The sequence below is a fragment of the Equus caballus genome, chromosome 3 (genome assembly GCF_041296265.1).
Source record: "Equus caballus isolate H_3958 breed thoroughbred chromosome 3, TB-T2T, whole genome shotgun sequence".
Taxonomy (NCBI): Eukaryota; Metazoa; Chordata; class Mammalia; order Perissodactyla; family Equidae; genus Equus; species Equus caballus.
The window spans coordinates 12,019,965-12,164,143 of record NC_091686.1 but is presented as its reverse complement, the minus strand read 5'-3'; the positions used below and the strand labels follow the sequence as shown (position 1 = coordinate 12,164,143).

The 144,179-nt window shown below is 36.9% G+C and overlaps 1 long non-coding RNA gene across 2 annotated transcripts; it reads right to left on the bottom strand.

The window, feature by feature from the left end:
* Nucleotides 1–63,383: 63,383 nt before the first annotated feature.
* Nucleotides 63,384–119,243, bottom strand: LOC111772671 (uncharacterized). Of its 2 annotated transcripts, none has more exons than XR_011437678.1 (4): nt 119,196–119,243; nt 81,352–81,485; nt 73,685–73,739; nt 63,384–63,733 (listed from the first exon to the last, which is right to left on the bottom strand). It is a non-coding gene; the product is annotated as an uncharacterized lncRNA (long non-coding RNA). The 2 variants fall into 2 exon arrangements; XR_011437679.1 differs by having other exon boundaries at nt 81,352–81,488; nt 119,196–119,235.
* Between the last annotated feature and the right edge of the window lie 24,936 nt (nt 119,244–144,179).

Here is a 144,179-nt window from a genome sequence, read left to right as displayed (position 1 = left end):
CAACCTTGGTTCTTTTTACCTTCTCACAGTAGAAATAAACCTTAGCAATTTTTCTTTCTCCCTGCCTCACCCTGTTACCTGACTGCTCTCCTTGTTCAAGGCCATTCTATCCTCACCTGAAGAATAGCGTCTTTCACTTCCTCAAATGGCTCTGGTGAGGGGCAATTCTAAAAGATACATGAGACAATTCCAACCCACAGGGTATGTATAGACAGGTAGATGAATAGATACATATACTTATATGTCTACTACACACACATACAGGATAGGCTGGTTTGTTGTATGTGTGTGGTGTGTGTATTTACATACAGTTGTGAAAAATCTTAAACTCCAAGATAAGAAAAACTGAGATTAGAATGTCAACTCTGCTATCATCTTAGCAGCATGAACATCAGCAAAAGTGACAAGCTCCCTAAAATTCAGTATTCACATCTGTAGAATAGGAGTAATGTTGTGATCTTTAGAAGTTATGCCAAGGATATGATACAATGAAATTACAAGCAATAGTGGAGGTTAATATTACTCATTTATTAATAGTAGTTTTCTAATAGTTAATGACTAACTAAGACTTATGTGTTAATATCTAGTATTTCCATGTGCAAATTTCATTCAATTTAGTAAGTTTGAATACAAAGTAACGGGTCAATATCAAATTGGTTTTCATAATGGAACATTGTAATACAATCGTTTATGCAAACCAGGTGTTAAATCCTTTTGTTTTATAAAATCTTTGCTATGAACTGAAAACCTCACAGAGAATGGCAACGTATCGCCATTTTAAAGGAACTTGCTTCTCAATCCTTCCTGTTGGCAGTTGACCATTCTTTCCAATTTTCTGTGATTTACACATCTGTCCATTGTGATGGGAAGCCATGCCGAGAGCTGGGCAGAGGTGCGCCACGCGTTGATCTCTGTGAGGTGCCATTAGCCATCTTTGTTCCCTTAATACTATCTGACCACTCGACAAGTTCAATTTTCCCCCTGAAGACAGTGTGTTTAACACAATTAGAAATGCCCCTGCTCTCATGTCATGTTCTATGCTTAGGCAGATTCAAAGTTGTCTCTCCTTAACTCTCTTTATTTTAGGTAATTCTCAGCTCCTTTTCAATCCCTATACAAAACGCAAGCAAAGGAAAAGCAAAAGATTTCCACCAGCCTGGATAAAATTTGTCAGTCATTCTTTTGGAAAGGTCAGAGTGCTAACTAAACCATTTTGTAGATTTGTTCAGAATCCTAGCGATTGAGAACTTTTATCTTTGTTGTTGTTTGCAACAGAATTACAAATTCATATTTTAAAATAAATCATTCAAGTTTTGTCAATGGAAATAATTTCTGTTTATTTTGAGATCTCTTTTTTTTTCTAAATCAACATGTGGTAGGGATAAGAAAGTTATAGTGACCCAGGATGAATTCCTTCCAACAGAGAAAACCTGCAACTTTTTGTTTACAATTGATTTTTTTTTTTTTTTTTGCTTACTAAGATGAAGTTTCAGCCATAAAATTAAATATCTATTTGTAAACACACATCAACGTTCCCCTAATCACCAATTCTGTTGTTCTTCAGGACTTCTGAGTAGAAAGTTTATTGGGGAAATAAGAGTAAAGGTTTTCAAAAATATGTTCTATTGAGAAATAAACACAGCACAATCATAGCATTAATATGCATTTAATAAATACTAGTATTCTATTTCTCTCCTTCTTTCTTGTCCCCTCTTCTTTTTTTTTCCCTAGGTAATATGAGTGCACTGTATCTTTTAATGTCTCCAATAAGCATCTGAAGTAGTATTTGTTAACCTCATTCTACATAGAGGGAAATAAGGCAGGGAAAAAACCAAATAACTGTGTAATGTTATACTCTTAGAAAATATTTTGACTTTTCTCTGTTTCCTTCCTATATGGTCCCAGGATATTGAAAGTAGTTGTTAGAATTTGGTTCACCATTTTCAGGCATTGCCTGAAAGGGCTCATGTGCAAAATAACAACAGAAACAATAACAACAACAACACAAGAATAACCACAACTGCTGAATGACTTGCAATAATAGCAAGGGGGATCAATGAATAAACACTCACAATGACATTAAGTAAGTTACACAATAATTTGCCTATGTTTGTGTGTGTGGAGGGGGGCGTATGCGGGTGGAAGGGTGGAAGAGTGAGTGTGTACATCCTGGTCTGCATTGACTTTTCATTGAATACAGGGAAATAAAAAAATTTTGAACACTAGACAGACTTTATTCTACAAATTCCCCTCAATCTCTACCATTACTCACACTGTACTATTTCGGATTTATTAAACATATCCTCCTTCAGAAGTGGAAACAGTGATTCTCTCCAACCCTTGTGGCAGGTCTTTGCTTCTCTAGGGGAGCAGAATTTGTCACCGCAAAATGAGTCTTTTCAGCTTGATTATTTTGAACTGATTTCTTTTTTTTTTTTTTGAGGAAGATAAGCCCTAAGCAATTACTGCTGCCAATACTCCTCTTTTTTTGTGCTGAGGAAGATCAGCCCTGAGCTAACATTTGTGCCCATCCTCCTCTATTTTATATGTGGGACACCTGCCACAGCATGGCTTGATAAATGGTGCATAGATCCACACTTGTGACCTGAACCAGTGAGTCCCGGGCTGCTGAAGTGGAACATGTCAACTTAACCACTGCGCCACCAGGCTGGCCCCAAAACTGATTCGTTTTAAGAACAAGAGACTCAGGAAGAAACTTTGACCTTCCCCCTAACTGCCTAAAAGAATTTCAGATAGAAGGCCTGTTCCAGGAAGGAGCTATCACCATAGAAACCTATAGTATAGTATGAACTAGGTGTGGTAGACAGGGAGGAACCTAGCAAGGCCCATTTGATCAAAGTCCTCTCCATGTCCCATTGTCTCTGCATGGCATGCCAAACACTTGTTTACCAAACATTTGTTTTTCCATCTCAGGCGAATTGCCTTCCTCCCCTTTGAAGTCTCAAACTACTATCCACAAATTCTTCTTTTTGTCTTTAGCTGAAGATGGTATTTAAGGTGGTGTCTCTGGCCATTTTGAGGAGTTATTCATTTTTCCTAGGTTTCTCCCACATATGCATGTTATTAAACTTTGTTTGATTTTCTCTTGTTATTGTGTCTCATGTCAATTTACTTGTTAGACAAGAGAACTTAGAAGGGAGAGGAAAATTTCTTTCTCCCCTACACCTCCATTCTACCTGTAAAAAACTTACCCTAAACGCCAGGATCTTTTTAAAATTTTTCTTGAATGGTGTATTCATTTCCTTTTGCTGCTATAACAAGTTAACACAAACTTACTGGCTTAGAACAACATAAATTTATTATCTGAGTGTTCTATAGGTCAGAAGTCTCACTAGACTAAAATCAAGGTGTCAGTAGGGCTGCATTCCTTCTGGAAGCTCTAAGGGAAAATCCATTTCCTTGCCTTTTCCATATTCTAGAGTGCGCCTGCATTCCTTGGCTTGTGTTCTTTTCCTGCCTATTAAAAGCCAGCAGTGTAGCATCTTCAACGATCTCCCCGACTCTGACCTTCTTAGAAAGCCCTTTTTGATTATGCTAGACCCACCAGAATAAGCATGGATAATCTTTGCATCTCAATGTCCTTGGTTTAATCACATCTGCAAAGTGCAAAGTCTCTTGCCATGTAAGGTAATATATTCACAGGGTCTGGGAATTAAGACATGAACATCTTTGGGGGGACATCATTTTACCTACCGTGGATGGAAACCAGTCTCATCTCTCTCAGTATATTTCCATAAATGTTTACACTGCTTTTACATTTTATCTTTAATATAGATTTATGCATTTTGTTTTTGTTGTGGTTTCATTTCATCTCTTCTCTTAGAAGTTAGAATCCCAGAAGATATTGAAATCTTATGTTTTCAACTATATTTTGAGATACTTGAGGATATCTCTATCCTTTGGACACTTTTTGGTTTCTACAATTTGCAACATGGGTTCAGTTTATTAAATTAAACTTAAAAGTTTTGAGAGAGACTCTATTAACCTATGGGATAGGTAGAACCTAGAAGCAACAGATAATGGAGTTACTTTAAGTGGTTTTTTTGTTACCAGGTAGGACAAGATTGGCAATAACACGAGCCTAATCTGTGATCTTTCACCGAAATTAAGTCTAGAAAGTGAGTTATTTCGAGTCTATTTTCTAGAATGGTTGTATTTTCTAGAACAAGGTGCAAATTTCAAGAGAGAAGTACCTATCATAGCTGTTGAGAAAAAATTAGAAAGGAATAATTTAGGTCTCTTATCTTTAATCCTGACTGCCTTCTAAGATCATTCTTGGGATCAGAGGGTGATAATTGTGTTTCTGCCTCATACGGAAGGATTTAAACTGTCTTTAGTCTGTAGTCCATTGACAATAATAAAACTTGTTTGATGCTTATCTTTAGAATTAAAGAACGGATTAGGCATTCCGATAATAATATCTCCGTTCTCAATTACTGGAGGGGTGGAGAATTGTATTCATTCAGGCACTATGGTTAGGGGAGATAACAGAGAACCAGATAAATGGTTTCTTCAAATTCAGAGAAAAATAAAGTTGAAGTTTTCCATTGATCTTGATCATCACCCTGCCTACAACCCATGAGTATTTCACAGACTTAGGCAAATATCTTGGGTCTGAAAGAAAAAGCCAGAAGGTAACAAAAAATAAAGGAGTTGCTGCAAGGTGAAATATCTCCTGTTTTGAGGACATAGAGACACATTTTTAGTTTCAAAGCATTGTGCCATTTGTTTCAAAGACTAACCCCCATGACTTCCCCAAGAGATATTCATTAATATCCTCAATTTTCAAATGCATATATTAGGAAAAAGAGGTTAAATAACGTGAAAAATGCAAAAGCACAAATATGAATTAATAAATATTTAAGTATCTAAAAATATAACATTAGGAAAACTCGTTAATTTTTAAATGATTAAATTGTTAAATTAGCCATCACAAAAATACTCATCACGTTGAAAGCATATTGTAGGTTAAGTTTTCTGACTTTGCAATAAGCGTTAAGGGGGAATTATGTTTGCTGAGAAAGTATACTCAATTTTAAATTAAATGAATTACTCATGGGCAAACTATTAGAAAAGCAAACTATAAAAAGTTTATTAACTTTTTATAAAAGCTGACATTTTAAAGCTTTTTCATATATTTGATCTGATGTAAATTTAGACCTCTGAAAATCAAAATGCCTGACTAGTGCTTACAAAAATTAAAAATACAACCTACCTATTTCCTATCAAATGTATTTTACACTCATTTTAATGTTTTGAAAATGACTATTTTATAATCTGATGTTCACCAGTTAACAAAATCTAGTAAGGCTGAATCCCAGTTGCCAAGGAGTAGAATTATGGACAAAGAAGAACAATACGGACACAATGATAGGCTTCTGCATAAAAAGGGTAAACATAATTTTATGTACCCAGATATGTAGTAAAACATTCTGATTGTTTCTATGAGATGTTTTCAGACAAGATTAACATTTAAATCAGTGGTCTTTGAGTAAAGCAGATTGTCCTCCATAATGTGGTGGGCCTCATTCAATCAGTTGAAAGCCTTACTTGAACAAAGACTGACCTCCTCTGAGCAAGAGGGAATTTGCCCAACAGGCAACTTTTGGACTTGAGCTGCAGATTTTAGATTTACTGCCTCCATAATTGGGGGAGTCAGTTCCTTAGAATAGATCTATCTCCCTAAATATATATACACGTCTTATTGGTTCTATTTCTCTAGAGAACCCTAACTAATATAAAGGGAGAGAGAATGATTTATGTCCCAGAAATAAATGAATTAGAAGAGAAAACAATGGACCACAAATAAAGCATACTACCAAGAGTAGAATACATCACGAGGGTGAAAGTGACCTGCATGTGTGAGACAAGGAAACTAACATATCGTAGCTATCAAGGATTGTGCTACTTGCTTCAAAATGTAACCCCTGTAGCTTCCTTAGGAGGTACTCATTATCATCTTCCATTTTCAAGTAATGATATTGAGGCCTGAAAATTTAAGCAACATGAAATCTCAAGCAAACACAAAATTTTGGAGAAATGCATAAAAAAGACCTTCTTTAGTTTTATTTTTCAGTCTACCTAGCACCTCAGGCCTAGTTTGGTTAAACCCCATCCACGTACCCAACACCACCACTACTGATTAACCAGATATTTATGTATCAAGTTCATATGTCATGGACAAATTCTTACATGAGACTCAGAATGCATTACTCATGTTTCACAGGCGAAGGCTGCTAATGGATTTGCACACACCACTAGTGTATGCAATATAATTTATATGAAGCATCATAAATATAAGTGGCATATATGACATTCAGGTATAGTTTATATCATAGGTCTAAATCATTGCACATATAGCTGGGTCAATTATTGGGAATTAACATTCTAGGGATATTTCATACTTATTACCATCATGCTGGGCCCTTGCAATGGAGAGAAACCTTCTCCAACGGCCCCTCTGTGACTGAGGTTTATTACCTCGATGATTTTGTTCCTTATTGTAACCCAATGTGTATGTTACTATGCCTTAAGGAATAGGTTGTCATCCTATTTATTAGTTGGAGTATCTTACATCTTTCAATGGTAGGGAAAATTTTATATTGACATATCCGGAGTTTTTATTGAAGTTATATTAGTCCTATCTATCAGAGATATGCTAGAAAATCTATAACTTCCACCAAAATGTTGCCCATGTGAGCAATTCAGTTTATGAAGTGCAATCTTCGAAGGCAGGCTTTGGGCCTTGTATTCATTTTTCAACCTATATGATGTTTAATGATTTTGTCAAAATAAAAACTAATATACAGTTCTATGTCCATCATCAAATTATGCCATTCAATTTATAGCTTACATTATGAAAAAAGACATCCAGATATGGAGGTCTAAGGAGCAGGAAATAGTTCCAGGCTATGCAATTCTCCTTCCTCTTTTGACACAGATATTTGTAGTGGGTGAGAAGTTATTTGGCTTATCATTACGCTGGGAGATTTTTAGAACAGAGTAATGACATTGTTTCAATGTGTCAAACATGTAGATATCTACCCAGGGTATAATGTTGGGCCAAAAAATGATTATTAAAAAAAGGAAACTATATAAAACAAGACGGAAAAAGGCTGAAAGGTCTTTATCACCTTGTTTAAACCAATCTTAAATCCCATTTTCTAAACTACTGAACGGTAATTCCCAAATACATTCATTTTTCTTAACCATTGTAGTTAGAATATCAAGGAGCTTTCTTGCCAAGTTATGTGTGTGTGTGCTTATCTGTGTCTTGTGTGTGTTTGGTGTGAGTGCATGCCTGCACAGGCATTTTAAAAGGCTGGGTATAATTCATATTCTATTTTCATCTGCTTTTTACATGTTGTTGTCTTTAGAATTAGACATTGTTAAATAAAGTCAAGAAAAGTAAAACCAGTATAAAAGAAGAAAAATAATATGATTTTCTGTTTGGAGGATATAATTTCTTAAAATGTAGGTTACATTGGTTATTTAGATGTCAGAATTCATAAAACAGCCCTTATGTGTGTTTTCACATTTCAGAGTTGATGAAAAGCAGCCTACTTTTCACATAGGGTTAATTTTCTGAGGTTCCTCTGCCCACAGGGCAAGGCATGTAATATTTGCAATTATCCTTTCAAGATCCCTTTATGTTAGTCTTTTTGTACCACTCTGGGACATGCATATGTTTAGACCTACTATGTCACCTACTGCAAGTATTAAACAAGTTTCACTTAGAAGACATTGGCATATATGCTGAGTTGCCTCAGGATGGTGCATGAAGACCTTTTTTTTTTTTTTTTTTTGGTGAGGAAGATTGGCCCTGAGCACAGCATGGCTTTATGAGTGGTGTAGGTCTGCAGCCGGGATCCAAACCTGTGAACCTGGTCACCAAAGCAGAACACACCAAATTTAACCACTATGCTGCCAGACTGGCCCCATGAAGACATTTTTATCTCAATATTTTGAGAAAGAAAATAAAGCTTGGAATGATTCAACAGCTAGCCCAGGACCTCACAGTTAATTAGTCGGGAGTTTAGACTCATATTCAATCTGGGAAGATTCAAAGGCCTATGTTCTTTACATAATATCGCAAAGTCCCTGGAAGTTGCAGAATTCCAACTATAATGGAGTAAAATCACAGACACATGTCAGATTTAACATTTATCACTAGAATGTTCAGCACAAAGAATTGATCTTTTCTGCCTGCAAGACTCTGTCATTAATCATTTTGCCTTTTTCTCACACACAGCCTGTGACTGGAAAAACAAGGCTCACATGGGAATGCAATTTACATTTTCAATGACGGGTCTGTTCCCGGATTGCATAGAACGTGTTCACCTCTAAGGCCATCCTGACCAAACCTTTTTATTATCAGTAATGAGTCAGAGTTTATCTAGAGAAAGCAGATAAGTAGTAAAAATAGAATCTTAGGATTTTGTCATCAATAGTGTGACTTAAATGTCGGGGAATCTGGGATATAAAAACTGTGACATACATGAATTAATGGATCAGAAGGTTTCATGACGGAAGTGCTGAAGGGAAAAAAGAGTCATCAGTTCAAGTCAAACACTATAATAAAGGACAGGGAGCAAATGGATGTCCAATACAGGTAGAAGACAATCCTGGAGGAGTCTAGCACGAAAGGGGAAGGCTGCAGAATTGAAGTCAGAGCAAGAAATTTTTTCTGCACTAGATCCCAAATCCAAAGATTTCAGCTCAATGAGTATCAAAAACACACTGCCCTAGACTTAGACCGAAAGTATGAGTAATAGTTAAAATTATTTTAAATGGTACACAGATGCTGGACCCAGATGAATTGAACTGAAGAGAGAAAATCACTTCCTTTTCCATTCTTTTCCACGTATTCTAATTACATTAATAGAAGTCTCCAGTTTTATATTAACGTGTCTTTAGCACTTTATTAACACTTGTTAATTTTTCCTGTGTAGTACTGTAAAGTTTCCTTTTAAGATACATTTATTTACATTAAAAGGAGTCAGTTTAAAGGAAAACAAGTAGAGACTTTATGCAGATGTGGTGAAAATCATAATAGGGTAATGCAATTATTGAACTTGAGAAACAGTGCACATCTAGAGAAAAGAAAGATGAAATGATAAAGCATTTCAGTCCATTAGCTACATTTAAGGACTAGTCTGTGTCTAGTCCTCTCTGAGATTTGTGGGAGGGAACTGACACTGGAGAGTCAAACACCAGGGCCAGTTGACACAAGAAATAACAGATTTGCATTTACACAATTCCTGATCACCCACTGAACAGCAAGCCCTGGATATAAAGATGAATGAGTCTCCATTCCTGACCATCCCTCTCCCCAGCGTCATAGTATGTTTGTTCTTGTTTGTTTAGTCTCTCACTAAAATTTTCTGTAGCAAGAAACTTTCTTGGATAGTTGTAACTATTACAGATACATTTCTTTCAGCTATAGATTGCCTTTCTGTACCATGAGGTCACTCATAGGATTTCTAATCACCCTTTCCATAGTATATGCCAGGTAGCCATCTTTCCTTGGAACATGTTTTCTCCGTCTGAAATATTCTCAGTTCCTTCCATCATTCCTCAACTTTCCCTTCACCATCCTGACACCTCATCACTGAAAGAATTCCAATTTGTCCACATTTTTGAAGCATTACAACCAGAACTGAATTTACTATCTTAGGTCTAGCAATACATTATTCTGGAGCTCTGGAAACAGATACTGTCAATTGAATCCTAATATAGAAAATTTTCTCTACTTTGGTTTCAATCTAAGATCACACTAGCTTTTTTTATTCTATTGATGACTCTCAATGAAATTATTGTTACTTATTTACTTAGAAGTGTGGATGCTGAACACATCTTAAGTAATCAAGTCTTTTAAGCTCATGAGTTATATAACCAGAAAACTAAGAAAAAGACTACCCCCACTAACAAACACACATCCTTTACCAGTGTTCTTTAAATTCCTCAGATAATATAAAGATACTACCCAAAAAAGGCCATGTGGATGATAAAATATTAGATTTATCAGTTATATGATTTCATGAGAATCTTTTTAAAGGCCTCATACAGCCTGAGAGATTTCGTAAAGGGAAGTTTCCAAATTTTTTTGTTTTTAAAAAACTTACGTTTCTTTACGCCATCCCTTCGTCTCCCGACACACCATAATCACTCACTTGTGTGTGATGATGCCATTTTGTTACCGTTGGGCAGAGGAGAGGGGATAAAGCTCTGCAGAGAAATCTCTTGCTGCAGCCTTTACCCTTTGTCATAATATATCTCTCCAACACCATCAGTGGCAGAGGACCACAGATTTGTTCCTGAACTGAACCTCAAAAAGTACAGAAATCTAATTTTCTATCAAACAGAGGAAGATAACGCTCCACCTTTTCCAATAGTCCCTTTTTTTATTAAGGTGCTGGTTTTGGAGAGCAGTGTCTTTATCTAGAGAGGCTGCTCAATTAGCAGAGAGAAAATTCACACGTCTCTTCCGTAGATTGTAGATTAGGGGACACTCAAAGCCATTCTGCCTCCAAGAACTCTGGCCACAATGGGGGGCGGGGTCCTTCTCCAACTTTAATTTGCATACAAATCACTTGGGGATTTTGTTAAAAGGAAGTTGCTGATTTCCTGTGGCCTGCGCGTCCGCATTTCTAATAAACTTTTCTTCAGACAAGCCATGACACTGGTCCACGGACCACACTTGATTATTAAAGGATTAACAGACAACTGGCAGATCCCAAGTAGCCTACATTTGTTTCCAATTCTATCTGATATTAGATCATGATAGATTTCATTTACTCAATAACTATATTTGGGGCATCAGCAGCGTTCCAGGCACAGCTTCAGTGGATGGCATGCAGCAGTGATTTTTTTCCCCAATGTCTTTTAGGCTTAGGTTCCAAAAAAATCAGTCTCTACTTTAAGGCCTCATTGCAGTACGGCAAGAATTTCTAATACAGCTTTGACATTAAGGTTGAGAGCAAGGACCCTTGAGAATAAGAAAGATTTGATTTTGAAAGCTGGCACTATCACTGAATCACCTTGCCATCTTGGGTAGATTAACTAAACTCTGGGTCTCAGTTTATCATCCATAGTGAATTAAAAGATATAATGTTTGTAACGCATTAGTACAGTGACTGATATGACGACTATTCCAAAAATGCCAGTTGTTATTATTCTTGCCCCCGTTCTGGCATTCATTGAGCCAGAGTAAAGCAGAACCTACAGGCACAGACATAGTTAGAGGAAATCCACGAGTGGCTAGGGCAGAGGGGACCAACAAATGATGGTGTTGGAAGATCCTGAAAATAGATCCTTAGAGGTCTTCATTTCTCCATTCCAGAGATCTTCATGAGATTTTTCTGTAATGACAAAAATGCCTATATCTGAACTGGAGCCACTCTTAGAGCCAAGTCTGCATTCTGTACAAGCAGCAGAATGAGACATACAGGAAGGGGTCAGGAAGGACACCAAATCATCCAGGGAGATTTCACAGAAGCGTAGAATCGGGGAATACAGGACCTTCCTATACTGTGAACGAAATGCTGTGGGGAGCGTAAACCTCAAAGGACAAAAGATGGTCCTAATACCAGAGTCACTGATATTTAAAAGAGGAAGGGAAAGAGCTGGCAAGACTCTGTCACTAGAACACAGGAGAAGGGGACTTGGTTATCAAGTCCTAGCAATAATCCAGTTGCTGCACTACTTGTCACCAGCTTGAGGATCTTAAGAGTTTCCCTGACTTGGACCTAAGATCTGAGGGAAAATGATCTAAGGGGAGGGATGTGAGAGCCATTCTCTGGTGGAACAAATGATAAGAGAACTCTAACCCAAGCTGCAGTGCGTGACAGTTATGCAAATTGACCATTTGAATGAGGAAGCACCTTGTTCTATGCTGCATGCTTCATGAGACATGTTCATTTTAAGGGTTATTAGAATAGATCGTGTTTAGGTTGTAGGAGAGAGAAATATGTGGTCAGAGCAAGTAGAGAAAAATATTTAAGAATATGAATCAGAAGAAATATCCATTTATTACTTCTGAGGGTGATGAGAAATCACAGTCTAGGGACACAAATTGTGATAACTTCACATAATTCTGAAGTGTGTGTTACTTCCTCACATTATGATTTTGTCAGTATCCTTGTACTTTCTCTTACTAATCACATGTGCCATTAAAAAAAGAAAGGCACATGTGCTGGTCTGTCTAGTTGACCAAGGGAAGCGAGAGCTAAGCGACTGTATTCCGGTCTGATGCCAGGCTTGGAGATCTAAGAGGGAATGACCAAAAGGATAGATTTGTAAGCTTTAGGAAAAAAACAAGAACAAAAATCTAAATCAAGTTAAACACTTGAGGACAGTAGGGAGAAACCCAGAAGCTATATTAGACTTGAGAAAGGTGTTCAGACATCGAGAGCATTTGTTGTTTTGAAATCTTCTTTCAGAGATCTGAAACCTTTACTGAGGACCTTGACAGACTAAGGATCAGAAGGAAGGCCTGGCGTTATTGGCAGCAACAAGTAGAGATCCATAAGCCAGACTAGGAAAAACTTGAATTCGTCACAAGGATGAACTTCTGCTCTTGTCCTCATTTACCCTTCTGATCTTCCAGCGGAGGACAGCATTTGAAGGAGTTTAAGAGATTGTGGCTACATGGTAAAATGTCACAGCGTTTGGCAACTGTCAGCCTACTTGAAGGGTGTTTCTCCCTCTGGCTCATTAATCTTATCACAACAATATCTTGTGTATACTGGCATTTTGGAAACTTCCCCACGACTCCTTTCTAATAATCAACCAAATTGAATTACTGTTTGATGTGGATTAAGGCTGTCCCAGGTAGAGAAGCCCAAAGTGACCTGGCCTACATGCCGATCTATATGACCCAGTGGATTTTTATGGTATGAATTAGGGCTGCCCCAGGGAGAGAAGCCCAGGGCATCCTCACATGCCAATCTGTATGACCAGATTCGTATCTAAAGTTATACGACCGCTCAATAACTAGATCCCATCTGCACTGAAACCATTTAATGACTTTTTACATCACCTTTTCTTTTTCCAGTAAAAATAAGTCACGCACCCATGCCTTATAAATTTAGCCATAACCCTCAGCTCTGACTGCCCATGGGTCCTGTCCCCATGCTATTCCATACTATTCTTTAAATAAAAGAGCACTGCTGCCAGACCTTGAGAGTCCAAGAAATCTTTCTTTTGACTCTTCAGCTCATTGTCCCCACATCACTGTTCCCGGGTGCAAATTTACCCTACCTTTCTTGTAACCAACCATGAAGATACCAACGTTAAATAGGTGGAAAAATGGAATAGGTGGCTTCGCAAATTTCTTTGACTCTTCTGAAAATGTCGTGTCCTCAGTTGGAATCATTTGAGAGGTCATTTTGCTTCCTGTCTCCAAATAATAGTTCATGTCCATCTTTCTTTATATCTGTCTTTTTTCATGGTTTCATTTGGGCTTGGTCCAAATTAAAGTGAAGGGTGAGACACTGCTTTCATAGTAAATTGAGGCCCAAGGAAGACATGTGAATTGAATAAATGATGTTCCCTAAAGACATGTAAATTGATTAATATAATGCACTTGAATGCACTGCATAAGAATTGCTTCTTTTCTTCCTCACTGTTTACTGTCTACGTTTTTAAAGAAACACCAAAGAAAATGTCATCCTTATTATAAAAGAAATGGGTAATCTGGAGAAGATGTCTGAAATGCAGCTACATTAATGCATAAACAACTGCATTGTATTTCTTTTATTGCTTACTCTTTAAAATTTTATTTCTGAACTCCAGGCAGATTCTGGTTTTGTGAGAGAAAAAATTATAGTTAAAGTGACCTAGTACTTTATCTAGTCTCGCTAGTCACCACCTATGCAAACAGAATGTCAAAATCAGAAGCAACTAGTGCCATCAGGAATTTAGTTCTGATTGAACAAATCCAAACCTCCTTTCCTATGTCTTCGCCCTCCTCAAAGATGGCCACAGGCTCAAGCCGTACTTAATTTTTCAAACATCTTATGCTCATAAACTTAATAGCCATAATGTTCTATCAATTTAAAACGTGATAATAATTATGGTTTCTTGGAAGATAATGGAAAATATTAGTAACACACATTATGCGTTATGCTTTAGAACTAACAAACCTCTTCCATGTCTGTTTTCCATTTTACTTTCTTGCCAACGGAAATAAATAATGTAACCCCATTGTGCAGGGGAGGGAAATGGAGGCACTTAAAGCCAGAGAGCTACTATGAAGTTCGAACGTAACTTGTCCAATGAGCTGAAAGTTGTCTCGTGCCTTGTCTCAATCATTCTTCAAAAAAGTGTCATAAAGTAGGTACTTGGAAATACTCGTTCTACAGATGAGAAACAAAACATTAAACAACAACGACAACAAGAAAGTAACTGGCCCATTCAACTAATAATATTTAAAGATTTAAATTAAGCCTGGTTTCATTCTAAACCCTAGGTTATTTTCTCTACATCATCGGGAGAGATGAGGGTATTCCTTTTCAATGTATTGAGGAATGAGAAAAACAAATGAAGCAGAATAGAGCGGCTAAGAGTGCCAACACTGGAATCAGATTTCCATGGGAAAATGCCAGTTCCACCAGCTTGGCCTTGGGGCAGTTTGTGTAATTTGTCTATGTTTCAGCATTCTTGCGCATACAATGGAACTAAATCTAGGCGTCCTCACAGGGATGTTATAAACGACCAATGAAATACTGCATGCAAGCACTTGACACAGCGTCTGGTGCATAGTATACAGTCAATAAAAGTTTGCTATGAGAGGCATGAAAAGAATTATTCTTTCTATTTTCCCTTCAGCATGGTCTAGAATGTAGTACTATATAGGATCTAAGTCAGCACCTTGATTCAATACCCCTCCCCTGAAGGGTAACTTGTCAACCATATTGCCCTCCTAGAGAGTCCCTGCTAATGTATTATCTCAGTGACCTGGAGAGAACGCCAGCTTGACTAATTGATGCTTGCTGAGAAGCTTGTGTAGGAAACGGAGATACGTTTACCAAAAAGGGAATGAGGCTTATATTTCAGGCCTCCTCATCTGCAGGTGCCCATTATCCACAGCGAGTCCAGCACTGTAGTCGCATGGTTGTCTTTTTATAAAATTTACAAAGTAAGACATTTTAGCCTCAATTAGCCAAGACCATCATTTCCTTCCTTCCAAGACTCTCCTTTGTCTCACTTCTCCCCCAGTTTAGAGTTGAGATGCCCTGTGGACATTTTTGGTATCTGTCTAACTGGAAACTGTGCTGGGACTAAGTGGATTTAGGAGAATATATTTATGTGGTATGTGTATGGTAGTTATTGCTAGCTGTCTCAATGTAGGGACCTCCAAAGATTTATCTACTTGCACCATCATACCACACTAATAGGAGATATCATGATGCAAATACGCGCTATGGCCCCCAGCACCAGAATTATATGATAGAGGGAAAAAGAAGAGATGCGAAATGTAAAGCTTGTCGGTGGAATCTTCTTCCAACCAACACACATGTAACTTTTTTAAGGAAGGATTTAGTTCTCATGGAAGCCTAGTCAAACTGCAGCTTTTATCTCATCAAGAATATATTTGGTATTCAAGAAAAATAAGTGAAAAACAATCAAATTTGCTAGAGGAGAGACTGAAGTTAACTTTCTATTCACTCTACAAAACAAAATAACCTAAAGCTGTCCTAAGATTATACTGCCGAATAATTTAGGGAACAAAAGTGTTATGGAAGTGTTTCAAGAAGTTAATTAAAAAATGTGCAATTCTTTTGCATTATGTGGCATTTGTAATCTTTCTTCAATTTATATTCTATTGTGATTTCTTTACTCATTCTAAATAAACACTATATTTCATACAAATTTGACTTCATAATTTTTTATTTTCTATCTTAAAGAAGGCTCCGCTCATACTGTAAAAGTCTCAAGACCTTCAAAACATGAATGTACCTCTTCTGGAATATCTTCCAAATATTTAGAAATTAGGCTAAGTTTTTTCCAGTTTTTGAGGGTGAATTCTCACTCAAGCAACTTAGCATGGATTAGAAATGCAGAAAAGGTAAACATGAGGGGAAGATGGCATCATCTTACATATTGAGTTGTCTCTTCTTACTTTCCTTTTGGGCTCTTTGAGCAATTTTACCTGAGGCTATCTTGCAGAGCTCTGCAAGCCCAAAGAATGAATATTCTCTCTTGATTTGTCAGAGCTACTGAGGGGGCTCCTTGGAAGAAAGGAACTGCATAAAGAACAGACAAGTAAATACACATACAGACCTGAATAGGCATCATTGGAATTCAAAAAGAGGTTGACAGAGAAGAAATAAAGAATATCTATGGGGAATAAAGAGGCTAGAAATGTTCCCACTGCTTAGAATAATACTTCTTTCTGTTAATCCCCCACCATCTTTATTCACTGCAACCACCTTATTTTTTTTTACATTTCAATCACAAATTCATGCGGTAAATGTGTGTTACATGGGAACCACATGCCAAGATCTGAGCTGTATGTTAGACCATCACGTTGAGCAAAAACGTAGGCCCTATCCCTGTGGAACATATAGCCAGTGTGAGAGATGACCAAAACATGCACAAATCACATAAATCACAACGCTGATATGCGGTACAAAGGAGCGGTATAAGTAATGGATATATAGGTAGACGTGACCTAGTCAGAGATGTCTGGACAGGTCTTCTTGAATATATATTTTAGGTTACTTCTGATGTATGAGTGTGAGTTAGTGAGGAAACAAAAGTTACCAAAGGATGTAGGACGAGGGGGAGTGATGAACAACATTTCAATCAGAAGACAAATATATGGGGCAAAGGCTCAGAGCATGAGAAAGAGTGAAAGAACAAGGCCATGTCTAAAAAAACCCCCAGTGATTAATTTGTATTTTAAAAAAAGAAAATTTGTAGGAAATATATTTTATCAGGTGGAAGAGTACCATCATTATCATCATCATCATCCTCATCATCACTGTCACCACCACTACCACTATGTCCACAATCACCAATTTGAGTCCTATGTGCCAGGCACTATGTTAATTTTTTAACATACATTTTTTCACTTAATCTTTACACAAAGCTACATTCATTCATGTGGTCATTCATTCATTCATTCAATACACATTTATTATATGCCTAATCTATAGCAGGCATTCTGATGGTTTGACAACCATTTGACAAAGCGAATATAGACTCTACCTCAATAGAACATTAGTTTGTAATTAAATATTACATAGACATGTTGCGTGTTATTTTATAGACCTCATTTGACTCCACATTGTGAAATTACTCAATTCCTGTTTCATGGTCCATTCCTGGAAGGGGTTTCAAGCTTGCTGGAAGGGGCAAAAACGAGTCAGACTCCAGACGTTCACAAGGAGGGAAAGAGTATCATGCAGGAATGGAACTGGCTGAGAGAGTGCTCCTGGGCCCAGGGATACTCGAGGGCGAGTGCAGACTCTCACAGGTGCAGATGGGCCCTTCCCCATGAGATAAATCCTGCATGTGCCTGGTTCTCCATCCACCAGCTGATGAATGGATATGCTGTGCTCTCGCCATGGGTGGTATGTTGGGAAGTGGGGTCCGATATCCAATCAACAGCAGATGACCAACCCCCAAAGATCTTTAAACCTCCTCGCCAGGACATACCCGGTAACTGGATTGAGGGTAGGAAAAGGCTTTCCCCCGATGAGATGTACTCTCTGGTCAGTCATCTGCCAGACACACCATTGTGCTGCCAGCCTGGAGCAGGGACAGTCACTCTCATGTCCCACTCCAAGATGTCATTGGGCAGGCATGCCCAACCCTGGCCCTCTGTGCCCGTTCCCATGTCCCTGCCATGACAGAGGATGACAGTAGTCATGAGTGGGAAAGAGAAGGAACAGGGTAAGTGGGTCGAGAGGACAAGGGACAGAGATGCAAGTGGCCAAGAATCCATCCCAGGGAGTTGCTGTGAGGAGATACTATGTGTGAGCCAAAGTTTTAAGCCTGGGTACACGATCCGTTGTCCCATTGGATTTCACTCACAAGAAACAAACTCAAAGATAAAATTACCAAGAATTTCAAGATAGCAACTACAGAACATTGAATCTCAAGTACAGGACCCTTCTAAGTGTGAGGCTTAGTGCAATTGCACTGGTCACACACCAGGAAGGCAGTCCTGGGTGAGACAGAGAGTAATTATATACAGTGGTTAAGACATTTTTTCTGAGAAGGTGAGGACTGAGTGATGAGAAAGATCCAGGCATGGAGCGAAGGAGAGAATTATTACCATTATAACCCCCTCTGCTATAGACTAAATGTTTGTGCTCTCCCCTCCCCAGATTTACATGTTGAAACCTAATCCCCAATATGATGGTATTTGAAGGCGGAGATTTTAGGAGATAATTAGGTCATGAGAGTGGAGCCCTCATGAATGGGGCTAGTGGTCTTTTAAGGAGACCTCAGAGAGATTCCTTGCCCCTCTGCCATGTGAGGAGGACACCGTGAAGAGATGGCCATCTGTGAACCAGGAAGTGGCACTCATCAGACATCAAATCTGCTGGCACCTTGATCTTGGAGTCGCCAACCTCTAGAACTGTGAGAAATAAATTTCCATTGTGTATAAGCCATTCGGGCTATGGTAGTTTTCTACAGCAGCCCGAATGGACTGAGACATCCCTCCCACCTTTTTACAATTGAGAGATATTAATTAACTCCTGTGTAACAAAACTCACATTTGTCTGACTCCAAAGTCTTTGTTTTTAATCATTGTTTTATACCTGCTTCTACTTGGGAAGGCTGTGTTTACCTTGTTAGAGATTGCACAGGAAGAAGCCAAGGATATCTTTTTGATAAAGAGCTATGCATAAAACCAGGAGGAGATGTGACAAAAGCTGCTGTTTTAATTCCTAACTCACTGAAAACAAACAAAAAACCCCAAAATCGGAACACCAATAAAACCATTTGACTCACATATACATTATGAGAGGATCACTATAATCAAGCTCATTAACGTATCCATAGTTTCTAGTGTATGTGTGTGCTTGTGTGACTGATGTGTGTGTGTGATAAGATTTAACTGAACATCTACCTTCTTGGCAAATTTCAAGTATACAATATAGTATTCTTAACTATTGTCACCAGTCTGTACACTAGATCTCCAGACCTTAATCTTGCATAACTGAAACTTTGTACCCTTTGATGACGTCACTCTACTCTCCCCTCCCCTAGGCCCTGGGCACCACTGATCTGTTCTCTATGTCTGTGACTTTGGATTTTTTAGATTCCACATAAAAGTGAGATGATAGAGCATTTGTCTTTCTCCATCTGATTTATCTCACTCAGCATAAAGTCCCGTAGCTCCAACCATGTCGTCACAAATGGCAGCATTCCCCTCTTTTTTAAGACCGAATAACATGCCATTGTATATACATACCACATTATCTTTATCTATTCACCCAGTGAAGGACATTTAAGTTATTTCAACATCTTGTCTATTGTGAATAATTCTGTGGTACATGTGGGAGTGCAAGTATCTCTTCACCATCCTGATTTCAGTTCCTTTGAATATGTACCCAGAAGTGAGATTGATAGATTGTATGGTAATTCTATTTTCAATTTTTTGAGGAATATCCATACTATTTTCCATAATGGCTGTACTGATTTGCATTCCCAACAGCAGTGTACCACAGTGCCCTTTTCTCTGTATCTTTGCCAACACTAGTTGTCTTTTGTCTTTTCAATAATACAATAGTCCCTCCTTATCTTTAATTTCACTTTCCGTGGTTTCAGTTACCCACGATTAACTGTGGCCTGAAAATATTAAATGGAAAATTCCAGAAATAAACAATACATAAATTTTAAATTTTGTGCCATTCTGTGTAGTATGACGAAATCTCACATCATCCCACTCTGTCCTACCTGGGATGTGAATGATCCCTTTTTGCAGCATGTCCACACTGCATACGCTACCCACCCCTTAGTCACTTAGTAGCCTTCTCAGTTATCAGATTGCCTATCAAAGTATCACAGTGCTTTTGTTCAAGTAACCCTTATTTTACTTAATAATGGCCCCAAAGTACCAGAGCAGTAATGCTGGCAATTACAATATGCCAAAGAGAAGCCTTAAAGTGCTTCCTTTAAGTGAAAAGTTGAAAGTTCTCAGCTTGAAAGGAAAGAAAAAAAATTGTATGCTGAGCTTGCTGAGATCTACGGTAAAAATGAATCTCCTGTCCATGAAATTGTGAAGAAGAAAAAGAAATTTGTGCTAATTCTGCTGTCATCCCTCAAACTGCAAAAGTTACAGCACAGTATGAGATGAGTGCTTAGTATAGGAAAAAATATTGTACATATAGGGTTGGGTACTATCGCCAGTTTCAGGCATCCACTGGGGGTCCTGCAGATAAGGGGGGCCTACCGTAGTCATCCTAACAGATGTGAAGTAATATCTCATTGTAGATTTGGTTTGCATTTCCCTGATGATTAAAGATGTTGAGCACTTTTTCATGTATTTGCTACCCATTTGAGTTTCCTATTTTCAAAGTGTCTAAGTTTTTTGCCCATTTTTTAATCAGATTGTTGGTATTTTGGGTATTGAGTTGTATGAGTTTCTTACATGTTTTGGATATTAACCCCATATTGAATACACAGTTGGCAAATATTTGTTACCATTCCATAGGTTGCCTTTTCATTTTGTTGACTGTTTTCTTTGCTCTGCAGAAGCTTTTTAGTTTGATGTAGTCCCACTTGTCCATTTTTGCTTTTCATGCCTGCTTTTGGTGTCATATCCAAAAAATTATTTCCAAGATTAACTTTAAGAAGATTTTTTTCCCTTTGTTTTCTTCTAGGGGGTTTATGGTTTCAGGTCTTGTGTTTAATTCTTTAATCCTTTTTTGTGTTTGTGTGGAAGATTTGCTCTGAGCTAACATCTGTTGCCAGTCCTCCTCTTTTTATTTGCTTGAGGGAGATCTGTGTCAATCTTCCTCTACTTTGTACATGAGGTGCCTCCACAGCATGGCTGATGAGTGGAGTAGGTCTGCACCTGGGATCCAAACCCACGAACCCTGGACCACCAAAGCAGAGCACACAGAACTTTAACCACTCAACCACAGGTCCAGCCCTTCTTCAATCCATTTTTAGTTGATTTTTGTGTATGGTGTGAGATAGGGTCAATTTCATTCTTTTGCATGTAGACATCTAGTTTTCCTAACACTATTTCTTAAAAAGACTATCTTTTCCCCATTCTGTGGTTTGGCACGCTTGATCAATTGACTGCAAATGCATTGGTTTATTTCTTGTTCTCTATTCTGTTTCATGTCTTTGAATTCCAGTCACCACATCTTAAACAAAGATGCATCTCGTTCAAGTTTCTGACTCTTGTTTTAGTCTCAATCCCTCCTGTTTCTCTTCTCACTCTAACACTCTAGGATTGAGTAATTAACAATGTTTATAATAGCCTAAACGTGCCATGTAATTTCATGTATGTTCCAAATCTTTCCTCCAGATATTCTTTATCCATTCAACGCTCTTCTTCCCCTTTGTGCACCTAAAAAACAACAAGGGTATTTTCAAAGTCTAGCTCAGCAGTCACCTGCTCTGGAAATAGAGTACCTACTCCCAAGAAATATGTTCTTCCTATTCTATAATGCCAATATATTTATTTATTTTTTAGTTCATTGTTTCTATTTTTCATACCGGTCTTTTCCATATATTAAAATATTGTTATGTGTGTGAACCACATAAACTTTGTGTTTCTAAGGTTAACATTGTGCTTAATCCATTGTAGGTACTCATTTAATGCTAACTAGCCTCTACTCTGCCAGTAGGATATTGCTTATCAGCTATATCCCTCTTCCTGAAGGGCCAGATAACTCACTGTAAAAAAGTTTTTCATAACAAACTCTATACAAATGCATCAGACAGGCCACATTTTCAACAGTTGAACAGAGAAACAAATAAAGAGATGTCCCTGACTGTAGGCCATTTTGATGTTGGAATTTTCCTGCCAGCAATGTTCCCAATTAATGTTCAAGGAAAGTTATTCGTTCTGGACAATCATGTCAATGGCATGTTTTGTCTTATAAAAGAATAGCATTTGATTCTACAGAGATAGAAGCAGACAGACATAAGACTATAGAATAAAAAAAAGTTGTCTTTTTTCTGTCCAGTTTCGAATATGAAATATACATCAAGGGTAGTTTTTGAGGTCTGTTTGCTTTTCTGAATAGTTATTATGCCCATTTGGCACCCATGGAAACAAACAGGATGAACAACCAAAATATCACAGAGGAAAGGACAAGCTGAAGAATCTAGTAAACATACATTTAAATGGTATATTTTATTTTTATACAACATATGCTGTTATTAATATAACATTCTATGACTATGAATACAAAAATAAATAAATAAATATAAGTATGTAAATGTGTGTGTTTACTTCCATTGTGACAGGCACCAGGCTAATTAGTTTGTATACAAAAGCTCATTTATTTCTCATAACAATCTTGTAAGGTCGACATTATTATTTCACAGATGTGAAATTTCAAGCTCAGAGAGAGATTAAAAGATTTAAATCTTGATTTTCTTGATTTCAAAACCCATGTTATTGGTCTACTAAATGCTAACAACCACGATGATAATACCAAAAACATTCATAGGACACAACAGCAATCAGAACCAAAAGTCAAAAAGCTTCTTACACGTATTGAACTCTCATCATACGCCCATTCTTAGTGCTACAGATATATAATATAATTAAATTCTCACCCCTGCCCTATGAACCTGTTATTCCCCACTTGATGGAGGATAAGAGAACATAGGCACAACAACCAAGGGTTACACTGCCTTTATATCATGGAACTGGGATTGTGAGCCAGGCAATCTCCCTGAAGAACTCGAGTTCCTAATATCCATGTTTCAGAATCATTCGTATGTGTGATAGCATGCATGGCATGTCTATAAGCTTACATATACCTAGGCAAATATCATTAACAGTTAAATTGAGACATTTTATAGACAACGTGCTAAATAAATGTTATTAATATTATAAAATAGCAGGACTAGATCTCAGTCCTGTGAAGTTTTGCTCACATCCTCTAACAAACCTGCAGTGCCATCACTCCATAGTGTCATAACTCCAATACCATAGCCCTTTGAAAGAGACAGGTTCAACATACCTATATCAAGTCTATTTGAGATGAGGTCACACAGATTCCCTCATCTTTTAAATTAATACCTTCTTTCTTGGCAGGCTGTCAGTACGTAAGAGTCATACGCCACACAATGATGTTTCAGTCAATGATGGACCACATATACAACAGTGGTCCCATAAAATTAGTACCATATAGCCTAAGTGTACAGTAGGCTATACCATCTAGGTTTGTGTAAGGGCACTCTATGATTTCGTACAATATGCATTTCTCAGAATGTATCCCTGTTGTTAAGTGATGCATGACTGTATGTGGATGTGGTTGAATGGATGTATGGAATGAGTAGGGGTTTGCAGGTAATAGCGGGTTTATGCTAGATTTACTGTAGTAAACACTTTACATGCATTATGGTCTTATTTCTTGAATACTATATAAATGAGTTAGGAATTAGTATTCCCATTTTAAAGATAAAAAGCCCAATTCTTGATAAGATTGATTAACTTTCAACATCAGTCTGCTATTGAGTTATACACATAAAAAACAACAGAAATATATAACTCTAATATTTTTGCTCATAAATGCTAGGCTACATTATTCATCTTTCATTGGTTCATGTGAATGCACCCAAGAATACTATTGGTACAAAACACAAATAAAGTCAGGCATGTGAAAGGGATAATTTATTATATCCATATCTGTTTTCCCAAGATGATTGTCATTTCTATCTTAGTTAAGAGAAAACCACAAGGAGAGTTTCCTGGTGTTGATTGCACCATTAGAATCAGAAGTATTCATTTTGGGATTATTAACAACATTCTATTTTTATTTCTATACCTGTGTTTGTGAAGATGTGACTGTGTTTGTGAAGATGTGACTGTAATTTTGATGTTACCGTAAATGATGTCTCTCTTTAAAGAAAATAGATCCAACTTGGTATTTGACATACTAAGTTGGACATAATCATTTCATTGAAGCTATATTGCTAATTATCATTCGTCTTCTTATGGCAGGTCTCTGTGCAGAAAAAAAAAGATGATGTCAACTAGTAGCTGAGGGATAAAATTTAGAGAGAATAAGTTACTGAATTAATTCAAGCACCATGCACAGAACAAAAGCTATATCTTTAAGAGAGATTTGGGGTTTGTACACAAATACTTTTTTCCACGTTTGAAAGAGACACAGTAGAGTTATTGTGTATTTATTTATTCACTTTTTACTGCCCAAAAGTGCTTCAGAAAATAAATCTTTTTTTCTGTACACAAACACACATATACACACCCAAGCACAGGCAAGCACACACACAACTGGAGCCATTGTTAAAATGTAACTTTTACAAAAACCTCAACTGTTCTCCACATAGCTTCTTGTCAACCACAAATAATGATACAGTGAAACGGGTGAAAGGAGGGCTACTGAATCAGACAGTGCTATTTACTCCCTAACTGAGTGACTGAAGGCTTTAGTCCAACATTCCTATTTGATTTCTGTTTTTGTTGTTTTGGTTCCTATGTCAGTTTTTTTTTCTGGTTTGTCTGTCTCTTTCCTTCCCATCAGCTATATTTCCTCATCATCAAAAATATCACAGAGCCTACTAGTGTTCTCTCTAATAGGCTCTGGGCTTAGAAATCAGAAAATCAAACCTGTGCTTTTAACCTGCTGAAGGGGTACTTATTGTATAGTTGCTATGTGCCAATATACAGGAGATATAATGTTGTGCTAAAAGCAAAGTAGCTACCCTTATAGAATGAGAATTTACCCTGGTAGGCAAATTAATAAGAGAGAGTTACACAAAGGAATGAACTATGATAAATAGAAAGGGCAGCCATGCTATGAATGTATATGATAAATTGACCTAGCTATGGAATTGTGTCCAAAGAAATAGTTAGTGTTAACAGGAGAATTTATGCACTTGGTCATACATAATGATCATAATTTTGAAGTTGTATTTCAAAATATCTGGTCCAGGAAAGTGAGAAGCAATGACTAGACTACCTCCTTTGTACTATTCTGTGGCATACTGCTCAGCACAACGGCAGTGGTTCAGCTTCTTTTCATGCTTCCATATCTTTTTCCAGCCTTTATGCCATTACATGTTGACAAGCTTATATTCCATAATTTAAATTCTCTATTTGGTTGATGAAAATCATTTCGCTGTTTATTGTTATATATATTATATATACGTATATAATAGCTTTATATGTGGCTGCTAGATAGATGAATGGAGAACCCACGCTCAAGCTTACTTTTCTTCTCTCCAATTTCCCTTGTTCATCTCAGTGAAAAAGAGCATGTAGCCATTAAGAGTGTAGGTTCTAGAGACAACATGGCTAGGTAGAAGGCTTGGCTCCACCACATAGAATTTGTGTGAACTTAGACACATTTCATTTCTCTGTGCCTGTTTCCCGATCTCCAAGGAAGGGATACGAGTTGTAACTTCCTTATTGAAGTGCTGTTGGGATACAATGAAAAGTCTCCTGGCACCCGGTAACTGTTCTCCACACACCAGCTATCATCACGCATTGCATTTAAGCACGCTAGCTGGACCGTGTTAGCTTTTATTGGGCATCCTATGGGCCTAGTTAACCTCCTCTGATTCTTCGTTGGGTGTTCTTGTTGCTTAGTTTCATTCCCAGATTTAGCACAAGCTTATTGATACTGGAGCCATCATCTTATTTTTAGAAACATACACTCCCCCAGAAACTTAAGACTTTTTACAGACTCTTTTACTTTTATTAGTATTCCTTCACTTTCCAAGTCAGCTCATAAGCTCTAGTGGTCAAGGAACTAAGCGCAGGTATAACATTCTCCTCCTTGAATAGTTCTGAATGATAAACACGTGAAGTAGTCTCGAGGGAACAGAAATGACGCCAAGGTAGACCACTCTCCCACAAAGGGCCTGCCTTCACACGATACAGAGTCAGAAGGCTTCAGAACCACAGGCAAAAGCCACTCTTTTGGTATAGAAAGCTGCAAAGGCAAAGATTTAGTTGTGAAACATATTTACCTCAGAAATTTGAGCACATGCTTTTGTTTCGGATTTTCTCATCTTGTAATCTACATTGTTCATGCTGACAATTCCTCCTGAGAGGGACTATAAGTGATTTCCAGCTGGAAGAGAGAGAAGAAAACAAACAGCTTGCAAGACAATACACGACGAAATCCAGGGTTCTTCTAAAATGACATGCACATGCTTGTGACTATTGAAGTTGTGATGTCTCAACATGGAAGTCTTTCCCGGTATAAATAAAAAAATAGATATTTTTTTTTAAATCACAAAAGTCTAGATTTTGTTATGGGCATCTATGGTCTCTATTCTTGATTATAAAGTCTCAGGGATGGAATGGACCTGATAAGAGTATGAAGTCTAAATTATTTTTAGATATTTGTGTATTTTATATATACCACACATGTCAATGATTTGAGAGAAGCAAAGACCTTGAGAAAATGGAATGGGGTAGAAACAATGAATAAAGGACCAAACTAGGAAGGAGTAACGGTCTGGGTGTCATCGGGTAACTAGTGATCAAATGGTATATAGTTTCTGTCTTGGGAAGATGAGAAGGGTTGCATTAAAATCATTATATAATAAAAGTAACGATCAAGCCTTACTGAGTGCCTGTATGTGAGAAGCACTGTAGTCTGTGACATAACCACAAAAGCTTCCTTAATTCTCACAATGATGCTGTGAGACAAACACTAACGTTATTATTATTTCATACACAGGCACACTGAAGCACAGAGAAATTAAGCAACCTCACCAAGGTCAAACTATCAGTATAAAGCTGCAATTAAAAGCCAGGCTGTCTTACTCCAGGCCCTCATCCTTAATCATCATACTCCATCCTCACTAACGCATCTGAATTGCAATATTTTGCACATTGATCTACACATACTATAAACAGACTCGCAGATTCCACAGGAATAAAATTCAGAGACAGAATTTACATATTGCAAAATCTTTCTTACAAGGATGCTAGAAGCAATGACAATATTCTACCACTTATATTTTATCTTAAGTAACTTGTTGGTGTCCCTGGAGAAAAGACTATGTTTGCAACTGTAACCAATATACATTATTTATTAAGGTAAAAGATTTATAATCGGAAGTTCCCTAAATTTTACAAAGCGTTATACCTGAACCAAGATCCACGGCTTGTGTCTAGAAGCTTCTTCAAATATAAAATCTCATCCAAAAACATACGAGAGTTTTCCAAACAAATAAAATAATACTAAAAGTATTACCTTTTACCTAACCATCAAGTCTATTCATATTTTGAAAACATGCTAAACACAGCTCTATCTTTAATAAAATGCAAGTTTATTAGGGGCAACAGTGAAAAATTAGAAGATAATTTTATAAATGAGTAACAGAGTATGGACTTGGTAATAATTTAAAAATAATTTTTATCAATATTTAGTCTATCAGATATCAGTGCTATATCAATTGCTTTAAAACTACTACTTTATTTGATACTCTCAGTAACACTGTGATGTCATTTGATACTCCGGGATCCTCAGGAAAGAAAGGCCTTTGTAAAAGACTAAGGTGTGGAAGTGTTCACCAAAGTCTTCAAAAAAGGTGTTACTGAGTTGTAAAAAGTAAGCAGAATTAAACATAAAAAGCAGAAAAGCCCTTTCAGGAGAAAAAAATCAACATAGGCAAAGAGGATTAGAGGCATGGGAGAATATGGGGCAACTGAGAAACAGAAATTGTGGCTGTAGCTTTTGTTGTTGTTAGTGATGACCAGTCAATTCTGACTCCTAATGACCCCGTGTACAGCTGAGTGGAAAAGTGCCTGGTCTTTTTGCGCCCTCTTCTCACCTTCCAGTGCTAATATCAGACTGCCATTTATAGGACTTTCATGGCCTGTCTTTCAGAAGTGGGTGACCAGGTCCTTCTTCTTCATCTGTCTAGTCTGGAAGCTCTGCTAAAACCCATCAAGCATGGGTGACTCTGTTGGTATTCGAAATACCAGTGGCATAGCTTTCATCATCAGAGCAACACACAGCCGCCACAGTATGACAACCAACAGATGACTGGTGTGGTTCCTTGACTGGCAAACAAACCTCAGCCACTGCAATGAGAGCACTGAATCTTAACCACTAGACCACTAGAGCTGTAGGTTAGAGGTCTTATATGTCATGCTAAGGAGCTCAGATGTTATACTGAAGGTAATGAGCAGACAGGGAACCCCTACGAGGGGGCGATGTTGGCGTGATTATATTTCGAAAAGATCTCCGTGGAAGATGGGATCAATCTACTGATTAAACAATTGTTTTGGAGGGACCAAATAATGCAGCTCTGAGGCAGAGAATTATTGCCATATCTCCATATGTCATGTCTACTTTCCTAAGTTACATTTATTTTATATATCAAGAAGGGGCCAAGAACAAGGCCATTAGACTCAGAGCTCTCCAAGGCAGTTGCAAAATACTATACATGGCTAATATGCCTTTAAGAGACAGACACTGGCTTAATTCCTTCTCTAGTATTTATCTTGATTGAAGCCTGCTTTACATATAGTAAAATGTTCTAATCTTAAGTGTACAGTTTATATTTCTATGTATGTATTCAAGATGCCACCAGGAGAATGTATGTAATGCTTTGTTCATCAGAAGAAGTGATAAATATATGAATTAATTAAAATTATCTTTCAAGGATCTATCTATCACCTCCCATGTATAAGCTTATGGAATGAGTCCTATGAGAAACAGAGAGTTTGATCATATGTGGGAGGGAAAGCTTGTCAATAAACTCCGTTGAAGCTAAAAAGTGCTAAGTGTCATGAACAAGCATAAGGAAAGTCTGTGGTAGTTCAGAATGGAGACACAAGGTCATTTCCATCTTCAGAGGTCAAAAATCACTTCTGGGAGCAATGGGTATTTGAATTACAGCTCTAGTAATTAGCAACATTTAAATCATCAAAACTCCTGGAAAACACTAAAATTCCAGGCACAGAAAACAATGATCTCTTTTAGTTCTCTGTGCTTCAGAGAACCAAGACCTTGATGTCAAGGCAAGCTCTTCCTCAAGGTCCCTGATGTAAGACTCCCTAATGAGCAGGAAGAAACCCTGTGTGAATATCTTTCCAAAAATGCATACATATATATATATATATATAATCTACAAATCTTATGAAGATACCAGAGATTTTTAAATAATTAATTTAGAACTGAAGTTATTATTATCAAGCAGATGTACCTTTATACGCATTAACTATTCATGATGTTTGTTTTGGAAATTCCAGCCAAAAACATTGATTGCTCAGCTAACCTCTGTCAATGTCTGATCTGCTTGTGTCAGGAAAAAAAATAATGAGTCCTGAGTGAAACAGTCATATCCCACTTTTATATTGTTGAGCTTTGGAAGAAAGCCTTGAAAATACTCTTATTTTAGTCTGGGATTGTAAATTCTTGGCATTTTTTGGCTCTGTAACTGTAGATTTATTATCTCCACCCCTTGTGATAGTCCGGGGTTTTTATTCCTACTAGTAAACCTGATTTGGAGTACTCTATTAATGAAGAAAATTTATTAATTTGAGGAAAAATACTCATATGTTTAAGTCAATAAGTAATTTATATTACCTTCAACGGAGATAAAAACGCATTCACACCACTAAGTTTTGGTTGAACCTGTTTCACAGCAATAGGTAACTAGAAAACCCTGTCCCTTTTTTGGTTGATGAGATATGAGCGGAAGTGATTGTGTACCATTTATAAGCCTAGATCTCAAGAGGTCTTACCAATTTCATCTTTATTTCTCTTGTACTTCTGCCATCACTAGAATAAGAACACACTCTGGCTAACCTGATATTCCACAGGAGATGCAAGCTATGTGGAACAGGTCTGTGTCTAACTTGCAGAGAGGAGTCAGGCCCAGCTGTTCCCAGACTTTGAAACACAGTCACTCAACCATATCCAGACTAGATCAGCAAACCACTAGGCAAAGTATAGACTCATGAGTAAGAAGAAATAATTATTATTTTAAACTACCTATTGTAGGGGTAGCCAATTATACAGCAAGAGCAGACCAAAATACGTAAAAGAATTTCTGCCACTAATCACAATTTTCAGATTGTTTCTCATCAAATAATAAGGCAAGTTTGCCATGTTCTTTTCCATTTTGTACTTAGAACTTTTGGCAATTTCCACTCAGGCACCAACTCCTGTCCTATCTTACTTGTTGCAGGTGCCATAGTCCTAGCAGGTCTTTTCCATAGTTGACTTAAGTTATGAAATACAATCAATGTCTATGGAATGTATATTTGAAGGTAATCAGAATAACTGAAGAATGGGCATTCTTTCATATCTCCCATCGTAATACTTCCAGTCTGCTCCTTCATACCCTTAACTTTAAAGTTATTTCTCAATAATTTCTCAGAGTCCTCAAGTACTCTTTTATAAGCGCTTACTGTGCTTCCCTCAAAAGGCAAAGGCTGTCTTTCTCCAAATGAAATCCTTTTCTGAAGCCAATAAATGCACAAATGCATGGCATGGCTCTAAATCTCTCTCTCTCTTTCTCTTTCTTCCCCCCGCCCCTTCCCACCCCAGATGGAAGCATTTCAGGATTATTTTCTTTGCCATCTGTTCTTCAGAAAATGATGGAGACTACGAAGTTCAGGGTTGTACAGACATGTGGGCTGATGGCATCAGTATTTCTTGCTCACATTCAGGCCCCCCAAACTTGAAATCACATTTGCCACTAAATTTCAATTGCGAAAGCCAGATGGAGAACTGAAATGTGATGGAGCAAGATGTTTAATTCCATTTCAAATGTTTAATAACTTGCCATTCGTAGATAAAAGATTAGAAAATTACTGTAAGGTACAGAAGTCAGGAAATGTGGGAACATTAGGATAGAATGTGTAGAATAAAATTTTATAAATGCCTAGAGTGTCTGAAAGAAATATCATCAACGTTATAAAATGGAAGTTCTGTGAAGGATCTTTGAGGATACCTATTGAATTTTATAGATGAAGCAACAGACTCAGTGTTAAAATGCTACATAACTATTCAACTCAATTAGGTGGCAGGATAAGGACTTTATCTGAAGTAGACAATACCTGACATTTTTTCCCAAAATCCGTTAAGAGGTGGAAAGGAAGAGAGAAAGAAAAAGGGATGATAGTGACAGGAGAGAAGAGAATAGCAAAGAATGAAGTAGAAACAGAATGCTGCTAATCAAAGGAGCAAAGAAAAAGCATGAGATCTTTCCCTGGAAAGAAGGAGGGTGACCACCTATAAACTGAAATTTTTGCTTGCCCACTGGGTGTCCTATTTTATTCTCCTAATTTTCTAATTTCTAAAAATCAGAATGATTAACATAAATTATAATGGGTGGGGGAGGCTGTGAGACATAAATTACTTTTCCAGAATCTTAATTCTAAACTAGACCACCCTAATGCCAAAATTCACGCTATTCTTTTGACTATGCCATACTAGCTCCAAAAGGGAGAAACAGATGAACGGGCAAAGGAGGCCTGGTGGAAGAGACCAGAATAGAATTGTATTAAAAGCCCTCATACACTGCTGGTGGGAGTGCAAACTGGTGCAGCCACTATGGAAAGCAGTATGGAGTATCCTCAGAAAATTAAGAATAGATCTACCATATGATCCAGCTATGCCACTGCTGTATATTTATTCAAAGAACTTGAAAACGCAAATGCATAGAGATACATTCACCCCTATGTTCACTGCAGCATTATTCACAATAGCCAAGACTTGGAAGCAACCTAGGTGCCCATCAAGGGACAAATGGATAAAGAAGATGTGGTATATACACACAATGGAATACTACTCAGCCATAAGAAATTATGAAATCTGGCCATTTGTGACAACATGGATGGACCTTAAGGGTTTTATGCTAAGTGAAATAAGTCAGAGGGTGAAAGTCAAATACTGTATGATCTCACTCATAAGTAGAAGATAAAAACAAAGACAAACAAACACATAGCAATGGAGATTGGATTGGTGGTTACCATAGTGGAAGTGGGGAGGGGGGAGGGCAAAAGGGGTGATGAGGCTCACATGTGAGGTGATGGACTATAATTAGTTTTTGGGTGGTGAACATGATGTAATCTACACAGAATTCTAAATATATTACAATGTACATCTGAAAGCCATACAATGTTACAATCCAATGTTACTGCAATAATAAAAAAAAAAAAGCTTAGGCTTGTAGGTCAACAAAGTAAAATTCCATACTTTGCTCCACCATTTACCTGATACTTCACCCTAAACAAGTTATTTTTCCATTCTGTGCCTCTGTCTTTCTGTCTCTCAAATGAGGATTATTAAAAGGATTCAATGGTGTAATTTTGTTAAAACAACCATCATGTCTTAAGCACTTTTTAGATAAATAGATACTTAGATAGTTCTAATGTTATACTGAAGTAGAATGTAAAGACAGAACACTTAGCTCAGAAACAGACAAAATCAAGCAACCAGGGGTTGGTCCAGTGGCATAGTGGTTAAATTCGTGGACTCTGCTTCGGCAGCCCAAGGTTCGTAGGGTTGGATCCTGGGAGCAGACCTATGTACCCCTTATCAAGCCATGCTGTGGCAGTGTCCCATTTATAAAATGGAGGACGATTGGCACAGGTGTTAGCTCAGAGACCATCTTCCTCACCAAAAAATAAAAAAAAAAAAAGTAAAAAACCAAACAAACAAAATAACAAGCAAGAAATAACAAAACATTTTAAAAAGTGTTTGCATTGGTAGCACTAGCGTTTCTTAAAATCCCACCTATGGTGCTGAAGCTAGCATTTGTGGCAGTTATATAAGCTTTGATTGTTCTATAATTCTATAATTGATCTATAAATTCCAAAGCTTGTTATGCCACAGCTATGAAACTTTGGGCACAGTAGTTAATGGAGGCTTTATTCTTATCTGCATGGTGCCAGGCTGCTGTAGTCCTGGAAAATAACATTTCAAAGGAAACGGGCTTCAGGCAATAGAGTTTGTCATACAATGAAATTTCTATTTTTGCAAAGTGCAACAGTGTTTAAGAAAATCGCAGTCATTTGAGGGTATGGTCAACTGGGATTCCACTACTTGGCATTTCATTATAATATTTGCACTGGTAATTTGTAAGTTTTGAAACTTATTAGTGTCTAAAAGAAAGCATAACATACAATAGCGTGTACCTAAGTACTTTTGGAATGATTCTAGTTCTTATTGTATTCCTTTATAATTTAATGCCTGAACAAGCTAAATAAAGGATGATATAGGGAAGAGAACAATAGGATTTGAAGTTTTTATTCCACATTAGTCTCTGTCCTTAACGAGTTAGCTGCAGAAACCCGGATTTCCATCTCTTCTGAGGCTGATATCTCATAAGCTAAGAGGTAGAGGGACTTCCATATTTTAATCACTAAGTGAGGTAACCCAAACACAATAATCTCATTGTTTACCTTTGGAACCAGTCTACTTAGATCCTAACACCAGCTCTGTCACTTTGTTGGTTGTATAATCTTAGGAAAGTTATATCATCTCTTCCTGTCTCAGTTTCCTCACCATGTGTCAGGATCAGGAGAGGTGATAATAATGACTAGGTCATAATATTGTTTTGAGGATTAAAAGGGGTAATCTATGTAATCAAATGGAACAACATCTGGCACAAAGTAAAGCACTCAATACACATGGGGTTTTATTGTTCTTATTCTATAAGAAATGGGAAGCCATTTAAGAGTTTTAGACTGGCTCAAGGTGAGGGACGTGTGACACAATTTGTAGTTTAAAAACATTGCTGCCTGGAGAGAGGGGTGTTAATAGTGCAATGTGTAGGTGGCACAGGAGCATGATTATAGTAGGGGGCAACTAACAGCAGGAAACTGACTTCCACTGGATATATGGCTCGTATCATTTCATGAAGGGGAAACCTAGAACTGAGATCCTACAGAGTATAAGTATAGGGAGACCAACAAATCTCATGAGAATAAAGAATATCAAAAATCCATCATTTCCAACAGAATTCCACATTCAAAATTAGAAAGTGAAAAAGCATTAAGTTGATTCCACTGTGTGAATTTGTTTTGCGTTAAATATGAACAGAACTTCCTGTAGATTGAAGGAGACAGCACAAGGATATAGTAGACATGGATGTAAAATGGTGTGTATGGAGGTAGGGGGATCCCAAGGAAAGTCTACAGCAGCACTGATCAATAAAACTTTCTGTGATTATGTAAATGTTCTATATCTGTACTCTCTAAGATGGTAGCCACTAGCCACATGTGACTATTGAGCACTTGAAATGTGACTTGAGCATCTGAGGAACTAAATTTTAAATTTAGCTTGTTCAATTAATTAAAAATTTAATATTCATGTGGCTCGTGGCTACCATATTGGGCAGTGCAAGTCTATAGAATGTGGATGCATAAAGGACAATGACATCTTCACACCTAGGCAAACTGGAGTATTTCAATGCTTTCTAGTTTTGTGACTTAGCTAGTCTTCAGAATTTCTAGAAATGACACTAAGAGATTTAAAATTCGTATTTCCTATAAGAATATAAGCAAGCTGGGGCTTCTATTTCTATCAAGTACCTTTACCAGCATTAGGATAGAACTCCGGAAAATAAAGCGTTGTTGTAAACCCCCTTCCTAGAGTTATAAGCACTGACAGTTGCTCTTAACTTTTGGGGTCTCCATTACTTGCGCACCAGGCCCAATAAAAACCAGGGGTTGGCAAATTATTTTGAAAAATATCTAAGCTCTTGTCTCAAATCATCCAGAGTCAGTGTGCCCATTAAACTCATGAAAAGACCATCTTTCATTGGACATCATAAGACGAGAAAGAACACAGAAAATGCGGTAAAATAATGACAGTTGTTACTTACTTTTCAGATACAACATATTTCAGTTATTGTAGTGTCATCATTGCTGCTCTTACAGATTCTCAAACAGAAGATAAAACAAGCCATTCTGTTTTTAGAGGTGGATGCGCTATTTGAATTGCTGCAAACAGAGCTGTAATCAGGTATCCAGCACTTTAGGAAACAGACATATATTTCTGCAATATTGTAAAATAATCAATGAGGTAGTCAAGCTTTGCCAAACAACATTTACACTTAAAATATGTTGTCAAGTTTCAATAAAGGTGTCATATACCATTGATTCGCTACTCCAAGCTTGAGCAGCATCAAGTTCTTTTGTCTTCCTTTTGAGCTTTCTTCTTCCTGAAATTTCTGGACCATTTACCTTCACAGGAAAAATTAAAAACCTCCATTTTTATTTAAGCCACTGTTATTCTTGGTTACAAATTCTAATGCATGCAAAATAAGATCATGTTCTATTCCCAACTGATTTGAGTTGAATGTTAGTTTCAAACTATATATGTGGTATGGGGACTCAAGCCATTTATCCTCCTATAACTGATGGAATTTTCTTTCTTTCCGCCACTAATAATAGCTAAATTTTATTGAACTTATGGCATAGCATGCACTATTCTAAGTTCTTTGTGCCATAAGTTCATGAAATCCTCAAAAGCAATCCTACAGAATAGCTATTAAAATTGCCCTTAATTCACAATGGAAAATCTTAATTACAGAGAATTTAAACAATCTTTCCAAAATCAAAGGGCTACTAAATGTTGAGCCTGGTGTGAACCATATGGATCCACGAGGCAATAGCCATCCTCTTAACCACTAATGCCAAACAGTTAAGATATGACTAGTATAGAATCACTTACATGGGGCAATGGATTCAGCTAAAATGCAGAGAGGCATTTAGCCCTGCTCTAAAAGACCAATTCTGCTGTTTTTTCTGCCTCCCAAAGCTAAGATTTCAATACTTATCCATCTCAGAATTCATTTTTAATATATTTCACTCTTTTATTGGTTATATTTGTACATCATATCTTCATGAACTTCTCTTTTTTCTTATCTGAAAAGTGCAGTTTGAATACCAACTGACTACTTATTTGGATTTTGTTGGCATTATCATTGTCAGCATTATGGCTAATATGTATTAAATATTTTCTGTGTATCAGACTCTAACTCATAAATTTATAATAGTTATCTCGTTTAGTATTAGTACAAACTAAATTGATGGGTACAATTATTATCCCTATTTTACAAATGAGAAAATTGAACTCAGAGGAGTATGTACCTTCCTCGAGTTGTCACAGATACCAAGGAATTAACCTAGATCCACTTTATTCCACTAATTCTACTGCACGCTTATAGCCCTGGTTGTAATTTTGCCCGTGGATAAAGCTGATCATTCTCTCCAACTGTAGTTTTCAACCTGCAAATATGCTATTTCCTGTTTAAGTCATAATAAATAACGCCCGTTATTAAGAACACATAACTTTTTCTCCCTGTCTCAAAATGCATTTACTGCGTTTTCCTCTAGGCAGGTAAGAAACATGCATTTAAATCTCCCTTTGACAGATGATTCATAGAGCAGCTCTGATTCCTTGCTTTACTTGTGCCCCTCACATAAAGTGCTGCAGTTAAAGTGGTGAGCGAGAGAAGTAACAGCAGAATATGAACTGGCACTGAATAACGAGAAAAAATGAGCGAGAGGAATAGTCTTTGCCAATGATGGAAATTGCAAAGGCTAAATAGGAATTTAAACTCCCTTTTACCTCCTGTGACCAAACGCACAATTTTTAACATTCTTCCTTTACATCTTAAATCTTAGAAGGTTGGTGCCATTAAGTGACTTGGTGCAATAGTCCTTCAAGAGAAATTATACCCCATCTAAGAAATAGTGACAAATACCAGATATAGTACTCTCAGTCTAGTCAAACCACTGCCTTGGAAAGCAGTAACATTGCCTGCTTTCATTCACACTGTGTTTCACTGCATCACACACTGGTAGACTGTTTATCTTATTCAATGGCAGCTCAGTATAAGACCGAGAGCTACAAAGAATACATTCTATACTCCCTCTCCAAAATCTTTTCTGGCAAAAATGTTACAGCCTTGTTTAATATAACTTCAGGACTCCTTCTCTGTCCTACTGGTCATTCCTCTTGTCTGACGATTGTTTTATTTCCTCCATACTCTGAGGAAGGGAAGAATTTCCAAGATGATAACCACTGGGTCTTCTATACTAATTTCCAAGATAGAAATGTCTTAATAATCATCCCCTAGGTTCCTGTAAAATTTTAATCTATCCATAGCAAGCACATGTTTTCTTTTGGTAGAAATTGATTGCCTAGCACAGCCATTTTCCGTCCTTTCTGGCAGAAATTAATTCCCATCATGGGGACTGAAATTTTGAATCCTTTCTTTACAAGCCTTTCTGCAGTTAAGAGCAGTTAGGCATCAAAATCCTGGCCAATGAGACATACAAAAGTCTGCTGAGGGCTTGTGTGAAAGATGTCCTTCCCTAATAAAGACATAGCTCCAAGAAATATTGCAACCTCTTCCTTTCTGTCTTTGTAAGAGATGTGTGTGGATCTGTGACAATCATCTTGTCACCAGGAGTTTACAAGATTGAGGACGGACAATCAACATGCAGAGCATGAGACCAAGACGGGAACACTTGGAACTTTGATGGCATTATTGAGCCATTGCACGAAGGCCACAACTGCCTCTCTCCAGACTTCTTAATTGGGGAATAATTAGCCATCATTATTATGTAATCCATTTTCAGGTTTTCAGGCTAGTAACTGGCATACCTATACATCCTAGGTATTGCAACTACATCAGGAAGATGACAGAAACAACCTCGATACTCATGAAGTTTCAGACATAATCCTTTTCTGAAAAAGGAGTGGTTGATAACTCTTAATTATCATTAATTATTTGATCATGACCATTTTGTCTTTGGCCTCCAAAGATTAAATATGTGGAAAAAAGGAAACAGTAATGATTAGCTCTTTGGCCTTGACTTTTTTGGTTATCAATTTTATTATCTGTAAAATGGAAGTGTGGGACCTTCCCAGGTCCCCACATTTTCTAAAATTTATCTTCTTCAGAGGTGTTTTGGGACACATTTGTAAAAGTTTGAGCAACAGGCATTACTAAATTTAGTCTAGATATAATGATGCAACTACTAGTATTCTTCATCCTACTTATAGTAAAAATTTGACTCTCTGAAAGTATAAGAAAGATTAAATTTAGAGGTGAATGATGGTAATGGAATTATAAATCAGCACACATTTAATAATAAGATCAAAGAGAATGAAAAGAGCAAACTCTGCTTCTTAGATATGATTTTATTTTTAAACTATTGGGACAAAATCACTGGTAACATGGAATGTGACACATAATTTAATGGGGGGAGCACTTCACAAGCAAAAGCAGAGAGAATGACAGGAAGAGACCTCCAGGAATTGGCACAGAGGCAGGATCAAAGGGTAGTGCATGGATAACCCACATGAGTAATGTAAAATTGATTCCTTACAATGCTGAGTCCTGGGCCTCATCCTTAGGTCAAGCGCAAATAAATTTCAGAGGTAAAGCATGAAAATCTGCATTTTAATGAGTGCTCTTCACTGTGTCTTCATTAAGTCCATTTAATTTGGGGAACCAGTGCTCAAGATCCACTGCCATAGTATAGCCACTAGCCACATGTGACTGTTTGAGTTTACATGTAACTTAACTAAATAAAAAATTGAAAAATTCAGTTCCTTAGTGGCACTGCTCTCCTTTTAAGTGCTGCACAGGAAAGGATGGATAGCAATGTCCATATTGCACAGCACAGTCATGCAACATTTGCACCCTCACAGAAAGTTCTATTGGACACAACAGTGCATATTGTGTATATAAGCTATATTGACAGTCTATTAGAAGCACTTCTTTCAAAATCAAATCCCTTTCTGTGTGCTCCATTCTCTTTCCCCATAAAACCTGGTCTCTTATCTATACCAGAGCCCTGTCCTTATCTATTTCTTTTACTTTAAAACAACAAAAATACTATCTATCCTTATTGATTACCAAACACACTTTTCATCACTTTATACTTAGTAGGCATTCTAATTTTCACAATTAACTTGTGAAACTCACTTTAGCATCTGGATTTTACTGATGGTAAAGGGTGAATCAGAGACGTTCATTCATTCATTCAATCAACGAATATTGGGCGCCTGCTGCTGGTAGGTATTGTTCTAGAACCGGGTTAGGGAAGTGTGCAGACTGCATATATACACAAAAACACAAATATTGTTGCCATGGTTGTTTTCATTTTTGTAAGTAGAGACAGCCAGTAAACAAGTACTTAAGTCAACAAATTAAATGATGTATGTCAGATGGTGCTTCCTCACAAAGTATTCCAGATTGTGTAAGGAGAAAATGAGTACTGGAGGAATCAGATAAGATCAACCAGCTAGTAACTGGTGAAATTAAGATTGATATCCAAGTATATACGATCTTATGATAGAGTACTCTTCCAAAATTGACGACCTTCTGGAGACATAAAAACAATATCCCTTCCTCAAGTCTCCAATGTTCCCCTATTTTACTTAACTTATTTAAAAAGATGGGGCAGAGTAATTTCTGGAAAAACGATGGAACAAAGCATGACTGAATAAGTACTAGGAATTGCATGGAAGTACGCCTTCAAGAATTGAGGAGAAGGAGGATTATAAATAAACTAACTGAGAAGAAAATAATGTTCACAAAAATCTAGGTGGAATATAGGATAGAAGGAAATATGTCTGTCTTTATTCTTTCCAATTTACTTTGCCAAAACAAAGTAAAATATTTTTATCTGCATTTATTTTGTATACCAAGCGTTCAGCTTTGGAGTATGTAGCTATATATATAGCTATATATAGCTATTCAGCTCCCTTCCTTAACTTTATTCAAACTATTTTTTTATTATATAGTGCATTTGTATGTGCAAAGTGAAGTATGCAAAAAAATAAACACATTTCTCTGTTTCATTGAAAGTAGCCTAAAGCTAACTCTGAGGCTCCTTCTCTCTAGATCAGCAAAATTTTAATCTCTGTGATTTTTGTGCATGTAGACATATCTACACATAGACACATAGCCTCAATAAATATGCAAAGACGTCTTGGTCTTACCCAATATCCAAGCACGGGGAACACACGTATTTCTACTAAAAGTAATTACCATTGAAAGATTTGCTGTTGTAGACTTGAAGTCAGAAGCTGAGATAATCAAGGGACGCATTTAAAAGACAGGAATCTGGGGCGGCCACCTGGCCCAGTGGTTGAGTTCGCACACTCCTCTTCAGTGAACTGGGGTTCTCTGGTTCAGATCCTGGATGTGGACCTACATACTGCTCATCAAGCCATGCTGTGGTGATGTCCCACATAAAAGAACTAGAAGCACTTACAACTAGGATATGCAACTATGTCCTGAGGCTTTAGGGAGAAAAGAAAAAGAGAAAAAGAAAAAAAAGGAGGAAGATTGGCACCGGATGTTAGCTCAGAGCCGATCTTCCTTAAAAAAAAAAAATGCCACAAAGAAATGCTAAGAAAAAAAAAAAGACAGGAATCTGCTGAGCCTTGGTGCTTAGGGACTGGTTTCCTTAAGCACCCCTCCCAGCCATCTGCATGGAAGCCTTGCCACTCTCCTGGAAGCCCTTCCATAAATCAAAGGATATATCTCCACTTCTACCAGCAGCTGCCAGAGAGCTGGCAGTATCTGACCTCTCCTCATCCCATTCTTCCTTACTGCTGTAAACATTTGATTCTGTTTTGCAAACCACTCCCCCCCAAAAATTCTGTCAAAACCTAATTTAGTTTAGATTTCTGTAAAGGCAGAAAGAGGGATTGTCTTCATGAAGTTTCCGCCTCCCTCTTCCATTTTTAAGGATGCTTGTGATTATATTGGGCCCGCCTGAATAATCTAGAGTGCTCTCATTTTAAGGCCAGCTGATGAGCAACCTTAATTCCATCTACAACCTTACTGCCCTTTGCTGCGTAACCTAATTTGTTCACAGGTTGTAGAGATCAGAGCGTGGTCATCTTTTGGGACCATCAGTCTGCATACTACAACTTTTTATGCCAAAATAGCAACAATAACAATGAATACATTTTTATAAAAAATTATAAATTATTTATAAATTATAAACAATAAATAACAGCAATAACAATAAATAACTATTACAATTACAATAAATAAATGACAGTCTTTCAATTGTTTTGTTGAGAACTTTCTAACTTCAATTTGCAAGCAGCTGGGTTATAACTGAGAAGCGGAGAATGTGATTCCTTGCTATGCCTTCACTTCTCTATGGAATAAGATAAGAATTATTCAAATATCAATATAAAATAGATGTAAATAAAGGGAGTCAGAGGCAATGGACCTCCTCAAGTAATTATCTGTGGGACTCACACATAGAATTTTATTTTATTTTAAGGATTGGGACCTGAGCTAACATCTGTTGCCAATCTTCTATTTTCTGCTTCTACTTATTCTCCCTAAAGCAACTCCATACATAGTTGTTTTTTCTAGCTGTAGGTCTCTCTGATTGTGCTGTGTGGGACGCCGCCTCAGCATGGCTTGATGAGTGGTGCTAGGTCCACACCCAAGATCCAAACCAGCAAAACCCTGGGCCACAGGAGCGGAGCGCAGCAACTTAACCACTTGGCCACAGGGCTGGCCCCTAATTATATTTAAATTTTTAAATTTTTTCTTTCCTGTGCATCCCTGCTCCAGTACTTGGTTTGTCCCTACCCTGAGGCGCAGCGCACTGTCCCCAATTTGCGCTATCATTATGCTCACACTAAAGAGGATACTGACGAAGGCATTGGGAGACTAGAGTTTCAGTCCCAGCTCTGCCACTGGAGAACCACATCCCCTGGTCAATCTACTTTCTGTCTCGGAGATTCAGTCTCTCCAAATGTAAAAGTCAATGAATTAGACTAAATTAATCACTTCTCGAGTAAGAACCACAGTGGCAGATGTGAGACATGGCCTATCTGTAAAATAAATTTCAATTCTTCATAATTCTGTAATTGTCATCTCTATCTTAGAAATGAAGAAATTGAGCCTCAGAGGAGGTAAGTAGCATTTCCTAAATGAACCCAGCCTGCACATAACACAATAACCTAAAACCTTCTCTCATATAATATGATATAATATGAAATACTCTCATATGGTATATAAAGTATAAAATTCTCTCATTTAATCATTATAGTGTATTTCTGCCATTTGAATGGAAATAGGTGTGAATCTTTATAAACATAAACTTACACACAATACATAATTCATATCTCTGCAATAGTCATTCTAATACCACAAATTCCAAATGATGTATTCAAAAGTGAGGATAGCAGAACGCTCAATTTCCCAAGCTGCTGAGTCCTTGCTGCAGGCAGATTCTAGCTCTGATTAAATTAACGCATGCCCAAACATAGAAACAGAGCCAACTTGAGAATCAATGTCAGTTAAAGCTTTCAGCTCGAGTGTAACTTATTTTTCAACACAGAATGCAGTCAAATTCTTTTCATCAATGCAGAAAGTTAATAGGAGCACTCGGATCAAACACATCCATGTTATTGACTAGACTGTTCAGAAAATGTAGCTAGAATAATTTTTTAAAAATCTGAAGGAAACCATTTTTGAACATCTATGTCATAAGTTGCTGGTTAAAATTAAATTATCAGAGGCACAACTGGACATTGTTAGCTCTTCCTAGATTTCTGTTCATGCTTTTCCTACTCCATCATACCCACTATCACTATACCTGAATTAGAATGCGTTCATGTTATTTAAAACATAATCAAAGCTAATAATTGCAAAGTATACCAGGTACCAGAATATTTCAATGGCAATATTTTGCCATTGAAAGGACAGAGGCTCAGAAGAGTTAAGTAACCTGCCCACATCTAACAAGATGTAGGTTACCAAGTTCTTTCGTTTGAGAGCTGTCCATAGCTTCAGTTTAGTAGAAAAATTTCATCCCACTGAATGGAAACGCACTATTTTCTTTTCTCGTCTTTGTCCACCATTGTGAACCCTTTGAGAAAATTACACGATTTCTTTTCCTTTTTCTCCATGTTTCATCTTTTATTGGCCAACTCAGAATCTTTCCAGTAAAAGCTGATGAATAAACTATTTTAAAATTAATAAATCATTCTAGATGGAAAAGGAAACTCCATGTAGAGACTTCTCTCTCCACATTTGTCATTGTCATCAATTATCAACATCACCCCGACTCAGCAAATTAACAATCACAACAGACTTTGCATATTCTTACATTTATTAACACATAGTTTAAAACAGATGAGAGCAATTACAATGGGACATTAGCTTTTTTTTTAGCTAAATATTGATTTCAAAAATTTGTTGGTTAGTATTTAATTCCCTGTGTGCATCTGAAGTATCTTAGTCACAGGCTCGACTTCTGCCCGTCCATCTGCTTCTCAATAGTCAGGTTTCTAAAGCTCTGGGCCCTTCTGAGGAGCTGTTACTTTCTTGCCATCCTGGAAGTCTGAGAAAATGGGAACCAAAGATGTAACATTTACTTTAAGGATCTGTTTGGGAAATTTTATAAACAGTTAAAATGCTTTGAGAATTATTTCAAGACCAATGATCTAAGGGTGGGTCTCTCAAATAAAGATGGCTCAAAAATATTCTGAACTCAAGATAAATAAGGGAGTTAAATCTCCTCAGATGGTCCACATTGGCCTGGAGAAAAGAACATGTATGTAACAACAGAGAGATCAGCAGAGGCTGACCCAATGAAAGTTCTGAATTGTTATAGGAAAAAAGCAGAAATTTCTCAAACTGCACTGAAAATTGCAACTGGGTTTCCGTGAGTTATTTCTCTGTTAGCTATTTCTCCCTGCATAGCCAATAACGCTTTGCATCTTATCTCTTTGATAGGTGACAAAAGAGGATTGTGACTATTTGAAGAAGAAATACTAATATTAATCCCTCCTTTTATGATGGAAAATCAGTATTGACTAAAAATTATGAATTCCTAAGTCACCACACATATTAATTTGATTATTAGTATTGTTTTCATCATTGTTGTCATTATTAGTACCATGATGTTAAGAATTTTATATGTATTATTTAATTTTGTAATACCCAAAAGAGTTGTCATGACTATTTCCATTTGACACTTGGGGATATTGAATTTAAAAGAGATCAAATAATTCACCCAACGTCACACAGTTAATTTACACCCTTTTCTATCCACACCATAGATTGTTGTCTCTTTCACCACCGACTCTGACTGACATTGATAATTTTGGGGAAAATGGCTGGATGAGCTCAAATCCTGAATCTGTTGCTCCCTGTCAGTTTGGATAAGTATCATATCCTCTCAGAAGCTCAATATTTCACTTAAAAATGATAATAACACTGGATTTAAGATGTTTGTGAGTTTAATATTAGAATGCATTAACAATCATCAAGAATCAAGAAGTCACAAGCACAGTAAGTGCTAAATAAGTAATAGTTCACTATTTCTATCCTTACATGCTCAGTAAAAATTCCTTCATGTGCTCTTTATTCATCTGTACAAACATCAAATGTATCTTGAAAACCTAATCTATGCCAAGCACTGAGCATATACTGATAACTAAAGAGAAAATGGCACTGCCCTATAGAAAGCTTTGATTTCATTAATAGATTGACATGACCTATAGCAAATTCTAAGAATCTAAACAGACTCAAAGGCAAGAATTAAAGTAACTGGCTCCTCTATTATAAATAGCACCAAGGACATTGAGGAAGAGTAATTAAATAGAATTTGGATTGTTGAGTTGCAGGACTTCCTGCTCTTTTGGAAGCACTTGGATTTTATTTCCACTTAGATCTCAGATTTTATTTCCACAATATCAAATAATTTTGCTGCATGAGCCAATTTAATTCAAAAGTCGCTCATTTTGTTTACATTACTTTACATTGACCCAACCCATTGCAACTTAATCTTTGCATATATCTCTGTGACAGTCACCCTACACGAAGCTCCTCACAAGAAAAAATAAACACTTCAAACCATGGTGGATGTGCTTTGCACCAAAAATACAAAATATCCATTGTTACTTTTTATATTCCAAAGATTATCCATTTTCCTGCTTTAAAGTCAATGTCATAGGCATTTGTCCTTTCCAAATTGACCATCAGCCATATGTCTTTACCATGATCACCCTGACTTTGCTTTTATTTATTGGCTTCCAGATTCTACTTGACTGATTATAGATTGTTTGTCCCCTACCTGCTGTTTAAAAGCACATATTTCTAGATGGTGCATTTCCTAAGCTAGAGTTGATTTCAGTTAATTTTACTTAGCTAATTTTTAATTTCCTTCATGTCTAGCCTTTAAAGAAAAGTCCAATATAATATTTTGTGCTGTGTCATTTGAAAACGTGCAAACTGATTATTCTGTGACCACAGTCAGTGCAATATCTCCACTTTCCTTTAAGTTTAGGATAGCAAGAGGGACAATATTAGTTGGTAATTTGAGTGAGACAACATGATTTATTAAGAAGAGAAGAGAACAAGGACTCCAAAGATCTGGATACACAGTAATCATGCCATTTCTCAATTTAACCCCTTCAATGATTCCCTTTTGGGCCACCAATTAAAGCCCAACTTTATCAGTAATGCTTACTAGGCCATCACAATGTCTACTTCAGTGCTGTATTCTCTAGTTCTCAATCTGGATAAATTTACTCCAGCCATGTTACGCGTCTTCGTGTCCTGTCAACCTTGGTCTTTCTACACTTGTTATTCCCGTCTCTCTCTGGAAAACTCCTGCCAGCCCAGGTCTCCATCACCCTTCAAGATTTAGCTTACACATCATTCCCCTCTTAGTGGCCTATGCCCACCACAGAGTTTCCCAAACTTATGTAACATAAATACTTTAGGAAAATTTTAAAGCTATAGATCTCCAGAGCTACAAAAGGAGGGTTTCAAGTATATCCAGGATTCGTTTTACTCAAGTATGGTGAGACATGCAGACATGGAAATGACTGTCATGAAGGAATATGTTCTTATACTCACAGATCTCCAGAAAGAGGAGGCAGGGCCTGCCACAGAGGGCCACATGGGGAAGCACCAAGGTTTGTGGAAGGAAGAAGAAGCGAGGGGGAAACGCAGGGAGGAGCCTTTCCGGCTTTTCATGGGAAAGACTGGGTGAGGCAGAGTAATCAGGTTTAGGATTGGCTAGTTTGAACAGTTTTAGTGAGCTCTGGGCTATAGGTGCCATCTCTAGTTGTCTGGCACCCGACCCACGGTGATTAGGACAGGGGAATAATAGCCCAGAGACTGATCAAGTTAACGTGCCACAGAGGAGGTTGTTGGCAGTGTGGGCTCCAGGTTCATTGTTTTGCACTTGAAAGTTATGCTCCCAGGTGAGCTGTTTGTTATCTCTAGGAATTAGCTAACCTTGAGGGGGGCAGTCCCTCCAAGATCATCAAGCTTATGTGGGAGCGATCTTCCTCTAGATAGCGATGATAAACTTTACGTACATTGGAGACAACAGCAGAGAAAAACTGGAGGGAATTTGACTCTTGGGAGAAGGTACATCACTGGATAACATCTGTGTTTAAAGAGTCTTTCCCCTAAAGGTTCTTCTGGTTTGCATTGTGTGGGGCAGCTAGGACTGAAGTAGAAATAACAGCAACAATCTTATCAAATCAAGGTGTCAGAAAATGGAGTTTAGGATACCAGAGTGTCTGGAAATTGAGGAGGGAATTTTTCTAGAGATACTGGAGTCCCAAAGAAGCATAAACCTACCGCAAACTTTGGCTGACCCTGAACTGTTCATGCCCATGTAGGTTCCAAGAAGCCTGCCAGAAAACAACAGTTGGAAGATTGAAAATCCGACCAGAGGTCTCAGCTATTGTCAACAGCAGGGGAAACATGCTTTGAAGTCTACATGGCACCTAGTTAAAAGAATGTGAAAAAACTTTCTACTGAAACTCTACAATTGTCATGGCTTAGAAATAAAGACTATTTCCTTGGACTAAGTAGTATACCTAAAGCTAAGGGTAAAACTGGCACAGACAGTCTGTAATAATGCATAAAACCAAGCCTCCTCCAAAATGAAGGAAATCAACTAGTAATGCGTTCCTGATTCGTCTAAGTTGTTTCATGCATCAATAGTTCATTTCTTTTACTGCTGAGTAGTAGTCTAGAATAAGGAGGTGCCAGAGTTTGTCTTCACATGGGCTTGTACAGAGCTAAGGATTTTAATTTTGATAAGGTCCAACTTATCATCTGTTTTCTTTTGCGGATTATGCTGTTGATGTCAAGTCTAAGAACTCTTTGACCAGCCCTAGATCATGAGGACTCATATTTTTTTCCTAAACAAAAGAGTTTTAGAAAGTTCTCCTTCCTTCATTGAATTTCTTTTGTACTTTGTCAAAAATCAATTGGACATATTTTTGTGGTTCTATGTCTAGGTTCTCTATTCTGTTCCACTTATCTATGTGCTTATTCCTCTGCCAATAGCACACTATCTAGATTACTGTAGCTATATAGCAGGCCATAATATTTTGGAGAGCGATTCTTCCCATTTTATTCTTTTCTCTCAAGCTTTAGCTGTTCTAGGGCCTATGCATTTCCATAATAATATTGGAACAATCTTGTCTATCTCTACCAAAAAGATTTCTGGGATTTTGATAGAAATTGATTTAACCCTATAGAGTCTAGTGTACTGTGTTAAAAAAGAGAATAGAGTGGACATCTTTGCCTTGCCTTGCTCTTGATTTTAGAGGAAAATTTTTCAGTCGTTCACTGTTAAGAATGATGTTAGCTGTCAGTTTTTTGTAACTCTTTATCAAGTTGAGGGCACTCTCCTCATTTCCTAACTTCTAACTGGAGAGAGTTGGGTTTTTTAAAATCATAAATGAGTGTAAGATTTTGTCAAATGCTTTTTTGTGTTAATTGATAGGGTGATATGATTTTTTTTTTCTTTAGGCTGTTGATATGGTGGATTACATTTATTGATTTTAGAATGCTGAACCAGCTGTGCATATCTGGAATAAATCCCACTTGGTCATGGTTTATAATTGTTTTTATATCCTGTTTTATACACTCTTTGCTACTAGTTTGCTGAAAATTTTGTATCTATGTTCATGAGAGATATTGGTCTGTATTGGTTTGTCCTTTTCTCTCTTTTCCTTCTTTTTTTTTTTTTTTTTTATACTGTCTGGTTGGTTTTAGTATAAAGGTAATAGCGACCTCATAAAATGACTTGGGAAATGTTCTCTTCTCTTCTATTTTCTGGAAGACATTGTAAAAATTATTGCTGATTCTTCTTGACATGTATAGTAGAAATCTCCAGTGAAACTATCTGGGCCTGGAAATATATTTTTTGGAAACTTTTTAATGTAGAATTTATTTTATTTAATTACTTTAGTGTGATTCAGATTATCTGTCTCAGTTTGGTTGAGTTTTAGTACCTAGCGGTTTTGAAGGACTAAGTCTGTTTGTACTAAGTTGAATGCAAAGTTATTTGTAGTATTCCTTTACTATCCATTTAATGGCTGCATGATCTGTAGTGATATCTCCTGCTTCATTCTTGCTATGGTTTTATGTCTTCTATATTTTTACTTTTGTCAATTTTGCTTAAGATTTGTCAATATTGTTGATTCTTTCAATGAAGCAGTGTTTCATTTCCTCGATTTTTTCCATTGCCTTACTGTTTTCAATTTCATTTTCTTCTACGCTTATCTTTATGGTTTCCTTCTTTCTGCTTGCTTTCAATTTATTTTGCTCTAATTTCTCATTTCTTGATGTGGCAACTTAGATTATTGATTTAAGAACGTTCCTCTCTCTAGTGTGATCATTGCTTGGTGTTTCTGCACATCTACTGTTCCATCCTGGGGAGGAATTGAGCCACCTTTTATTGCTAGTTTAGGGGTCAGGAAATTCCAGGCTTAGGTCACCTTTCCTTGTGTGCAGTGTCATAACATGCTATTATATTGTTCCTCTAGTCCGGGATTTCTAATCAATTCATCTTCTTCTTTTCACCTTTCAGAGTTCTCCTTTGGTTGTCACTTGTGTCATTTCCAGGATTTATACTTAAACTTAAAAATGAGAGTAAGAGAAAAGAGGGTTTGTCTTGCTCATTGTCATTGGGTCTGGCAGGTCATGGATGCTCAAGGAATATCTGCAGAAGAAATAAATGAATGAATGACCATTCACCACCATCTTTGTGACTTTCCAATTTGGCCATGGCTTTGACACTCCTTGTCTGACTAAGCTTATTTTAACCATCTTTGGTAAACATCTAGCACTCTCCAGCCTGTATCTAGTAAAGTCCCTACTGAATTTTCCTGGAGTCAACAACCTGGTCCCAGATATTAAAGAAAGTAAAGAAGTAAGGCTATGTATACCATGCTGGAAAGCGACAGTTCAAGTGGTGATATGGCTACCGTTTAATTCTACCTGTTGGAATGGCTATGCCTATATAATAGGAGAATATCCTGTTGGAAAATGTGCCCTTTGTTTTGACTGCCATTAATGAAACTCCAGCTGGCTGTTTTGAATGATTTTATACCAGAATTGACAATCTATTCCATCATCATGTGGACTTATAGTCACATACCTTCAAAAGTTTCTTCTTTCTCTTCATCACATGATCTGATTTTTCCTGTCAAACCTCTGTCTACAACAGTACATATTCAAAGAATCAGACCATTGGAAATTAAAAAGAAGAACCAAACTCTTCGGTGGAAATTAAAAAGAGCAGATCAATTTTTAATAACAAAAACGGGATGGGGCAGCCTCATCAGCATATTCAGCACTTTACAAAAAGATGTGAAGAAACCACAAGTGTGTGCAATTCTGTGAACAAGTCTCAATTTTTACCTATGGCATAACAATGCATAGCTTGCTCCTTACCACACCCCAGGATATGTAGTATGTGCTGCTTTGGTAGCTGGCCAAATGTTCTCTTTGGAAAAACAAAAATTCTTGTTGTTTTAGGGTTCTGTGTAAATTATCTCATCCTCCTTCTAGCAATTGCTACATCCAGATGCCTGGCTTTTGCAGGCAGTTTTCTTGCTAAAGTATCTGGGCTAGCAATGATTGGACATTTGTGTCTGAGTCAGTTAAGTGGTTAAATGGATAATGGGCTGTCTGAGCTGCCTGGATCTTTTGAATATCAATTTTTTCTGACTCAAATTTTCAAGTAATTTCTTCATATTTGCCATTGTTGATAGCGTTTCTGCCACAATGCCCTCACATGACTCCAATCTATTTAAAGGGGTGGGGGTATAGCTTCTTATTTTGATTTACTTATGCCAAAGAGTCTTAATTTAAAAAGTTAAGGTTTGCAATTCACTTTTAAAAGTATCAATAAAATATATGCTCCTCTGTGTTCATTTTTCTTATTTTCCTTTTCTGCTTCATAAACATTTCCTAAAGTTATGGTACTTATAGATGTTTTTAGGATGCAGCAAGGACTGTTAGCTAAACTGTCGTAATATGCCAGGAAACCACACCCCTATTTTGAAAGCCTTATACAAATTGAAAAGATATCTTTACTGGAAATCAAAACTCAAGTAGTTAATAGTCTGCGTGCATCCTTTAGTCAGAGGTGCAATTTTGTTTCAATGGTGGCCACAAATGTGGACAGAAATCACTCTGATTTATTGTAAGTAAGATAGAAATTTCTGATTACTATCCTGTCTCTGCATGAAACCAATCTCCTTAGAAAGACCATTTGAATCTGGGAAATAGAGGGCAAATGTAAATACGAGTGGAGGTTAAAACTGTTGCTGTGAGTATGAAGTCATAAATTATGTAGCCTGAAAATTCATTATGTTGTTTTTGTCACCAATCTCCTGAGCTGTATTACAAAAAAACCTAGAAAAATAAAAGAAAATGAGATTTAAAACAGTGAAAATTCTCCTACAAGAAAATTGGGTTTATTGTAGCATTTCCTAAGAAGATTTCCTCAATGTAAAATACACTTTTTGTACAATACAGTTTAGATGGTTATAGCTGAAAAACAATTTTTGTATTTTTTTTAGCATATTATTTGTTTGACTTTCAGTGGATATTATTCTTTCCCCCACTTATTAGAAACTTTTATGGTAGTTCAAGGGAAATAATCCATTATAGGAAGAACCAGGTGTTATTTTCAAATATGCAAAGACTTTAATTTCACTGGGTGTGTTTTTAAGCTATTCAATTGATGTAGTTACTTAGGATGTGTTTTAAACATTCTAGTTTACATTTAAACACATTTTGAATCAACATATGTAGGTATTGATTTATTTATTCACTCCCTAAGTCATGAAGCTTCATTTGAATGCCTTTGCAGACAATTTCAGTTGGAGTCAAAGGACCTGAAGTAAGTTATTTTAGCTCTCAAAATTTCAGTTGTCCTAACCGAAAATTGGAAATGATGACTCCTGAACTTACAACCTGTAGAGTTTTTGAGGACCAATTTTAACAGTGAGTTTCAACTTGCTTTTTAACTTTGAAGACACTGTCAAATAATGATGACGATGAAAAGAAATAGGAGGATATAACTGTCAGGCTGATGGGAATTTACCAGATTTGATTTGGCTTCTATTTTCTAGATATGAATATCGTTTTAGACTCTTAGTTTAGGGTTAAAATATTAGAAATTTTTTGTTCTTAAAGATCCTTGTAAATACAAGATTTTTCAGTAGTGCTATAACCCAGCTTTATCTTCTGGTATCATGTTGTATAGAAACACGAGCTTCTCTTACATGTGAAAATCCCAATCACAGTTTTGCAAATGTCAATAGGAAGCACAAGAAGTATCTCTAAGTCACAGTATCTATGCTTCAAATAAGAGGATTAGATTAAATTTTCCTTGGGTATCATTTGGACAAAACATTTCATGATTCTTTTTCCTTACTCAAGATGGAAAATACCCAATGAGTGCTAGCTTCTGAGCTCACAGGATAAAAACTTGTTCTGAAAAGGACTCTTAGGGAAAGTCAAGTGGATAGCTGCCTTGAGAGGGAAATTAAATGAAACAGTACATTGGATCTTGTGTGAAACTTATTTGCTAACCATATTCTAGACTGGTGCTTCTCAAACTTCAAACATGTACAAACCATGTAGCTATCTCACTTAATATCTAGCATTTCCTTTTGATTTCTTCTTAGAATTTTCATCTTTCTGTTCACATTATTTATCTATACTTGTATGTTGTTTACTTTCTCCCATTAGCACTCAAAATAGTAATCATAGTTATTTTATATTCTCTGATAATTACAAAATCTGTATCATCTCTGAGTCTAGTTCTGAGGCTTGTTTTGTCTCTTGAGAATGTATTTTTTTCTCACCTGTTAGCATGACATAATATTTTGATGAGAGCTGCACATAATGTATTAGATAATAAGAAATGAAGCAAATAAGCCTTTGGTGGGGCATTTTATGTTATATAACTAGGAGTTGGTGTGTTTAATGCTTGCTGTATCTGAATGTGCCTGAGGCTTCAATTTCCTCTGTTGCTGTTGTGTCCCTTCCTGTCTTTGGGCTACTCTAAGAATTCCTCCTCAGTTATAGTCTGCATCCTGTAGATCTTTTAGCTGTGATCTTCTGTTATTAAATAGAGCATGCTGGTGTGTTGATAAGGTAAACATGAGGTGAAGAATTCCATAATCTTATGATTATGTCTCAGTTTTTAGTGGTCCCCTGGTTTTGGGCTGTGACCTTCACAAGTATATCCTAGCATTCCCCCAACTTAAGTGACACAGGAAGGTTAAGGGGGATGGATCTGGAGAAATGCTTTTACTCAAATGTGGGTTAAGACTCTGGTAAGTTCTTGACACCAGAGAGTAGGCTGTTGTTACGGAGAATGCACTGGGCATATTTCACAGGTGTTAGTCTTCACTTCTTCTTGCCAGAGCCACAGGGAATTACCCTTGGCATTGTACCATGAAATTTGGTGGGCTTCCTAGAGGCAAAACCTACAGAAGAGTGGGGGTCTCCTAAGACCAGGAGTTTCTTCCACTCATGCTACTCCTCACTCAGCCTCCAGCAAGTTGTGAAAATTATCATTACACATTTCTGCCCATTTATTGCTTGAGGTAATCAGATATTGATTGTGATTTTCTAGATTCACCTGTCTCTCCAAATTTGGGGGTGGCACTTTCCCCTGCAATCTTAGTTCTTTGATTGGTCAAAGAGTAGCTGTTGACTTTCAGTTTTTTCAGGTATTTTTCTGAGTGATGACTTCTAAGTTTTTTACACGTTGAGCTGAATCCAGAAGTAGTCTAGATATTGTTAAACACAGCAAATTCTCATTCAGTTAAGTCTGAGATGGGGCTAAACGTTCTATATTTCTGATAACTCCCTGAGTGACATTGATGCTGCTGGTCAGAGGACTTAGGGTTGCAAGATTTAGCAGATAAAATATAGGATTCCCAGTTAAATTAGAATTTCAAATAAACTACAAGAATTTTTTAGTATAAGTGTGCCCTAAAAATTGCATGGGACAAACTTATGCTAAACTATTATTCATTGATTATTTGAGACTCAAATTTAACTGAGAATTTTGTATTTTAGCTAGAAACTCTATACGACCACACTTTGAGTAGCAAAGTTCTAGACTATTATTTTCATTAAAATGTCTATAGAATTTCTACAACAGAATTATCTATGGTTCTGGTTAATAATGCAAACTCCTAGGCCCTTGAATCAAATTCTTAGAAGACAAAATGATAATTCCACTAACATTATACACACAGTATTTAGTGTTACATCTAAGAGACAGGGATAATTGTTGTTCTATGCTTTTCTTTTCCCACAAAGAGTTAAGGAAATGAAATTTTCATTATCAGATTTTATGTGTATACCAACTTTACATACTTTCTATTACTTTTAAAGATTCCAGTATTAATTACTGCATGTTAATATTAAACCATAGACAAAAGACACAGACTTATTTTTAGATTCTGCTTTGTAATCATAATTATTAAACTTGACAACAATACATAGAATGGAATATTATTCAGCCAAAACAAAGAAGGAAATTCTTCTATTTGTGACAACATGGACAGACCTTGAGAGCATTATGCTAAGTAAAATAAGTCAGACAGAGAAAGTCAGATACTGTATCATCTCCCCTACATGTGGAGTCTAAAAAGACTGAACTCATAGCAACAGAGAACAATCTGTGGATGCCACAGGTGGGAGTTGGGGACATGGGAGAAATGGGTGAAGGTAGTCAAGAGGCACAAACTTCTAGTTATAAGATCAATAAGTTCTTTGGGGAAAAAAAACTTGACAACTAAAAGAACTTCTTATGATGACTACATTTAAGAGATAGAAGAGGAACTGAGATGAAGAGAAGGGATGCTAAAGTCTCCATCTATAGATAAATAGGTAAATAAAGTTGTGTTCCCTAGAGTTATAAGAACAAAGAATAAGACATGAAAAGGGTATTGAAAGTTTAAACAATATTCAATAGATTAATTAAAGTCAATAATATAGCGTATTGGTAGAATGAGGACAATTGGAGGGTTGACACTGGAGAACTAAACACTATCTAACATAGTATAACCAGTGGACAATCCTAAAAATTTTTATAAAACTAACAGCAGTAAAAGTATCTTACATATGGATTTAAAGACTATAAAAGTAAATAGCTAAAAGAAAATTTGTCAAAGTGGGGATTAACAGTGGGGATGAGGGGCATAGGTCAGAGGCTATTGCTTTTCATTATAAGCCTTTAAACTATTGGACTAATTTTTTAAAACACATGCATGTATGACATTATTTTGTTTATAAAAATGTTTAACACAGTTTATAGGCTTTGATTATAAAGAAAGGAAAAACAGAAAGCCTACACATAGAGCTATCTAGATCTTAATACACATTTGCAAGACTGATTAAATCAAAATGATATAGAAAATATTTGATGTTTATGGAATAACGATGGTTTTAATAACCACTTCAAATAATTTTGGTCTCTTTTCCTCATTCAGGAAATAGGATATCCAAATTTTAAATCTGTTAATTTGACAATATACATATATATTACATATAGCACTATATATAATTTACATGATATGTAAATTACATATGTACATATATATGTAATAAACGTCTTTTTTAGTAAATTGTTTAATTTTATTTATTTTATTTTATTTCATTTTTTTTTTTGCTGAGGAAGATTTGCCCTGAGCTAACATCTCTTGCCAATCTTCCTCTTTTTGCTTGAGGAAGATTTGCACTGAGCTAGTGTCTGTGCCAATCTTCCTCTGTTTTGTATGTAGGTTGCCACGACAGCATGCCTGCTGATCAGTGGTGTAGGTCCACACCTGGGAACTGAACGCAGGTCGCCAACGTGGAACATGTCAAACTTAACCACTAGGCCTTGGAGCTGACTCCAACACGCACATTTTTAATATGTTCATGTGTTTATATACACATAAGAAAATTTCTCATTTATTGAATAATTCAAGATGAGCTCATTAATAATATTTGTTTATGTTTTCCTAGCTTCTGTATGTCAAGTAATTTTAGACTGTACCCTGGACAATTTGATTCCACCTGAAATCCTCTGGACAGTGTTGATTTTGTTTTGTTGTAATTTTAGCAGGCAATAAACTCAGATTCACACAGCAACTTCTGACCCACCTTCTGTGGGCTGCAGCCCCAAACTGTTTTAGTTTTCAAAGACTTTGCATTACTATTCTGGTCAGCTTCACATATTCACCTCCCGGGGGCCAGTCTGGAACATGAGCGGTGATCTATTTCAAAGTTCGCTTCATAAAGCCTTTGCTATTTTGAATCCAGTCAGTTTCACACATGCACAGCTTGGAGGTGAGCCTAAGACTTTGTATACAAGTTCAAACAATTTATTCCTCTAGGTCTAGTCTCTTCCTAATCTCCCACACACATGAGGGTTCCCTGGGCTTTTTGTTTCTCCTGGGGATCTTGCTAAAAATGAGGTCTCTAGTCTCCCTGCCTTGTTGCCTCTTCCCATGATTGGGTCTGCATTGGGGAAAGTGGCAAGAGAAAACAGCCTGTGGGAACACTGTCACCACCTCCCCACTGCTCTGCCACACCGCTGTCAACACATGGGTGCAGTTTTACAACTGATGCTTGACTTGGGTAACGCCAGGAGAATCAAAAGACAGGGGGCCCCCTCCTTAGTCCTCTGGCTATGTTTCATCTGAGAGAGATATGATCTGGTGCACCTATTTGTGGTTTGTGCTGCCTTAGAGTCTAAGTCAGAAAATATGGGAGGGAAAAAATAGCTAACTCACCACCTTGCAAGTCATTATTTGGGTTTTGATTCTCCTATCTTGTCCACTTGCTCTCATTTAATTTTCACGATCCTTCAGTGTCTTTATATTTTCTTTTTGTTGCAATCAGGGGAAGAGATAGGATGAGTTTCCTTATCCCCTCTTAACTGTATTCAGCCCCTTTTTAAAATAGTGTTTACTTTTTTCACTCCGTAGTGTCCTATTATTTCCTTTGGTTAGAACTTAGAGAATCTAGAACTTCTTTGGTAATGAATTGCTGGTTTGTTTTTATCCATATATTGTTAGTTGGAACTAATATTGTTTGGAAAAAAACAAAAGCCAAGAGATGCCCTCTCCCCCACACAATATCTGGAGATAAACAAGAGACTTTATTTTTCCCATATTTTATGCCATACTGAATTGGTCTCTGAAGGATATTTGAAGTTCTTTGATCTCTGGAACATCTCCAATAATCCCCTCCCCTTCGACTTCCTGGATAAGAATCATACTATTCTTCATATTGTGAGCTCTCTTCTAATCTCCCCACATCTGACTGAAGCAAGTCCTTATTCTCGGCAGGAAGAGGAAGATTGGAATTTTCATCTTCAGAGTGGATATCTATAACATAAACACTTCTTATTGAGAGTATTGATAACCTCCTCTAAAAGAACTAGGAAATAGACAAAATAATAGAAAAAGACTGATGCTTCTAATGTTTACAAAGACACCCTTTCCGATTGGGATAATCATTCTAAGTTTGTATGCTTTCTGTTTTTCTATATTGCTGATATTTTGGGATATCACACACACACACAGAGGCACGAATTAGTTATCTGGCAATTTGCCAAAAGTTACTTGGGTGCGAGATATTTCAACTATGTGTCTATTTGTGTAAATATTTCTGTTGTTATTGCTGTTGGGAGTGTTATGAACAAAACTGAGACCATTTTCTTACAGTTCCACTCAGGATTCTGAGAAACTGCTGTACGTCTCTTCAAAAGGTCCCCCACGTCAGGTGAGCAGCACAGTTGTCTAAACACTGCTGCCTAGAGCTGCGCTTATCAGTGGCCCTAGAATCTGTATATTTGAAAGAAGATTAAAAATAAAGCTCCCAGGCGATCTGGTGGTCCATAAATTTGGAAACTTCTGGCTTAGAAATATTGACAATATCAATTGAAAGATGAAGCAATAGGGTGCAGTGAGTGTTAGTAATACGAGAGCTGTGGTTACAATTGAGATTATCTCTGATGGACAGTAAAGCATAATTGCATCTTTAATTTCATTAGCCTTTAACTGAAAGTTTGCATTTCCTTTGAATATGAATTTAGACAGAAAATATTGATATTGAACATGTTGATGTACAAATTTTCTATCCCCATAATTCTTCTTGGTTCCTAAGAAAGTAGAGAAAGAAAACTTCTATTAACTGGGAACTAAGCCTAAATTATAGTTTCATGTGATGGGTTACTAAAAAATTGCAGCATTTGCAAGAGTTGGGAATTTTATTTGGAAATTAAGATTTCATGTATACAGCTCAAATGTTACCATTTAATGGGAAATTCTCAGTTACTCTACTTAATATTTATGAATAGCTATAAATATTGAAATATCTTTGTTTAGACCCATAGTTTTTGAAAATAGCCATTAAGTTGTTTTGATATTCTTTAAGTACCTAATTCACAGTATAAACTATGGGTGATGCATTAGGCATACCAACCACATAATACAATGAAATCCTGTTTTGATTCTTAAATATGCATTTATCATTTGGCTTTTTTGCCATTACTTGTCAACTTCCCACTTTTTAGCAATAATCTATGAGAAAATTGAAGCAAACTAATTATAAAGAAGAAAAATAACTGATTTTCAGATTTATTAATATCAGGATAGTGTATGAGTACACGTATGAGACAGTTGCTCCCATATTTAAGAAAAGTAGACAACTTTACTAAGCAGTATTCTTTGGAGTCAAAGGTATCCACTTGAGGCGACCACATTAACAGACTAACTGATCATTGCTAAATATTCATATGGACTTATGATTTCATCTGCATATCTTAAAAGAAGAAAATTTTAGAATGCTGAAACTGTAGAGAAATAGTTTTACTCATTTTTTTCCTTGAAAAGCTGTAGTGCAATTAATATGGAAAGAGGGTTTTTTTCCTACTAAGAAGTGGAGGGCTGATGAAAAATTTTAAATTTGGGGGCAAAGAAAACAATCACATTTTTACATATGTTTAATAAAATGTAAAGAACTAGTACATTGAAGAAATTAAATTTAAGTACTTAAGCACAAACAAAATAAAAAGTATTGTTAAACAGTCTAATGCTTTTAGACAAATTCCTGCCAGATTATTCATGAACATGGCCTTGAGTAAATAGTTTCCCTGTAATTGTTTATTTGGCTGAGCAATAAAAGCTACGTCTCCTGCACAGTTGTACTTCAACTCCCAGGCAATTAATGTGTCTTGCTATAGAAATATAATATGCAATATATTACCCTAAGAAAATTTGTTGTATAATATGTAACAAATTTATACAATGTTAGAAACATGAGCTCCCCCTAGATCTCACTGAATTATTCTTTTATTTTGCTTTAAGGGGTTTTGCATTTTATCTATGGAACCAGCAGACTCTGTTGCCTTGTCTCTTTGATAAAATATACTCAATAAAGGGTGCTGGGTCTATAATACCTCTGATTTGGCCCACAGAGTTAAAGGGGGAGAATAAAAGGCCATTTTAAGGATGGAAAGAAAAGGAAAATACGTTTTAAGAAGAATCATTTATTTCTCTTTTATCTTTGTAAACGGCAGAATTATATATTGCTTCCACAGAAGTGAACACATTTGGAGATGCTTATGTGTCTATGTAGAGATGCTGTCAGTTCTCCAGATCAGGTTTTAACAGCAAACTGAGCCATGTAAATTGAGCCACATGAATCCTGAGTCTCTGAGGGCTTCAAGGTTCAAGATGGAACTGAATCGACCTCATTATAAGAAGAGGACGTTTATAGTTGTTTATGTGTGAAATGAACCTTCTTTCATTATTGTGGGACTTAAGCAAAAAGGCAAATCATGGTTTCCACATGCTCTCAGTCCTTACCATTCCCCCAAGTGTGGAGAGACAAGTAGATCAGACGGGTTCTATTACTAGCCGAGGCAGTAATGAAGGAGCGCAATCTGCATCACAGTAACTTCTTTCTTTTTTTTTACATAATTTTATTATAAAATTTTTCACAAAAAAACAAAATGCAACAATCTACAAAACTCAAAATTTACTATTGATGCTAATTTCTACGAGTTTCCTGTCTACTGTACACAAGTCAAGAAATTAAAGAAACTATTAAATATTTAGAAACATTCCACATCAGAATCTTTAAAACTTAACTACATAGTAGCCCCTCAAAAAGCTACAATCTGAACTTTTGAAAAAGTATCTTCTCTAGAAAGAATCTTATCCGCTACACAGAAATCTGTACAGTTTTTATATCGAAGCTAATATTGAGCTGCACTCCAATACGTTTATTGATATGAAGGAAATTTGCCAGCCTTGAAGAAATCGTATAGTCTTTCATAATTGTATTTCTGGGAATTACAGGACACATGGAATGTATTCAGTTTATATATGCTAAAGAGGACATGGTAAAATATTCTCGTTAGAAAAGAAAAATTAACTGCTATATGTAACTATTATACATATACATAAAACTTACTCTGCTTCTTTCTTCATTCATTTATGAATTTTCTACCATTCCTTATTAGCTTCACTACTTGAAGATTACAGGCCATGCAAGAATCACCAAGTTGTCATTTTCCATGACAATCTGCCTCACCTAGCACCTAACTGTCTCTCCTGGGTAGGGCATATTTTCTTCTTTTCAAAGATATTTATATAAGTCACATGGGAACATCAAACTCACTCACTTCTCTTTTATTTAATATTCAAGGCTAAGTGAAATGTATCTTAAACTCCTTTTTAATGCCTTCGTTTTATGCAGTCATCTCTATGTGATTTAGCTATATGTCTTTCTAGAACAACATTGCAAGGGCAATATTTTTTAAAGTCTGAGTACACCTAAGAGAAAAGTATGCATCAGTTCTTAACTTAAAGATTTGTGACATATTTAATTTATGAAAACATTTTAGGTGGCATTGAAAAGCTCCACGTCCCCAAAGAATCACTATTGTTTCCAGCATAGACTGTTGCTTTAATATTGACTAATTAAGTTAATAGTGCTCATTATGTCATTGAACCATGAAATTATAAATCTCTTTCCTTCCCTTCTCCTCTTTGACCAGAATGGTTGAATAGCCTGACAATTTTACAAATCCTACCAGCAATACTCAGACTGCATTGTATCTTAATTGAATTAATTCAATAAGTAAAATATAATTCTACTCAATGACATTTTTCATCAACTCTTCAAACTCTTCAGTATGTTTAAACAATTGATTTTTTGACAGAATGTAATCTGGTATTAACAATTTTTTGGTATTGATGGTCCGTAGCTCTGAATAACCATTTACTTTGCTGTTGAAGTATTTCAAAGCTTCTTTTAATTACTTCAGTATCGTTCCTAACAATATGTAAATTTTCCCACCGCTCCCTTCTCTCTAAGATTTCACCCTTGAGGACTTTATCCAATAATATATTTTCTTCTACCATTATGGAGATGACTCCTCATCCCCATCTCCAGTCCTTGGCTAGATATTTCTAGCTCCAGTTCTCTTCTAGTTATTTTTAACTGTATGACCCATCAGAAGATCAAATTCAACATATCCAAAAAAGAATTTATTTTCCCACAAATACTGTTTTCCTCCTGTCTTCATAAGACTAATTACCCAAGTGTGAAATCTTGGTGTAGTCATTGATTCTTTTCTCTTTTGCGGTTGTCTCCCTCTATCATTCCATCTATGGTACCACACACATACACACACTCAGCATTTGACAAAATCTTTTGATTTCTCCTTTATAGATTCATTGCAGAGTCAGCCCCAGCAGCCTACTGGTTAATTCTGGCATGCTCCATTTCAGCTGCCCAGGTTCATTTCCCAAGGATGGACCTACTCCACTGTCTGTCAGTGGCCCTGCTGTGGCGGTAGATCACATACAAAAAAAGAGGAAGATTGGCACAGATGTTAGCTCAGGGCAAATCTTCATTAGCAAAGAAAAGACAAAAAATCATTGCATTTGCCCCTATTTTTTCTCTTGTCTGGTCAAATATCATAACCTCTGCTCAAGACTTTACCTCTTCTTTCCATGTAAGGTTGTGCTGGAGGTATTTTCCTGATGCAACACTCTAATCATGCCATAACCTGTGTAGAGAGTTGATGGTGGTAAGGATGATAATGGTGGTGATCAGGCTCATATTGGAGCAAGGCAGAAACTCAGAATCTTTCACGATTTGATACCAATCAATTATTCTAAGTTCATCTGTTATAGTTAACAAACTATAGCAAAAGTTATAGCAAAAACAGGAGGGACCCCCTCCCAAAGTTAGTTTTGGATGTTAACACTGATGACCACACACACACACACACACACACACACACACACACATACACACACACTCCAAATGTGTAGCACACAATTTATTACTTATGTAATTGAAAAGGGGAGAACAGAGCAGGCCTCTTAAGCAGGTCCAAAGTGACTTGAGATAACAACGAAAGGAGATGGACTCTGAGTTTTTATTATGATTAGGGGTTGGGGCCACTGTAAGAGTTCCATCTGGAGGCAGGGACTCATCTGGCATGAATCTCCTGCCAGCGTCAAAGAAGGGAGCACTGGGGCATTCTCATCAGCTTGTCCAGATGTGGGAGCAAGAGGAAGGGGGAAGGATGAGGCTTAATAGCTATCAGCCAGCAAACATCAAAAACTAGAGTCAGACTCCTCATTATAGCATCACCTTATATTGTCAAAATTCTATTCTGTTCTTAGCTCAAGTCAGATCATCAGTTGGCAGCATTTCTGTACCCTACCAACTTTCCTAAAACCACGTCCGCAAACAACAGAATAGCATCAATAAAATATAATTTGATGGATATTAATTTCTCATTTTTTATTTAATTATTGAAACACTGAGAAATTGTGACCTGATCTTACTGTGTCCTACATTGTGAAAGCATTAAAAGGAAAATTCTTATGTGATCTGTCATTCTATTTTTTCCAGAAATTTCAAATATTGTACCAAATGATCTTTTCTCATTATTTGGGAAAGTTCTCTCAGTAGATACCCAGAAATATCTAATTCCAAGATATTAAATCACTTAAAAATGATTTTGCTAAAAAATCTTTATAATTGATCAGGTTTCCTTCTTTGCATTGGACGCAAGACAGAGCTAAATTTTGGATTTTACTGCTGTACACATTTATGAATAAAATGTACCCCAAGGATAATGTTTCTTTTTCTTTAAAATTTTTTCTTTGGCCAATTTATTTCACTGATTTATACTATTTGATGCATCTCTCTGAATCTGTCTCTTTGTTCTTTTTATGGATGAAGGCATTTGTAAGGAAGGTCATGTCTTTTAATCCATATCATTTTTGGTGGTTTTAACAAGATATCCCATACATAATCAGCAATAGAGGAAACTAAGGGGTTGACACCGCACTATCTGAAAGCTGAATGAGAAATGTATTTAACCTAAAGTCTGTGTATAAAACTAAATTGCAGTGTTGTAAACTATATAGATTTATAAACTGTACAGTCATGCATTGCTTAATGACTCGACTCATCCTGAGAAAAGCAGTGCTACGTGATTTCATTGTTGTGTGGACATTATACAGTGTACTTACACAAACCTAGGTAGTACAGGCTACTACCCACCTAGGCCATCTGGTACTAATCTTATGGGACCATCGTCATATATTTGGTCCAGTGTTGACCAAAGAAGTCATTATGTGGCACGTGACTGCTTTATATAATGTACATGCCACTCAATGAGGGGTCAGAAAACTAAGGCTTGTGGGCCAAGTTGTGCCAAACCAAGTGTTTTTGTAAATGAAGTTTTATCATATCATCTATTGCTGTTTTCCTTCTAAAAGGCAGAGTTGAGTGGTTGTAGCAGAGACCATATGGCCTGCAAGGACTGCAATATTTGCTCTCTGGCTTTTGAGGATGAAGCTTGCCAAACATTTACAGAAAAATTGTTGGATACTTATTTAATTCTAAAGTCCAATCCAAAGAAACAACTCAGCTTAAAGGATGAGCCATTATGTAAGAAGAATTGAAGAGAACTTAAACACATGTGTTTCACGTGTATCCCCAGACGTAAAATCTTGATTAAAGAGTTCCGTTCTTCCAAGCCAGTCTGGATATTTGAAGTAGACCACAGTAAAGACACAAAGTCAGCTTAGAGATTCAGGAATCACGGCGTTCTAACTTTGATGACTTCTTAGATAACATGAAATGGTTGCCTCCATCACAAGAGATTTGCAATTGTTTATGTAAATCTGGTACATTGCAGAGTATCTTTCTCTTTGAAGAGACCTCTACACTATTAAAAAGAAAGAAAAAACAAAACAAAGAAACAAAGCTATTATGATCCTTCCACAAAACTACTATAAAATATTAAGGAAATGGGGTTATGCTTGAAATCAGTTCTGAAATAAGTCTCTAGATGACATGCAAGATATGATATTAACAAAAAATTTCATCTATGGTCAAATCTCAAGAGCTTTTATTACATAAGTATAATAAACAGACTTTAGATTGAGGATACTAGATCCTATGCATTAAGATGCATAAAATGTCAGATATTTTTACTAACGCAAAAGAAAAGCAATATGAAACTAAATAACCATAAAATCATATTTAAAAGTTCTTTAATGGCTTCTCGCAGAACTTCGTTTTCTAATATTATTTACCCTATTAAGTCTTAAGTTCTTGAATTCTAAATTGTTCTATCAGACGGATTTTCAAAAACTGAACATGTTTAATTCCATTGGCTACTGAAATTTAAACTATAGGTCCATGGGTAGAGGAGAAATAATGTTTCTCAAGAGTACCCGGTCAAAATTTGTGCATCACTGACCAATGCCATTCCAAACACAAAATCATCTAGAGAATTCATCTAGTTAACTGAATGCAAAATCACCAAATCTACCCAAGTGAAAGATATGCAATCGCTATCCAAAAATCCATTTCATTGACTTCAAATGTCTTAGAGATACATCCCTTAATTTTCTTCATCTCTACTGTCATCTATTCTAATTAAACCATTATCTCTCAACTGATTAACTGCAAATAGATTTCTAATGGGATGTTCTGCCACCAGGCCAGGTCCTTCTCCCTTCATCAGAGAGGCCACAACTTGTGGCGTTCTTAGGGTCAGTCATCCAAAGTGAACTGTTTGTCATGTAAATTTCATATTAAAAAATTTCTGATGGCTTAGTTGTTGCTCATATACTAAAATCCATTCTTCTTCACAGGACATTTAAAGCAAACTTTGCCTTCAACTCTCTGTTCAGTGAAGATGAATGTAGACATTCATATAGCTCAATGTATTACACAAGTCTCTGAAAAAAATGGCTCTAACATAGATAAGTATACTTTCATTATATATATATATGAATTGAAGTAATACAGAAAATCATTTATTCAATGACATTAAATTCCATATGAAAGACATTTTCTTTCAATATTTTTAAGAAAAATATATCACCATAATTTTTAAGCATTGATATATTTCTCCTTTCAATGAAACCCCATCACCTTTTAAATATGGCATAAAAACATTAATTTCTCACTATAATTGCTGATTCAACAATTCTGTAGAGAATTCATTTGTCTGAGGGAGGATTAAGAGAGGTAGAAGGGCAAAATTGTGACTAAAAGCCTTTTTTATTTGTAACTGCTATGCAATTTGAGTGTCAACATTTTGGATGTATTGTTTTAATAATTAATAGACTATTTTTTAGCACAGTGTTAGATTTACAGAATAATTAAATGGATAATACTAAGAGTTCCACCTATCCAACCCCAGACGCACTCTCCACTCCTACACACAGCTTCCCCTCATAGTAGCATCTTGCATTAGTGCGGTATACTTGTTACAATTAATGAACCAATATTGATACATTCTTCTTCTTATTATAGTCTGTTATTTATGTTAAGATTCACTTTTTGTGTTGTGCGTTTCTAAGGATTTTAACAAATGACATGTATTCACCATTAAGATTTTTTTAAAGAACTTCAATTTTAGAGCAGTTTTAGGTTCAAGGACCATTAAAATTTTGTACAGAATCGTTTTCACTAGCTTAAAAGTCCTCTGTGCTCCACCTATTCACCCCTTCCCCACCCCTGAATCCTTGGCAACCACTGAGCTCTGTACTCTCTCTATAGTTTTGCCTTTTTCAGAATGTCATCTAGTTGTAATAATATCATATGCAGCCTTTTCAGCCTGGCTTTTTTCACCAAGAAATATGCATTATTAAGTTTCCTGCATGTCTTTTCATGGCTTGATTGCTCTTTTCTTTCAAGAGCTGAATAATATTCCATTGTCTGAACATACCAGTTTGCCTATTTATCGACTTTTTGAAGAGCATCTTGGTAGCTTCCAGCTTTGAGCAATTATAAATAAAACTACCATAAACATTCATATGTAAGGTTTTGTGTGGACATAAGTTTTCAATTCATTTGGCTAAATGACAAGGAGCGCAATTGTTGGATTGGACTGTAGGGTAAGAGTATGTTTAGTTTTATAATAAACTGCCAAAGTGTCACTAGAATGGCTGTCATTGCACATTCCAACCAGCAATGAATCAGAGTTTATCCTCTTACTTTTAACCCCTCTGTGTCTTTACATTTAAAGTGAGTATTTTGCAGACAATGAATACTTGGGTGCTGTTTTCTATCTACTCTGACAGTCCCTGTCTTTTAATTGGTGTATTTAGACTATTCACATTTAAAGTAATTATTAGTAGAGTTGCATTAGTATCTGTCATGTTTGTAAGTGTTCTCTATTCATTGCACGTCTTTTCTTCTTTTTTAAATCTTCCCCCTTTTTTTGATTTCTCTGGTTTAAAATGAGCCTTTTATTTGATTCCAATTTTTTCTCCTCTCTTAGCATATGAGTTATACCTTTTAAAACAGCAGTTGCCCTTGTGTTCGTAATATATGTTTAAAGCTAATCAAAGTCTACTTTCATATAGCACTCTACCACTTAACAGGTAGTGTAGATAACGTATAAAAGAGTATTCTCAATTCTTCCCTCCCATCCCTTATAACACTGTTGCCATTAATTTTGTTTATCCCTATCCTCAATACATTGTTACTGTTTCTACTTTGAATAGCAGTTATTTATTGCATCATATAGGAATAAGAAGTGTAGAGATTTTATTTTACCTTCATTCATTCCATTTCTGACACTCTTCCTTTTTTTATATAGATATGAGTTTCCAATTTCTCAGAATTTCCTTCTCTCTGAAGAACTCCTTTTAATATTTCTAGCAAGAAAGTTCTCTACTTGTGACAAATTGCTCCAGTTTGTATTTGTGTATGACAGTCTTTATTTCTCCTTCACTTTTGAAGGACAATTTCACTAGATACAAAATTATGGATTTTATTTCTCCACTTCTGAAAGATAATCTTACTGGATATGAAGTTGGTGTTTTGGCGTTTTTTCAGTCTTTAATGTTTCACTCCATTCTCTTCTTACATGCATGGTTTCTAATGAGAAATCTGATATGATTCTTTTTCTTGTTCCTCTAGACGAGGTATTTCCTCCACTGGCTTCTTTCCAGACTTTCTTTTTGTCTTTGGTTTTCTTTAGTTTTAATATGATATGCCTACAGGTAGATTTTTTTCTTATTTCTACTGCTTGGTGTTCTGTGAAATTCCGGGATTTGTGGTTTGGTTTCTCTCATTGATTATGTAAAATCTTCAGCCATTATTACTTCAAACATTTCTTCTGATCCATTCTTTCTTGACTTTCTGATATTCCTATTATGCACGCCTTACACCTTTTAAATTGTCCCATGATTCTTGGATACACTGCCCTTTATCTTTTCTTTCTTTTTTTTTTTTCTATTATGCTTTTCAGTTTGGGAAGTTTTATTGTATTTAGCATTTCCTTTGTAAATATTTTCTATTTTGATATTTTCTTATGGTTTCAATATCTTTGGTTACATTACCCATCATTTCTTATATATTGTTGACATTTTTCGTTAGATATCTTGGCATATTAATCATAGTTATTTTAAGTTCCTCGTCTAGTAATTCCAAAAATCTCTCCCATATCTGAATCTGATTCTGATGCCTTCTTCAGATTGGGGTTTTACTTGCATTTATCTCAGCATGCCTTATAATTCGTTCTGTTGTTGTTGAAAGCTGTACATGGTATATCCAATAAAAGGAAATTAAGTAGATAGGCCTGTAGTGTGAGGGTTTATATTTATCTGGCTAGGAGTTAGGCTGTGTTTACTGTTTAATGTACCTATAGATGTCAGAAGTTGGAATTTCCTCTGGTTTCCTGTTGTCTTTGGGTTTCCCTAGAAACTCCTTCTTAAGTAGAGTCCTACACTTGCAGTTCTTTTAGCTGTTACTCACTCTTGTTATATAGGAGCCCTGTTCATGAGTGGTAAGGTTTGGGGAAGGAAGAGGGTTCTACAGTCCAGTAATTAGGTCTCAGTCTTTTAGTGGTCCTGTGTTTACGTGATAGGACCTTCACAAGAGCTTCTCAGCTTATTTTTCTTCTTAGATGAGACAAGAAGGCTATAGGGGCTAGAGTTGGGTCATTTTGCTTCCACAACTCAGATAAGGCCCTGCTGGTGTCCTTTCCCTTGCTAGACAAGACTTTGTTTTAGAGAAAGCTCTGGAAATATTTCAAAACGGTGGCTTTTCCCTTGGGAATACTTCAAAATGGTTACTTTTCCTTTGGGGTATAACAAAATGGTTACTTTTACCCTCCCCCTGGCCACACTTGAGGAGATTTTTTTCTACAATTTTCATCATAAGAACCTGATGAAGCTTCTGGAGGTAAAACCCATGAAAGTGTGGTGGCCTCCTTTAGGCTGACCCCCAGGAGTTTTTAACTTTCAAGCTAGTCTGCACTCAACCTCTAGCAACACCATTTAAGTGTTCCTACCAGGTACTGGCTCTGGTGACTTCTACTTCAGGTAAGCTGCTATGTATTCTCTGTATTAGCCTGGTCTCTCTAGTTTTTTGGGGTGATGACTTGTTATGTGACCTCAGTTTTTTGATGGATCTGAGAAAAGTCATTGGTTTTCAGTTTATTCAGCTTTTTTTCTTGTTGTGAAGGTAGGAATAATGACTTCCAAGCTCTTTCCATATTGGAAGAATGTTTGAATTCCATATATATATTTTGTTTGTTTGTTTCTTCCATGACTTACCTAGATTCGTTCATTTACTCATTCATTATTTTATTGATCTGTAGTCAACAAATCAATCAAGTAAACAAACAAGAAAAAATTATAAGTTGTTATCATAGGCCAAAATTTTTTTGGGGGGGAAATGCTACAGAAATGAAGGATAAATAAACCATTTAAATACAGTGCATTTGTCTCCCTTGCAGACTAGCTTCTTGAGGGCAGACACTATGATAAGTTCATGGGACAGGTATATTCCTGGTCCCTTGGAAGCAAGTAACATGCACATAACTCAATTCTAAGTGACAAGAAGTGTCTTCCTGGAATAAGAACGTCTAACGTGAGTTTTAAGGTGCAAGGAGTTAGTCAAGTCAAAGAGGGACAGAATGGTTTATAGTCATGAAAAAGGCTAGGAGACCCAGGCAAAATTGGTGGAAAAGATATGGAGGGTAATGTAGCCTAATCTTTTTCCCCAGTAGCATTGATTAACAATCACTATTCCCTAAATACATAAATAAACATGTTTACTATACATGTGGAAGGAAATTACAACCCTTCCAGGCATCTATTCAAATAAGCATGATCTTTGTGTTCCAAATTCCCTCAATAATAATTAAAAGCTTGTATCCTACCACCAATAATTTAATTCACAATAGGCTTCCAAAAATGCAATCAGGTCCACGTTAATTAACAAGAGATCATCAACAGTCAAAGATTCATGGTCTTGCTTTCTGATCAGCCACATGCAAAATATTTTTGAGAAAAAAAGTCAACCAACAAATCAGGGAAATAGTATATCTCGAAAAACAGCATCATCTTTTACTTCCTAACTTCAGCTTTTCTCTCAGAAGTGTATATTACAACATTGTAGAGTTTTACAATGCAAATCCACAGCAACTCTACAAGGTCCTTCTCGTGTAAATGTCTTTGGATGCATAATCAAGCAAAGAGAATCAAAAATATGCCCTGTTTGTTACAGAGAGCAGGGAAGAAGTGTTTGTTCAGATAGATTCTGGGTACCATCTGGGAGACAAGTGCCTGGTTTTGCAACAGATTGCATAATTTTCCTGTAGAATCTGGAGAAAAGCCCTAACTGCTTTAATAGACTGTTGATTTTACATGCCTTTAATCTTCATTTCGGTTTGTCTTAAAGGCAATCCATATGGTTGAATGGCAGAAGTAGTCATTAGCTTAACACAGTGTTCAGGCTTCCATCTTTCTGTGGGAGACATGCAATATTTCACCGTATAGAGAGTTAGTTTTCATTGCACATGGCAATTAATCTTTTTAGTAGCCAAGCGTCTACTGCATATGTAAGCCATTTGATTGATTAGATTAGAAATTTAATGTTACAGTTCATACATTAGTAATATTTCAATATAAAACGTACCAAGGACTCCACTATCAATAATATGAATGGATCCAGAGCAGCACAAATTAGCACCTGGAATGGGAAGGATGACCTTGGTGGGAAGGAAATAGTTCATCCACAACAGAGAAATCCTAGAGCAAAGTTCATCTTATTAGCAGTTCCATGTGGAACTTGTGGCTGGAGGGTACATGCATTCCTAACAGGCAACAGAGTGCACATAAAAGCAGATAGCAGGACACAACTCGCAAATAGAAGAGACAGTCAGGCTACTCTTTTATGCACCTGTCTCTCCACACCTTTCTTGGAAGATGTAGAAAGGAAAGCACTTTGGTATCGTGTGGTAAAAGATACAATTAAAAATCAAAACACATTGGCAGAATTAGATATTTAAATGGAAAGTATTGCTCATAATTATATCCTGGTGATAGTTTCTGAAGTGGAACAAAAGTAGGACACCTTTTTTCACTGAGCTAAATTCTTTTTAGGCGTGATGCTTGCACACCTGCTAGCAAAAGTAACCTATATCTTTCTGTCTACACAGAGAGGGAGAGTTAAGTAAAAAATTCCATTTATTTATCGCGCATTATGCCAGATGCAACCCTGGAAATCTCAAATAGGCTATCAACTTTGATCTCCCGACTAGTACTCTGAAGAGTGTCAGGCTTTCATGGTACATTGGAAGCAACTTGGGATCGAAGTATGTAAGCACATTTCTAAACTCTAAAATGTTAAGTGGAAGTTGCAAGATTTCAAAAGAAGAATCCACAATCCAGACTTGTATTCATACAGTTCTCTTCTCTATCACACTATTGTTTTCCTGCAGGAGAAGAAGCATTCCAAGCAAGGCAAATATCATTCTCTCCACATACCATGTACTCAGGTGGCCCCAAGGTTGAGCAAAATGTGCACATGGAGTAGCCTAATTAAAGGACACAGAAGTAACCACAAAACAGAAAGTAGAAAATATGAAATAGGGGATTGTGGTTGAGAAACAAAAACAAGATAAAATTGAGGTGATTATAGTAGGAGAATTTTTTTGGTAATGCTGCATTTGTAAAAATAAAGTATATTGTACATTATAATAATGGTCCCAATTCTTCAACACTTCCTGTTTTTATACCCTTTGCCTTATAACTTGGTACTATCCTCCGTCTCTGACCCCGAGTTCAGCCATTTGGCTTGCTTTGGGCCATTTGAATTTTAGCAGACATTACACAAGGGAGGATTGGAAGAGTTATTGAGCTTGTTCACTCTTTCCCTCTCAACCACGATGAAAAGGAAAGGCCCAAACTAACTTAATGATCCCAGCAAGAGGATGAGAGACGCATGGATCAGAGGTGAGTCACTCCAATCATTCCAGTCAAGCCCATCCTAATCAGCTAACAGCTAGCCAACTCCAGATATCTGAGCAAAGCAAGCAAAGAACAGGAGTGCTGCCTAGCTGACCATCCCAACACCTGAGCAATCAATGCTTATTAGGCCACTGGGGTTTTGGGTGATTTGTTACACAAATCCTTGTGTAACAATAGATATCTCATATAGAACAAAATGATAAATGCCAGCATTTATTAACAGTAATTTTTATTATGGTAGTCTCCTTTGTTTATTGTATTTCTGTTATCTCTCCCTTGTTTATCTCCAGGAAATTTCTGCTTTCTGAAGATGTGTGCTGTGGCATTTGATATAGAGATATTAATAGGTGTGTGAATTGTGGTCATTAATAAATTCAGCCTGAGTCAATATTAATTGGCTTAAGCCAACCAGGACCCATACCTAGAAGTGAGGACTGTACAAAATTGCTTGACTATATAGACTATTGATAAGAAAAGGGGAATGAATACAAAAGAAATAATTAATAAATGGCTAACAGAGTCTAGTAAAGAGTTGAATGAATGAATGAATGAATATTTTAAAGTTTAGTTAATATTCCTTTCTGTCTTTTAAGAACAATTTGAGTATGATTTGCTGGATGTTGGTCATAATCACCAAAGGATAATAGACTAAGCAAGTTCTTACTTTGATGTATTAAAGAGACGTGATATGGGGGGCTGGCCCCGTGGCCGAGTGGTTAAGTTCGCGCGCTCTGCTGCAGGCGGCCCAGTGTTTCGTCGGTTCGAATCCTGGGCGCGGACATGGCACTGCTCGTCAGACCACGCTGAGGCAGCGTCCCACATGCCACAACTAGAGGAACCCACAATGAAGAATACACAACTATGTACCGGGGGGCTTTGGGGAGAAAAAGGAAAAAATAAAATCTTTAAAAAAAAAAAGAGACGTGATATGCAGTTAACTTCACATATTTTATGTAAACTTTATGCTTTTTTAAGAGTACGCATTATAGCTTCAAGTCTAAAAACTGTTGGCTCTTCTACCTGAATGATGATGTGCGTTAATTTGCGTGTTTAATGTAGAAGTCAGTCTGCTGAGGAAAGCTTTTGCAGTCTATTTAAACTTGTTTTAATTTGAATCCCAAGTCATTCTTTGTGTCCATAATGTAGAATTGTTTAACAATCTGTAGCAATAAAGCAAAGATATGGGGACAGATTGTTTTCCGAAGTGCCTCTTGAATGCATACCATAGACTACCCAATGGTTACCAATATGGTTCATGTGAGTAAATGAAAAGGAATGATGGATGCAAGTCAATTAGCATATATCATTCAAAGTATCAATCTAAGAGCAGACACAGTTTCAATAAGCATCAGCCTTAAATAGTAAAATCTAATTGTTAACAGTCAAACCTTATTAATCAATTCTGTGCCTAATTATTAAATAATCTGTCAGTATCATTAATAGTCAAACAAAGAGATATATCAAAATACAGTATCAGACTGACATAATTAAATGGATTTCTGCTCAATGATAAATCACTATCTAATAGTAACAGCATAGAACTGAGATTAGTTAAATCTGGAATTGATTTGGAATCTGCATTCAGATCCCCTAACAACACAGTGTGAGAGCAAGGAAAGAGAAGAGCATTCTTCACATAGGAAACACTGTCTTCTGCTCTTCACAAAAAACACTGCTCCAAGCTGTTTGGACTGGGTGAACCAAGAAATTATTGGAGATTAAATTAAAAAGTGGCTATGTGGCCTGATTACCAAAAGCTAAAATTCATGAAGTTAAACTGATGGATGCATTTTAACAGAACCCAACTAGGGCCCAAGATTTGGAGTCTGAATCATAGACACGATAATAAAGCTAATTAAAATGAGAAGATGCTACCATCACACAGTCAGTCAGTCACAGATGGTCAGTGGTGGAAGGAGAAGTAAGTCAAGCCCATGGTATCAAGTAAATGTAAACAGATTGTCTTATGTGCCTTTTAGACAGAAAACGTGTGGAACTTATAATGGCTTGAGGTTCCTAGCAGTCCTGAAAATAAAATTAATGAAACAACAATAAGTGTGTTAGCTTATGTTTATTGTGCATTGTCCACAATACATGCCAGACTCTTCAAATTATTTTTCACATATTAACTTGTTTATTTTTTTACAATGAGTTTATAAATTGAAATGTATTATGGTCCTATTTTACAGATGAAAAATCCAAGACACAGAGAGATTAAGTAACGTGTCCAAGTTCAATTTACACCTAGTAAATCAAACAGCTGACACTAAATTCCAGGCAATTTAGCATCAGAGTCCATACTCTTAGAAGCTTATCTTATGCCCCTTAATTCAAGAAGTTCAACTTTGCAATATTTAAACTCCTTTGTGTCAACTGGGAACCCAAGACTGACTTACATTTAAAAAGTCCTTCATCCTCCATGATACTTTCACATTTGATTTCACAACAAACCTGTGGAGAAGGGAGAACACCAAGAATGACTCTGCTTAAGTGAGTTTTCCAAGGCAATGTAGCTAGTTTGTTTGTTTCTGTGTTTGTTTGTTTTCTCATGCTTTCTCATGGTTTACTTACTTATGTCTCAACTTGTTCCAGACCTATGTAAGGTTTTTCCCATAGGTCGGACCTGGTATCAGAAGGCCAAACTGCAGTCCAGACCTCATGTGAAGAGTTTAGAAGAGGGTAACTTTTAGTTCTGCTCAGAGATTGGAAATATCTATCTCCCTCTGCCCAAGTAGTTATATGACTGATTGGAAGTTATAAGCTTAATTCAGTTTGTTTTCACTTTGGCTCTTTATGAACTTTAGGTTCCATTTGTGTAAACTGAAAGGGCATACTAGAATCATCTTTAAGACACTTTAGATTCTAATATTCTAAGTGTTTATAAATACATTGCCTAATCTGCAAGTAGAAACTCAGCGCTAAATATTGAGTAAGTACTGAAAAGGTAAAACAAGTGAAGATGCTCCTTTAATATGATGTATTCATAGGCTTTTTTATACCAAATAGCCTAAGAGAGGAAACCTCTGTCAATATCACCAATGATAAAAGACTGTCAATTCTGGCTATTTTTTGTAATAAATATCACCCACCACACTTTTGTTTGATCATTCTCCTTAAATATATATTTCTTAAACCAATATCCAATATAAACTATGATATTGGCCTCTTGTCCAGAAATGTAAAAAACAAAAATAAAACGCCATTTTCAGGAGACATTGGAAATATATTCTAAATAGTAAATCAATAACAAAAATACAGATCGATAAAAGTGAAGGTGTGTACATCTAAATTCAATTAGTTGTAAAATTCAGACTCTGTGTATATTTGAGTGAGTTCTAAAAGTTATTTATGGTGATATTTGCCAATTAAAATGAAATTTGGGACGAGACCATCCCATGGTTTATCAGCATAATGCCAAAAGTAGTGGTTCTAGCTAGAAAACAGACAATCTCATGTAAGCGAGGCCCACTGACAATTTTGGTTATTTCATAATGCAAACACAGGCATAGGTTCAGATTTTAGCAAGCTGAAACAAAAGGATGCAGGATTAAGTTGCAATTTCATTTTAAAGGTCTGGAAAGAGCACTATGATCTATTGTGGAAAGACACTAATCGCTGAGGACCATAACGATTGCTGTTTGATAATTTTAATATGTAAGGGCACCTGATTAAAATTTAAGGGCATCCTAAGTATTTGTAAAGCTAAATTAACATTTATTGAGTAGCTCTTAGTGCCAGGCCCTGGGCTGGCTGCTTTGCACATGATATCCCACTTAATCCTAATGACAACTTTGGAAGTAGGCTTCATTAGATGAGAAAAGGTTTAGATCTTAGTGAAAAGAACAGAAGTTTGGAATCAGATGGACGTGGATTCAAGATTTCCGGTACTGATTTTTTGTTGAGTGACTTTCTTAAGTGAAAGGGCCATGCAAATTGGACAGATGCCTTCTCGTTTTACACATGGATAGATTTTGTGTGTGTACATGTTATTGAAAATACATAGTCTGTTATTCTACATATTCGAGTGTCTTCACATTTAACACACAGACATTATACAGTATTGCAAAAGGTCGAGAGGAAAAGTTGGAGAAAAAGTGGGAGGATGTTGATATATTAATTTAAAATCAATAAAAAGAGAGTGTTTTTTCAACTAAAATTTGGGGCATTTTAAAGACCTTATTATAAGTCTGATGGCAAAGTATCACATTGGAATTGTTCAGCAGTGAAGGGCAAGTATCACTCAATCTAGCCTAGGATAGGCTATGTGATGAAATAACCATCAACCCAAAATCTGAGAGACATAACACAGAGAGCTTTATTTGTTTTTCACAACAGGTCAATTGTAAGTTGGAAGATCTCCAGGGCAACTGTCTTCTAAGTTATGGCTCAGCATTGTACCTCCAAATCAACTCATGCTTCCATGTTAAGAAAAGCAGTGGAATGAGACAGGTGGGCATCAAGCACCAGAAATTAAATGCTTCCACCTAGAAAGCACACATATTACTCCATCCACATCATTAGACAAAAAAGCTCAGATGACTATGCCTAACTTCCAAGAGGCAGGAAACTAAAATCTTCCTATCCAGGATAGGTAGGAGAGCGGTGGGAAACCAGCTATCATCGAACAATTGTGGACTAGACATTTGCATCCTTTCTTATATATTTATATTTTTTTTAAGAAAAAATTGTCAGAGATATGCTGTCTATAGAAGCTTCCATCCTTTCACTAATATGTGGGGCAAGTTATCTAGAACTAAAATGTCCAATTTCAAAGAAAAATGTACAGAGGTTGCCCACTGGTTCATTAAGTAAGTAAAAAACGTCTGTCTGGCATTGCTTAAATTCTTAAGCCATGAGTTTCCTATACCTACAACAGTCTTCCTGAAAGTTAGAAGGTGAGCAAGCAGATTGCTGATAACTGACAGCAGCCCTCACTGAGACAACAACTGCCTGAATGTAGAATTCACTGCCAGGGATAAATGTGACATTTAAATTGCAATGCTCTTCCTCCCCTGCATTTCTGTCAGAATATGTTCAGCAAGAAAATGGAATGATTTAAAAATACTTTAAAATACACAATATTTGGTGTAACATTATAATATGGCATATCTTTCGATGAAATATTAGGTGGAGCAGGTTGCTTGATCATTATCATGAATGTCAAAAGGATGAAGTGTGATATTTAATACAATTCAGTGAATGATGACTTGATAACATCGTATTCCCTAAGAGGAAAGAAATAGGAGACCAGGAAATTCAAAGAAAAGCTCACCGTTCCCAACAATATTATATTCAAGAATAAACAGAACAGTCCATTTGAATCTAAATGTAGATGTATTTTGTCTATAACAAAAATTTCTCTTGGAGAAAAAATAAACTGAAAAATCGAGAAGATATTAATTGAAAAAATAACACAAAAACTCAGAAATATAAAATGGGAAAAAAACTTTCCCTTATATTTCTTAAACGATATGAACTTCTTAAATGTTTGAACATGGATAAAACTGTAGTTAATAATCAGAACATATATTTCAACTTAACTTCTCAGTTTCTTTATCTTAAAAATGGTCATGACAATGCAACCTTAAAAATGTATTATGAGGGTTAAGAGACATAACTATTTAATATGTCTAGCACAATTCCTGTTGTATCATGTACTCCAATATGCACCCTGGGTTTGAATCCTGGATGAGCCTCAAAATATAAATCTTAGGAATTCTGATTTAGAAATTGATTATCTAGGTATTTTTAAAAACTTAAAAGGTGATTCCATACAGGGTTTAAAAGTAGAGTAGGCACTGATAAATTTTTAAATCATGTACTTATCTAATAAATTCCCCCAAATCTGCTTGTGTGTGTATGTGATATGCATAGTGTGTATGTGCGTGCGTGTGCATAATTTCAGAGTCTTCATAAGAGCTCATCCATTGATCTTTTAGCAATCTGGGCTTCCAGGTCAAGGACCGCTGTTTTATTTTGTGAAATGATTTTGATTCTTTTTTGCTAATATTTATTGAAATAAATCATACACTTGACTTGAAGTATTCTCCTCTATAATAGTCATAAAAAACAAATACAGAATTTTGATATAGAATAAATCAGTATTCTGTTTAGTGAGTCAGCTATGTGAATATTTCAAAAGGCAACATTTTTATTCTAGTACCTTGAAATGCATTAAATATAGTACAGGTACTATCAATTAAAGTGTCTGAAAATTAATTACAACAAGGAGCAGAATCATTCAACTAATCACAGCCAGATCTAAATAAATTAGTTCTTAATCATAGCTTTGAAAGGAGAGAAAAAGAAAGCAACGTCGAGAAAGTCAAATTGCCTTCCTTTGGGCAAAGACATAATAAAACATACGATAAGTCAAGAGTTTAACTCCAATTTTGTTGATAAGATCATCATAAAAAGTTTTAATAATATTACATATTTCCCCAAATCTAGACTTTCAATATAATTGCTCATTGTTGGATAAAGGGGCATACTTGCCAAAGGTAGTGTGAAAGCTGTAGGCAGGTGACAGTAGTCAGGAGAAAATGGAGAAATATGTGCTTTCTAGCTTCTCAAACTCATTTTTCTCTCTAGACTGGGCTGAGGTAGGGGGCTCCTGTTCCACTACTTCATATATGAGGTCTCCCCTCCTCTGCATTCTTTCTTTACAGAGAGAGATGGAAAAAAGCTATCCCAATATCATTTTCCATTTAAGAGGCCAAGGATGAAAATTTATGGCAAATTTTAGGAATCGAGACATGCTAAGAGTTTCTTTCCTTAGTTTCCACAAAAGTAAGCTTGTTGCTGCTTTTTAAAGGAAAAGTAAAACAAATTTGAAGCTAACCAGCCTAGTTCTGAATCCTGGCCTTTCCACTCACTAGCTGTATGACTGCTCAAACTCCTTAACCTTTCTTAATTTCAGTTTGCTCAATAAGTGAATCAAAAATAATTGATTATATCTCATAGGGTTGTTGATATAAAGATAAGTGATATGTTCCTCATAGCACCTCAATAATATTCAATGTTATCTAATATTAATAGTTTTGCACTTTCTGGCATTTGAAGTTTCCCTTACTGAAACATTTACTCTGATAGTTGTAATTGTTAGGCATTTGCACTTAAGCTATCGCTAAAGGTGGGACAGAATTTGTTAACCATTTGCATTTGGGAACTAGGAATGCATTCCTTTGACTTGCAATACTGATATACCACTTTTTAAAAATCTATGATGCATATCTCAGGAATAACCTCAAGAATGTCATAATATAAAGGGTATGAGATTAGAGGAAGTCTCGGCAATGCATTAAAACCACTGCTCTAAGACTCTGCTCATAAAATCCAGAACATATGTCTTTATCTGTGCATTCTGACCAACATACAAAAAAATTCTATTATCAAACCATGTTCCATACAGTGGCCCAAAGGATCAATCTGAAGTACAAATTTGACCATAGCCGCCCTGGCTTAAAATCTTTCAGTATTCCCCTTTGCCTTTTCAATAAAGTTTAAACACTTTAACAGGGCTGACAAAGTCCTTCATAATCAAGTCTACGCTTATTCCCGTATCCTCACTGCAGACTTTTTTTATCTCTGGTGCTCTGTGCTGTATTCTACAACATGACCAGGTCTCTCAAGCGACCTCATTTCCTATAACATGGTCACTTTCTCCTTTGCCCACTCTTTGCCTGCTCACTTGGATTTATTCTTCAATGTATGTGCTGCTTCTCCTTCCCTGAATTACACACCTTAGTTAGGGATGCAGACAGAACATCCTACCGATGACCTCTCAGAGGTAGTTCTGGATCTTCTATCTAGTATTTAAATTATTCATATATTTACTTTTCTCCATTTGACCATAACAGCAGGGACTGTCTTGCCAATCACTGTCTGCCAACCTCTAATACAGTGCCTGGAGCATAGCAAATGCTTAAAAATCTTCTATGAATGAACCAAATAGCATTGCAGTTTTAAGGGTTTTGTCCATATTTCTCTCCATATTTTGATCTTTTAAAGAAAAGAACAGTTTCAACAATTCATGCAAAAGATCCGTATTGATTTCAGAGCCCTGTGCAAGTTGCTTGAGAGCAGGATGCTTGTCTGACTTTGCCTTCGCTTTCACATCACTCAATACCCAGCACAGAACCTGACGCTAGACCAAGAGATGTTGAACAAGAAAGGAATTAACACACCTTAGATACTTAGGATCCAGAGAATAAGTAATGAAAATACCAAGTCACCCTCTACTAACACATATTAAGTAGTTCATAAGCACTTACTTAGGGCAGAAATGAATGAAGGAATAACGACAAATACTTAATAACCTTCTGATGACTTCCTCAATTTGGAATTATCTGAATTACCATCTCATGATTATTTTGAACTATTAGAGAGGCAGGAAAATTTAGACCCTCCCTCTTAATCAATAAGTGTATTTCTCTTTTTTAAAGAACAAGTAAAACAAATGGTCTTCACTAACTACAGGGTAATGAAGAGGGGCACATTTTATGAGATGTGCGTGTGTGTGTGTACTATTGTTCCACTCTGATATCCAGACTAATTTGAAAATGCCATGATGGGTTGCTTGGCATTTGCTAAGAAATTATACTCAAAATGAATTGTAAAATGATTCATGGTTTATAACCTCAAGAAATGAACAGTAACGTTCCCTTATATTTGTATAATACATTAATCTCCATCATTGCTAGTTAATTGTATACATTTTTAGCTCCTGAATAACAAACATTTTAGGAAGACAAATAGCTTCTCCTTCTGGAAAATATTATATATGATTCTTTTGTTTAAAAAAGTCTTGCTAGATTTATTGAATGCATAGCATTATATAAAATTACTACTTTAGGACAAAATGGGATCTATGACTGAGCCAGAGGATGAAGAAGAAAAGGAGGTGAAGGAGAGGGTGTTAGGTCTCTTTCCAGAATCATTGAAAGATAAGTAAGTAAGTAAACTAATTAATGAACAATAATCCAATACTGTAACAACATGTTGGGGGATGGTTTGGGTTGGGCTACATCCGAATCAGGAGGTAAAATGATGCCAGGACTCCTAAGTGAACAGTACCCTCTTGTGCTAACTTTACAATCAGGAAGTCTCTCTTCATCATGTTAAGCTACTCTCAGCCTAACAACTTACAACTTTTGATGCCAAAATGCATGGTCATCTCTTCCCTAATATCTGACTGCCAAATCTCAGTGAAGATGGTTTATACTTTGCTATCATTCTGACAAGAAAAGAGATGGAGTAATGTGATGGGCCCGTCTAGGTTGCTATGGTGATAGGAGGGATGGGGTAACAGGATTGATAGGCTCAGCAGAGATACATGAACTGAGGTACGAATTATTCTTTCAAGGAAATGTTAGTTATTTTTTAGAAATAAGGAGAAATTTTTATTAGATCAGTGAAAATATCAGATTAATTAATCCAGTAAAGGGTATGTGAGCAGAACATCGAACTCATCTTACTTCAAACAAAGCAAGTCTATTTTCATCTGTTTTACGTATTCGGCATCTACATGAGATTTCTATTGAAGAAACTTTTAAAAAGCTTGGAAACTTCTGACATTGATTAGCTTAAGGTTCATTTTGACTTTGAAGATTCCACTTGTTTGTGAGAGGGGAGGACAGGGTCATTAGTATTCAAGAAGGGAAGCTTATGGAAAGGGTAACAGATGATGCTTCCTAAAATGAAATTAAACTCATTGCAGGAGGCAATTACTAATGATAAGTAGATAAATGTAGCAAGATAGTAAAAAAGAGCAGAGATTAAATAGCTAGCACCAAAATCAACCAATCTTTACAAGTTATGATTAATCATCCAAGAGAAAAAATACCCATAGAGTTGTGATCCTTTGTTTGCTCAATGTTGCTTTGGGGGAATCCTGGATCAGGTAGTAAATGAGTTCTTCAGAGATGAAAAGTTTAGGTTTTATAACTTCAAGAAACTGAATGTTCTTGAGAGGTGTTGGCTGGTCCTGAGTTATTGTTAGATAGCTGTATATTACAGGGTACGAAGATTACCAAGACTATGACCTCCTCCATTAACTTCTCACCTTTCCATTTGAGAACATCATTCCTGCGGGTTTCATCATCAATGTCTGTCGTGCTGGTGCCTCAGGAGTGAATATTTCATCTCAATATGCCATAGTTGCTGATAATACTGATTATAGAGATGATTTTCAAGCACCTACTAGAAAATAATACCAGCACTCTATTAAGCATTTATCAGCCAAAATATGTCAAGTAATATTCTTTTCATCTTTTTCAAATTAGAAAGCTTAGGGCAAATAGTTAAGTACCTTGATTAAATTCAAATGGCTAACGAAATCAAACTTGAACTCATTAGATCCCAAAGTCAACTATTGTCCCTTTGTAGCACAAGCTTTTCTACTCAATTCTTTGTTTTTTACGTCCAGAATGATTCTCACATATAACAAAGGAATAGAATGATGGAATTTCCATTTTTTTAGTGTTGCTCCTTTTCTTCTTTTAACTGATTTTCTTATTCCATCAAACAAGCTTCTTAGATATAGGGCTAAAGTAATTTCAAATATTTTTCTCCAACTCTTCAGTCAATGCTTGCTAAAAATAGTCCAGAAAAATTTCCCTGAGTTCTTTGGCCAGGAACTTACCTTCCCTTCAGAAGGAATTGTGTAGTGGTCCATGTGGAGTCAGATGACCCCCTCCTAATTCTTTGTACCATAAGTAATATGGGGAACATCTTGTTATGAGAGGCAACAGGGGCAATTCTTTTGTTTTGAAAACAACTCTTTTCGGTTACAAAAAGGTGGAGTTGGTCAATGAGACAGAAAATTCTCCTGTATGTTAACAACAATACCATCTCATCTTATATTACAAATTTTCCTCAGGAGAGCACTTCATTTGTCATTGTAAGAACTTTTGAAATTAATACGAATCCGTGGTTTCAAAGGAAGTTAATAGAACCAAAATACAAAGCTGCTTCCTTGTACTTTATAAATTTAGAGAAAGTACTTTTCAAAGGTAATTTTTCTGAACACAAAAAGAAATTTCCAGATTTGAGCTGCAGGGTGCCTCAGGGACTAAATATCTGAAGCTCCTTTGTCTTAAGCTAGAATAAGTTGACAGTAACATCAGAACGGAAGCAGTGTCCGTGTTAGGACTCACGTCCAGAGTTTTTGATGACAAGAACATTTGGTGTTAAATTCTAAATTGATGCTGAGTGACAGAATGTCTCCCATACCTCTGCCACTTGCAGACAACTATCACAAGCTCAATTTGCTTAATAGGAACATGGCATGTTCCAGCCCACAAAAAGGCAGGTGGCTTCAAATGAGCAGTGGCCAATATGACTTTTGAGAGACACAAAAACTTGTCTGCCTTTACTGAACCAATCATTCAGCCAACTATACATTGGGGAAATTAATTCTTGGAGCAAAAGATTTCATTACATTCATAACTACAAATATTGTTCTTGGATATAAACTACCTGGCTCTCTTGACTCAGTGACCTTTTATTTCGGTATATCTAATAGATTTATAATATGTTCTGGGAAGAAGTAGTTTTATTTTTTTTTAAATTGCTCTTTTAACTTCCTGAATATCAGAGGAATGGTAAGTCCTTCCAGAGATATCTGAGAAGTCAAAGAACTCTATGTATTTTGTAACTGTGGCTTCCAGCTTGCTTCATAGTGGCAGAATATCACAGAATCTCAGTATTGGAAAGGATCTTAGGAGCGAATCAGTCTAATCTGATAATGAATCTTTCTTCCCTAGTGGATCATGAATGCCACAAGAACAAAATTAATGTCCAACTAACCCTTATTTTCCCAATGTCTGACAAAGAGTCTTATTTGGCATGTCTTAATTATATATATAATCACTAAGTGAAAAAAAACATAATGAGCTAATCTAGCTCAGAGTTTTCCAAAAAGTGGTGCATTTACCATCAATGATATAAGACTAATATTTGGACAAGTGTCAGTATGTTATTTCCTGTATTTTAATATACCTTTAATATTTATTACTTTGTCATTGAATTAAGGAGTAACAACCATAAAATTGTAAGCTCAAAATAAATAGTATATTTAAACAAAGTGTAATAAATAAACGAATAGATGATATCATTGATGGGAAAAATTGTGAAGGATAGAACGGAAGAATGACAGAAATCTATTCTACCCAATGCTGGGTTCTCTCCATTTCATCCCTCTTTTATAACACCATCAACTGCTTAGGTCTTTATTGTTATTATGATATTACCATTATTATTATTGTTATTGCTATTATCATATATAAAAATACCATATGAATTATGATGCTATTGAAATGTACAGTTGTGGTTTATTCATTGTTTCTCAACCACTTGACATCTATGTTTGCTCTTACCAGAGGAGTGAGTGCTCTCATCTGTTATAATGTCTCATTTTCATATGTTCACTTCTTTATCGTCTGATGCTTCTATGCTTTCTTGGCATCCTAAGGTTGTGATCTAAAAGGTAGCTTTGAAGGATAATTTCTGGAAGATGTAAGTTGACTGTTCATAAAAGGCTCTTGCAAGTGTGTAGGGGCCGGGAAGAAGTGGTACTGGAATTGACATAGAGCCAGAAATAGAATTCTGGAAAGTTTTAATTTTCTTGATCCTTTCACGTTAGTGTACGAAATACATTTACTTATCTATTATCTTCTAAGAAATACTTAGAGACCCTTCTATCTTTATCTTTCATTATACACAAAGGCTCTGGCTATGGTACTTTGAAATAAATAATGAGGAGTTATTAGAAATGCAGTTTTCCTTTCATTAAAATTGGACTCGCAGGCTGTGAAACCCTCTCCTATCACTATTTCTGACATTCATTTTTATTTTCGTTTTGGAATATCATTACAATAGTGCTCATTCCACTGTCAGAATTTTTGGACAGAGCAGTAAAATGAATACATTAAATCATTCACTGAACAGGAATTAGGCTCTTAGTGCCCATCTGAATCAGAATCAGGAGAAGAGCAATCGTTTCCCAGAGCAAAGATTTAACAAGGCAGGTTTTTCTTATTTCTTCTATTATTTTTGAAATGAATGGGAGTAATGAACATGCTCATAGGTTTATGCAGTTTGCCCCTGTAAAACATCCTAACATCTTTAGCCCTTTGCTCCTTCTGGTCCTTTTTGAAGGCGACAAGGTGTTTGAAAAGATAGAGGATCTTTTAGGAACACTGAATGCTGAGTCCCTGACTCTTACTGTGTTTGAATATTTGAAAGAATTTCCTATATAGTCTTCCATATTCCAGCTAACCGATACTTCTTACAGAAAAGAAAGATTTAAACGTTTGTTTCTACATGCTTCTAGAATACAACAAATGGTTAAACAAAGTGTGAATTCAGCACACATTTTTCCTTTGGTGTCACTATAATGTAACACTTTCCAAGTTCACATCCCTGCATTTGTAACAAATGAGCAGAGAAAGATTCCTGAGATTGACTCAACTGCATATGAAAGGTCTCTGAAGATTTTTTAAAAAAGAACTTTTTCTCACAAATTATTTGCCTCCACCTTTTAACTGCTTTGTTGGGGATTTTTTGAGCTCCTAATTCAAACAACTTCTAGTCACTTTTTCTTAAATTCTATCTTGGTTTACTTATTGGCTACTTATTGGTACATAAGAAATTGAATTATATAAAGTCGACAAAACATTTATCAACGATGTTAATTTCTGATTGGTTTTCTGTAATATAATTTCAGATACTTGTGAGGGATTTTATAGTAAAGCAAAGGTTTTAGTAATCTTGGCATTAGCTAAATTATCTTGACTAGATTTGGGGGCATGATACACTTGTCTATATCTTGATTGTGGTGATGGTTACACAACTGTAAATATTTGTCAAAATGTATACAACTTCATACCAAAAAAGTTGAATTTTCCTGTACATAAATTATATTTTAATAAATTACCGACTTACTAACAGACAAAATGACCACTTTCGTTTCAAAATATCCTCACAAATGTCCAAATGTTATATCTCAACTTCTTCTCTTTGTGATTTCTCTTTAGCTGATCCTGCTAACCTTTCCTCCCCACCGCTACACTGAAGACCTCTACAAGACTGTTTTCAATGACCGCCATTTTGTAATATCATTGCTCTTTTATCAATTCTCATCTTACATGATATCTCATCATTATTTAACTGGTATTCTAAGAAAAAAAAATGTTTCTTCACTTTATTTTCAGAATACTGCATTTTTTTTTCTTCTTTCAATGTTCCTTCCATTTTACTCACTTCTTTTCAGTAACCTCCTCTTCTTCGCAGTCTCCTGACTTGAAAACCATAAACATAACCATATGCTGATCTCTCTCTCTCTAGATAGAAATATAAATAGGTAGATAAATAGATAAAGCTTGGTGTTCTCTGAGTTTCCTGGATCTGTGGCTTGATGCCTGACATTTATTTGGGGAAATTCTCAGTCATTATTGTTTCAGATAATTCTTTGGTTCCTTTCTCTCATTCTTCTTCTTCTGGTATTTCTACTGCTTGTATGTTACACCTTTTGTAGTTGTCCCGCATCTCTTGGATATCCTGTCTTGTTTTTTCCCCATCTTTTTTATGTTTACTTTTTAGTTTAGGAAGTTCCTAAGGAGATAGCCTCAAGCTCAGAAATTCATTCCTCAGCTGTGTGCAGTCTACTAATAAGCCCATCAAAGGCATTCTTCATTTCTGCTACTGTGTTTCTGATCTCTACATTTCTCTGTGGTTCTTTCTTAGAATTTCCATCTCTCTGCTTGCATTGCCCATCTATTTTTATATGCTGTCTAGTTTATCCATGAGAGCCTTTAACATCTTCATTGTAGTTGGCTTAAATTCCTATCCTGATAATTCCAACCTTTCTGCCATATCTGAGTTTGGTTCTGATGCTTCCTCTGTCTTTTCAGACTATGTGTTTTTACTTATTAGTATGCCTTTTAATTATTTCTTGATAGCTGCTCATGATGTACTGGGTGAAAGGAGCTGCTGTCAGTAGGACTTCAGTGATGTGGTGTAAATTGTGGGGGGAGGGGAAGCATTCTGGAGTCCTATGATTAGGTCTCAGCCTCAGTGAACCTGTGTCTCTGAACTAAACTCCCAATGTTTCTCAGGTTTTTCCCCTCCCTTAGGTGGGAGAGGATGTCTGGAGTAGGTGGGGTTGGATCTTTCTCTTTCTTCAGGTCTGTTAGGCTCTGATAAAACCCCAGCAGGTTAGGTTCGAGTGAAATAATTTCTCCTGAGGGCAGAACTTGTTAATAAGAACAGAATGTTCCTTTGCTCCTCCCCCTCCCAGAGAGTGGAGAGATTTTTCTCTGATATTCACTCTGAGAACCTGATAGATCTCCATGAGTAAAAACTCACAAAAGGTTGTGGGGGAGACTGATGACTGGGTCCCTGGACTTTTTCTCTCTCAGGCTTTCCATACTCAGCCTCCAGAAATTTGTCAATGATAGTTCAGGTTTTCCCATCCAGCACTGGTTCCCATTGAAAGTCTCTGCTCTAACTCAGGCTTTGAACAGTCCAGGAAGTGGGAGGAAGGGGTTGGTAGCTTAGAAAGAGGCACCTATCTCTTGTCTTGGGAAACTATAAAATCTGAAAACCAAATTCACAACATCATAGTCACTCATCAAACCTCAAATGTAATTGAAGTTTAACTGATTTAGTTCTGTTATGCCAAGGCCAGGGCCCTTGGGAAAACCTTGGACCCTGACAAATAGGATGGAAACATGTGGATGCTGCCAAAGGGTTTAGTTCCCCAGGCTGCTCTTATCTCTCGGTGCCAGCAGAATTGATCTAGCCCTCACCAGTAGAGCTAGCACTACCCTACATGAGAAGACACTGTGAAGATTTCACTCCCACACAGCAACATGGACAACAAGATCCACTTCTGTCTGTCAAATCTGTACTAGGTTGAGGCGCAGCGTAACGCAGCCAGGGACATGGTAGGCATGATCATGAAGGAAAGGACTATAGCCCATGAACTACAAGAATTAGCCAGCATTCACCAAACCGGATTTTGAGGGCACTCGATCAAGGCGTTCAGAACAGAAGACTGGATAAGGGAGAGTTTATTAACCTGAGGCCACTCTCTTGAGGTGTGAGATTTAACACTCTGGCAAAACCTTAGGAAAAGACAAAAACTTGCTGCTAGAGTAGCTTCTAGAATCCAGGGGAAACTGATGAGCCATTCTGAGCTAAGTTCAACCGCCTACATTACCAGGCCAGATGTGAAGGAAGGGATTGAAAGGCTCAGGTGCGTCAGCATGCTAGAAGTATTATGCTCCTTGGCAAGGCCAAGACGACACTATTCACCTAGGCCATAATGCTCTGGTGACAGGCAACCAGTATCAAAAAATAATTTGGTAGTAGCTCTCTTCTGGAGGCTGGGATTGAATAAAAGAGGCTATCACATAATTGACTCATGGATAACAATGGGGATGTGGGGTTCTCAAAGCAATAGAGGCCAGATGGCATTGCTTACCTTCCAGAACCCAGGGGTTCATAATCACGTAAGAACTGACAAGGTGGGAGTAGCAGCCAAGAGGTCTTCACCCACAAAGACTTGTGAAGATATTTAATAAAACATGATACCAACAGGAACTAGGTAGATGGGCAGCCAGTAAGAGTGCTGATAATAGAAAAACAAAGATGGATGACCAAAAAGTAGTTGCTCAAATTAAAAAAAAAAAAATCCCTTGCCTAGTTCCTGGACCTGAGCCAGTTTTTAAACTTGTAAGATACCTGCTTTGGGGATCTACCATATTAATAAGGTTTATAGGGGTCTAGTGATCAGGGGGTTATGAAAACATTCTCTTCAAAGTAAGAGACAAATTGCATTATCTTCTATGTGCTACCTTAGAAAAAGAACCACAACACATGGTAAGCCTCTTCAGATTCTGAACGAACGCATGCGACACCTTGAATTACTGCTTTAGCCTAAAGCTTCAGACTTTCAGCTTTGAGTGAGGTCTAGAGGGGAGAATGGTTCTCCAGGAGGGGCAGCCTACGGTGTAAGCAGGCTTACTGCTTGGGCCATGGCATACAGCAGAACCTGCAGTGTTGGAGATATCAGTGCTGGGAAAAGATGCAGTGTGGAGATTCTGGCAGGTCCCAGTGGGAAAATCACAGTTCTGGAGTGAGGCCATGTTATTTGCAGTGGAGCATTAAATGACCTTTGTAAATAGCTCCTGGTGTACTAATGGGCCTTGGTAGAGGCAGAATGCTTGACTATGGGACAGTAAGTGACCATTTCTCTGTAACTGCCTAGCATGAGTGTGTTCTGTTCAATCTAGCAAGTAATAAAGTTGGGCAGGTGCAGCAACAATTCATCAAAAGATGAAAATGATATATCCAGGATCAAGTTTGAGCAGGACCATAGGGCATGGCAAGTTGTATGAGCAAGTAGCCCAAATTCCAGTGTCAAAAGTCACCATTGTACCAGCATCCCTCTCTCAACTCAGACCTATGAGCATAGGAGAGGATCCTGTACAATCACCAAAACAAAGGGAAAAAATCCCATGCATTTTATGGATGCATCAGCTGAGTATGTGGTACACAAGCCAAAATTGGATGACGGGTGTGTTATACTCAGATGTAACTTTGAGGGCAGGCCAGCAGGTGAGATCTGTTGAAAGAAAAAAACAAACAAAACAAAACAAAAAAAGCTCAGAGGGAGTGGCCTGGTAGCGTAGCAATTAAGTTCACACACTCTGCTTCAGGGGCCTGGGCTTCTCCAGTTTTGATGCCAGGCACAAACCTCCATACCACTTATCAAGCCATGCTGTGGCAGGCGTCCCATGTATAAAGCAGAGGAAGATGGCCCATGGATGTTGGTTCAGGGCCAATCTTCCTTAGCAAACGGAGGAAGATTGGCGGTGGATGTTAGTTTAAGGCTCAACATCCTCAAAAAAAAAATGGTAATAATAATAAGCTCAGAGACCAGGAGGATTGTGATAGAGGCAGATATGTGGGAGTAGGCAAGAAGTGTGAAGATGTTTGCATCACATGTTAATGCCCACCAAGAGGAAAATCCATCATGGAAGAGACACTGGACAACCAAGTAAACAAATTCACTTGATTAATTGGCATTAACCAGGCTTTGTCATTGGCATGATGGCTGCACAAAAGGAATAGCCACAATAGCAGAGGTGGAGGCTATTGATGGCCCTAGCATAATTGTTCCTACTTACTAAAGCTGATCTAGCCACTTGTGAATGTTCAAGCTGCCAGCAAGAGTGACCAATGCTGAGCGTTTACTCCTCAAGGTACCAAGCAGTCGCCACATGTCAAGTTGGGTCCCTTTCATCCTGGAAGAGCCAGTGGTTCATTCACGTAGGAATAGACACTTATTCTGAGCACGGGTTTGCTTTTCCTGCCCACAAGAGTTACTTATCAATAATTTCACCCTTGTGTATATGTCCAAGTGAAACTTTTCACATCTACATTAAAAGACATAAATATGAGCATAGCAGTGTTGTTCATGCAAATTGTTAGGAACAACCTTAATGCCTATCATTAGGAGAGTGGATAAATGAATAAACTGTAATACTGTATCACAACTGAACATAAAACCGCAGTCAAAATGAAAGTACCATCACAATGAGCAGCAATAGAGATGAATGCTAACAAAATGATCCTAAGTGAAAAACATTACATTCACAATGATACACTTTTTATGAAATTAAAAATAACTGAGAGGATGCATCCTGCATGTATAACTAAACTATAAAGGACATATTAACCATTATATAGCTGATGTATATATATTGTAGATACTAATATAATGTCTACATACACATATATCTTCTTTAGGAATAAAACTATGTGAAATGAAAAGCAAGAATACGAAAAATATGATAATCTCTGGGGAGAGTCTTAGAGATAAGATGGTGAATCATCTGGTTAAACATAGGCTATCGTCAGAGTCAGAGATGTTGTTTGGGTGGTAGTTTCATGGTGCTCATTACATGATTCCAAATAACTAATTAAGTGAGTAAGTAAAAAATAAATAAATGAGAGTCATGCCTAAATTGATGTTATCATCATCAGCGATTCTCATGGTAAGTGTGTTATCATCACAGACTATAATTAATCCAGTTCTATACATTGAAGTCTAATGTGTGTGTGTGTGTGTGTGTGTGTGTGCATGTGTGTACATTTATATACGTAGAGAATCAAGGTCAATATTGAACCAGAAAAGAGTTTCTTTAGAATATATAAATGCATTCACTGTTTATATATGTGTGATGGTTCTCAAATATGTACACATTGTTTGACAAACCTCTTCCCCAAAGGAGGAAACCAATTTTCCTGCCATTGAGTGTGTGCTCTACTTTCTGTCTTGCATCTAATAAATGGAATATGGTAGCAGTGATGGCATGTGACCTCTGAAAAATATCATAAAAGGTATAACAGCTTCCTACTTTCTTTGCCTTTTGGATCACTCGATGTGGGAGATAGAGTTTCCATATTTAGGAACACAGGAAACAGTGATTTTAAACTACAGATAAATAATGAGGTGTTTTGTTTTTGGTTTTGGTTTTTTTTTTTTTTTGGTATAAATATGTCCCTTGAAATATTGGGAACATGCTTATACTAAAAATTTATTTGTTGTTTACCTGAATTCCAGATTTAACTAGGCAGCCTGTACTTTATCTTAGGTCCCCTCTAACAATCATATGAAGAGGTCTATATGGCAATGAACTGGGTTCCCTGCCAAAGTAACCAGAGTGAGCCATCTTGGAGGCTAATCCTCCAGCCCCAGTCAAGCCTTCAGATGACTGCAGCCCTTGCTAATGCCTTGACTTCAACCTCATGAGAGACCCTAAGCCAGAAACCCTCGCTAAGCCACTTCTGAAATACTGAATTACAGAAACTATAAAACAACACATGTGTGTTGTTTTATACTGCCAAGTTGTGAGGTAATTTGTTCCATAGTAATACATAACTTATACAGTAAATATCTCATCAATCCTGTTTTTTAGAATTATAATCCAAAGAGGAGAGAACTGACATACATCACTTGTTTCTAAGATATATCTCAATATATATTTTTTGTTTGCTTGATTTGTTTGTTTTAATTCTAACATCACTAGGCCTTAAATGATGATTAATTCACTAAGTTCTAGCTACTTTTAGAATAATCAGCTTTCAGGGTTGACTAAAACTGTTCTGTCCTCAAACAAATCCTTTTTCTCTTCATGGAGCCACATTTTATTTTCCTAATTCTGATTGAGATCTCAAGAGAATAGAAAGAAAGGGTGCAGATTTTGATGGGAAGTAAAAGCTGTCATTTCATAAATGATAATGCTTCCATTTATTAAAGAAAGAAAGATATCTCCCTTTCCTTCTTCCCAGTGGAAATATATGGGTCAATTAGCTTTGTCTGCTTCATCACAAGTAGGTTCTGTGACCATTTTTTTCTCTTTGTTGATTACTTGGCAGGTTTTTATTCTACGAAAATATTCCATACTCCATCATTTACCTTTGAATTCTACAGAGCTACTTGTCTCAAGAGATTTATCTTTCTCTCATTTCCCAGTTTAACATCTGTATGAATATCTGCTTCACTGAAAATCCAACATGGTTATTTTCTGCTGAGTACCGTTTATTTCTCCTCCCCGCCCCCCACCCTGCCAAGCCCAGATGCTCCAAAAAGTAATGCATTATGATTGTAGCTCAAGTGGGAGATTGGGAGCAAGATGATATGTGTCCTAATGTTTAGGAGTCCCTGATTAGAACTTGAAAACATCCCTTTCCTCCCCTTTAAGCAGTTTCCCAGTTTAAACTGCCTCAAAAGATTTCTTTGCTGTAATAATTCTTCATTAATAAGATGGCAGCATAATGGAAAACTACAAACTGCAGGACTCCTTACAGGGAAATAGAGCAGCAAATGTGACTTCTCAAATTCACCGTGCAGAATTCAAAGTGAGACACATGGGTGAAAAATGCTTGCATCAACTTTCTTCCTAAAGAAGGTAGCTGTTAATTAACAATGGGACATTTCCTCTTGTTGAATTTTAATCTTAATTCATGTACTTCTTGGTGTACTAGAAAGCACACTGCCCTAGCAGGCAGGAGATCGGGCATCATCCCTGCTTCTGCCACATTTCACCATCTGGCTCTTGAGAATCCGTTCAAATCTTAGCTCAACTCTAGCAACTGAGTTGACTTTCATTTGCATCTTTTACTTCCCTTTCCATGACACACATTTTATTCTCATTTTCTATGGTCTTTATTTTTAATTTCTAGCTCAATAGTTTATTATTTAATGAATGTCTTCTTATTTGAAGGCAGCTCAAAACCATGATAGGTCAAATATTGAAAACATTAATAAAAAGAAGTGGCTGCTTTCCTTGTGATGTGAGAATCGAACATGTAGCAGGAACAAAACAATTTATATAAATTATAGTACAAAATTTTGATTTTCACCACAATTCTATAAAGTAGATATCTTTTAGTCACTTTACAGATGGGAAAACAGAGACAAAACTGTGACTTTCTTAGGTTAACAGCTCTAGTGACTCACCCAAATTAGGTCTAACTAATGGCAGAATTCATGTACTTTTAATTGTGCTGAAGCTAACAAAGTTAGCCTAAATCTCGTCTAAATCCTTAATCTCTCTGATCCACAGGAGTGTGGATTAGAAGCTTTCTAACTCAACTCTTCTCTAATTCTCTAATTACGAAAGCAAGTGCCCTTGGTCTAATGTTGCGTTCCACTGATTCATGAAGTTCTACTGATGCAATAATTGTCAGCAATATTGCCAAAAATTAATGAATTTTTTTGCCCTCTTTGCCATGCAATGTGAACGGAAGAACTACACCAGGAATGACTAGTGGTTAGTCAGTCAATTTCCTTGTCTTTTCTCACCCAGTGGCCCAATTTCTTTCCTCTCCTGCACTGCTCGATTCCCATCAATCGAGTCCTGTGTCTATTTTCCTACCTTTACTCCACTGCTGTTGACTCATCAGGCCTAAGCCCATTGCTGCAGGCTCCTGGCCAGTTCCCCTGCCTTTAGCCTCTTTCTTCCTCATGCCTACTGTTATGACTCTTCTAACACGGTACACCTGATCTGTGTAATTTCAATGCCTTCTGGTCCAAGTACTTCAGTGACTCTTTGCTGCCCTCAGAGGAAGGAAAACAGCAACAACAATAAATGCACATCCCCTCCATCATCTGATGCCTTGCCTATTTCTGCAGCCTAACCACCCATGACTCGCTCCTCTACAGTCTCATCGCTCTGGCCATTCTGTTCTTCTGTGTTGCTCAGTATGGAACACAGAGCCTGGAATTCTCTCATCCTTTTCTGCATCAATTCCTACTCAAACTCCTACTCAGTCTTCAAAATGCAAATCAAGCATCATCTTTCCTTCAAGGCTTCCACATTCTCCTCACATCTCCCAGGCCCAACTGCATGAGGTGTTAAGCTAAGTTATTTCTATGAAGATTTAATTATGAATAACACACAATAAATATAATCATTTAGTGGTACTTTTCCCTTCAAAGACTTTGAGCTCTAAGAAGGTAAATGTGTCAGTTTTATTATTGCTTTCTAAAATTACAGAGAACTTCTTATGTGCTAGGCAGTATTTTAAAACATTTTACAAATAACTTGGTTACTCCTCATTACATTATTATGAGATAGATGCTATTACTATCCACATTATACATGTAAACAAACTGAGACAAAAAGAAACTAGGTAGCTTACCCACAGTCCTCAGCTAGTAAGTGGTAATCCTAGACAGTCTGGTTCCAGACTCTGTTCTTTTAACGCAACCGTATGCTATATATCTGTGTCCTCAGTTTCTAACTTTGTGCTTGGCAAAAAGTAGGTGTTCAAGGAGTATTTCTTTAGTGAATAAATAAACTCTATTTCTGTTTAGTGAAAAATGCAATATTAAGGGGCCAGCCCAGTGACCGAGTGGTTAACTTCACACGCTCCACTTCAGTGACCCAGGGTTCGCCAGTTCGGATCCTGGGCACAGAATTACACACTGCTCATCAAGTCAGGCTGTGGTAGGCATCCCACGTAGAAGAACCAGAATGACTTACAACTAGGATAGACAACTATGTACTGGGGCTTTGGGGAGAAAAACAAAAAAGCAGGAAAGTTGGCAACAGATGTCAACTCAAGGTCAATCTTCCTCACCAAAAAGCACATCTTAAAAAAAAAAAGAAAAATCGCATGGTGGATTACCACTTAATTCCTAGAAAAGAAAAAAGCAACATTAAATGCTAAGTGTATAATCAAAATGTTAGTACCAAACAACAAAAATCACCCTTCAGTTGAGCATGGCTTTGCTTGGAATGCACTTCAAACTCTGGAAAATAACACTCTGTCATTCAGAAAGAAAAGAAGAGAAAAGGAAAATGGTAATATTGTCTCTAAACATAATAAAAACAGCTTGACCTTGGAGATGTACACCAATGAGTAAAACATTGAATATCTCAAAATCCATTTCAAGCTCTGTAGGGTGTTAAGATAGCAGACAGAGCTCCTCTTTATTTTAGTTTTCTATTTCATGAAAAGCATTTACTAATACTTGGTCTCTGTGGGTCTAGCACATCTGGGGTAAGGTGGCTCAGGTGGAGAAACAGTAGATGTCATGAATGGAAGTGATCAGCTCACTACTGTTCATGACTTGATCAGCATGAACGCTCAGGGTAAGAAAAACTAACTAGGACACCTCCAAATGTCACATCCATCAAAATCCACACCTATACAGGATTCCTCATGGTCTGTGATGAAAAGCATTTGAGATTTTACCCAGAATAAATTGAACAGAACAGAAGCATAAAATAAATGCTACGAAGTACTGAATACTTCTTTTTTGTTAAGTTGCCATCCTGTGAACATATAGAAAGAAAAAGCTTAATTTAAGATGAACAATTGGGCATGTTTGCCTTTTTTTCTCCGGTTAAAAAAAAATGAAGTAAAATACCACATTTAATATTTTTTAAGTGTTCTAGGTTGGCAATTTTCAACATGAGTAGATTTCATAATAATTGTGGTATATTCGTGTCAATAACAATAGCTATAATTTATCTGGGAGTCACGATAGAGTAATTAATTCTAACAACCACTCTCTGTGGCAGTCATTATGAATGTACCTTTATTATAAGTAAGAAAGTGGAGGCTCCCTGGAGTTAAATATCCTAGTAGTAGCCAGGATATAAATGCAGTTTTGTCTGATTATAAAACACATATTAAATGATCATCTCTTGCTCTTCAAAGAGCTTATTTGCTGTGTGGGTGTGGATGTGGGTGTGTGTGTTTGTGGAGAAAAATGGGTACATACAGGAAACTTATTGTATTCACTCAAGGAAACACATTTTGAAGGGAGGAAAGAGGAAAAAATCTTCCAGGGATCTCTTTGGAGTCAAGAGGGTCCTTGATTTCTTAGGCAAATAATCATCCTAGAGTGCAAAAAAAGGGAAAACATGAATATAAATGATATGCCATCTACCACAGACTTACACCTCAGCAATGTAGTAGCAGGGGTGCTGATGGTGGTTGTAGTAGCAAGAATCGTGGAACAGCATCAATTTTTTTTTAAAGAGCTTTCACATGCTACTGACCATAGAAATCACTTTACATTGTTTATCTCATGTATTCATCACAGCAATCCAAAGACAAGGCACCATTATCATCCTTGATTTACAGAGAAGGAATCTAAGAGTTGAAGTCTTGACAAGGTGTGGCAGGTAGAAATCTAAGATAGTCCTCAAGGTTTCACCACTCATGCAGATGTATACTCTGAATAAGATGGGATGGTCACTCCAGTGATTAGGTTATGTTATAGAGCACAGTTGAACTTAAGAAAAGGAGATTCTCTGGGTGGGCACGACCTAGTGATGTGAGTTCTTAAAAAGAACCAGAATCTTCCTGAAGAATTCATTTGAAGAGAAGGACTCAACATAAGGGGTATTCTCTGCTGCTGGCTTTAAAGATGGAGGGGGCCACATGGAAAAGAACGCAGACATTGTCTAGGAGCTGAGAGCAGCCCCTGGGCTGATGGCCAGCAAGGAAATGGGGCCTCAGTGCCACACCAGCCACGAACTGAATTCTGCCATAATCGTGTGAGCCCGGAAGACTACCTTGACCTCAAGATGAGGGCCGGGTCGAGACCTTGAGTTCATCTTTTGAAACCCTAGGCTGGGATTACAGTCATACTGTGCCCAGACTTCGACTGACAGAAGCATGAGCTAATAAGTGAGTGTTATTTTAAGCCACTGAGTTTGTGCTTGATTTTTCAATGCAACATTTAAAATGTATATAAAATGTCACATAAGTTGCAAAGCAGAGCTATAAATCATAATACGACTCTGGAGTTCAACTCTTAACCACCAGCAACAACATGTGCCCAAAAATGAGTCTAAAAGAGCTGATTTAGTAAAATTTGTATAAGGCATTTCAAATGTAAACAGGACAGCTTTGGGCTCATGGCACCATGAGAAATTTTCAGATAAAAGGAGACAGAGGGTCAGAATGTAAGAGAAGCTCTAGGCAACTAACTGCTCCACAGGTCATCTCATGGGTGGGTGGTTTTGGCCTTGCCTCTAACAGCTTAAGCAGACAGCTTGATGTGCCTTCATCAGGAACGCTGGCCACCACCGCAGGGGACAGCTGCCATACCCAGCAGCAGAGAATGGCTTTAGGGGATGCAGGTGTTTCCACAGCTTTCCACAGCCTTGGGCAATGACCTCTTTGAAGCAACCAATTGCTTTCTCGTGGTGGGCAGCACTTGTACACTGGCCTTTCGATTGTTCTGGAAGATTCTGGATGGTTCCCTGATGCAAGCCTTCAGATGTGCATCTCCTTCTGCCCAAAATGCTTTGTTCTTAGTTTTCTTGGGAATTTTCATTCTTATCTTCTATATAGCAACTTAACTGGCACCTTCTCAAGAAACTTTCTTTCATTGCTTTTTTGAGTCTTATTTCTCTGCTTTTTCTCAAGCTTCCAATTTTTGCCCTTCAGAGAACTTATCACAATTTATCATTTTTCAATTGTTTACTTTTTGTTGTTTCCCTCATTATGAATATTGCTATTAATAAAATAATACCTAACACATTTGTGAACTATCAGGTGACAGTAAAGATCCCCTGTTAAGCCCCACAGAGAATCTGGAGAGGTGGGGCCAAGCATATGCACATGTTAGCAATGTCGAAGCAAGGATGAGTGAGGTTAGAGACCACGCAGTGTTATACAACAAGCAGTGATTCATTCAGGATTAAAACCCAGGCAGTTTGTATTCCTGTTTCTCAGCAGTACAGCCTTTAGACCAAACAGTAAACAATGTACACCTAGCAGGTAGCACAGTGCCCATCACACAAAAGTCACTCAATAAGGATTTGTGGCAAGAATAAATGAATGCATGCATAGCAGCAGGCGCAGAGTTGAGATGCCTTCACTTAGCCTTTCAGACAGGATAGAATGCAATACTTGAAAATAATGAGATATCAGAAAGATGAAAAAGAGGAGGAGAAGGAAGGGGGATGAGATGATCATGGTGGCCACCCCAATCTGACTATGACTTAGAATTACCTGATGTTACAGCTTTACTCCAGACCTTCAGAATCATCACCTTACAGAGTCGGGGGAGTGGGGAACACAGACTTTATATTTTTTTAAGTCACCAGGTGAATCTGATGATGTGCCAAATCGGTTTTAAGTGTGAGCATGAAGAGGCATTTCTGGTGACCACTGGAAATAGAGCAAAAATCTCAGTGCTTTCTCATTTGTAGTCTGCGCTAAACACACGCATGCACTATTTCTCACTAATATTATCATTTTTTCCTATCCATCATCAGGGCAGAGAAATAGCAGTATAGAGAAAATTATATTAATTCAGCATTATTTGTGTTTTTTTGGCAGTCTTTACGCATATAAACATCCCTTAAGTGCCTGAAATTGTGTGAAGAGAACATATCTTTATATACACACACAGCTACTCCCCCAGTTAGATACTAGAATATTACCATTTTACACATGAAGAAACCGAGATACAGAGTGAGATTCTGTACCTTGCCTACAGCCAAAGAGCTGGTCAGTGACAAACTCTGATTAAATTTGGGTGCTTAATGCTTAAGTTAAGCCCTTGTCCATTTAATGGAAACCTTCTCATCTTTAAAAAATAATGTGTCCCAATTCTTGAGGGGTGATAAAATTATGCTAGGCAGCTGAAGCAAACACACACACAAATTCAGACATATTTTGGGAACTGTAATGCATTCAATATGTTTACAGTATACAGTGTGAAGTTATAAATGAACGGTGAGATCTGAGAAACAGGAACAAAAATCAGAAAATAGAGAGCCCTGGAACCCTAAGTTAAGGACTATGAAACTTCTCTTCATGATGGAAAGCTAACAAAGTTTTGTTAGTGTCCAGTTCAGGGTCAACATCATAGCAATTACATTAACTATATAACTATACACTCAACTCTCATCATAGCCTAGAATCAGTTATATGGAAATTCAAGACAAGGGAAATATTTTGGGTTCTCATGTGTAATAAAGTCCTTCTACGATGTAGATTAAATTTTCTGTCTTTTTATTATATTTTCTGAATAGTTAAAATAGCTGCCAGGTTGAACTTCTGACACAAAAAAATGTAAATTCAAACAAACCTAATTTTCCATTTGGGAAGAAAGGGTGTGAATCTAGAGATCTTTTTCTGCTTAAAGTTTAGCTTGTATTTACCAAGGATGGGTCTTAGCTAATAAACATTAGTAGAACCATCCCTATTCTTGCCAGTGCCAAGACAAATACATTGTACTAAGCCTATTTCAATGTGTACTCTATCTGAATCCTCTCCTAATGGCATAATCATAGCAACAGAAGTATTAGTCTATATTTTCCCCTGGATGCTTTTCAACTGAAATCTAAATTTCACATAAATATATTTTAAATGTCCCTTCCTGAAACCCATCTGGATGAGGAAATTATGGAAGGGTATACAAATGTGTAATATATATCTAATTTTAAGTGAGCATTTGTGTTACTAAACCTGAAATCAAAAGATCCATTAGAACGAACGCTGTCAATTCATGTAAGCCTTGCTTGTTGTTCTTATATTCTTTGTTTAAAAGAAAGAGAAACACAAAATAAACTATACGTAAATAAATTTTAATGTTTAAATTATGTAGCATGGAGCAAACTGAATTAAATAGAACCATATTTAAATGTGGAACGTTTTGATATCTTACATCATACTATTGCATACTTCTCTTTTTCAAATGCAATTAATCTTGAGTGTCATATCATTAAAAGATTATGATAAAATACTCAAAAGGAGAACAGAGAAAGATAAGAGTATTTCTGATGAAGCATTTCTACAGAAAGAGGGTATAACTGAGATTGCAAGAGAAAAAGACCAGAATTGACGGAAAAGCTGTATATAACAGAGCAAGAAAGCATTTGCCTCCAATGTCAGTTTCACTATTTTGTTGAACTTTATTTACTTGGTTTTTAATTATTATTTTTGTCAAATATCAGGCGTGAAATCTGGTGGAGCATCCTTAGTTTCTTAGGAAGACAAAAGAGTGCCTTTCCAAGATTGTCCATGACTTCAAATTTACTGAAAACTGAATGTTTGACATTCAAGTGCTGGGTTCTAGCGATTGAGGTTAAAAACAGAACCATATTTTTCACAGTGCACATAATACAGCATCAGAAACTCACATGCAAAAATGCACTGCAATGAGACATACAATTATAGAAGGATGAACGTGAAATAGAATAAATGCTAGAGAAGAGAAGGTAAGTAATTAGATCTGGGATTTCAAAGGAGGCATCACAGGAGAAGAGCAACTGTCCCCCGGCCCCCCCCCCCCCCAACCCAGAAAGCTTTGTTACATAAGTTAGAGTTTGTTTGGGAGCCCAAAAACCACCAGTAGAAAATCAAACATCCGCAAAGTTCAGGAGAAGAATTTCTTGATTCACTTAGGTCAAAGGAAAGGTGGTTTTAGAGTTTATCCTGAGCAACTGGAACCAGGCACTCAAATAGAGTCACACTCTATTTTAGACTTTCGTTTCATTTTTTTGTGTTTCGTTTTATTTTGTCTTGTTTTTAGTTTTATTTGCCGTCTTTGGTTTTTACCAGAGAATAGCGCCTTTCTAAACATAAAGGATAATATAGTTCTTATGAGTTTCCAGAATTCTGTGGCCAAGGAGGAAAGGGTTTTTCCTTCTGGCTCAAATTTAACAAATCCATGGGCAAGAGTGTCATCGGTCTGCGGTTGATCAAGTGTAAACCTTGAGCTATGATGACGGTCTGAGCTTGGGTCATGTCTTCACTCCCTGGATCGTATGAAAAGGCAGCAGCTTCTATTCCAACCATATAACCATAGATGGGAAAGAATGAATCTCAAAGTGGCAAAGGTGCTGTTTCCAGGAAAACAGAGTGAGTTTATGGCCAAACAAATTTTCTATGTACTGTTACATTTCTAGAAAAGAATCTTACAGGATGCGATTAAGTTTTATCTACACTGACAGTACAAAAGTGAAAATCTACTAAAATACTTTGTTTATAACCTACCATTTTCATCGGACCATGCATGGTTGTTTTAAAGCAGCAGAGGTTAAATTTGTCTCGTAAGGAGTGGTGATAGGCAAGGTATCTAGGACATCTGTAATATGTTGCTTTGATGCTCTTTCCTTCCCAGACCCAATAGCTAATAAAAAAAGAAAAGATCTCTGCATGATGTTCTACTTGCTCATTTTTGGTTTTGCAACTGAGAAGGAATTTCAGAACAGACCTTAGCTTCCATTCAACTCCTCATGGGGGAGATACGTTGAAGGATTTCTAGAAACAGAAAATTTCTCAGAATTTACATTAGCCTTGCTGATCATTCAGCATGGTGAAGCTAGTAGAAACTTCAGGGAGAATGAAGTCAAAAGATAGATCTGGGAGCTGACCCTTTGGCAGGGTGGATAAATTCACGCACTCCACTATGGTAGCCCAGGGTTCTCCAGTTCGGATCCTGGGTGTGGATCTGGCACTGTTTATCAATCCATGCTGAGGTGGCGTCCCAAATAGAGGAAGTAGAAGGACAGGCAACTATTATATACAACTATGTACTGGGGGGCTTTGGGGAGAAAGGTAAAAACAAAAAAGAGGAAAACTGGCGACAGATGTTAGCTCAGAACCAATCTTTAAAAACTAACTAACTAAATAAATAAAATCCCCCATTCCCCCCAAAAAGACAGATCTGAATTCAAGTACAAAATTAGAAGTTCCACACTCTAAAAAGCATGATTCATATTCTCTCTCAAATCAACTGCCCCATACTTTCCTTCAGCCTCACTGCCACTGTTTATTTGGGCAGCTTTTCCTTCCCCTGCCATACTCTTTCAACAGATACATAAACTTACTGAGGACTTTCTATGTTCCTAGCACATTGCTAGCTGTTGGTAACATGGGCATACCTCGGAGATTCTGCAGATTCAGTTCCAGACCACTGCAAGCAAGCAAATATTACAATATAGCTAATCACATGATTTTTTTGGTTTCCCAGTACATATGAAAGTTATATTTACACTATACTGTAGTTTATTTTAAAGTGTGCAACAGCATTACATCTAAAAAAACAATATGTACCTTAATTAAAAAATGCTAACCATCATCGGAGACTTCAGCACAAATTTTTTGCTGGTGCAGATTCTTGCCTAGATGTGGATGACTGCTGGTTGACCAGGGTAGTGGTTGCTGAAGGTTAGGGTGGCTATTCTTAAAGTAGAATACTTTAAGAATTCTTATTTAAATGTGGCAATTTCTTCAAGTAAGCCGACAATGAAGTTTGCTGCATCAATTGACACTTCCTTTCACAAATGATTTCTCTGTGGCATGAGATTCTGTTTGATAGCATTTTACTCACAGTAGAACTCCTTCCAAAATAGCAGTTAATCCTCTCAAAACTACCACTGCTTTATCAACTAAGTTTATGTAATATTCTAACTCCTTTGTTGTCGTTTCAACAATCTTCATGGTATCTTCACCAGGGGTAGATTCCATCTCAAAAAAAGACTTTCTCTGCTCATCCCTAAGAAGCAACTCCTCACCTATTGAAGTTTTATCATGAGATTGCAGAAATTCAGTCACATCTTCAGGCTCCACTTCTAATTCTAGTGTTCTTGTTATTTCCATCACATCTGCAGTGACTTCCTCCACTGAAGTCTCAAACCCCGGAAAGTCATCCAGGAGGGTTGGAATCAACTTCTTCCAAACTCTTGTTAATGTTGATATTTTGACCTCTTCCCATGAATCATGAATGTTCTTAACAGCATCTGGAATGGTGAATCCTTTCCAGAAGGTTTTCAATTTACATTGCCCAGAGCCATCAGAGGAATCACCATCCATGGTGGCTATAGCCTTATGAAATTTATTTTTTAAATAATAAGATTTGAAAATCAATGTTAATCCTTGCTCCACGGGCTACAGAATGGATGTTGTGTTAGCAGGCATGAAAACAACATTAGTCTCATTGTCCATCTCCATCGGAGCTCTTGGGTGACCACCTACATTGTCAATAAGCAGTAATATTTTGAAAGGAATCATTTTTTCTGAGCAGTAGGTTTCAACAGTGAGCTTAAAATATTCGGCAAACCATGTTGTAAACAGATGTGTTGACATCCAGGCTTCATCGTGCTGTTTATAGAGCATAGGTAGAGTAAATTTAGTCTAATTCTTAAGGGCCCTAGGATTTGGGGAATGATAAATGAACACTGGCTTCAACTTCAAGTCCCCAGATGCATTAGCCCATAACAAGAGAGTCAGCCTGTCCTTTGAAGCTTTGAAGCCAGGCATTGACTTCTCCTCTCTAGCTACTAAAGTCCTAGATGGCACCTTCTTCCAATAGAAAGTTATTTCATCTACATTGAAAATCTGTTCTTTTGTGTAGCCACCTTTATTAATTATCTTAGCTAGATCTTCCGGATAACTTGCTGCAGCTTCTACACCAGCACTTGCTTCTTCACCTTGCAATTTTATGTTATGGAGATGGCTTCTTTCTTTAAATCTCAGTAACCAACCTCTGCTAGCTTCAAACTTTTCTTCTGCAGCTTCCTCACCTCTCTCAGCGTTCATGAAATTGAAGAGAGTGAGGGTCTTCCTCTGGGTTAGGATTTGACATAAGGGAAGGTTGTGGCTGGTTTGATCTTCTATCCAGACCACTAAAACTTTGTCCATATCAGCAATACGGGCATTTCACTTTCTTATCATTTGTATGTTCACTGGAGCAGCACTTTTAATTTCCTTCAAAAACTTTTCCTTTGCAATCACAACTTGGCTAATTGTTTGGTGTAAGATGCCTAGCTCTCAGCCTATCTCAGTTTTTGACATGCCTTCTTCACTAAGCTTAGTCATTTCTAACTTTCGATTTCAAATGAGAGATGTGAGACTCTTCCTTTCATTTGAACACTTAGAAGCCAGTGTAGGGTTATTAACTGGCCCAGTTTTGATATTGTGTGTCTCAGGGAACAGGGAGGCCCAAGAAGAAGGAGACAGATGGAGAAAGGGCTGGTCGGTGGAGCAATCAGAACACAGACAACGTTTACAAATTAAGTTCTCTGTCTTCTATGGGCACAGTTCCTGGAGCCCCAAAACAATTACAGTAATAACATCAAAGATCATGGGTCACCATAACAAATATAACAATAATGAAAAAGTTTGAATATTAAGAATTACAAATTGTGACACAGAGACGTGAAATGATCAAATGCTGTTGGAAAAAATGGTGCTGATAGAGTTGCTTGACACAGGATTGTCATAAACCCTCACTTTGTAGAAAATGCAATATCTGTGAAGCACAGTAAAAGCAAAACACAATAAAACAAGGTATGCCTGTAGAAGAATAAGATACGAAGCGTACTTATTATTGTGCTCATTTGACATTAGAAAAGAAATAAGAGCTGCAATGCGAGGAGAGCAGCTAAGAGAATAAGGCTAATGAGGTGGGTGGGAGGTGGACACAGTAGGGATATTTCCAAGGAAATCTTTTCTAAAGAAGTAACTTTGGAAAAAGAACCTGAAATAAAGCAGAGAACCCAACCCACAAATAAGTGGAAGAAAATACACACTAGGCTAACTGAATGAGTACTACAAATTCAACATGCTTGGCAAGTTGAAAAAACGGTAAGTAGGCCAGTGTGGCTGGAGTACAATGAGAAAGGGGGAGGTAGGTGTGAGACAAAAAAACATAGCATGTCCAGTTTAGACATTCAGTGTACGATCACAGTATTAGCTGGTGATTCCTCTGTTAGAACTACTGGAGAGGAAACAGTATAAGGCTCTTCTCCCTGCTTCTGAGGAACTTGTGCTATATTTGGGAGGATAAAACTTACACATATATGAAACAAGAGCAAACAATTTCAGAGCCAATGATGATGTGCAGTGCAAACTCAAAGTGCGGCTCAGAAAGATTAATCAATGAGAGCGAGGGGACCAGGGAACTTCATTGCAAAAGTGCAACCTGAGATGCATAGAATTAGAAAATCTAGAGGGAAAGAGTTTTACTGAAGACATTCTGGAATAATAATACACAAAATACTCTTCAGTGAGAAATAGGGTTCCTGTAAAAGACAGAGCAGTTACGGTAAGACCAGTCATCTATTCAACTAAATGCAGGGTGGTCATAAGTCTCTGACTCTGTTGCATTGGACTTGTTTGTTCCAAAATAATTATTAATAGCACTACCTTTTACTCTCAAAAGTGTTAGGGTTTGGATGATAAAGTATATAGCTATCCCAGCAAAAGATGACATCTTGTAAATATAGATTGGAATCCATCCATGCAAATGTGGGACCATTTACCCAAGTTGAGCTCAGTTTCTGCACATAGAAGATATAATTAAATATGAGACAAGTTTAATCACTAGTCCATTCAAATTTTAGTGATAAAACTTGCAAGCTTCTACCAGTGAGCCCCCCACCACAAGATGTATCTAAAGGACATTTTCCAAAAGATCCCTCACTTCCATATTAAGTTGGTATTTTGTGTGATGGTTGGATTGTGCTAGTAATAAATGGTATCAAAATAGGAATATTAAGTGGCTACATTTTCTCTTGTATTTGAATTTGGAAGAAATGGGTGAACTGTTTTTGTTTCTTATAGTTTAACTAAACTGAATAAAAAAATTAAAAAAAATAAAACTACAATAATCCATTAAACAGTTTGAGGTTTAAGCTATTTCATCCTCCAAGTAAGACTCTTTGGAATGTACATTTTCTCCAACATTTCCTTTGGAAAGGAGCGTAATGGTGACTGATATATGCTTGGTGAGACACAAAAGTAGATAAGCTCTTTTGCTTTTATTATGGTGAAAGGTTAGTAGGAAAAAGGGAGCTTATGAATAAATGAGTGTATCTGACAACAGAATTAATGAGCTCTCGGATCTTGTTTTGATCAATGAGTCATGTAGGAAGCTTTGTTTAGACCTTGGCTAATCAATAAACTATTTTGTAAAACAAGGAACATAGATTTGAGGGTATTAGATTAATTTTGAAATTTCACAAATCAGGTAAAGAAAAATCTGCAGATTTGGGGATTTTTTAGTTGAAGCTCTTTAGAAGCGTGTCTAGTGATTACAAAGGGTATGAATCTTAAGGAAACTTTAGCATGTTATGTTTCCATTCGTCCAACTTTGACATTTGACATCTGTCCCATTGACTTTAAAACTCTCTTCTGATTCTGCCCATCAAACATCAGTATGCCTAAAAGAATCTTAGGCGACAATGAATAAGATCAAACTAGCATTGATTTTGATCAGGCTGGGTCTTAGTCCCCTCAGTTATAAAATGAGGGTATCTCATTCTTGTTCTCAAATGTTCCTATCAGTTCTAATATTTTGTTGATGAAGTCATAGGCTTTAATAAAAATATAGCAATATGTTACATATCCCTGTATCTCTATAAGGAATTTAGCCCAATTCAAGTTTTTGTGAATCAGAAGAGCCCCACAGGCCGGCCCCATGGCCAAGTGGTTAAGTTTATGCACTCTGCTTTGGTGGCCTGGGGTTTACCGGTTTGGATCCTTGGCGCAGACCTATGCACTGCTCACCAGGCTACGCTGTGGTGGCATCCAACGTAGAAGAACTAGAATGACCTACAACTAGCATATACAACTAGGTACTGGGGCTTTGGGGAGAAAAAAATAAGTTCTCATGTTCTTCTTCAGTAACCTGGGGTTTGCCAGTTTGGATCCCGGGTGTGGACATGGCACAACTTGTCAAGCTATGCTTTGGCAGGCATCTCACATATAAAGTAGAGGAAGATGGGCACGGATGTTAGCTCAGGGTCAGTCTTCCTCAGCAAAAAGAGGAATATTGGCAGTAGATGTTAGCTCAGGGCTAATCTTCCTCAAAAAGCTAAAAAAAAAAAAAAAAAAGGAAGATTGGCAACAGATATTAGCTCAGGGCCAATTTTCCTCACGCAAAAACATCATACTTAAAAAAAAAATGCAGAGCCCCACAGTCATATAATCTTGTATAAACGCTGCTAATAGATCCAACTTTTAAATATAAAGAAGAAATATCTCTTTACCATATGTGGCCTTAATGATGTGTGAGATAAACACTATTTATAGAATGACACATTTTCAGAGTTGGATGTGATTTTAGATATTACCATCCACCAGATGAACTATCAGATGACCATCGAGATTAACTAAATTTCTCAACTCTGAAAAGCAATTCAATATATTGATTTATTAGTTCATTCGTGTGTCTGTCCAACGGCCTATTCTTTCATTCATCCATCTATCTATTTAGCCATGCCGCAACTGCTAAGTGTAAAACATTATGCTGGAATATAAAAACACATAAGAGAAACTGAGATTTAGGAAGGCCCGCAATGCACTAGAACCTTTACTATAATTGTTAAAGATGATATGGGAATAATTAAGGAGTTATTAAAAATGAGTTACTGTGTGTCCGGAGCTTTCTTATGATTTGTATTATTATATCCTATTCTTTGGGACTGAAAGGAAAAAACGATATATAAACACACCTGAAACTAGAAAATGGGACATTCAACTCTGTGGTATGCCCTTTCCATTTCACCAGGATGTTTCACAAAGAGAAATTTAAACACCCAGGATGCAGGCAATGACAGACAGACTCTTGCTGCATTCCTAAGGCTTAAGTTTCTAAAAGATGAGAGAGATAAATCCATACCAGGAGAGAAGAGGAGTCCTTATCATGTAAAATGATAGCTCCTGCAGAACTAGATAGAAAAGGGAAAGGATTAACTTCATCCAAAAGTCATTTCGCCAAGTTACATTGATGCAAGTTCAACTGGTTGTACAATCTATCCTCTATCAAGGGGATTTAGGGATGTTGCTCTGGATTTCACAAACCAGCTTTTAAAAGCAAACTTGTTCTTTTAGATTATTCAATGATATCTCACAGTTTCTAAGTCACTCCAAGCTTTCCTTGTAAATTGAGTTTGTCCTAGGTTACGTTCAAACTGCTTTTCTAAAACTTTGCCAAGTCACAGCACATTTTGTAGACGAAGGGGAAAATGAATTGGAATTTTAGAAAACAAAATTCTGACATCTGCTAGCTGTGATACTAAACTTCTAGGGATCCAGCATCCTTTTCTGTAAATAAAAGGTGCTAAATTAAATTAGGAATTGTAATCTAGTGTCCCACTGGTTAAATACCGTCTCTTAATGTGTTTTGTTGGTCAGTACTATGTTTTATTATTATAAAATTTAACCTAAATGTCACTAGTTTGAGTGTACCTTCTTTAGTTTAGCACGAGCTCCATCATTACTTAGTGCATAACATCCATTCTGTTTCACGATTTATAATATTTCATCTGGCCTCCATTAATTAACTTCATTTCTGACCCAGACTCTCCCTTCCTCCAAACACATGGTTTCAGCTCCACTTGGGTCTTTGTTATTTCAGGACTTTACTGAGTATGTTCCTTCCTTGGAGTCTTTGCACCAAGTGCTAATTCTGTCTCTAATGCTCTTCCTGCACAGACCTGATCTAACTGACTTACATCCTTCCATTCTTAGCTCAAATGTCATCTTCTCAAAATGGAGCATCTGATCATAAGCCAAACTCATAGAAACAGAATTATGTGAGGCGATGGAAGTATTAACTAACCTTTGTAGGGGAGGAAAAGTAATTTTCTCTCACCCTTTTAAATTCTTGGCTGAGACCCCCCAACCCCTGTAATAAAAGACAGATTAACAGGAGAAAAACAAACAGAAGTTTAATAACATATAGACCACCCATATATGGGAGATACACAGGAAAACTGAGTAACTCCCCAAAATAACTCAAGCCACCACCTTAAATACCATCTCCAGCTATAGACAAAAGAAAGATGTTGGAGGCCAGTTACGGGAGGTTTCCAGAAAAAGCAGAGTAAACGAGGGTATGGTTATGATAAAGAGCTAAGAAGAGCCTTCTCCATTGATAAGAGTTTCTAGAGATTTAAAGTCCTCCTTCTCTTTCAGGTACTGAGAGAAGGACACCTTTACAAATGGAGATTTCCCGTATAAATGTAAATGTCTCTTACAAAGGGTAGCTTTTACTGGGTTTTCAGAGCTTCTGTGTCTGCTGCTTCTTAAGAATAATCAGCTCAAAGAAGCATATTTTGGGGTGATATATTTCGCTCCCCTTCACCTTATTGCGAGAATCATTTCACAATATATATGTGTGTCAAACCATCACCTTGTACACCTTAGGCTTACACAATGTTATATGGCAAATATATCTCAGTAAAGCTGGAAAAAATTTTGAAACTCCCCACTCCAGGTCTCCCTTACTCTCCTCTACTGTTTTTTCCTTTTCTATGAAATGCTTCATCAAAACATTTCACTCCTGACATTGTTACCAGTGCATTGGGTGCTTCTTGTCCCCTAGGATGGAAACCAAGAGAGACAACAAATGGGAGTAGAAAAGTAAAAGTTCAATAGTTTGTTCACAAGGGAGCTGGTGTGGAAAGGAAAGGGCGAATGACCAGCTCTTTAGGGAGCATGATTGTGGGGCTTTTATTAGGCAAAGGTTGGGGAGGAGTGCGTTTTCACAGCCTGTAGAGGCAGGGTTGTTCATGCACCTGCACTGTTGCATAGCATGCTACTAAATGCAATGCATGTATCATTAACATGCTAGTTCTGCACCCCTGGGTGTCATTTTTACTATAATAATGACACAAAGGTCACCTTCAGGCAACTCCTGGGTGCTAGGGTGCATGCATAATCCCCAAAGAGCCCTGAGGCTGTGGAATGTGGATCTCGGTGGTCTCTATCTGATTCTCTTAGTTTGCGATTGGTTAGGGGCCTTATCCTGTTAGGCCGGGGACCTTGAGGATGAGCCTGTCTCATTAGGCTGGTTCCTAAATCAACATTTAAATTCCTCCTGAACTTTTCATTTGTTCTTGCCTTACTTAAATGCTAGACATTTTCTTCTTATATTCTAAATTTTGCAGTCAGCTCAGCCTAATCACAGGGATATTGTTTCATAATGGTGGCAGCATGAAAAGAACTCAATTCAAATTCTAGCTCTACGTTTTACAAATTTGGTTAAGCGCCAACTCTGCACCTCAATTTTCCAGCTCAGAAAAATAGAAAGTAATAATCACATGGTATCATATGGGATTTTGAATATCAACCACGCTCAGGGATGGTACTCTCAAAAACAATAAGTATTATTCTTATTAAATGCTCAGTTGTTAGCCACATAAAAAAATCAAGAGAGATTTATTCAATTTGTCAGAATTATCAGAATACTTTTTAAAGTTCCTGACCTAGTCTGTTTATCCTACTTAACTTATTCACTGTTTCTATAAATCTATGAATAGATTATTACCTCAGGACCTGGTACGCTATTGGATCTCTAGAAATATAAAGCAAGGACATCGGGAATTTTCTTTCAAGTTTAAATTAGGCATGTGAAACTAGTAGTATATCAAGGCAACAAAAAAAGGGGAAACGAATCTTTCTGCTAAAGAGGTTTTACTTTAACACGGTCTGCACTCCCATGATTGTTTGCAGGCAAAGACTGAAAGTCAGGAAGAGGACACAGCTACTGGAGAGACCACCAGGGATGTTTCCAAGTTTGGGAAGTTAATAATCATAAACTTGAAAATGCATCTGAATGAAGTCTCACATTGCCTTCAAAACAGTCACTGATGATGCCAGAGTTTCAGATTCAAAGGAGGAATGACATACAGGTTTATTTTAAGCAGGCATATTTATTTTCTTATTGCCATTGCTATTGCTGTTAGTAATATTATTGTTGTTATTGTTCTTAATATTATATTAAAAGTCACTGGAAAAAAAGTCCACAGAGAAAGAGGTGGTGTGTGAGAAATTTAACAGTGAACAATTCTTACAAATAAACTAGAAATGGGGCCCGCCCTGAGGCCAAGTAGCTAAATTTGCATGCTCTGCTTCTGCGGCCCAGGGTTGTCCAGTTCAGAACCTGGGTGCGGACCTACACACCACTCATCAAGCCATGCTGTGGCAGGATCCCACATAGAGGAACTACAATGACTCACAACTAAGATACACAACTATGTACTGGAGCTTTTGGGAGGAAAAAGAAGAGAGGAAGATTGGCAACAGATGTTAGCTCAGGGATAATCTTCCTAGGAAAAAAAAGTGAACCACAAGTTTTTAGAAAGTTTAAAGGAATTCTTTATTCTAGGAGATCTAGCTGGAGATTCTGTGGAAACCTTTTTTGGAAATCTTTAAGTAAGTGCTTCTCAATAAAATCCTAACTGGAGAACATGATATCCAATTTCAATATGTGGAAAATTTCCTTTGCACACAGCCCATCCAGATAATCATTCAGTCCACAGCTTGAGTACTTTTCTCAGTAGGTAATTCCTTGAAAAATCTCTATGTTACCTTTGGAGAGCCCCACCTATTAGAAAGTAAGTCCTTATGTTGAACGTAGAGGGAGCACCATGAAATTCGTTCATCTATTCATTTATTTTACACACATTGAGCACTGGGCCAGATGTTAAAAGTATAAAAATAAAAGAAGGAAGAGAAGGCACATTCTCTACCTTCAAGGAGCTCACAATTTACGGGGGACAATGAATGAATAAGTATGTATTAATAATAGAATGTGATTAAGAAGCTAATGAAATGGATTTTTAAGCTGTATTAGAGGTGAAGAGGTGGGTCACATGAATTGTCATCTTGACTATAGAGATAGCATAACATGCTTTAAAATTCAGATTTAAATAAACATATTAAAACTCAAATAATTTTCTCCCCTAATACCTTATATAATGGAAAACATATGATAATAACAAACACTTGGGGGAAAGTTTACCAACAGTAGAAAGAAAGAATAAATAAGGAAAGAGAGAGATACAACCTCATATAACAACCCTCAACAACTAGTGCCTGGGGAAAGAAAGAAAAGAAGCTGGATTGAAGTAGACAGTTTAGGAACCACCTAAAGGCTAAGTGGTAATATGACAGTATCCTGAGAATTCTCACCAATTAGTTATTACTCACTAATTACTCATCTCACTAATTACTCTGGAATACTCACTAACTACTTATCTTATTGTTTCTCCTCCTAACCTAGAAGTCATAGAAACCACCACCAAGGCAAAAAGAGTTCAGTGGGGAAAGTGAACACATTGAAGAGAGAAATGACAAAAATGAGTGGGAATTGTAAATCCTTAACTTCCTGTGTCAACTTGATTTAGGGTATAATAAATACTCTTGCATCATAAACACTCTCACAAAAGAACAGAGCTGATGCATTTTAAAAAGTCTCTACTTTACCCTTGTCTATGCTCTCCCAACACCACTGCCCACTATCACCCCCATCCATTTAGCTTAGGTGTGTAAAAGTTGATAAAACACAAAAAGCCCTCAAGAGTTGCTCAAAATAAAACCAAACCACCGTTTTCAGATATAACAGGTGTCACCTGACTCTCTTTCTGTTCTATCAAAAGAAGTGGAGTGTCTACAAAGAGTCACTCCAAAGGAACTAAGGCAAAAATAAACGGTATGGCAAAACTTAAAACAAAATACGGGGGAAAAAGGAATGTGCCAAGCAAATAAGAGTCAGAGACCACGATTTAGAATAAAACCTTATTCAGAAATGCTAAAAACTGCTTCATGTCATAGAATAACTTAACAAGAACTTGAATTCAATAGCGTTACAACAATCAAATAAAACAATAAGGGAAGTTGTAGGTTGCAGGAAATACACTAGAGGCCAAATGCTTTCATTATGCAACTACTACATGTTGAAATATGCAAAGAACAGCATATAGACCCTAAGCCTAAATTACTGACACAGGGATAATCATGGTAAATACAGATGAAAACAACAGAGTAAAACAACTAGAGATAAGTCAATCGATTTGGAAGATGTCATGATTCAACATAAGGTACCTGGTTCCCCGAAGTGAAGTACTTACATACAGAGCAGAGAATTCATCTAATCATATAATGCAAGATATATGACTGAAAAGAAAAACTAATTGAATGCACAGATCAAAAGAACACGTAGTGTTTTACCATACCAAAATTTTCCGGCAAATGTATATCTTAGATAAATTGTCTAACTTTGAGAATAAAACAAGAATTCGTAAAACATTGGAGCACATAAAACACAGGACCTACATGGAGAAAAAATGACGCTGGTTTCAATCTCCTCCACATCTATATTCACTTCTAGAAAGATCACGAGCTATATATCAATGAAAATATCTGTATTTTTGAGGGAAAGAGAGTGACATTTGAAAATATTGAACTTAACCACAATGTCTTTAAATTATAAAGGCAACAACTAGTTACCCCAATCATTAAGGAACAGAATCAGCAGAGAATCTGTGAGATCTTCTTTGAAAAATTACTTGACAAAGTCCAGCCAACTAAAAGAAGTATCAAAGTCAACAATCCAAGAATGGGCAATTGGTGCTAAAAAGAACAATGGTGAACATAAAGTCCATTTAAGTATAAATGATAATACTAAAACAAGTAAAAACTACATCAATTATGGATATATAAAAATGTGAAAAGTATGCTATTATTTTTATATTTTCCAGGTTTATAAACACACACACACAAACAAATTGGAAAGTAGGTAGAAGAAAGAGTTCTTATCTCTTCATCTTTCAAAATAGTTATTGTACTGGCTGAAATTAAAATACATCTTTAAAAATAAGTACAGTATTCAATGTTTCATTCACAGTATCTCTATTGTTTTAGCTTAAGAGAATATTTCAGCAGGCATAAGTGGTTAAGTTCACGTACTCCACTTTGGTGGCCCAGGGTTTCACCAGTTTGGATCCTGGGTGTGGACATGGCACCGCTCGTCAGGCCATGCTGAGGTGGTGTCCCACATAGCACAACCACAGGCACTCACAACTAGAATATACAAGTATGTCCTGAGGGGCTTTGGGGAGACGAATAAGGAAAAAAAGAAGATTGGCAACAGATGTTAGCTCAAGTGCCAATCTTAAAAAAAAAAAAAAATATTTCAGCAAGTAATATCACTTGTAGTGAAGAAATACTTAATTGAATTTTGTTAATCTTTTCAGATTTACTTCAGTTTATTTTAGTTATCTAATATTCAAGTAATATTCAATTTAATAATTTTCAACAGAGACCATTTGAAAATGATCTCATTTTTGTAAAACTATATTTACATCTCTCCTACTAGTTCTTCATGCTGTCTTTCTTCCCTCCTTTTTCTTTCCCTCCTTCCTTTCTTCCTTCCACTTTAGATACACCAGAAAGATGTTTGGAATAAGGGGCATCTAATGTTTAAGGGTAGGATTTGGTGTGGTTTCTAATATTATTTTTGGCAGTTTTCTGCATTGCTTGAATTTTGTCTAATATATATTTTTCATTTTATAAAAATAAATAGAAATATTTTTCCCTTAAAAAAGCATTTGCAACAACAAAAACACAGAAAGCATTTATGCAAATGTACTAACAGTTGTTAATTCCTGGTGGCGTGAATATAGCTGCTGCTATATTTTTTTTCTGAAATGTTTATCCATTTAAATATGGAAGATTTGGTATAAAGCAGTTGAAGCATTTTAAGTTTACATGAGCTCTTTATCAAAATAAATGAGTAAGTGGCTTTACATTCAGGTAGAGATAGATTTAGATTCATGGTGAGGAAGATTGGCAGTGAGCTAACATCTGTTGCCAATCTTCCTCTATTTTGTATGTTGGATGCAGCCACAGCATGGCTTGATGAGCAATGTGTAGGTCTGTGCCAGAGATCTGAGCCCACAAACCTCAGGCTGCCAAAGTGGAGCACATGAACTTCACCACCACTCCACCAGACCAGCCTCTCAAGTTCATTTTCTTTTTTCTTTTTCTTTTTTTTTTGAGGAAGATGAACCCTGAACTAACATCTGCCACCAATCCTCCTCTTCTTGCTGAGGAAGACTGGCCCTGACCTAACATCTGTGCCCATCCTTCTCCACTTTATATGTGGGACGCCTGCCACAGCATGGCTTGACAAGCAGTGCATAGGTCCGCAACCGGGATCTGAACCGGTGAACCCTGGCTGCCAAAGCGGGATGTGCAAACTCAACCACCGCGCCACTGGGCCGGCCCCTCAAGTTCATGTTCTTGATCTACAACATACAGCTTATCATATGGCCCTGGTGGTTTTGATACGACGCCAAATAACATAAAAATGCAGTGTCTAGCACACAGTAAGCCGACCATAAGTGATGTTCCTATCTCTTATGTTTTATTTTCCTTTTATAGTAATTCTGTGGTACCCAAATTACATAATTATGCACATTTAAATATTGTACATACATAATCACTCTGCAGCAACCATACAAAAACTTGCATGATATGGTTAAAATGACTCTCATCAAACTCAAGGCCTAAAAATAAAATTAATTGTATTTTCTCCCAGAAATCATGCAATTTACAGCAGGAAAAGTTATATGATTTTATTAAACTATAGAGCATAAAAGTGGGCATTGAACAAGAGGAAATCTATGGCACTTTTAGAAATAAGAATTAATATCTCCCATCTCATCTTCTCCTTCCCTCCATCTCCACTACAAAGTCCACCCATATGTATCATTAGTAAATGGTTCCAGGGAAATGAAGAAATATTGACCTACAACTAGACATGTAAAAATACAAAACCTGAGAAATCCTTTCCTAGATAACTCATGGAAGATGATAGAAGGCTATCCATATAAACTAAATAACAAAATATCACTTATCGTGGGCCAGCCCCGTGGCTGAATGGTTAAGTTTGCACTATCCACGTCAGCAGCCTGGGGTTTGACCGGTTCAGATCTTGGGTGTGGACAAAGCACCCCTCGTCAGGCCACTCTGAGGTGGTGTCCCACATAGCACAATCAGAGGCACCCACAACTAGAATATACAACTATATAGTGGGGGGCTTTGGGGAGAAGAATTTAAAAAAAAAGGAAGATTGGCAACAGTTGTTAGCTCAGGTGCCAATCTTAAAAAAAAAATACCACTTGGCCAATTTTTATGTGCACATGCCTCTGAGAACACAAAGACATTTGTGGGGGAAAGGATCTTCTATGGGGAGGATTGCCAGATTTAGCAAACAAAATTATGGGACACAATTAAATTTGAATTTCAGATAAACAATAGATAATTGTTTTGGATCAACAAAATCGCAAACATTGCATATATTTTCTCTGGCCACCTATTCATATAGGATATGAGTCGTTTGAACAGGTATGTCAAGGCTGAGTAGGAGGAGCTGGCTGCCTGGGGAGGGGAGAGGAAGGAGAGGCTAGACAGACAGAAATGGAATGATCAAGGAAAGAGACATTGATACGTCATGTTTCTGGAACCCCCATCAGTTGTGTACCCGAAAAAGTCGTGTAGGGCAGGGTGGAAAAAGATGAGCGTGAAAAGTATTTGAACCTAGCATTTAAAGCCATTCCAGGGAGTTTGGAACTTACTTGATAAGAAATGGGGGTTTCATTAGGTTTTGAGCAGGCCGGAGATATGATTAGTGCTGCTCTTTAGAAAATAATTGACTTTCCGCGTCTCCCACAGCTAGTGGTGTGGTGGTGTTCAAGGATTACAAAATGTCTGTCAAAGCCAAACTGAACTTGGTATTTTACCATTTGTTCAGCATTTGTCATTTATTTCTTGACCTTATTTGTTCCAAAATTTTGGGGGATGGTATATGATACTACTTTGCTTTTGTACCCAGTGACATTGGTATAAAATTAAGTAAAATGCCTCTCTCTTTTAATTAAAGAAATCAATAACTTGAGAGAACTGTGAAAAGGTTTTTATTTCTCAAAATTATAAATTAAAAACTTACTTTGGCAAGGTGGTTCTTCAATCTATCAGGATATGGTAGCCTAGTTTGGAATGTGGAGCCTGCCACATAGACCTGGTTTCAGATCTTTACCCACTTACTAGTTGTTTGACCTTGATAAATAGACTTAGAAATCTCAAGTTTTGATTTCTTGATGGGACAAAACTACAGTTACAGGCTCATTTAAAAAAGCTACTGACAGAAAACATGTAAAGCCATCAGCAACAGTGATTGACACATAACAAAGAATGTTAACCTATTGCTTTGTTACAGAAAGAACTTGATTTTGAAATCAGATGACATACATATTCATGTTATAATTCTGCAAGTTGGCTGACTGATACCAATTTTTTTAAACTTTCTGAGACTCAGTTTCTCAAGGGTATTATTATTTTTAAATATTACTGGCTTCTTGTGAAGATTAATTTACATAGACAAAATGCTTGCTATGCTGCTGTACATCTAATGTGTACTTCATGATATTACATAATTGATTCATTCACTTCATTCAACAAATATTTATTTAGCACCTACTGTCTATAAGTAAACAAAAACAAACACACTGATCAAGCTCATATTGCAAACGGGATTCAGACTTTCACTAGTGTAATTACTTGATTTACATTATTTACAAACAGAGAGAATTGCTTTGAAGGAAAGAAGCCTGAGTTAGGATGGGAGGACCAGGCAAGACTCCCCTTAGGAATGAACATACCCCTTCTCTCTTTGAACCAGTTTTCTCATCTGGAAATCAAGTGACTGTAATATAAAAGACATTTTAAAATGTCAGTGGCAGAGTTGGGAATAAAGCTCAATTTTCTTGAATCCCAGCCTTCAGCTCTTTCTTAATCCAGGTAAGTAGTTCCTAGACTTCTGTTCCTTTCCTGCAAAATGAGGAAGGTGGGGGGAAGAAAATGATCTCTATAGAGCCTAGAGTCTATGAATCTTTGAACTTATCACTGTTACAAAGTGAAGTTCGCAAGGAAACCCCACAGAGGAATTTACTTATTTTATCCCAAAGCATCTTTGGTCTGAACACACATATGCCACCATATGGGATACATTTAGAACATTCATTAGGAGAAGAATAATTAGTCTCCCATCGTACGGGAAAGAGAATAGACCCAGAGGATAAATACTTTAGAAATTGAAAGAAAAGACTTTTTAAAATAAATCTGCCAAAGACAAATTGAAGAGAAATAAACTGGAACTCATTTGAAGAAAATCAAATGAAATGAACAATTAATTCACCTGTAAAGCTGCATAGCACTTGTGTATTGGGGGAAGAGATTGCATTTAATCTCACATGCGTGGAAAGGAAGAATACAATCATACATATTAACACAAGTACCCAAGGAGGATTTCTCCTTTATTACAACATGGAAAGGAATTGGAGATTTAAAGAACTTAGACCCCTGCAAATGGTGATTCCTTCTCAACTCCAATGACTTTAATTTTGCCGTTAAGCACGGGATGCATATAAAAAGCTCCAGGCGACCCGCATATTTGACTAGAGTTCTAGGGGACTGCAGAATAATGAGAAACAGTGAGAATGAAGAGGAATACAGGAGAAAAAGCACTGGAGGGAGGAAAGGGAGTGGTGTTGAGATGTCGAACCGCAAGGGGATAGATTACTCATCCGTTAATTCAGCAAGTTCCGTTGGTTACATCTTCTAAAGAGATCCAACCTCTGCACACTTTTCAACACTTTTAAGGAAACTTCCAATACAGGCCACCATTACCTCTGGTCTACACAAGAGTCATAGCCTCCAGTTTATTTGTTTTCACTCCTTCACCTGACAAAGTGTATTTTACCCACTGCAAGATTTTTTTTATTTATTCTTTTTGCTGAGGAAGATTCGTCCTGAGTTAACATCTGTGCCAATCTTCCTCTATTTTGTATGTGGTTCACCGCCACAGCATGGCCACTGACAAGTGGTCTAGGTCCATGTCCAGGAACTGAACCCAGGCTGCAGAAGCAGAGTGCATCAAACTTAATCACTAGGCCACAGGGCCAGCCCCTCACACAGAAACCTTTCAAAACTTAAATAAATAACGTCAGGTTCCCTTATTCAAAACTCATCAGTATCCCATCAAACTTAGCAAAAGACATCCAAAGTCTCCCATGCTGTAAACTGCCAAGAATCTGGAACTCATCACTTACTTCTCTGACCTCATCTGCCTCTCTCACCTTCTCTGTCTGCTCACTCTGGCCCACTACCTCTTAGTTTTTAAACGTTAAATTTGTTCCTACTTCAGGGATTTTTTTTTTGTTCTTTTCTCTATTTTCCCTTTTTGTGAACTACATCTTCACTTAGACTCCTAAACATCATATGCTAAGTCAGTCCTATCAGAATACTTACCCCATCCTTCTTCTCTTTTCCATTACTCTGATTTATTTTTCTCCATAGCATGTATTAGCACCTGAAATTATTTCTATATTTTTTCTTTCTGCCCCACTAGAATGTGAGCTCCATAAAGGCTAGGGCCTGGTCTTACTAGTTCATAGCAAAATCCGTAATACCTAGAATATTGCATGAGACAGATTAGGAATTAGATAAATATTTTTGAATGATTATTAAATTATTTCCATTATGAATAGGACAAGTACTTACAGAGAATTTAGTATGTGCCACACCATACAGCATGTTCTGGGCTACACTGATAGAAGCATAGAGATTTGACCTCATGAGGTTTTAGTCTACTTTGTGACATAGTCAAGATATTGTGAGATAATCAAATTATTATACTAATTTTAAAAATTATCACTGTGATGAAGACAGAGAAGGAAAGGGCTAAGAGCCAGGCTGGAAAGCCCAGGAATTTTTCTTGAGGAAATTATGGTTGAGCAGAGACCTAAAGGATAAGTAAGAATTAACTGATAAATTTAATTAAAAGTGTGACAGAGCACCCCAGGCAAGAAAACAGTGTGTGAAAGAAGACAAAGGAAGGCATGAGGATCTGAAAGGTCAGTGTAGATAGAACACAGAGAGCAAGGGGGAAGAGTACGGTGCCTGACGAGTGATCCAGTATCGAGTGCAGTGTAACAAATCACCACGAAGCTTAATGGCTTAAAATGACAGTAACATTTATTTTGATGACGAACCTGCAATTTGGGCAGGGCTCAGTAAGAACAGCTTCACTGCTCTATGTGGCTGGAGCAGGGGTGGCTTAGACATGATTCAACAGTTGGAGGCTGGAAGCATCACAAGCATATCCAACAGGCATCATTGGGTGTCAGCTGAGAGCTCAGCTGGGGCTGTCACCTGGAACACATTCATGTGGTTTCTCCACATGGCTACTTAGCTTTCCCTTACCTTGATGACTGGGTTTTGAGAGTGTGTGCTCCAGAGAACAAGATGAAAGTGATTGACAATTTTTATGACCTGGCATTCCTTCGACATTACTCTATTGATCAGTCTGGGCACAAAGGTGGCCCAGTTTCAAGGAAAGGATGCATACATTGTATGATTCAATGAGTGTAAACATCACATTATAAGAACATCACGTGGGATGGGGCATGTCGTGGCAGTCATCTTTGAAAATATATAATCTGCCATGATAAGGTTACATACGGAAGTAGAGCTGGACTAGACAAATCTTGGAAGTCAATTTTAAGTTTTGTCTTTATCCGTAAGGAATGGGGTGTCAGATTGGTGGTTTGAAACAACTGCTTTGGGTGCTGGGTGAAAATAGAAAGAAGTAGACAATTTCATGAGATAATTCTTTGGAAGATAAAATCATCCAGGCCTGGTGACAGATTGATTATGAGGATGGAAGAGAGAAAGGTATGGAAGTAAATTGCTTGTCTACCTCCTAGTCACAAAATCTAGGTACGATTAGCCTGAATTTTATAAAGATATCTTGGGTTTCTCAATCACTTTGGTATAAAAGACTTATCATTCTCTCCATCCATTCATTTGTCCATTCATTTATTCAAAAATTTTTTGAGTGCCAAGCATGAGCAAGGTATATACCAGGAACTAGAGACTATAATTTCAGGACAGTTGACAGTTGACAGTTGACAGTATAGAATTGACAGTCAATTGGCTGGGGCATATTCCTGTGTGCTCCTTGGAACATCCAGTGCAGACTCTACCAAAGCATGATTGCCATAGATGAAATGCACCTGTTCCAGAGGCCATGGTTAAGGAAAGTATCTCTGATGTGACTACATTGGAACTAAGTTTTGAAGGATGGGAACATATTAAATGAGGAAGTAGCAGAGACAGGTTGGGGTGAGGGTTTAAGCAGAAAGAATAATGTTACAATTGCACAGAAACATTAACACTACATTGAGAAATGGTGTTCCAAATCATTATCTAAAACTACATGTATAGATGAATCTGGAGATTTTGTGTGTGTGTGTAGGTGAGGAAGATTGGCCCTTAACTAACATCTGTTGCCAATCTTCCTCTTTTTCCTTGAGGAAGGCTGCTGCTGGGCTAATATCTGTCCCAATCTTCCTCTATTTTATGTGGGATGCTGCCACAGTGTGGTTTGATGAGTGGTGCTGGGTCTGCACACGAGATCTGAACCTGCGAACCCCCAGCCGCTGAAGCAGAGCATGTCAACTTAACCACTCCGCCACTGGGCCAGCCCCTGAATCTGGAGATGTTTGACATGGTCCACATCATTAAAGAGTATAAGTGCTCCCTAAAGAGTTCCAAGTTTCTGGCTTACTCTAGCTTTGACTCTCAAGGTTTCAAGAAAGGTGATAATATTATCAGACGTGTTTTCAAATAATTATCTTGTTCTCCTATTGCCTGCAGTGCTGTAAGTTTAGAGGTAAGGAAACCATATGGACCATTCTTGAACGAGTCTGGACATGAAACAATTAAGATCTGAAGCCAGGCTAGAACATTGCAGAGAGTGAGAAGTGGATAAACTCAAGAGGAATTGAGGAATCTCATCGTCCTTCAGGAGTTTCCAAGTGAAGCTGATCATTAAAATGACATGAGGAGATATTTTATCTTGTTTTATTTCTTTAAATAGTGATTTTTGGCCTCACCCTGAGAGACACTGAATCGGTAAATAAATTACATATGAAGATGGATTTCTATTTTTAAACTTTTTAGCAGCAAGATTTCAAATTTATTGATAATGGTGAGTACCTTAATAGTACTTAAAATTAGCTAGAAATTATTCTAAATACTTTTTATACATTATTTCTTTAAAACTCACAACATCCATATTGGCTAAGTTGTTATTATTATCTTCAATTTATAAGTGAGCAAAGTGATGCTGAGATGTTAAATAACTTGTTCAGGGAAACTTGGCCAGGAAATGCTGGACAAAGAACTTAAGCCCAGTCACACTGGCTATAGACTTGTTGACTATTTGATCCCAACAGGAAAGGGACTAGGGTAAAGCAGATGGGGCACTCACCACTAGCACAAAATTTAAGGGGATGCCAAAAAACTCAATAATCAAGATAAATAATATTTAATGCAATATATTAAAAATTCAAAACTAATGTAAAAAATTCATGATGAACAAAATACCAAAATTTTAAATGAAGTCAAGATCAGGATGTTATCATATCCTTCCTTTCCCACTACAGGAACTACTGAGATGGCTCCTCTGGATGAAGAGCATCTTTTGAAGCAGAATTCGGATGTCTCATTTGGGGAAGTTGACTTTGGGGGCTGTGTTTTGCTTCATTGGAAATATCTAGCACGTCTGGGTGAGGCCACGGAACCAGATGGAGCCAGAAGGGGAGAGCATGTAGAGTGAAAAACAGAAGCCAGTGCAAAACCAAGAAGAATACTTCAGGATCAAGCTAGTATCCCAGATGGATTGATCCATGATATCAAGAATATTGCCAGGATAGACCAATATAACTTTAAACGATGGGGACCAATTGAAAAAACAGTGAAAGAACATATCTCATTTCAGAAAATAGATGTTTCTCTCTCATGGCTTGTATAAATAAAATTTTACAACCTACCAAACCACAGGTAATTCCAGAAGGTAAAGTACTTATTTAGTGGAATCAACAAGGATAATAATAGAATAAATATTAATTAAAAATAATAATACATATTATTGCATTAAGCTTGAAGAGTATAGTTGGATTTACATATTTGCATCAATATTGGAATCAAATACATGTGGGTTAGAATTCATAGATTTGCCACTTAGTAGCTATGTTAGTTTCACTCTGAGAGACTGTTTCTCTATCTATATACCAAGAAATCTAATCATGGTAATTACATAGTAATGTATCCAAAGTCTCCGTTTCAGGGCTCAACACTCTAAGCATTATATGGTCTTTCTAATTCTCCACTGAAGAGAAAGGGAACAAAGGCAAGAAAAAATATTTGCAGTGCTTTCCCTTCTTCCAGGAAGAAATACACTTGATTTGCCAACCTTCGTTTCAGCTCCATAGTCTAAGACCCGGGCCATTTTCTTACTAATATGGACTTTACAGCATTCTCCACTTAGTTTACAGAAGTTCTGCTGCCCTGTGACCTGAGCCAGCACACAGATGGCCTCCAACAGAATGTCCCTCAAAAGGCATTTACTTTTAAATCTGAATCTCCACACAACCTTTTCCAAAACAGAGGTGACTATGGACATTGCACTTATGTATAAATATAATTAAATTTATTTACCACTCAACATTGGAGACTATTGATTCACTAATGAGAAATATAAAATATGAAAAAGCAGAGCCGCTTCATACCCAAATGAAGGGCAGCCAAACACCTCTTAAAACATGCCTGAGAATGTTTTATCACAACCTCACAAAATTGCTCAGAGCATGACGCAAAAGGGATTCCTGGAAGCATATGGAATAAATGGAATTACCAGACCTTAGTTCCCAGTATTTTCATCAGCTACTTTCCCCCGAGGTAATTGTGATTTAATTTTTTGAACAATCAAATCCTATGACCAATGGTGATTGTAAATGCAGGTTTGAACTCTGATCACAGCAAATCACATTAAAAAAATAAATAGCAAGGGCCTCCAGTAATATAAACACAAATGGGAGAATGTAAGCTATAGAACTGAGGGATGGATCTGGTAATTTGAGGAAACATTATTTATTATAATAAATGTTTTGATGCTTAAAATATACAAAATGCGCTCTCTCTCCCCCATATACATCACTATATATCATTCTATGTCTTTCTATGCATCAATTACTCTCTATAATGCATGTACATATATGTCTATGTGTGTGTATATATACATGGCTATCTATCTACACATACACATACATATACACTGTATAATCACTCTATACTGCAGAACACTTTTTGGAGAGATAAAGAAAAATGAAAATAGCAGAAAAATAACTTTGGCAAAATAAGAATTATGAGCCAAGGAGTTTATAAGCTAGTTGGAAAGACAAAAAAAAATTACAAATAACAAAAATAATAATTAATCCTAATTAAGGGTATAATTTTTGTTAGCTCTATTTACTATTTATCTCCTTGAGCAGAGTTTGGCAAATTATAGCCTGTGGGCTGAATCTAGCCCACCATTTATTTTTGTATGGCTCATGAGTTAAGAATGATTTAAATTTTTAAATGTTATATACATGTCTACATAATATCCTCCAGTTTGCCTCTTGGCTCAAAAAAACTAATATGTTTACTATCTGGCTCTTTACAGAAAAAGTTTGCCATCCTTTATCCTAGAGGGTTGTCTTGTGTTTATTCAGAAGATGGTGTTCATTCATACCGAAATTGAGTGCTGACTATGTGCCAGGCCATATCCTAAGCATTTTACATGGATTACCTCATTAAGAGTCCATAATAGCATTTTATGGTAGGTAGCTGCGTTATGATCCGTTTTCCAGGAAAAGAAATAAAGGCTCAGAGATTACAAATTTCTTACCTTGAGTCACCAGGTCACCAGGTGCTAAGTGGGATGGACACCCTGACCTTGTGACTGCTGAGCAGGCACTTTCAACCTTTCTACTGCCTTTCCCTTTGCTGAATTGTAAAGCTAGTTATTGTATAAAAAAAAGTAAGAAATAAAAGCAAAACAACCTAGACAAAGGAAATCAAATGAGCAAAGCCACAAAATCACTATTTAGAAAACCGTAGTTGAGGAAGCATGCTAAGCATTGATATGAACAAGGTGCGGTTCACAAGAAATGAAGAATAAGGTTGGAGTTGCAGCTAGGATTCAACTGGCAAAAAGTGTTAAAGATTAGGTACATTTCCTTTTGAAAATGAGATAAGCAGTAAGAACCAACACTCAGCCCAAAGCCCGCAAGGGAGGAAGGAGGCCCTCTGAACACTTGGCCTCCTATAGGCTTTGTGAAGTCTTCCCATCAGGAATTCCCACTGCCGTCATGGACCACAATGGATGAAGGTCCTGAGACTGAGGATCATGCCTCGGAGGATGCTTTGGGGGGCTGGGACACTCCTATAACCTAAAACAAAATAGGCATTCAAAGATCAGGCAATCAATCCAAGAGGTCTCAATAAAGAGATGACACATTTAAAAGCAAAAAACATAAGGATTATTGTTGAGAAAGATATCGATTCTAATATTACCTCAGACACTTACTCTGGTGCAAGATATTTAACCCCTCTTTGTCTCAGTTTCCTCATCTGTATTATGACAATAAAAATTCCTGGAGTTGTTAATATCAAATAAGTTGATGTATATAAGCAGCAACGGGCAGATGGTAAGAGCTATGTATTTATTCTTGTTGTTGTTGTTGCCTTTATGATGATGATGATGCTATTCGTGGTAGAGAATGCAGAAATTAAAACTGCACTTTTGAGGAAAGGGAGAAAAGAAGTACTAGTATGAGACTACCATAATATTTAAGGTCCAAAATGATAAGGGGATAAAAATGTGAAAAGAAGGAGATCTAAAAAAACATGTCAGAGAACTGAAAAAATTTTTTAATAAAGTGAATATGTTGTATAAATGAGGCACTACTCAAAGATGGTTTGTAATAAGACAAAGAGATCCACAGTGTTACTGTCAGATTTGGGTTCAACTGAAACATAAGAGTTTCATCTTTTGCAGTTTCATCTGCAAAAGATGAAACTCTAAGAAAATACAATTGTTGCCATTTTCTGTTTTAAGAGTAACTCTGAATAGTTATGATTTAGGTACTAAGGAAGAATTTCACCTAATGGAAAGAAAGTAATTTAATGCTCTTTTGGGGTTCCAGTGACTTACTGTTAGTGACATGCATATACATTGCTATGACAACATCTTACATCAATACAGTTACCAAGTAATGGTCTAGTCCAAGGGTTGGCAAACATCTTCTGCAAAGCAATAGAGTAAAATTTTAGGCTTATGGTCTTTATGGTCTCTGTCACAGTTCTGCTGTTGCAATGTGAATGCAGCCATAGCCAATATGTAAACAATTGGGCATGATTGTTGTCCAATAAAATTTTACTTGCAAAAACAGGTGGCTAGTTGAATTTGGCCTATGGGCTACGGTTTTCCCACTCCTAGTGTAGCCAATAACAGAATCTATCTGTGCAGTTTATTTGTTTTTTTTATAATAGTGCACTCACATGCTCATATGTGTGTATCTAAGGAAAAATGTCCATCACATCATTGGCAAACAAACACCAGTAATTTATAAAGCAATGTGGAGTAATTCTAGTGGTATTTTGAAGTTTATCAAAATGGGTCAGAATTTTGACTAGTTTGGATATATGAATATTTACTGAGCCTCAAACCTAATGTGTAAATATGAGGCAGGGAAGGATGACAAAATTTTTGTAAGGATTCGAGTAAATGTAGGTGAAATGCTTAACACAGTGCCATACTAGGTGAAGTTTTTGTTTGTTTGTTTTGTTGGGGTGTTTTTGGTAAGGAAGATTGGCCCGGAGCTAACGTCTGTTGCCGATCTTCCTCTTTTTGCTTGAGGAAAATTGTCCCCGAGCTACTTCTGTGCCAATGTTCCTCTATTTTGTACATGGGATGCTGCCACAGCATGGCTTGGTGAGCGCTGTGTACCTCCATGCCGGGGATCTGAACCTGTGAACCCCTAGCTGCCAAAGTGGAGCATACACACTTAACCACTATGCCACCCAGCTGGCCCCAAAGATTTTTTTTTTTTATTGATAGCTAATATATTTATTCTTATAATAGTACCTTAGGAAATTCAATTACCTTGAACAGATAAGATCATGAATGTGTTAATATGTGTGTATGTATTTTTTCCTCTTCAGATATACTGATAAATAGATACATAAAATACAGTTCACAAGATAGATTAGAAATAAGACATTCTATCTTAATAGTAGGCAAATATCAAGAGAAAGTTCCATGTCTTTAGTGAATCTATACATTGCAGAACATGAACTCGGATGGTTTCTTTTCCTTCTAATTTCTCTTTGATCACTCTGCTCAGCCCACACAAATCTTCTTTGAGTGTGAAATAGCCAGTTATAAGGGATAAATACTATGCTAGTTGAGTAGGTCAGGGAATAGAAATATATAAAAAGACAATTTCAAAAACTAAAAAGGCTAAATTCTAATTGCACAAGAAATGTTCAAATAGTTTAAATCTCTTGCATCAAGAAATATGAGTGCCTTTTAAAAAATAAAAGTGGCTGTTCATTGAGTCTATGGTCAAAATGGTAAAGGTTTTATGTGAGAATCTCTTTGCTGATATAGACAGGAAAAGATGCTTCATGCAGCTGTAGTGGGAACTGTTGAAGAGGTTTATGACTCCTTGAAACATGCAGAAGTTGTTACTCTCCAATTGTATTTCTAGGATGATGGCTACTTAAAATGAGGTGACTCACCTTCAGAACATATCTGATAATTACCTGGCTCCCCCTACTGTAGTAAGGTGTTAATTATAGAAGTTAATTAGTGACCTGTTTGAAGAAGATCTGATCGTATGGGTTTTCATTTACGGATGCTTCTGTTCTCTATAGGCGCTGTGGAGAAAACCTTCCAGCAACACAGATTATTACCATTAATTCATTTTTATTACTTTTCCCATTCAATGGGAGACCACAGAAAGTCAACAATGTAGTTAATTTGCTTTAGCAAACTGGGAAATGCAAGATAATATTATTTCCTCATGAGTTAGAAATCGCTGAACAACATAACTACAGATTTTAAAAGTTTAGTGTGGCGTCTAAATAGCAACCCCTGTTTTGCATATCTCAACTTTCCTATTTCCTGTGAACACACATAACATATTAAACTGATAACACAATCAAAATTTGAGGCGGACTATGACAATTCTTTCAAACTAGATCCTTGTAAACTTTGTCTAACATCTCTATAGCTCAGTTTGGAATTTGAGTTGAAGGCCAACACTTTTTTCCTGGCTTACCACTGGAAGAAAACACTCTAGTTTGAAAAGAAAGAAAACATAATAGTCTTCTCTCACTCGCTCTTTTCTCCTGTGTCAGAGACCCCAGGTTTGTACCAATCAGAAATGTTTCTAATTGTCCCTTTTTGATGTACTTAGTTTTGATATGACTATAGTATATTATTTCTCCCTGGACTGACTCTATCACTATCTATTTTTCTATATCAAAATATGAACTGCTAATTACTAGAATAATAGGGCATGAGATAGGGAGAGAGGGTTGGTAGCTCACCATATTGGGAAGTAGAAAATCAGCAAATAAACCATAGACAAGGATAGCTTGGGTAAGAATTAAGACTGGGGATTTTACTTGTGATATATTCTTGGCTGAAGCTTTTAGAGAACCAGGAACTAAGTTCAAGATAAGATTATAATTCAATGCATAAAACTACCCTAATTGGCCAATCGATAAGTCAACCAAAAAGCAAAAAGCTTTGTTCATAATCCAGCAATCTTCACTATAGATGTGAAAAGGGAGGGAGGGGTCTAGACATAATCAAGGTGACAATACTCTGTGTCTTAAGATGGTTCATTTCAAAAGCAGAGCTTGAAAAAGGGTAATTGTGAATAAGGAGTTTATTTGGGAGGAAATAACAAGGAACAGGAATAAGGGGCTGTGAAAACGGAATAGGAAAGAAAAAAGGCAATACAAATGTGTCTTATTAAGTCACTTAGCATGTGGGCAACTGGATCCAGATCTCACTAGAGAGCTTCTTTGGAAGAAATCAAAGAAGCCCTCTCAGAACTGGCAATTGGAGAGGGAAGCATTAGTCTTTTGGCTATTTCCTTTTTTTTTTTTTTTTTTTGGAAGTTTCTTAGAGAGCATTAGCTGCCTCACAATTGTGAGCTGTGACATGGCATTGGCAAGGAAGAAGCCCAAAGAAAGATAGCAAGACTCATGAGTGAGGCAAGAAGCCATCAGAGCAAAGTAAGCTGGGGCCACATAGAATTTATCTTCAGCTGGAACGAGAGGTGAGGGCTGAAGTAGGGCAAAAGAGACGTCTGATACAATCAGGATCGATGTTGATCCATGTCCCTGTGCACACTGTTGAGTCAGTTCAGATCACGCTGAATCCCTGTAGAGCTAGTAGGTGGAAAACGATGAGCCCTCTGAGTTTGAGAAAAAGAACAGTGCATCATCGTGAAGACACAGATGATCCTACCATTCAACCCAAACTACAATTAAAACTAGAAGAAAATTCATGGAAATGTTTCACAATTTCCAAAGAATCCACAAGCCTCATCTCTATGAGACAGTTTTTCTTTCTTTATCTTTAGCAGCACTTTATCAATGGGATAACAATGCGCCATTATGAGGAAAAAAGATACTTATATGATGGTGGAAAAGAAACAACTGTAAAGGAACTGAAAATGCAACAGAAGAATTTATATACGCAAACAGGCAGTAAAAGGAACTGAGATGGCATCAAACTGGATTAACAGCATAAAAGGCAAACTAAGAAGCTCTCTCAAGAAATTAGCAAAAATGTGAAAGGAATGTAAAGGAAGGCAGGTGGGTGAAAGTGCTGTGTACTATACAATCCTATCCTGTGTACTATACAATCACTGCCCTATAGCAACTTGGCAGCCACATAGCCCAGGTGGTAGGATAGCCACAGGAGGAAAATGGCCTGGATCTCTGAGTCGGCATTTGGAAGAGAAATGCCCAGAACAATTGTCTGAATCACACCTTACCATCACAACAACAACAAAAATCTTTTATTGTGTGAAGCCAGTGAGTTTCCTTCTATCTCTCCTTTCTTCTTTTCTTTCTTTCTTTCCTTCTTCCTTTCCTTTTTCCTTTCCTCCTTTCTTTCCTTCTTCCTTTCCTCCCTCCCTTCTTTCCTTCCTTCCATCTGATCTATTTACTCATTGCTGCACAATAGCCTACCATATCCTGATTGAAATAAAAATAGAAAATTAATACTTGTTCTATACAAATTCACAAATACCTTTGTTATCTCAATTTTTACTCTCTAAGATTACATTTGTCACAGAAGAACACTTAGTGAAGATGAAGAAATATATGATTGTTTACCTATGAATCAGAATTTTTCATCTAATTTCTGGAGATCTATATTAATTATGACAATAGATAGAAATGGTTTCTGAACATCCCAATTGCAATAAGCATTTTCAGATTATATACTTTCCCAGTCCAAATATATGCTATTTAAATGAATGTAGTTACAAAAATGTTAAAATGATTGACAAATAACTCTGAGATATTATTTATTTCAGACTAAATGAAAATCAAAGCTAAACAGCAGTAGATAGGAGGGAAAACATCATTTCATATTGATAAAAGGTATAATTCATGATGGAGTTAAGAGTCATAAATCATTACGGAACAAAATATTGAATCAAAATAAAGTAGAAGCTCTTTGAAAATGAAATGTGACTTCAATACAACTTTCTAAATTTTGAACAGATCAAGGAACTCAAAATGAAGCTACAGAGGTTTTGAGTAATTTAATTTAAAGGGCTGAAATACATAAATAAAATGTACAAAGGAATAGCCAAACATTAATGAACATTAAAGTGAATAACTAATACCAAGACCTGTTCCCTTAAAAATAAAATTGCCATCAGTTGCATATCAGATGCTTTACCATATGCGGGTAAGTAGTCTTTAAACATGGGAATGAATAAGGAGAGAGTGAAAACAACACTTTTTGAGTGACCTAAACTCATTTTTATTTTAGTCTTTTAAAAGTTTCCTATGGTCAATGGATGAATTCCAAATCCTTAATATGATTTTAAAGTCCCTCCAGGTGGCTTGGTGTGATGAGTATTTTTTCAAACACCTGGCTAAGGCGTAAGGCATTCCGTCAATAAGAGGGGCATGCATTAGGCTGAGCTAGAAGAGATCTGAAAAATAAGGTTTGGCTGAACACCATTCAGAAAAAGTAGAAGAATGCTTGATCTTAAAACACTACAAGTAAATGTGACTGTCACGGGTCATATAAATTCAGTCTTGTGCCTGTTGTTATAATTATGCCGTAGCAACAACTGTACATTTTACATGATTTTTTTCATTGAATAACCTCTTCTTAGAAAGGTCGGTCCATCACCGTTTGTATCTGAACAGGATACTAACTTCAGGAAGTGTTCTGAGACATAGCAAGAGAGGAAAGGGAAGCAGGGTCTGGCCAACTGCTTTCAGGGGACTTGAGACTTCAAGGTGATGTCCAGATGAAGTACAAACAAGAAGCTAACTTGTTTGTGAGGGCAGAATTGTGATCAGTGTTCAAGTGAATGAATCGGAGTGCTGAGACCTCACCTATCTCAGCTTTAGGAGTGCTGGAGAACTCCGAGCTACATAGGACAAACAGAGAAAATGGACTTGGGTCAAGAGTCCTTTGAAGACATGAGAGAAGTAGCACAAAGTGGAATCGAGGTCCCTGTAAGTCGGGATATAACTCTCAAAAATAGCAGTTATTAAACTCAAGCAATGATATTAGACATCAGTATCCATTAGTCCCTGGATGATCCCAGATCAGAGATGAAAGAGCTGGAATCCAAGGGTGGAAGATTAACACAGAAGATCTAATGTGGACAGCATTTTGCTGAGGCAGGACCTATTCTTAGGACTGAACCCATCAACAGATTCATACCTCTACTATCTTGAAAGACAAGAAATTATAAGCCTGGCATCTGATATCATTGGGCAATTCTTACTTTCCTCAAGAAATTAACAAATATCATCAATAATGATGGAAGAGTAATTTTTAGGTAACTGTGTAATAGCTGCTGCAATAGCTGATATTTGTATAAAACATTGCCCAAGTAAATAGGAATGCACATTGTTAGTTGTACAGCTGTATCATTAGTCTTGTATATCTATACTTAAATATTGAGGAACTTTCTAAGATTCAAGTATATTGGAAAGAGACCATAGAGATTATTGAACCCGTTATGTATGAATCTCCCTCAAAAACATGCATTCACGGCTGTCCATTTTCTCCCTTGTCCAAGCCACTCACGCCTTCCTTCTTCTACTTCTCCTAGCACAAACCATCCTCCAAAGAATAACCACAATGATATTTTGAAAATATAATTCCTGCCATTCTCCCTTTTAAAACCTTTAACGTTTCCTGCTACCATTTGATTGAAATCGAACTCTGCTCATGGCCTTCGAAGCCATGCAAAAGCTTCCTTCCCGTGGAAGAGGTCTCCAAACTCATCAATGCCAAGCCCCCTTGCCAAGCACGCTGCAGGCATATTGGCTTCCTCCTGGTTTCTTGAGCTTCAAGCCCCCTCACAATGTTGGTGCCTTTGCACTTGCTGTTACATCTTCTTGGAAAGCTCTTTCTGCTGGCTGTGGAAATTACTGGCTCCTCCTCACCTTCTGCATGTCAGTTTAAATATCACATCCTAGGGGCCCTCTCCCACTTGTATGTAGTCTTTATCACATTAAGCTGTTCACAGAATGCAATAAATATTTTTATACACAATAGAAAGACTACTTTCCTTATTTATGTGTTTACTTATTTATAGACCCTCTCTCTTATTAGAATTTAAGCCCCCTGATGTAAGCAACCATGTCTAACCTCTCTGTCTCAATTTTATAGGAGTACCTGGTATAAAGTCAGCATTCAATACTTATTGAATGAGTGAAAGGATGCATAAATTAATCAAGAATGAATGGTTGTTGATCCTTGATTGTGGAACTAATATCATCAGGTGTATGACATCTCTTGACAACATAAAACTTTCAAGGTTAGTAGCTAAGGGACAATATCTGCAGGGAGAAATGGCTGGAGCAGGTGTTCCAAATTCTGTTGCTCTTAATATCCCCTTCCCTTCAAATAGGTTCTCATCTTATTTCTACTTCTTATGCCACCACTGTCTCTTTTATATTCTGTGCACTTTTTAAGGATCTGCATCAAGGCTAGGAAAAATCTCCACTAATTATCTACTCTGTAACAGCTCTGATAGCATTGCTAAGATAAATTGGAACTTTCAAAAGTCTATGAATAAGGTTAATGAAAGAAATATGTATAGAGTGAACATGAAATAAAGCAATGTCTAATGTAGACATGACTTTACCATGAACACTAACTTTTATAGTTCATTAGCCTTATTCCCCATAAGGTCTCCAAAGAGGAGAAGAGAGAGAGAGAGAGAGAGAATGACACAACCAAGAGGAATTCCCTTCTTTTAATGATCAGTTTTTTCCTCTTTAGTTAAGATATAGGAGATATATCCCTTAGTTGAATACCCTAGAAAAAGACAAATATATACTTGTTTATTCACCATATATGAAAACCATCATAACCTATTGAAATTTTTGAGGCAATGTCTGAACATAGTAACTGGTATAGGAAAGGAATAGTCCCAAACAAAATTCTCATACATCTTTAATTATCAGTAAATGCTCAAAGCTCATTGCTGACTGATAAGAGAAGTTTCTAAGTGCCAAGCACTGTGCAAATGTGGATGAACTAAATGAACGAGATTTTCACAGAATTTCAAGTCTGAGAGAAAGGTAGATATTTAACAAATAATAACCACCATTTTAACAATCAGCTGGGTTCAATTCAGTCCAAATTTAGTTAGCTAATTTTTTTTGTTCATGATGTGTGGTGATGGGCCTGCAAAAATAGAAATGAATATGGTACAGACCAGAAGGAGACCAGCTATAAATCAGGAAACGGCACATTTAGTTTAAACTCCTTGAGGGTGGGGACCTATGTGCACTAAACTCTTGTAAGGAGCAAGATAGTTCAGAAGATCAAAAATCCACTCTGTCTTTGATGATGAGGAAGGTTTCAGAGAAGAGGGCATATGTATGATCAGTTTACTACAACCATGGAAATTTCCAGGGTCGACAAAGATGGGAGCGAAGTGAGGAGGATATTAAGAACTCCTTGGAGCCTCAGAAAATGTAGTGTCCATTATAGTTACCATGGATTCTGCCTCTAATCCAAGTCATTGTACCTGATATTTTAGTTACCTCTTGTTCCAGTTTCTCAGTTTATTTAAACATAGGTTAGTTCCCCTTGAAGGGGTCTTTCTACTAGCTTCTGGAGCTTTTTGAAACTGTTTGTAAAGCAATGTTATGGTAGTTTTATTTCCTAGCTTCTGTTTGCTGAAATCAGTCTTCTGAAATCCCTTAGTAGTAAATTTTCTTTTCCTTATTTAAAAATTAATACATTGGAGTACACAGTGCACTCTGATACACTCGGCGTCTAATCATGTCATGTGCCCTATATTCCCAATGAGAGGAACAGGCCATGAAAGCCAAGGTGTGTCTCGTTGATATCTTTGTATCCAGTGCTCTTTATAGGCCTATCATATTTAGACACTCAAGAAAGAATAGCTTACCTCGGAAGTAAGACAGTTCTTAAGAGGACTTCTATATTAGTCTGAAGAGTGTTAGTAGCAAGGATCAGAAACCCAGCCCAGATAACTCAAATAAAAATGAATTTATTGACTCATGAAACTTTCACATCCCAAGACAAAGCTGGCTTAGGTTCGGCTGGAGCCAGAGGCTCTGACAATTTTATCTCTATATTCCTCTCTCCAACTGTCATCTTTGTTTCTCTAATGGCTTCTCTCCAGAGAGGAACATTCTCCAAGAAGGGGTAAAGATGACTGATGACAATTCCAAGCCAAGTTTCTTAACAACATTCAATGTAGAATAGAACATACATCTATCAAATATCGCTGAGTCCCTCATTCATGCTTCTTTAGTCATGTGACCTGCTTATACCAATCACTGAGCTAGAAAGATAAGTGAGTCTGTTGGACAGGAATGGGGAAGGGTAGTGAACTGATAACTTCACCAGGACCACAGAGTTGGAGAAAGGCCAATTACCCAAAGAAGTCCCACTGTACAGGCAGGTCACATATTTCCATGTCACCGAAACCAACTTGTTTTCTAATAAATGAATACCTGATCATTAATGGCCAAGTATCTGCTTAAAAACCTTCAAGGTCCAAGAGGACACTAAATCTAGAAATTGCTTATTTTTATTTTGTTTAGTTGTTATTATTATTTATTATTTTCTATGGGATATCTTCCAGGGGTATTGTTAAGGGACTAATAAACTGAACATTTTAAGACTAGTTCACTTTATCACCTTCAATTTTAAGATATAGTGGAGCCATGGGCTTTTGTCAACCAGCAATTTTTCACACCTTAAGTCCTTAACCCTACTAGCTGATAATTAATTTCACAGTTACGGCATAGCTGTATCAGCTTCCAATGAAAGAATTTGGATATCTGTAACATGAAGTGGGCATGAGGTAAGGCAATAGTAATCATTATTTCACAGGTGTTTGTACTTTTCCTATTTTCTTGAGCCTTGTGAATGTATTTACATGACAATTTGAAAATGATGTTTGGACTGTAATGGCTCCTAGACTGCTAAATACAGGAGGGGCCTGGGGACTTGCAGAGCTGTTAATGGGAAGCCCGACTGAGCTAACATTTTGACACTGGCTCCTTCTCAGGAGAGGCAAAGAGAAAGGAGGAATTGAAAGGAAGCTGTCACTAGAAAACCAAAAAAAAAAAGGAAACCTGCAGAGTACACAAAAAGGAGACTGAAAAAATAAAGGAGTTAATTAACAAAAAGGTGACATCCAAGCACTTGCAAACACAAGTGGGAAAAACTATATCAAGGAGCGTGAAAGAGTAAATAAGCAGGCGAACTTGGAAATCATATTCTAATATTGCCAAAAATAATATCTCATAAATAGCAATGAGACCTGTCAAGGAAAGAGTTGTCAACAAACACTAGACTCTAAACCTAGGGTAGCTGTAAAATAGGTTTGGTCGTTATAGACTTTTTCTTCAACCTAGAGTTCCTTCCACTAAAACCCAATTCCTTTTCCATGACTTGTCTCCTATGTTAAAGTCACACCTAACACAGTTATCTATCTTAAGGAAATAGAGATATTACAGACCTTTAGCCCCACTTATCTTAGTCTACTCTTATTTTTGCAGAAGCTTCTCTTCAGAGAGACACCGTTTGTTGAGCAACATTTCAGTGTTTGGTGCTCTATAGATGTCTTCTCATTGAATCCCCAGGATGCACTTCCAAGGTTGACATGCTTATCTCCCTTCTAGAGAGAGAATCAGAGGTTCTTGGAAGTTAATTAGTTTGTACCTTGTCCTACAGACTGCAAATGAAAGGAGAGAGACTAAAGAGAAGGATAGTTTCCTTTTATTCTGACAATTGAAAAGGTCCAATAAGTGGCATCTTGCTTTGTGAGGTGGGGAAACTCTTCCCATTGAAAGGTGTGTTGGATGACAATGTCTTGCGTGCTTTTGAAGAAATTCACGTGTTTGTCAGCTTATTGCAGTGGCTGATCTCTGAGACTTCTCCAACGGGAAGATTTTTTGACTCAATAACACCCAGCACTTAATTACTGCACTTTTACTTTCCATTTCTAAGTCGGACTAATATTTATTTAATAAGAAAAAAAAAAAAGCAGACTTGTTTCTTCTTCTAATTTTCTCTTGAAATCAAGGAGAAGTTTGACCTGACAACTAAAAAAAATGAATGAGGTATCTCATTCTAGGCAGAAGGTACAACAGAGCAGAATTAGTGAAAATAATAATAATATGAAAATGTGAACACATTTCAGGAATGTTGGTATTTCATTCACTTCCTCAGTGCTTGCAATCTGTTGACAATGCCTTCTTTGGGTCTTTGATACAATTATCATTATCAAACTCCCTATTATGTGGCAGGCACCTTTTTGAGCACATTACCCATATTAACTTTTTATACTTCACTACTCTATAATGTCGATTCCATTATTGCCCACATTTTACATGAGCAAACAGAGCTCCAGAGTTGTTCAATATGTTTCCACAGGCACGCAGTTAGTAAGCGGTAGGGCCAGTTTGTGTGAGTGAAGAGTCTGCACTCTTACCCTCTACAGCAGTGATTCTAGAACTGTAGCAGCCATCAGAATCACCTGGAGAACTTTTCTTAAAATCCAGACTGCTCGACCCTAACCCCGGAGTTTCTGATTCACTAGGTCTGTGTTGTGAGTCAAGAATTTACATTTGTAACAAGTTCCCAGGTGGCGTCGCTGTTTCTGGTCCAGGAACTAACCCTGGAGATCCATCGCACTACAAGCTATTGCCTCTTTTACTTAATTTCTCCCATATTTCCTTGAAGGGTGCCAGAGAGGGACTAGAGAAAAGACTGAGTCAAGAGACGAGGAGATCCGTGATGGCAGGGAAGACAGTTAAATACTGAACTGAGATTCCAGGGGAAGTTGTTAATTTATTTTGATTAAAAGAGTTAAGAAGAGTCTTTAAAAATATAATTGATTTTCACCTGTGCGTTGTTGTCCTGAAGCATTATACCCACAGAAATATGATGGACTGGCTGGGTGATTTTTACGAATCTCCTTATATTTCAGCAGACTGAGTAAGACCATAATGTGGGACTGAATATAACAAGTATTTTACATAAAGCATTCTGATTGAGAAGAAGTTGAGTCCATAGAGGGAGCCAACAGTCGAAAAGAGTCCGGGTTTAAGGGCAAGAACAACAGTTTAAAATGTGTGATTAATCCACCTGTTCACAAACATGCGCACTCCAACCACAACAGAGACAGTGGAAGAGAAGCAAAAGGGAGAGGTAAGTGGCTATTACATCATGATAAATGGGTGGCTTATTGGTTCAATAAAAAGGTCCAGGGGCTGAGTTCATATTCCATCATAACATTTCCTGTAGGGTTACAATACACGAGTCAGCCCATTGGTGTTGTGTGTACTGGATGGGGAAACACCAGAACAAACCTCCCAGAGAGAAAGTTACTTTAACTCAACTCAACCTGGAAATAATTAAAAATAATAAATTCCAAACCCAGCTACTGAAATTTATCATATTTAAGGCACAGCCATGTTGCTTTTTCTTATCCCTATGTTTCCACAGCTGAACATATCCATCCTATCTCTCCTAGATTGTTTCATTCTTCGATTGCAGGCCTGTTAAAGCCCTGCAGGATTGGAATGATAAGTGCTACAGGCTCCCACACAGAGGCAGATGGATTAGGAATACCTATCTTTTCAAAGAACCATAAATTTGACAAAATTTAAACAGATACTGCATCTTGAAAAGAATTAGAAACAGGTTAGTAAAACTAAAGTGAACCAAACAACTCCTCTAATTCCTGTCATGTTTGGCAATTAAGTAGACTATTCTTAAAATACATAATTAATGAAAATTAATTTGACCCAGATGCAAAGGATTTTAGAAAGAGTTTTGACTAGTTTTAAATCCTCTAGATAACAACGATAATGAAAAAGGGACAAAAAAAATATTCAGTAAATGGTGATACTCTTCCATGTGTGAGAGTTTTTAAGGCCCCTTTTTGTTTAATTTTTATGACAGTTTTTTGATGTTGCTATTAATAATAAGAAGTACACTGCTGTTTAAGAATATCAATGGCAAAATCCAAACTCAGGTCAAAAATTCAAAGCCAAGGCCCAGATTCAAAGAACTTGTTCTTAACTATTTGTCTAGCCCATTTTGAAGGCGGCTGCAGGAGTTGAGGGTAAAAATCTGCAAATGTCTGAATACTTCTTGGCACATAGTAATCATTCGGTGAACGATATCAATTATCATCATCTTTCTTCAGAGCTTCACATATTTAGTAGTGACACATTGAACCTGACCAAATGTAGTAATCTATAAATGGCATAGCCTCTTCTATTCCCATCTACTATGTGCATATACATGCACATACATAAATATATATAAGAAAGACATCAGAGAACAACTCTATGGTGCAATTAATTGAACATATATTTTGTTGACAGAATAATAGAAAAATATAAACAGAATAAGATGGAATATTTGATAAGGGGAAAGATTATATTTGCAAAAAGTCTTGGAATTTTCTTCTTTTAATGTATTTGAAGAAAAATGACAAATTTTATTGTGATATTGCATTTATTAAGCATGTACTGTATTCCTAACATTCATATAAGCTGGGAACAAAAACAATTCAAGGACCACATTTCTCAGTGGGAGAGAAAAAACAATTACAAATTATCATGTGAAAGGTTTTATAATGGATATCTTCAGAGGATGCTTAAAAGTAGAGAAGCCGTTACCTAAATTAGAGGATGATACGGAAGCTTCATCCTCTATCAGAGGATATGACACTCAATATGAGATTTTGCAGGGAAAAGGGGAGTTAGACCAAGAAGGAAAAGAGGGAAAATCACTTCAGACAGAGGGACAAGGTTTAAAACATGGAACATGCTAGAGTTTGTCTGATTTTCAGGTCTTGCAAGAAGTTGTGGATCATGGACCATTAGCAGATGCTCAATGAAGCTATAATTCCATAGTCAAGTTATTGTAGAAAAAGATGAGTGCCTTTTAAGTTAAGTAAGCTTTTAATTTAAGTGAATTTAGGTACCTTTCATGTGCAAAGGTGAAGCAAATATACTCTTGAGGTATAGCATGCAATATTTCCAAGTCTTATTTGGTCATAGCAATTTTATTTCTTCTTGAGCATCTCTCATTATCAGTGACTACAAATGCCTCTCTGGGGAAAACTGGCATTAGATAGTCCCTTGAATCATGGATTCTCCCCTTAACCTGAGATATCTTGAGGTCCTGGAAGGAGCACAGGCCTGAGAGTCAGAATGTTTGGATTCCAGTTTGCAAAGAAACTGCTAATATCAAGTGTGAGTCTTTCCTTTCTCTGAGCTCTGTGTCATTACACAAAACCGGGTGATTTCTAAGGTCTTTTCTAATGACTGTACCACAAGGAAATCCTTTTCTTTGCTGTACAATCATTTCTAGGCATTTGGCGGTCTTTTCTGTCAGAATGTCCTCCTTATGGAATAGTCGACAAGGTTTATATTAATAACACATTTGCTGTTGAATTTAAGGCATACTTTTATTGCGCTGTGATTTAAATAGGACTTTTTGAAAGGTGTCACTCTAATTACTGACTTTTTCACACATCAACCAATTTTAAATAAAATGCTTAACAAATTTGGTCGCTTTTTAGCTTTTGAGTCAAATTATGAAGCCAGGTACAATATTATTATCTGCTGCTCTCAAGGACAGTTTTAAATGAGATGTCACACTGAGGTAATATTATGCCTCTGAGAAGAGGAACCCATTTTAATAATGAAATAGAATAAGAAGTCATTCACAGCGAGAGGAATGCAGTCTTATTCTAATATTTTAGACACTTTTTATTTCTGATGCTTTGCTTACAGCACACACTGGGGAAATAACTTTTCTCCTGCATGCCTTGTACATGCATCCATAAATCAGCAGATTATATGACCAACAGCATACACAATTTCAAACCAAACAAGAGTGTTGATTGAGTGGCCAGTGTACCTCTTCATTTAAGGCAGAGCTTCTCACCTCAGTACGGTTGACATCTTGGGCCAGAGAATGCTTTTTCTTTTTTGTTTTTTTGAGGCGAGAATTGGGGGCGCTCTATTGCCTCTCTCTCTTAGATGCCAGTCACACCTCCCAGTTGTGAAAACCAAAAGTGTCAAAAATGTCTCCAGACATTAAGCAATGAATCCCTAGGGAGCAAAATTGCCCCTAGTTGAGAAGCACTGATATAAAGTATACACATTACATCTAGCTTATATAATCTCTTTCCCGTTCTCTCTTTCTCTCCCTCCCTCTTCTCTCTCTCTCTCTCACACATCCACATACACACACAGATTTAGTAAACCTCTATGGTGTTTTATTATAGATTCCTATAAGTATTTTTTCCTGTGTTTTATTAGTTAAACTCCGCCATTTGAGGGCACATTTCCAGAATAGAGTCACAAAATATTCACATGATTGAAATGAAAGATTTTTGTGATCATTTCTTTCTTCCCAACCACCCTGAATACAGAAATTAAGATAATGCTTCCTTTTCCAGGTGTCTTTCCGCCTCAGATTGATGGCCTTCAGTGGTGGGGGAGTTGCTACCTGAGGAGGTAGCTTACTACAGCTTTTGAAAGCCCTAGTTATCAAAGAACTCTGTCTTATATTGAGCTGAAGTTTGCCCACACATCCCTTCAAATCATGACCTCTGGAGACACGCTGTGACCTACTACTTCCACCTGCTTCTTTGTGTTCTGTTTCCCACTGTGCCCATCAGAGGAATCTAAACCTTTATTGAAAAGCCAATAAAACAAAAACTTGCCCCTTGATTACTGCAATGGTTTGTTAACTGGTTTCATTGACTTCATTCTTTTCGCCTTCCAATTTTTCATCCACATACATGTCCAATTGATCTTTTCTAATGATATAACTTTCATCCCCTGATGAAAACCTCCTAAAGGTCCTCCTCATTCTCCAGAGAGAAGCTCAAACTCTAAATCAGAGAGTAATCTGATACAGGTTTGTACACATGAGTCCAGTGGGGTCTCGGGTACCATTTTCGAACTCTCTGGTCCATCTCATAAAGCCAGTTTCCTTTCCTTTCGTTGTCCTCGTCTTAACATTCTTTCCCGTCTTTGTCTTTGTCATTCTGAGTGCTCCACAGTGACACCTCTATTCAGATGCTCACTCTATTATAAGACTGTGCTGACTGGAAATCCAAACCTACCTACTTCATAAAGATTTTCTGTACTAAGTCCAAAATATCTTTTCTGATTTCTCATTTTTCTCCAGCATCTATGTTAACTTTATGCCTTAACTTCACTTTATGTAGAATTCTTGTCTCTCATGTTTTCTTTTCCCCCTCCTTCTCCTTTCACTCCCCTACACAAAACTAGTTAGACAATAATTTCATAATCAACACTGCTTGATTTAAATCACTATACAGTTCAAATGTCTGGACCTGAGGGAAGTTACAGAGAGGAACAGCATTTGCTTTTCTTGAAGATCGGAACGAGGAAATTATAACTGGAAGACAGCTGTTATTTTTAAGGCCCCTTCAAGAAAGTGTTACAATGAATTCTTGCTGTTCACTCATGTGTACAAACATATATAGCTGCTGCTTTATCAATATAAACATATGTCGAAAAATAGGTTACTTTGTTTATTTAAATGTACATTTGTTTGTTTTTGGGCTTTGGAAGAATGACATCATGCAGGTCAACCTTTAGCTTGCCATTTGACCTTGTACCAGTCTTTTAAACTATCTGGACTTTAATTTCTTCATTTGTTTAGGGAAAATGGTGATTATAAGATTCCTGGAACCGCTTTAAGCTGGGCAGATGTGCTTTTTATTATTTTCACAATATAGTTCTTCAGTCAGCAGTGGTTACCTTCTAGCCATCATCCCTCTTCTTCCTTGAAACTAGAACTCCAGATTTGTTCTGGAATCTACCTCTTACCTCTGTGATTTAGGGGTCATGACTCAGTTCCAGCTCAGCAGTTAATATTGACTATTCTAAGTAACAGTAGTATTCTGATTCTCTTTATGGATCCATCAATGGGCGTGTAACCCTGGGAGAGTCTGCTGAAGGACTTCTATGTAAGGGTAAATCATTCCTAAGATGAAATCCTAGAAAAGGAATGGTCCATTTTGCTCCTGAAATTCTTATATCTAGATGGGGAACTTGGATCATCTGTGGCTTTCTTGGGACAACGAAGGGAACTGACATACGGGGAAATTGACACATTGTTGATGGTGGAGAAGAGCAAAGGAACAAAGATCACAAAATTGAGCTATTGAATCAATACACCATAAAACCTGCCTGTAGCTAGTGCTGTTAATTCCTCCCAACACCCCTCCCCACCCCAACCTCCAGTATCTGCTCTCCCCTCTTCCTTTTAGTAATAAAATTCACTTCAATTTCATCAGGCCAACCATTTTCACAGCTGAGAATGAACTCGAGAATGAGTCCTTGGCAACAATGTGAACAGAACTGACCTATTTTCAACTTTCAAGTTACTTCTTTAAAAGGAAATTACTTGTTTTGTAATTCTTCTTGTTCCCCTCTACTATGGCCTAGAACATATTTATGTGGGTCCCATGAGCCAGAAATGAACAAAAGAATAAGGATAACATCATATGGGATGCTGGAGTAACAACAAACAGCAAGAACTTGTTTGGGGCTGACTTCATAGAGCAGACCCACATACCTGCCCTGAATAGTGCACCTGCGTATGTATGGTGGCCATGTGGTTCACCTGTATCTTGAGAAGCAGATCTCTTATCTCGTTTAACCAGGGTATTTTGGGGTCTCATTTTTACAACAGCCTAACTTATATCCACTTAATATACCATGCTTCAACAGGACTCGTTGCTTTGTTAGGTAATGTATTCCTTTTCATTTAAGTCGATTTGAATAGTGAACGTCTGTTTCCAACTGCCAAAGTCTTTCTAATTGGTACAGCCAAATTTCACACCTGTGGCCTGTCTGTGAACAAAAGCAAAAGGAAGGCTTTACAAGACAACTATTGAAAATTAACGTCTAGAGGGCATTTCAAGGTGAACTTAATCCAAACGCACTCAGAAATTGAAAATAAAAAAAATCATTGGGTTCGCATTTTGAGATTTCCAACTGTTTGTACGTCTTCATGAATAATGGAAATAAGAGTGAGTGTCTGTAAATGTAGTAGAAAATCTGAGAAGAATTTAGAAATCTTGAGCAGCTCTTCAAAGGGGTAAATGCTGTGGGAAAGTCATTAGGATTCAGAATTCAAGATCCAGGGAGATTATTGGAGTCCTTTGAATCACTTTGGAGACAGTCCAATGAGACACATGAAATAACCAAACTAAAAATTGTCCTGATAAGGGCCAGTTGGCTCTTCCAAGTGATGGAGGTGACTAGCTGTGTACTGTCACTTGGTATGATGGGGAAACAATCTCAGAGGCTCCATTTCATCACCTCAAACATAAGGTGGCCTGTAAAACGCTTTCCAGATGTGATTGTCTGGTGCTCTGTAAATGCGGGAGAGGCTCCCTTGCCCACCTTGAGCTGCCCCTTCAGCAAACTGAAAAACTTCAGGGTTTATTATTCCACTGTGCAGAGACTTACTGTTTGTGAGAAAACAGTCTTTAGAAGTGATCAATCTGTCCACATGGCACGTACAACACAGTTACAGATGCACCACATCCACATAAGGGGAAAAAGAATCAATTGAATTTAGAGCACAAATATGAATGTGTGATGATGCAGTTAATTCATTATCACTATGGATTTCATGTACAACATTAAAAAGAAGTTTCTGATTATCAATTGAACCAATGCTGAGAAACTGTGAGAAATAGATAAAATCATGCTATAGTAAGAAAACACCGCCCTCCCATACACACGAAACATAATTCTGCTCTAAATGCCCAGAGTTTAACTTTCTTAATTTGATGAGTCATA